Source organism: Embiotoca jacksoni, unplaced genomic scaffold, assembly GCF_022577435.1.
Source record: "Embiotoca jacksoni isolate LCO1_2020_lvr unplaced genomic scaffold, fEmbJac1.0.p SCAF_3, whole genome shotgun sequence".
Lineage (NCBI taxonomy): Eukaryota > Metazoa > Chordata > Actinopteri > Embiotocidae > Embiotoca > Embiotoca jacksoni.
In genome coordinates this window covers 22,612,855-22,757,033 of record NW_027185381.1, presented here as the reverse complement: position 1 = coordinate 22,757,033, position 144,179 = coordinate 22,612,855, and the positions used below count along the sequence as shown (strand labels likewise).

General features: G+C 40.1%; 4 protein-coding genes across 4 annotated transcripts; 2 read left to right on the top strand and 2 right to left on the bottom strand.

The window, feature by feature from the left end:
- Positions 1–32,674: 32,674 nt before the first annotated feature.
- mlycd (malonyl-CoA decarboxylase) lies at positions 32,675–44,602 on the bottom strand. The gene is made up of 5 exons (XM_069163047.1): positions 43,975–44,602; positions 39,340–39,452; positions 38,731–38,887; positions 38,223–38,375; positions 32,675–33,841 (listed from the first exon to the last, which is right to left on the bottom strand). Exons 1-5 carry the CDS (start codon positions 44,518–44,520, stop codon positions 33,296–33,298), a joined length of 1,515 nt encoding a protein of 504 aa, XP_069019148.1. The 5' UTR covers positions 44,521–44,602; the 3' UTR covers positions 32,675–33,295.
- An 8,208-nt stretch (positions 44,603–52,810) lies between these two features.
- On the top strand, positions 52,811–69,330 carry LOC138206058 (DNA topoisomerase 1). The gene is made up of 14 exons (XM_069162515.1): positions 52,811–52,905; positions 53,091–53,206; positions 55,389–55,510; positions 58,027–58,149; positions 58,290–58,477; positions 58,787–58,931; positions 59,715–59,858; positions 60,403–60,588; positions 63,073–63,141; positions 66,446–66,560; positions 67,249–67,376; positions 67,578–67,678; positions 68,394–68,543; positions 69,228–69,330. Exons 1-14 carry the CDS (start codon positions 52,871–52,873, stop codon positions 69,328–69,330), a joined length of 1,725 nt encoding a protein of 574 aa, XP_069018616.1. The 5' UTR covers positions 52,811–52,870.
- hsbp1b (heat shock factor binding protein 1b) lies at positions 68,884–72,370 on the bottom strand. The gene is made up of 4 exons (XM_069162516.1): positions 72,182–72,370; positions 70,952–71,018; positions 70,614–70,740; positions 68,884–70,483 (listed from the first exon to the last, which is right to left on the bottom strand). Exons 1-3 carry the CDS (start codon positions 72,224–72,226, stop codon positions 70,619–70,621), a joined length of 234 nt encoding a protein of 77 aa, XP_069018617.1. The 5' UTR covers positions 72,227–72,370; the 3' UTR covers positions 68,884–70,483; positions 70,614–70,618.
- A 275-nt stretch (positions 72,371–72,645) lies between these two features.
- On the top strand, positions 72,646–118,660 carry LOC138206514 (solute carrier family 66 member 2). Its single transcript, XM_069163277.1, has 5 exons — positions 72,646–72,771; positions 75,309–75,572; positions 76,124–76,257; positions 99,999–100,215; positions 114,857–118,660. The coding sequence occupies exons 2-5, from the start codon at positions 75,364–75,366 to the stop codon at positions 115,029–115,031; spliced, it is 735 nt and encodes a 244-aa protein (XP_069019378.1). The 5' UTR covers positions 72,646–72,771; positions 75,309–75,363; the 3' UTR covers positions 115,032–118,660.
- Positions 118,661–144,179: the final 25,519 nt, after the last annotated feature.

Sequence of the window (144,179 nt, the reverse complement as noted above, 5' to 3'; positions counted from 1 at the left end):
CAACAAGGGCTAACAACCCAATTACTGATCTCACCATTGTAGTTTTGGACATTGCTGTCATTAAAATGCTGGCATCAATCTGTATGTATGCTACGTCATATGTCCTTCAAAATAAAAGCGCAGCAGTAAAAGTTATGTGGGTTTCAACGTAAATGTTTGACTTTTTCACATTCACATTTGCGAACCACACAAGATGGCCCCATGACACTCATTTAGGTTGCAAGCCAACAGTTGAGAACTACTGATTTAGATTGAGCAGCTGACAATGTGACATCTAACAATTACTGAAAACAATTGTGTTGTTGTACTGAAAGACAGCGGTGCAACATCAACGCCAAAGAGATTTAAGGTCAATACAAATACGTGCAGGCACAATTTCCTGGTAACATGAGCGTCATCTTAATATTGTCGAAATGTCAGAAATTGCTGCTGTGAAAACTGCTTTTTTTCAATCCGATAATCCTCCCGACTCATTGATCCGTTTCATTAACTGGACCACTCAGATTGTTTGCCGTTGCTGTGAAAATTGTGTGTAGAAAAGAGCTGTTGGCAGATAAATGTTGTATGACGATATGACAGCATAGGACATTTAAAACAATATAAACACTGTGTAAAAGATTGGCTAATTTAGTGCGCAAAGTTGTTGTTTCTAATGAGATGAGCCCAGATTAACCAATTTGCTGCTATTTATTTAACAGGACTAAATAAAAAGCATAACATTTCAAAGAAAAGTGTGCATTCTGGCAAGAAAGCAGGAGACAAGTCTAACTATTTATGCTTTTATTTTGCTCTCAATAGCCTTCCTATACGCGTGATGCACAAGCCGATAGATAAATTGAAAACTTCATCATTGCACGTGCAAAGTTGCCTGGTCTCTGCCTGATTTTGTAACAGTTACATACATAGTGTGAACAACAGTGCTGTTTGTGTGAATGTGTAAGACACAAAAAAAAAAAAAAAAAAAAAAAAAATCAAAATTAAATTAAATGAATAAAGCATGAAATAATGGCTAAATGTTGGATTACGATACTGCACTCGTAAATATAATTTTTTCACAAAATTGTCGGTAATTTTTTCCTCTCAATCTTAGTTGTTTGGGGCATTTTGAGATTTGTGGGGACATTTTTTTTACCTTTGACCCCCTTGATTTCTTACACTGCAATGTGAGATAATTGGTATGTGTAAAAGTGTAAATAATCAGAAGTGTCTGGGACCAGTTGTGGGAACAACACTTCATTGTCGCCATTTTCTTTCCAGGTGTGTTATGTCCACCTTTCTGTGTCTGTGCTTTTGACCACACTTCTCTTTAGTGCAGTGAGTATACACTGTTCAATGTCCCTTAAAATCAAACACTACATTGAATGAAACAACCATTTTTTTCCCCAAATAAACAGCTCTCTGACTGCTCCTGTGATTCCCTCTCTCTGCTGTCAGGTCGCACTAACGTGGATCCCCTGTGCTCTCAATTACAGAGCAGCCTCAATGCTGCCATGTTCAGCCTGCCTTGATGAATATTTCATACAGGCTTTAGCGCATCCACAGAGCAGAGAGTGCAGTTACAAACGAACAGCTTGCTCATGACAGGTGATTGATCTGTACAGTTTCTCCATAACATCTGTTGAAGTGTTTACATAGAATATCCAAAAAGTAATCTGAAATTAGTAACACTGTTATTGTTATTAGTAGTAGTTGCAGTATTTGAGATATTCTGCATTTTTCCTGAATAAAACGGCATTAATCTTATTAACATCTGCCAATTTTAACACTTCCATCCCTTTTCCTCTGATAAGCAAGAGCAAACAAATTACAACTGTGCACATAGTCCCAACAAAGCTGTGAGCGAGGCAGAGGTTGAGGAAAAAAGAGGAGGAAAATCCATTTGTAGGAGAGTTGGTATTGAGCAAACAGCTGTGCTTGGTCGTGCTGAACACAAAAGAAAAGAATGGCCTCGTTTTTAACAAAATGAAAGCAATTCCCTGCACATTTCCCCTGGGTTTTCATCAAGAGACACCGCTGTTCTGAACAACTTGACTTTGCGTGTGTACTTTGCCTAAGAGAGAAAGATAGAGAAAGAGACAGAGAAAAAATGAGAGTGAGTAGGAGTAGGAGGAGGAGGAGGAGGAGGAGGAGGAGGAGGACGAGGACGAGGACGAGGACAAGGAGGAGGGATGGAAGGGCTAAAAAAGTCAGCTCGCTAAAACAAAGATAGGAAAACTAAATGAGCACCACAGGGGGTGGCAGAACTGTCTTTTTTTTTCCCCATGCAGGTTACATTAAGGAATTTCCTAAATTGTCCCTGGTTAACATGACTGCAATGTTGTTCGCCCCAGTGCCTCTTCAACAAGTACATTATGATACATGTTAATCTGCTCGCCACAATTTACCAGAATGTCCATGTATGATGTACCCGGACGAGGGGCGACATCATTGCATGTGTTTAAGTGCGTCTAACGAAGCAGCAAAACAGGAAATGCCCAGTTGGCACTGGACCCCTCTCCAGCAAACAACAGCCTGATGTCCTACCAGCTGGCTCCATCAGCACATACACAAACACATACACACATTCAGGTTATATGCCCTGCGAGTGTATGAACACCCTATCCACCTGTGCTTTTTTGCAATCTCTCGAGTTGGACTGAAAGCGCAGACTGTTCCTTTATGAAGGAGCATGCAGGGAGATGGATTGCTGATCACAGTGACCACTCCGCTGAGGCTATTACACTCCTGCAGGCTCGTTGTCGCCGCATGACTTCACGGGGAAAATTGTCACGCCGCAACACACTTTTCATTTGTTTCATTTTGATGGCCGATGAGACATCCAGTTGAAAATGATGGAAACAGTGTGAAATAGCAGATTAAGTGCAAGTCAAAACACCATTGGATGAAAAAAAGATAGAAATCCCCGCTGCCAATAGGAATGAAGGCACAGAGAAGATGACAACAGCTATTTTATGAAGCGTACTAGCAGCCAGGGGATTATAAGATTGGTACAACATTTTCCTGCGCTGTGGGCTATTAATAATAATAATTAATGATGAGGAAATTAGTTTTTTGTGATGTATTGGTTTTTTTCTGGGCTGTTTTGTGTGTAAAACAGCATGTACGTACACAGAAAATACAAATAACTAGTGAGGTAAAAAGTTGCCTTTGTTTGTTCCAACAAAAAAGAATGAAACAAATGATATCAGTCCAAAGTTTCTGGTTAAGTTATGTTGCCATGCTGTGGCTGTGACTGTGAAGACCACAGCATATAACTGACATCATTTTCATGTTTCTCATGTCATGGTTTGTCTGTCTGCCTTCTTATTAATTTTATTCCTTGTGTTACTCTTCCCACCCACCAGAGGTTGTCACTTCCTGCCTCTCTCTCTCGCTCTCTCTCCATGCTCAGCCTCCTTCATGCCACGCCCACCTCACCTGTTCCCACCTTCCCAATCAGCCTCACCTGCAGCGAGTCACTAATCAGTCAGTCAGCGTTTATACTCCTAGTCTCAAAACCAAATTTCTGGGTTGTAAAGTCAAGTCCTTCCTGGTCTAGCCTTATTCCCCCCACTCCCCCTCTTTGTGTTGGATGAACTTGCTTGGACTTTAATTTATTCAGGTCTTGGTAAGTAAAGTACCTTCTGATTGTTGAAACCCACCTGTTATGCTTTGGGATCGTCACCCCTTTTGAACTGGGACACATGTGACAGAGGATTTCAAAGGATTTCAATTCCCAGGTATCGCCCTCTGAATGTAATAAGAATATGAAGTTTTGCGAATTAACCTTAAATGAACCTGCATTTTGAGGACGGCAAAGATTAGAGTGGCTGATGCACTTCAGTGGCAGGTGTCAATGCAGGGCTCGATTTATAGATACAAAACAAATTGATTAAATATAGGCTCAGGAACTTTTGTGGGCGGGACTTGCTAAACTGAATGTTACTAATGTTTTCCCCAGCATTTTACAGCTGACGTTTTAAACTTTCACTTGGGTTCATTACATTTTAGTTTATTGTGCTTGAAAAACAACATGAAGCCACAGAAACCTTAAGATGGATGGACCAACAGTGAAGTCGGTTTGAGATGAGATGTTCCTTTTTAAAAAAAAGTGTCAGGTTGTCATCGTTTTGTATTGCAGCACACAAATAATGATTTAACAACTGTCCCTCTTTGAAATGTCAGCTGATTAACTTTCCTAATCTTACTTCAAGCAGCAGTGGAACCTAGAGTTTCTTGGAATGTTTTATGGATTTTATTCCCTGGAGACATACAGTAGAAACATGGCTTTAGCTGATATGGCACAGGGAGGCAGAATTATTATTATTATTGTTTTATTTATTTGTGACTGATGCAAAATGAACTGTGAATGCCAAGAGGCACTCTGATCCTGCTCAGTAGCCCATGCTGGTCTCCTTTTTATTTGCTGCGTCTTTGGCAGCTAAACCCGTGTATGTCTGTACTAGATCCAAAAGAAAAAGTCTGTCTGTGTTCAGCTCTCACTACTTTTGTATTTTGGAGATTAGTTCCACTACTCGGCTTCTTTCTACTGTGTACAGATCACTTTCGGGCATTTTAGAGCTGACTTGAAATTTTGCAAACAGGGAACCAGTCCAACTGTTGCTGCTTCACATTGAAAGATTCTCCCTGGTAAACAAGCAGGATGCTGCAACTGTGAAGAAGGTAAAGGAAATGTAAAAAGCATAACTTCAATATTGCTATAATTAATTAAGACGGGTCTAATCAACCTGAAGGTATGGGCATATTCTGCTGTATTTGCAACTATACAGTTGTTGGTAGGATTTGCAAATTAAGCTGGATTTACATTAGACTTAATGGAAAAGTTTAATGACAGAGTGTCACTTGCTGATGGCACATGGCAACAATTAACACTTGACACAGGCTGTATCGTGCTTTAATTTTTAGCAGTAATTTGATTATATTCTTACACTTTGACACCTGGAAGATTTGCCCTGAAAAGGAGACTATTATGCAATCACACACAAAAAAATTAGGAACTTGGTTTATGTCGTTTTGGTCATCAGCCATCTCCACCACAGCGCTGCAATCAGGAGAAAACACAAGCAACCATAATTGGCAGTAACAGTTCTTGAGGATTCCAGGTGGTATGTCCGTAGCTACCTTAGTGGGTGTACTCGGATAAGTCTATATCATTTGGGTTGTATCGTCACATATCAAATAACAACAAAAAAAAACTTGCCAAAATAATCTTGGATGGCAGGATGGTGCTCTCCTCGGACTCTGAATTTGGTGCAACTTTTCTTTTTTCTTAGCGGGATGTCTTCCCCTACCAGAAAACGAACATTTAAAGTGCATTTTAGAACTGGTCCAGGACAGTGTTGGCAGCAGTGGTTGTTTGTCTCGATGGACCTGCTACTTGTTTGAATAGAGTGATTATCTTTTCATACTCATCCAAGCATTATAGAGATCTTACTCGGTGACAGATGGCAGTATCATGCTCTTCTCAGAGCATGCAATTAGCAGCAACTGGCTATGCCTGACATAATCTAACACCAGATGATAACAGAAGCTGGCGATTTATTTGATGATAGGCATCAGCTATTTCAGGATTTTCATGGTTGCACTTATTCCGATAACAGATATAATACATGTCCTGTTAATGCTTCCAAGTAGGAGGAGCACATGTCCATGTTTGCTTCTCGTTGACAAGTTCTCCAATGTTTAAAGTTGGCAGCCCTACTTCTCACAGTCCAATATCTGAGTAGCTGCCAGTGGTTTTTGCATTTATGATGGTATTTACATTTACTGTATTTCTGACAGGACTTGCACAATCAAAATGGTTTAATTTTATTGAGATATACAATATATTTAGAAGCAGATGAGACTGTATGATGTTTATAATTTTGAACATTTCAATTGTTTTTTAATTCTTTATGGCAAAATGAGTACAGTACTTGACTACATATTAATTGAAGTCTCGCTGATAGCCGAATAGTTCTAAGGTGATAGTCCTATGATAATTGACTGTGGGTTTGTTGCTATTGTTAAGAACCCCACAACAATACAGAAAGGGAGCAAGACTCACGGCATGAACAAATGCCATTAAACTTGAGAAACTGTTGTCTTTGACAAAGCCTATCCGAAGCATATCATCAGCTATCATCTTTGAGATGAGGGCCGTTGTTCGCTCTGAATGTGGAACATCAAACTTGCATCCTGTGCTGAAAAAGATAGCCATGACTGGATCATCTGCTCTGTGCTTCTTTCTCGGATGACTGTGCATAGCTGTCAGAGACTTGTGATATGGTAGCTTTACCCATTGCTGTACATCCTTCTTGTTTAATAAATTTTTTTGTTCCACACAGAACTATTTGACACTTGTAATCGTCTTTACATGTTTCCTGTTTGTACCGTCGCATCTTATCTCACGTGCCGCAATTATTTTACGAGAGTCTGGTAGCAACATGTCTTCCCATTCATACAGACTCTAAGTGAATTACTGCCACCTCCTGGTGGAACTAAGCCGTTATTATCAGGTGCCAGACAAGATGAGGTTTATTCTTTTATGTCTATCTGAAAATGACACATCCCTACTATATAGTTAGTCTACTACATATCCGGTAGCCTTGACACATTAACATTTTGCATACAAGAGTAATGAAGCTCTGTATTGAATATTATGAATTGTGTTCTGTATGCTTTGAGTACATTGAAGATCATATAGTCAAGATGATTGACTGTCTGACATGGGTTGGAAGAAAATATGCTGGTGTACATGAAGTGCTTTAAGTATTTTGTGGGTCAGGTCTCATTCACAAGTTTAAGGTTGTGTTAGAGGGCAACAGGAGGCTATGTACAGTAAGAAGGAAGCTGAGCCTACAGCAGATGGAAACGTCTCAACTTGCTAGTCCATCGATGTTCCAGTTGTCACTTGGTCGTAAGTTTTGGAAAGAAACCAACTGAATAGGATTGCAGATTTAAGCAGCCAAAATGAGTTCCTCACAATCTGGATACAGTGTTTGGCACAGATTGAGGAGCGTTGCTACATGGAAGGAACTCAAAATAGAAGTGCAGTTGAGTTGGTTCAGTCATCTGATTAGGATGCCTCCTGGTCCCTCTCCCTCTGGATTTAGTCTGGGCATGTCCAGCGACGAGAAGACCCCAAGGCAGACTCGGAGCATGCTGCAGGGATTATATGTCCCATCTGGCCTGGGAACGCCTTGGGCTTCCCCCCCCCCCCCCCCCCCCCCCGACGAACTGGACGACGTGACGGGAGAGATGGATTTTTTTGGTTTCAATAACCTACTGCCACGGAAAGAATATTTCCTGTTCATAAAAAGGAGAGTCATGGTCATGCATTCATATGTTTGTTTAGATGTGTGCAGATAGGAAATGGATGAAACAAGAAAAATTGCTAAAGAGGAAGAAATGCTAATGTCTGACAACAGGCATTTAATTTTAGATGAGTGCGCATGGATGTGCATACCGAGGGAATACCTATTTAATCATGTTGCAGTGAAAAGGTGATTATTTGCAATAGTTTCCTGGGGAATTTTTAACTTTCATGTTTGTGAAAGTGAATTTTTTTTCTTTCAATTATAGCAGTCATTTGTTGCTTTTGTCCTTTAACATAATTGTTTTTATTATTTGTGATATATCTTTCAAATGGATGTGGAAATGGACAACTATTTCAGAAATGTCTGAATTTGAGTGGATTATAAAAGTGGCAATAAAATAAATTTGAAAATCCCAGCATTCCTCCTCGTGTGAGAATTCACAAGTCTTGATGAAATAGTTGTCCACATTGCTTTTTGTTTTGTGCATAGCAGGTCATAGTTTTTCTGGTGTCCCCACTCAACAGTCCCTTGTCCAGAGCAATTATAAAGTATACTCACTGCCATCCTTTATCCAAACCTGCTGTTTTCTTTTTGCACAGCTGCACAGCCACTACTGCTGCTGTGCCCACTATTCTGTGCATTTCAAGGAAACTGCTCCTTCTCACATTGACAAATAAGACAAATGACTGTCTGTGCAACACAGGATTTTCTCAGGAAAGACTGACCTGACACAGCTGTTTACAACAGCAGAGTCCCCACATTAAAATTTCATAAAGCACTATCTTTAATTACAGCAAAATGGATATTTGGTTATGTAAAAATATTGCACATTATGATTTTATTCAGAGATGGGTACACAGGGGGAGATCGCAGCGCTCTCCGGAGACAGAGGCGCCTGCTTTGGACCCCACAGCCAAACGGGGCTCAAACGAGCAAATGCAGATTTTAATTTTGCCAAAATGTGGCTAAACACACTGCTTATGTTGCATTATTGTCCCCCTTGAAGCTCCAGAGCTGAGCCAGAAGTAGTGTTGCCATATGCTTAGTGGAACTTGTGAAACAGAACGAGTTTATGGGTGAGCAGCAAAGGAGTTGATTATGCTGTACAAGTCATTGAGGAAGATTTACTTGGTCTTCGATATTTTGTAAAGTAAATTGTAGCATGAGTGACTTCACAAGTAGAGATCTAGTATTTCTTATTTTGAAACTCTTTTTCTTTTAATCAACATCTCCTAAAAATAAAGCTTTTGAGTTCAATATAATTTAAAACATAATGAATGTATTACTACAATATACCTACTAGAAATCTGTATAACAGTTATAAGAACTATTTGTACGGCATTGGATGACGACGTGAAGGGAGAAGAAATTCTTAGTGTTTAAACTTGATTTGACAGCAATTATTGGTTTGAAGTTGCATTGATATTTTTAAAGCAACTTTTCTAAGTATTATTTTGTCAAAAAGCCTCCACTTGATAAGTACAAGTTATTAACATATTACACAATTTAAGAGGCGTTGTACCAGTTTTAGCCATCAGGTTCAGTATTTTCATTCGTAGGCTACTCTGTGGGGAGTCAGTAAATTCTTGAGAAAGCATGGTTGGGAGATAAATGGGAAAATTTTGTTGCATGATGGGAATTGTAGGATCCAGTATATTTAATGCTTGTTACACCACCTTTTGTAGTGGAAGCCTAATCATAGTTTAATAACGTATCTCCTTATGAGGAAGAACCATCCTTCATTGTCTTCGGTGTTTGACTTTGCAGATAAATCCACGATGTGAATACATTGAAATGCAGTCCATCGAATATTAGAAGGAATGCAATCCATTGAAATGCATGAAGCAAACTATTTTTCCACGTTTAGTTATTTACTATATACGCAGCGCAAATCAACGAGGTGATTGTCTTTTACGATGTCACCAAAGGAACTTGAAACAATTTCCCTCTCTAGAAATACTCGGTGTGTTCCAAGTGCCAGAGCAAAAAATGTTTTCAGGTGATGATATGGATCTATACAATTTGTGCAGAATTCTGCAAAGCTTTGTCCGCTTACTAATACACTAAATCCTGAAAGAGAAGGGTGAGTGAAGATTAAATACAAATAACAGGGGACTTAAAGCTTGATTTGTGTGGGTAGCTGCTTTCAGATGCTTAATGCTCTTTTCGACAGAGGCGCTTGCTTTCTTCCTTGCAGATTAATGGCACAGTGAACTCTGCGCTGTCACATTTGATTAGCATAATTGTGCAAATCTGTCATTCTGCTTTGCGGCACTCTGCAATCAATATTTTCCGTCTGATTTACCAAACTGAGACCAGATTTCCTGACCATGCAGGCCTGAGTTCCTGCTTCAGTTTTGTTATGAGTGTAGTTTATGTCCATCGTTCTGAAGTGGATTTAGAGTTCTAAAGACTTGAATCAGCTTTTGAGCTTCAGCACAATCTGTCAAGTATTTTGAAGATATTTCATGGGAGATATAAAAAGGTAATTTGGTGATGAATAAGTATCTGTTTAACTGATTACCAACCCATAAATTAATTCAACATATCAGCTAAGAACCAATTATAAGAAAAATGTATCAACTGTCCTCCTCTTTTGAAGAGTGTTATTCATTTTTAGTATCATGCACCGTGAAACGATAGACATTATGGGAGTCCCACGAGACTGCTCACTTAATGGATTCATTGATTAATCGTGTTGTTTATTTATTTGCTAATTAGTGTGTAATTGTTTAATGACCAGCTCTTGTTGTGAGATGTTTTTTTTTTTTTTTTTTTTTTTAATCGCATGACCGCAGTGATTTCCAGAGACAGACCATAAAATTAAACCATTTAGTTTCCATAATTTGTCATGACCTATCGTAGTCTTTTTAGAGGAACCTCAGACTGACTTTGAATGCAAAGTTGAATACATAAGACGATTTAAAAAGCGGAGGAAAAACAGTTATATGCTTGTGGAAAAGAATGTTGTCAGGGTGAGGGGAAGTATGCAAATAACAAAACGGTGAAACCAGGGTTTTTTTACGTACGCAAGTAATTTGAATAAGAAAAACAAAGAACAGTGTTAATACCCTCTGGTACCGCTGTTAAGCAGTGTCAGTGCAAAGCAAGTGTTAAAGTGTGAATTTGTAGTGCCATTAAAGGTGGCAATATGCCATGAAGTAACTTCTGTGCCTGCGAATACGGTTTAACGTGGTGGTGGTGTAGTTGACATGTCATGTTGCAGACTGGTGGGATTTGGTAGTGTAGCTCTATTAATATTGTGCATTTTATCCTTAGCCTTAAAATCATTATTGATATCAGCTGCTTAGTAAGCACCTACAGATGAAAACACAGTGTTCCGATATCTGCTGCACATATTTCAACAGCATCACTTTCCATCTGTTATAGGAAAAACAGACGCAACAGACTGTAACAACAAATAAATGCTTCCTTCTTAAGACATGGTCGTTCTTCAGCTTGTAACATTTAGTTTCCTTTTGTTAACTGCCACCCTGAGTTAACGCATTTTCCAATTGTTTTGCTTTTTCCTCTTTTTAATCAAACTGAATAAAATAAACAAGTTGTAGGGTTGTTCTTTTTCTAGACATGTACTGAAAATCACTGTGGTCTCTTGTTTGTAGTTTCTTCATTACTGATTTAAAGCATATCGACTTTGCTTTAAACCTGCATTAATTCATTATTATTTTTACCACTCCAAGCTGCAAAAACGATAATGATCTGTTGTAGACCTCTTTAAATTGGCCAACTTGCTAACAAGCAGTTTCATATACAGAAGAACATCCCAGAGCAATGTGAACATTCATTTAGATCTGAGGAAAGTTGGGTAATATTCTCATCTTTGACTCATATCACATTCATGTGAATTGCAAGAAATATTGATTATCGCATCTTTAATGAAAATGTGTTTATTTTCCTACTTTGTTAGTCTGTGCTGGGGACTTTAGCTAATGACACCATAATGAAAAAAAAATACTGACTTGGTTTTTCATGAGAAACTGATACTTTTTGAATACGAGTCTGTTGGAGCCTGAGGTTTTTTGGAGCTAGCCCCCAGTGGCCCTGAGTGGTAATTGCACCGTAAGGCACTTCCACATTGGCGTCATTGCATACAGGGAACAGCAAACGGGCTTATCACAATTTTCCAGTCTAAAATGAAGCAGAACACTTTGAAAACTAAATATATTCCATTTACAATGATGTTTGGTATTTTTGGTTTGGATGATATTTGAAGTCAATACTGTTGCTTAATTTCCTAACAATTAATTAACTATTAGCATGTCTACTTTTACCCATCAGATCTTTTACAAATGTTCTGCTTATAGAAACACTATATCAACAGTCTGATAGTTTTGGCTGTCACTGCTTGCCCAGCCAGTCTGCACTGAAACTAATACCTGTAAACTCCAACTATTTTCAGGACCACCCTCTGATTTTACCCTGGAACCAAGCTTGCTTTGATAATTCTATCAACTTTTTTGTTGTTGTTGTTATAGGCATGTAACACAACCCTATTCTCTGATGTTATACAATATTTGCAATATTTCAGTGTAAATGTGAGTGAATCCACAGTCTGACCATGAAGAAAATGAGCAAATCCCTCCAGAAAAATTCTTGATCAAACAGAAAGTCAGTATCTGATGTCAGTTAGCGAACTCACAGCCACTCAAATACTTCCTTTGACTGTGCATGCAGTCACACCGCCTTTTAGAATTTGCTTTGTGTTCAGTCTGAACACGCCTTAAGGCACATCCAAGCGTATCTTTGGTTTGAATAACTGGGCAAAAGTCCTTTCCCGCCTCCAAGTTTTTCCTTTCACTTCCGAGTCTGCACAAACTAATGAGGAAAAAAATATATACAATTCACAAAACAAACATTTTGAAGTAGCACTTGGGTGTGCTTTGAATCATGTCTGTCTAATGGTCCATTTAAGTGGGAGCTTTAAGTATTTCTACTAACATAATCAAAGATGATATTAAAGATGTATGTGTGTAACATTGTGGAAGGAGACACAGAATGTTTCTTTGCATAATGCATGGTGGATGTGTTGAGAGAGCAGGACCGTTCTTTTGCTCGTATGATTGTATCTGCGATTAGATCAGATGGACTACATGAAGCCCGCTGCTTCAGACTTCATGCAGATGGGCGCTATACGCCACATCATATAATTGAGTCAGTTTACCTGTGAACGTAGCACACTTATCACAGCTAGCAGAAATGGCCTGTAGGCAGACGGAAATGGAATCGCATCTCCTCCGCGTTCCTGCGTAATGTACATGCATTACGTCCTTCCTGTCTCATTCTCCAACGCACACACGTACACTCCCACATACAAACCCAGGAAGATAAAAGTAATCGTAAAGTTTTTTTTAAATGATTGTTATTGTGGGCAAAACTGAGGGCATATGAAAACACTTGAATGCAATGTTGTTCTGCAGTCTAGGCACATTATAAGGTGGACTTCTTTGATAAGATACATTTGTAGTTTAAAAGAAAAATAAAGTTCGTTGATTATTGTGGCTGCAAACTCTACATTGGACCGGAGGAACTTTTTCGTTGGTACCTTCTCGGCACAACAGGAACAATAGTGACGTACGTTTATGGTGATTGGTTTACCGTCCTCTCAGAAAGTTCTTTCCCACAGGGGAACAGAATCTGTTCTGTCGCTCTCTTCAAAGCCACCAGACTCCCTCGATATAGATGGTCATTTTGCCTCCCAGAACACAGGATTTTCTGGTCTACCGCGCCCTCGATCGGTTAGCTGGTTTGTATTATTGGGTGACTCTGGTGTTGTTCTTAGTATGTGAGTCGGGATCCAAGAACTTAATAACAACCCAACTTGAAAGAAATAAAACTATTCCTTCATTGGTAGCAGTGTTATTATTGTTAGAAGTGAACTGCTGGCTGGCTTGCATTATTTCTGTATTGTTGGTGCAAACAGGAAGAAAAAAAAAAAGCCCTTAAGAAATATAATTATCGAGGGAGCTTCCCTTCTTCGAGGGAGCTAGATCTTCTTCGGGAGTCCATAGATCTGTTTGGTCCGGTGTTGCCTACGCAGGTTTTCCAGGATGTGTTTTTATCAGCACTTTGCACCAGGCCTCCAGCTAGATGACTGGAGCTGATATCCAACTCTGCACTCTGAGCTGGCCTGGAGGATTCCTCTTTTAAATCAATTTTCTATCCATTAACTTTTATTTTTTTTTTTGCTTTTATTGATGATCTCAAGTTCTTGGGCATTATTGTTTTGATGAAAATAAGTGAAAGTCGAACATGGATAGTTTCACATTCTGTATCTCCACAGCACTGTACAGATATATGGATGTTAAGATGAAGACTTTTCTTTCCCTCTCCACACACAGGAACAAGGAGCACTTGCATCACACCCTCATATTTCCCACGTCACATCTTACCCAGTTATACATTGCTGGATTGCACAGTGATATATTTTAAGTTGACTTGCTGCAATAAGAATTTCCTTTTGCATGACAACAAAAACATTGAATGAGCTAATATAAAAGAAAGATCTATAAAAAAATACTGCTAATAATCTTTCTTTGGAAATGTATAATTATTATGGCTACTATCAGGGAATCAGTAACATACATCGTTACGCACATTTTAAATTGTCATACTTTGCTTTCCACTCATACAGTTTTATTTATTATGGCTGTTGATGATGATAAACATGATGATAATAAACATGATGTTGCTAATTGTCGTGTTTAATAGTAATGATGCAACATTCAGAACCCAAAGCTGCATTAGGGATGTGTAGAAAAGAGTTGTAAGAAACAGTTAAGATGTAGGTCTGCTCCTGAATAACAATCTTCACAATTCTTGTATTATTTAATTTGTATTAATGTAAAACAAATGATTACCTGCTCTCAGTTTGGTGGCGCAAAACTGAGACACGCCCTTTATTCAGCTGAGAACTTGCATAAAACAAAACCCTGAGGGAGGAAAGTTGTAACTTGACTATAAAGCATCTCATCTGCGAGGATATAAGAATAAAACTGGTGAATGCAAATAAGACTATAGAAATCAATGGGGAGAAAATTCTGCATACCCAAAATGAATGCCAAAATCATGGTGAACAAAGCACACAAATAAGAACAATTTCACATCAAACATGGGTGGTAGGAAAAAGAGACGGACGAAGGAAAACATCTTATCCCTTTGGGGAACTATCATCACTCAGCAGGAGATAAACGACAGGCTCAGCTGCCTGGGAAGAGGACTACAACCAGATCGGAACCGTTTCCGACAGTTGATCCGGCAGAGTGGAAAAATGGAGTTCATGAGAGGAGGCCGGGCAGCTAGCTCAGTGGAGGACAACTGGAGCAAGAATTGTGGGCAATCTGGAAAAGGTGAGGCAAACCTCTGCTGCAGGGTCACACAAGAAGGGCAATTCACAAAAAGCATTATCTTCCTGCAATGAGCAGCGAATGCATTATACAGTTTAAAAAAAAGAAAAGAAAAAAGAGAAAACAAAGGTGCGAAACTTAAAGGGACCTGACAAGATTCACTGTGCGTTCCAATACCCATACTACCATATTATTTATGTCACAATACACCAGTATGTGAAATGTAAGCCAAAAATACCAGGATGTCCTACAGCATCCAGTCATATTTTCATGTCTGCAGAACGAAAAGGCATCAAAATGATGTGACGTTTCATCCTTTTTCCTTTTACTTAAAAAGGGGCACGACAGATTGTGACGGAAATGACCGAGGGTCAAAGTTGAAGGCTCATTTTAATGACAAAGTGGTGTGTCCCAATTGGATGCATACTGCATGCAACAGTACATTATATACAAGGGTAGCTGCAATATGTACTGAAAGTAAAAAGAAAAACTATTCAGAATGGAGCTTCAGTAAGACCTCCAAGATTTAGTTACACTGCCTCAGCTTATCATTTTGCTGGCTTTGCATAATGTCTCATTCTTGAACAATGAAGTATTTAATTAGCTATTATGTAGAATTTTTAGATGAGTTAAATAAAGACCTATTCTGGAATAACGTGTTTTTTCTAAAATTAAGAGGTCAGATTTTCAGTCATTTGAAAAGTGGAGCTAATGTGGAAATGTCTTAAAGTGCAATACTACTGATGGCCACTAGGGGCAAGTTCAAACAGACTCTAATTCAAAAAGCTACAAAAACCAAGATTGAGCCAGTCTACATGCCAGATTTATAGCCTCAAAACAGCAGTTCACAAACCAATGGGGGACATCACAGTGGGTTGACACTGCCACATGAACACATTGTTTAATCTGGCCTTTACACTTTTAGTCTAGTATTTTGTGTTTTAAAAGACATCGTGTTGAGAAATACAAAGTTGCCTGCCCTTCTTATGATGACCCTTTCTTATGATCTTAGGATAATCGCTTTTCAAGGCAAGGGTTTAGTAAACTATCACTCGACGAAGTGGCTGAAAGGTCACTGTTCACTATTCAGCCAATATAAAAATAATTTGGTGGACAGTGATAAAATTAACTAAGACGAATTTTGAATTTATTTTGCATGACTAGACAGCTGGCTGTGCAGCTAATGATTTTGCCAAATTTGTAACTAGGGGGATTTGAATTCAAAGCTGTTTGGTTTTTTGGTTTTTTTTGTTTATTGTTTGATTTAAAAACAATATATTCTCATTGTATTGACAGGATGTGAATGCAAAGCCAAAGAGGCGAGTTACACATTCAGCAGAGTATATGGCAGCCACAGCTCCTTCTTACAGCATCCTTCTTAATGCCACAAACCTTTTGAAATTCTAATCCAATCCTCATCAGAAATGTCATGACCTCAGCCATGGTTCATTTGTTGAAGCACACACTGTACATACTAGTTGCACAGTCATTTGAATGGATATTGGATAGTGAATGTATTCACGGTCGTTGTTCCCTGGATACACGCATATCACTTTGACAGAAAGATGGATGGACTGTCTCATTTTCATTTTAATGAAAACAGATGGAAAGAATCAGTAGCAGCACAAACATTATTTCCAGAGCTTGAGTTGATACCATTTTCTTTGTGATTTTGCCATTTTGAAACCACTCCACAGTTAGCTAATGGCTTTGCTTGTGTTAGAAAGGACAGAGAGAATTATTGAGGCACGTGCATGTGTATTTTCTGACATGCAAACATAAACATACACATGCTCCCACCTGCTTTCAACTCGAGGGCAGCGCAGCATGATTTGATATGCTAATGCAGGATGTCATGCATGGACATTATAATGAGTCACTTAGCGCCTGACTTCTTCCATTTCTATTGACACCACTGGTACATCCAGAGGACATGGATTTTTCCTGTCTCCCTTAACTCATCATATATGGATTTATTATTGTTCAACTTAATTTGTCTCACACTTTAAGGGAGAAGACTGCAGAATTTTTGTCATTTGATATGTTCCCTTTTGAAGCTAGATAAATGTCAGCAGGAGGAATATTGATGAAGTCATGCAGGATATTTGACCAAATTTACTAGCTGAATTGCATACACCATTTACTTTCCATCACGTTTCCTTTGAACTGTACCTTAAGGACTGGATTTTGCAATCATCAAATTTTGCAGAAACATCGCTTGAAGAAGCTGTGCCCTGATTAGTTAATATAATCCTCCATGTGGATAGACTTTTTTTCCTTTTTTTCTTTTTTTATCCATTGGTAGACAATGGTTGTCAATGAAAGCAGGATTTCTGATTTATCTTGCTTAAATGGGACACTTTCATATGATACAGAAAGTACCATGTGAGTAGTAGTACAAATAGGCAGACTCATTTGGGAATTATCAAGCAACCATGTAGATGGAAACTGAGATAAAACGTTACTAAATTATAGAAGACCAAGTCGAGTTATATTTCATTCAGTTGCATCTAGATGAATAAAGCCTGTTATGAGTTAGGAGAGTAGGGAAAATGGGAAAAAAGCATTTTAAGGCAGCCCTTCTAACTTTAAGAAATGAAAGTGAATGCAGAAACAAGAGGCAACCTACCGTGACGTTTGTGAACTGTCATATTAAAACCTCAATTTTGGCATTTTGGTCATCGCCATCTTGGATTTTTTTATTTTTTTTTAGCCAAACGTGACCCCGTTTTGATGAGCTAGGGAGGAGTGAGCGGTGGATCTGACTGGGAACCCAAAGACACTACGCCCACCCACCTATAGTGGAAACCTGACTGATGCCCAGGAATGCCAATCAGACCAGACACCGTACTGTGTTTTGTGGCCTAATATCTGATTAATTATGAAAATATTTCCAAATGAACCGCAAGAAAAACTATCAGAATGAGTGAATTTAGAGTGTGACACCGTAACTTGTGTAAAACATTTTTATTGACTTTGCATTTCATGAGGGAAGTTGACAGTTTTTCAATTGGAGTTAGTTGGAGGTTTTTTGAAGCCAGCCCTCAGCGGTTTTGCATTCAAAGGCACTTCCCCATCGGCTTCACTTGTCAATGGACATAGCTTCGTGGCATTTTTATATACACTCTGGTGCGTCTGTGTGTGCGTCTGTGTGTGTGTGTGTGTGTGTGTGTGTGTGTGTGTGTGTGTGTGTGTGTGTGTGTGTGTGTGTGTGTGTGCAAAATAATTTAACCAAATTTAAGAAAATCATTATAAGTGACAGCACCTACAAAAGCCTTAGCTTTGAAATGATTGCTCTTTAGTTTATGTCTTTAAATGGACAATTTTGTAGAACCTGGCAATTTCATCTCCTGTCATTTTGCCCATCTGTTTGTTTTGTCCAAGTGTGATAATTTCACAGCAAACTGGAAGCCCAAGCAGTGAAATGCAAAACATTGTCATTGGAAACCCAATAATGGCACAGTGCATCTCTAGATACAGGGCCTAACACAATGCCATTATGTTGTCATAATTAGCCTTAAAAAGGCCATCAAATTACAACATGACTATTGGGAATGACAGGGAGCATAATGGCACTTCACAAGAGGACAATAGTGAACAGTACTCGCCAATATCATGCACCTGTGGTTCCCTTAACATGTAAACATAATTTCATGATATAATATAGTTTATGTTTTCAGTGCTGTCACCAACACACCAAGAGCTCCAGATACCCAGAGATTAGCATTAAAAGAAAGACTTTTCCCACAGGGTTTTGTAAGTAATATTTATCTAATGCCAATGTAATCTACATCTGACAGAAGCGGAATTTCAATCAGATGTAAAGCCGTCGAGGCACACTGGGCATGAGGAGAGGAGATAAAGACAGAAGAAGAAAGCTGTGTTATGTAAAGCGGGTGAAACTATTTTATAAATTTAAATCTCCATTTCTTTTTTGGATTACAAAGCAGGTCTAAGTGCTTTAAAAATACTTTTGATGTGTCAACGCTCATCATTCTTAAAAGAGACACCCACATTTAATTTTGCAATGTCAAAATATAAGTTCTAGAGTTCCATAATAATCTAATGTATAAATTGGTATGCATTATAATTTTTTGTTTCTTCCTTTACTTTTATTTTGAACACTCTTCTTTGAATCTCCTGCACCAGTGCAAGATTGGACTAAAGCAATGAGTGTCAGTTACTTTCACCTGGAACTTGAACTGCACCAAGGGTCTGCAGGGGGCATGGTAGAAGTGACCAGTTTGTTTCTAATTAACTTTTATAGTAATTAACTTTGGAAATGTATTTACTGTTGTTTTGTTCCTCGTCAGGATTGTTTCCTTTTGTATAAAGTTAATATTGAGTTGTTGGCAAACTGCCTCAGTTTTATTCGTAGTTAATCAAGTTCTGGCATTTTGCACACCTGTTGCGTGGGTTGCTAGTGAGTACATGTTGTTCCCCCTCAGGGTCATTCACTTACTGTAGGTTCGTTTTGTGTTTTGTTAAGGTTGCATTAAGTTTGGAATAACCTACAACCCCCACAAACTAATCCAAGCACTGTTTTGTTCCCTGGCCTTGGAGCTAACACCTGGTTACATCTATAGATAGATGGAGCCAGTTTGCTGTGCATGCCGATGATTTCAGCTCATTTTAAGACAAACACACTCTCCAAACTCTTGACTATAGACTAATCTGTACTTATTTGGCATGGACACTCCCAACCTTTGTGTGGCTAGTCATGCTTTCCAAAGAAAACATTGACGAGGACAATTTACCATCGTGTTTTGGTCAACCTGAGTTGCTGGACAGTCATGTGACAGAACAGCAAAGCTGAGAACAAGCCTTCTGAGTCTTGTGGGTTTGAATAGAAAAACTAGTATAATATTGCATCTGTGCTGCAAAGCTGCCTAAAACCCTTAACATCTTCTCTAGTTATGTGTCTCATTTCTTTCATGTTCTTCACCGCATCCTCTTTTGCTTCCCCAATTGCTCTCATCTCGTCTCCTCTCCTCTCCTCAGCCAACTTGTTTATTCCTCTGCTTTGCCTCAGATTGGTTAAGCTGTCCGTGGCAAAGTAGCAACCAGGTTGTTTGTGATGTCTGTACGGTTGCAAGGAGGACAGCGAGAGGCTTGATATTTCCATTAATGTTCCTTTGGTCTTCCATTTCAAGGCTGCACAAGCACTCTAATGTGTCCGTGTCTGTGTGTGTGTGTTTTTTCTTTCTAGAAAATTGAGAGAGGGCTAAAAAGCTGTTGTGACAGTGTGTGTGTGTGTGTGTGTGTGTGTGTGTGTGTGTGTGTGTGTGTGTGTGTGTGTGTGTGTGTGTGTGTGTGTGTGTGTGTGTGTGTGTGTGTTTAGTTACCCATGTTGTGAGGACATAATCTTTTTATTGTCACATTGAGGGGATTCTCCTCCCTTTTGTACAACAGAGTATTAGGGCCACATGAAGGGATGAAAAAAAAAAGAGGAGGGAGAATTTTTTAATTTTCTTTATTTCGAGAATAAAGTAGAAATGTTGAGAATAAAGTTGACATACCATTTCAATAATAAAGTCAACATTTAAAGATTTAAGTTTAACTTTTTAAGAATGAATCAAACTACTAGCTTTAGCGCATTTACTTCTTCAAAATGCCTTGTGTAGATTAACTGGTGAAATAACAAGGACATTATTTCTCGTTTAGCACATAAACATAGAGTGGCAATAAGCAGCAGGACTAAGAGATTGTGTTGACTCTGTTCAAAGGATGAACCACTCAAACTTGGAGGACAGGGGTGCATTTATGCAAACTGAAATAGTCGGTAAAGGACAGATGCAAGTTTATCGTTTTGGTTATACTTGCGTGACAAAGATAAGATATGTTGTATTACGAGATACAATAAGGCAATTGATCAAGTTGTTTAATCCTAAATATCTATATATATTTCAGTTTACACAAATGTGGCCACCTCTTTCAAGTTTGAGTAGTTACTCCTTCTGAACAGACACAATTTTCAGCACAATCTCTTCAAAATTCTAGTATTCATTACTACACTTGAAATGATGTCCTCCTAAAACTGATTGTCGTTTGAGAATGAGGACTTAGTTTAAGGTTAGGTTTGGGTAACATTAGACAAAAAGTTACTTTTAGTTGTAATCATGGTTAGGTTTAACCATGGTAAGTTTTCAGGTATTTAATATTGGCCAATATAAATAGAAATAACACTGTGTGCACGTGTGTGTGTGTGTGTGTGTGTGTGTGTGTGTGTGTGTGTGTGTGTGTGTGTGCACGTGTTAGATGATGCGATGAAGTATTATTTATTCAAACTTTCATGGAAAAGCTCCCAAGATGTTCAACACTTTTTAACCTATTTCAAACCTCCTATGGAAGTGGTCACGGATGTTTTCTGCCACATCAAAGTGAAAATGCATGTAATTTTCAAACCACATGTATCATAAATTTAAAAAAAAATATTCAGTACCTGACGGTATTCTGAGGAACAAGAACTCACTTAGAAACCCACAGGATTAACATGTTCGTCTAATGAAAGCTTAAGTGTTGTTGATGGTTATGGTAGAAATGTCTCCTGTCTTTTTTTCTAAGGAAAGTGAAGTGCTGTGATTTCTGTGTGGCAGCAGAATCATGAATAATTTGACACTTCCGTGACAGCAGTCGACTATCAGGTTCTGTTTCTTCAAGATAAGGTCAGAGAGAAATATGTGGCAGACTGCCGGGCTGGAGAGCTGAAGGTCAGAGCCACTGACCGCTGTGGTTGTCAACACCAAACCAAACAGACTCTTTTTCAGCTCTATTAGGTCTTCCAAACCTCCCCACCAAAGCTGCTGAAGCTACTGCCAACACTACCCATACTGAGATGTTTTCAGCAGTTTTAACTTGTCTCTGAGGTAAAACAATACCAACAAAATGATTCAGATTGATTCATTTGTAAAGCTGGAAAGATGGACCGATATTCTTATTTTCATAATTTAAATTTTTTTTAAGGTGAAATGTTTTAATAAAATACCATATTAAATATATGGTATTTTATTTAAAAATTAAACAAATTTTAGTGCTTATCCAAACATGCTGAACACCAAATATGTTGTATGAACTCAAAGGGGACATGAGCACACAGCATAAAGGACTTCTGTTGTTGAAAGGGTTGGCAGCTTCACTGACGTATGCATGGGAAGTTATACCTTTATACATCTCTAATGCATGAGAGGCCAGTTTCTTATCTGACTGAACTGCATGTAAGAGGCCAAAATAAATCAAAATCCCTCTATGTTCTGCACAAGATGACAAAAATGTTTCTAAAAAGATTTATTTTGTGTGAAACGTCTGGGAACTACTTTAATTCGCTTTTTGATGGACTGCACTGACATGAAAACAGATTTGAAACATTCAGCTGCTGTAAGGTCACTGCTATTGATGCTCTGTTGTTGCATCCAAAAAAATCAAATTGCAAACAAGGCTGTGTTTAGTCACTATTTAGCATTGGTGCTACATTGCAATTCCACTCTCACCCTCTGTTCCAATCTACCCATCTGTGTAAACATTAATCACTAATCTAGAATAATAAAAAGCACTAATGCCTCACCTCTGCATCTGCCACAGTGAATGATATGTCCCCGTCTCGAACAAAGGGTCACAGTCACAAGCTACATCCACATCTGAAGTGGAAACTATGGCTCTCCCCATATACATCTCCCCTTTCTGCTTTTAAATGTTTTTCCATTGCTGTTTAACCCGTTTCCATAGAGATGTGGGCGTAAAGAAGTAAAAGAAATGAATAACTAAAATTACTTTCTGCAGTTTATTGAAGGTCAGCAGTGAGTTTGAACCATAAATACATCCATTCCAACTTCTTCTGCTCCTAATTCACAATAAAACTCTTCCCATTCATACATTAGCCTTGCTCCTTATCCTCTGTTTTACACGCACCCACCACCATCCACCGCCACCTGCCACAAGATGAGTCAGGTCTCCCCACTGGAGCGGGCTCAGACAGCCTCCTGCAGAGCACTCTGTTAGGAGCTGCTCCAATCTCGGCTGGGTTAATGATTGGCCAAGTATTTGCCAGTTGTGCCTTCCTAATAGAGCAGTGAAGGCATAACGTAATCAAATTGGGATTTTAGCAATCCTAGGTTCAAGTTTTTGCTCACAGCTGAAAGATGGACCTTATGTGTTAGTTTTCACCTTTGTGTAGTCAAGAAATCATGTTTACTTATTATGTACTGATGCAGTAAATGTTTTGGGATATTTCATTTGAGAATATCCATTTTATATTTCTTAATGCTAATACTTTCCTTCGATAAAGTTTGAAATAACATACTTTTACTCTACTTCATTCCAGTTACTTTACAGATTAAGATATGAAATTAGGAAACGAATGATAAGCTTATAAACTATGACACTTAGTTTAATGCACACTTTCCGCTCAAGATTCAGGTCCATGGGGAAATTTGCACATACTAGTGGTCACAAAAATGCATGTAACTCAGGTGATGATGTTGATCAAGAGAAGGTACTTGAAGTTGTTAAAGTTATTGCTTTAATCTGTTCCATGCAAGTCAGTGTCCTGCGTTCTTTTAATGTGAAAGAGAACTAGTTTCAAATCTTTTTAATACTATTTAGTATACAAAGTACAAAAAAGTAGTTTCACCTGAACCAACCTTCAAAATTTGCAGTACACATGCAATGTAATAAACAATATCGGTCATAGAGAACGTTCTCCTACCGAATGAGCGCATTTTGCTGCTAATACTTTTGTAGTTGGTAAAAATGTTAACGTACAACATATAGCTTTATGAAGGACTTGATTTTCTGCTTTTGCCCAAACAAATCTGGAGAAGCATAAATGTGATGAAGCTCTTCTCAATCAGAGTTGCATATTATCACTCAACAGTGGACATCTGCTGGATAGAAACTAAAACCTTCTGCTCTTGCCTCTAAAATCCTCCACTAGCACCGACTTGATGTCCACATAATGAGTGCCTTAAATTTGAAATTTAAATGCTCACGTAGCCAATTAACGTGTGTGGAAGGATGGTAGCTACAGGTGGAGTGGTCATGGAAGAAGATGAGCTCTTCAGCAGATTGATCTTGAGCAGGAGTGGTCTCAGAGAAGAATTCTAAACATGCATTAAAGTCTTTTTCAATTTATTTTTTTCTTCCACGGTAAAAGAAAAGTTGTGGTTGAGATTGGATCAACACATGGTCCATGCAAATAGTTGACAAAGCACACATGATGATAAGTGAGGCGAGGGCATCCATTTCCAGACAAAAAAAAAGAAAATCAGTTTGTCACCATTCAGTAAAAATGAAAATGTGCCAATAAGTGCAGAGACTTTGGTTGTTGTTGTGGTTGTTTTGTGCTTCAATACTAAGGCATCTCTACAGCACTTTTACTGTAACACGGTTTCTCGCATTAATCAAATCAAATTGTAGAACTGATCTGTTTTGGTGTGTAGAATTCTTGTAAGATATTCCAAGCTCATATAAAACTTTAAATCAGTGCTAAATAGTAGGACCCCTGCAGCTAAGCAACAGTTTGCTCTGACCTCCAGTGACGCAAATTATATTTTCAAAGTGGAGAGCTTGTTGTCCTTGTTTGAGCGTGAATCACTCTGAGGCATACGTATCATCACTTTGCATAAATGAATCTTGATATTGTGCCAGTCATTCAAGACGCACCTGAACATCCTATTACCAATCAAAGGCTTCTTTAAATCGTTCACAAACCGCACGAAGAAAAACACGCAAGGGCAGGGTGACACAGGTGCAAAATGTCTAGAAGACCAATTGACAGATGCTTCAGGATGAATGAGCAGCAGTCTTGAGTACAACACATGAATATGCTGTGCTGGATCAATCCATCTGCCTGCCTTTCCTCTCTCCTCTTGCATTAATTTAATATAGTTCCCACCAACACTCATGCGGGTGCACGCGCGAGCAAACACCAGTTTTCATTAAGTGTAAAAGTCAGACTTTACAGTGATCAATGGCTCAGCTCATCGGTCACCTGGAGTGGCCCGAGTGACCACAGCTTCGAGTCGGATGAAGGCAATAGAATAGACAACGAAGGGAGTTGCTGAGATGGAGTGGAAATAGAAAGGGAGGAGGTGTTTGTGCTGATGAAAGTGAGGGGAAGTGGAGAAAAAGAGAGGAGAAGAGACAGACGAGGAATAATGGATCACATTGACCTCCCAACCTCTTTCTGAGGTACTGTGGTCATTTCACCTTTTGTGGAGTTAATATTATCCACAAAACGCAAAACTACAAAGTAAATACAATGACCGTATACATGGACAGTTAACAAGTCATGTACTTTTCAAAGACAGACATCGCAGGTTAATGCTATGCTGTATATTGAAACGGTATACTTGCAGCTACTTACTGAATATAATGTTTTTAACTTTGTGCCATTTAAAGCACCCGTTTTTACTCATATCTGTCTTTCATTTCTTAAACAACCATATGTGACACTTTTAATGGGACCACCATGAATGCCTCCCTTGAGAGACTGTCTGAAAACAGTACCTCTGTTATGATTCCCTTTTTGGGGTGTCGTAGTTATGTGCTGCTGTTTCAAAAATCTGGATAAGAACTTACTCTAGTTTGGTGAAATCTGAATCTCCTAATGTTAGTGGCGTACTCCAAACGAGACCAGGAATGCCAGTCCAGCAAAGTAGATGAATGAGACAGAGTCTAAGTGGAAACCAAACTGAGATAATCCACCACTGCTGAGGCAGCATAGCTGGTAGAAATAACAGTGGCTTGATATAAAGAAGTTGGACCAAACTGTTCTCATCGCAGAGCATTAAGTACTGCTGTTTTGTCACAGCCTGCAGGACGTATGCACAAGGTGGCACAAAAATAACACATAGGTTCAGGTAAAGAACATGGACTGGGTGTTTAAATGTGACTCGGTCACTCTTGGTTCCCGGTCAGGCACTAAAACTACTTGGTTAGGATTAGGAAAAGATCATGGTTTGGGTAAAAAATAAGTAATTTGACGTAAGTTACTTTATGTCCATTTAGTTATAAACGTTATGTTATGTTTGGAGTTTACATTAATTTCTCACGGACACAAACATCAGTTCTGTTTGTGAAAGTCCTGCGTTTGTTCCAGCCAACCACCCATGACGTCCTATCTATGTAGACTTCATGTACACTCCATCGTATTACCTCCATCTTCGACCTGGATGGCTAAAAGGCACCTTGTACTTTTCTTACTGACATCTACGTCTTTGACAGAACGTCAATCTGACACCCTGGGAGTGTCTGAACTGACAGAGATCAGTAGCATGTGACCGTATGAAACCAAATAAACAGCTACCAGGCTTCTTATGCTCCATGTACACTGTAATATGATCTCAAAGTAGAAGATGAGTGTTCGTGTAGTCTTTCACTCATTTGAACATCAACTTGCAGAGATTTTAAAATGTCTTGAGACAGGCAACAATCACAGTGAACATTTCAACTTGTGTTGACGCAGCAAGGCTAATTAACCTCCCTTATTAACACTGCTATAGGCCTTCTGCTCCAAAGGAAAGAAAGAGGAAAGAGCGAGATGGGAAACCGGATGGAGGAGTGGTGGAGGTGTGGGTGGAGGCGAGGAGGTGTTGATGGGTGGCAATGCAGTGGAGGGAAGGAATAAATCGAGGGAATGAAAAATAAGAAAATGCAATTTGTTACACCATTGTCGGCTTCCCCTCTCTCGCCTCTCCATTGCAAGAGTAGCATGGATTCGGGAGGCAAGGCTTGCGTGTCAGCCCAGCTGCTGCGTCTATTTAAATGAGACTCACAGCTTCATGAAGTGAGACCGCGCATCCTTTCAATATGCAGCTCTGCAACCGCTGTGCATGTCTGGATGAAGGGAGGTATAGATGCAGAGTCGAGACAGAGAGAGTGCAGTGTGAGCTGATCTGAGGAGGAAGAAACAGAATAAACCAATTTTTGAACGTAACTGTGCAGATGCATAAGTGAGATTGAAAGTGTGGCGGAGGTCTATAGCCTTAATGGGTCGCCGGAATGCACGCAGCAACTATAAAAGACAAACCGACCGTGTTGACGGGAAAAGCAAGACTTGTTATTCAGTTTTGTCTGTGAGAAAAAAGTAAGAAGAGAAGTCTCAGTCACTGCATATGTTATCTGTTGCATCAGATAAAGAAATCTTTTGAAGATACAAGAAGCAACTCATTAAGAATGCTAGTCTCTTATTCTCTACTTCAAATGGAGTGTGAATGACACACCTGTGAGCTTTTAATGCAATATTAATTAGTAACATAATTTCATAAATGATCCCTAAACCTTCGATTATGAATGTGAGAGAAAAATATACAGAGGATTCCTTTTATTTAAATGGACTTCCAGTGATTTTACATAAAGGTCTTTGGAAGTAGTCATTTGGAAACAGTTATATAACGTCTTCTGAAGCAGAACTTTGTGGAGTCTGAAAAAATGGTTGATGATATCATCTGGGTTATCTGAGTGTATGGGTTGGAGACTGTTATAGAAAGCTTACTTTAAAAACTGGGGCATATAGTTTAAAAAATGCAGTTATCAATAACCCTGCAATGTCTGTTGGTTTTACTAGTTGAGGTGTAGGATTGATTGTTTTTGGGGTTAAAAGTCAGGATAACTCTGCCCCTGCTGCAGTGTCTGTTGGTTGTTTGGTCCACCACTTTTTTCCACAATACCTTAACAATTCCTGCATGGATTGCTGTGAAGTTTTGTACAGATGTTTATGGCTCCCAGATGAGTAATCCAGTTGGCTTCGGTGATTCCCTGACTTTTCCTCTTGGGCCACCATGAAGTTAATATTTGTGGTTTGTGTCACATGCTACGAAAAATATTAGACGGATTGCTGCTCAATTTGATGAAAACATTTACGTCTCAATCAGAGTGAACTTTGGTAACCCTTTGACTTTTTTATCGATTGCATAGCTTCCCAAACTTTTCAGACCGAATCTCCCAATACAGATACCAACAACTTTCAAATAAAATTCACTCATTTAATGATGCAATAGCCTCAGAAACTTTGGCCCTCATTTAGCAAGCTCTTTCATACCACCAGGTGGAGCCATGCAAGCCTTCAGTGGTACATGTGTGGTACATGTACCACTGGAGGTTTGGAAATCACTGTTTTAGTGCATCAGCAGGTCCAAATTAAAAAAAAAATTCTAATAGCCTACTTTATACTTGATCAACATGTCATTGCACTCTGCACAATGTGGTTATTGCTAATTAGCAAATGCTAACACACTAAATCTGAGAACATAGAATATGCTAGCCATGTCACTGAGAGCACGCTGACATTTAAATTCAACTCAAAGTGCCATTGTACCCAAGTATAACCCTGCGAGCTGCTAACATGGCTGCACAGTTTTAATCTTGTTTAATCTGACTCTTATTAGCTACTCTCCTGTATGGCAGTGTGATACGACATCTTTGGGGTAGCCCTTTAATCTGATTCAGGTACTGTTTTGCATCTACATTAGGTAACCATGCCAGTAACCTGCTAAAGGTTGCAGATATTTTCTGGTTCATGTGTGCCTTCCTAGGACATTTTACTTCTCAGAAGTTAAAAAATTTGCTTTGTCAGTGCTTAAACATTGCTGAAAGCAGAGAGAGCAGATAGGACAGAACATCTGCTCTGATAAATTTTTCATCATTTGGTTTGCTTTCCAACGGTCAAAAGTTTGGTGGTTTTCACTCCTGCACAGTAGGAGGTAATTTAAATTAGCAGAAAGTGTGACAGAGAGGTGTTTTCCAGGTGGCTGAGAAAAGATGGAAAGAGGACGACTGAAGAGCTGAAGTGGGATTAGCATTTGAAGACTTCAGTCGGTGAGTGATCATCACCTCTGAGCCTCAGACTGTTTACCCAATCAATGATTTCACTAACAGAACCTACTGTTTGTGTGTGTGTGTGTGTGTGTGTGTGTGTGTGTGTGTGTGTGTGTACTGGACGCATATGTGCATACATACATGCTCTTTATGGAATGTGTTTCTGTGATCCGAGGAAGCAGCTGGGGGAATCGATGGACAAAAGTCTTTGTGTGTGTGTGTTTGTGCATGAAAGACAGACAGGAAGCAAAGGTTTTCACACACTCATTTCAATCTGTCTGGCAGCTGCGTCAGGCCTAAAAGTGTCTGTCACCCCTGGTTGATGCCACCACGGCTTCTGCCTGTGTACCTCTTTTGCATTCAATAACCCAATCTGATACAAGACGTCAGGTCAACTAATACTGACTAATTGCTACGAATGAATGTGGGCGGAAAATGCCATCAGCAAGCCAAATGAGTTTTAATTACAGCCTATAACCAGATATAGAAGATCTGTCAATCTCCAACTGACTCCACAACTGGGACAGAGGTGGTGGTGGTGGTGGTGGGGGAGGGGGGGTAGAAGGATTAACAGCATACGTCCAAGGGGGAGAAGAGGGAGAGCAAGGAAGGTATGCAAGAGGAAGGTATAGAAGAAGAAAGAGAGAGGATGTGGTGAATTAGAAAAGCAAGGGAACGAAGGTGTTTGGCCAACCTGCACGTCAGAGAAGCATTGTTCAAGTATAAGCACAATTCACTCTGAGTGAAGCTCTGCTGCCCTCTAAAGGTTACATCTGGCGAAATATGGGCAGATTCAAAAGGTGGTGCGTAGCACCGTGTGTGTGTGTGTGTGTGTGTGTGTGTGTGTGTGTGTGTGTGTGTGTGGTGACACACACGTGGACAGCGAGTGTACGTGTGTCCTGATTGCTCGTAAAACCGTGAAGCCCTTTGAAGACGGACCAAGGGATTGGATGGGCTGTGGGTGCAGGAAGGGGAGGAGAAGGAAGAGAATGGCGATGATGTGAAGTGAGAAGCATGAAGGAGGGCCAGGGACAGCAACCAGGAAGAATGGATTAACACACTCGGATGAACCCTCCCCCTCACACGCGCTCGCACACACACACACACACACTTGAAAGTCAGTGGCCTGCAGGTAAAGCCGGCCCAGTATCAAGTGAAAATCCCACTCTCCTCACATCATCACTTACCTGCAAACGCTGCAGTGAATAGACCGCACAATGACATTTAGAGCATGCGGGCAAAAGCCCTCATCACAGAAAGCGACTCGGGCCCAAAAAGCGGGATCCATTGATTTCCTCAAATGTCAGGAGTGAGTGTTACAATAACATGGCACACCCTATAAAATCCTAGACGACACTTCTTTCAAACTGAGCCGATTGCCTGCAAAAACAAAACACATTTCAAAACTCATTGGCAATTTTTTTTTTTTTAGGGTTAATGAATAACTTTCAACACCAACACTTTTTAATGGGGTTATATGGATAATGAAGCACTGCATGAGAACAAAGATGTTTGTCTGTGCTGTTTTATCTTTGCTCTTTTTACTGAATTGAAGTGGCTCTGTAGGAAAAAAAGAGGCATCAGAGTTTCGTGAAATCTGATAGCTTTTGGCAGGTTGTTTGGCCACTGTCAATCAAAGCTGGTCAAAATGCACCAGCACAGTCAGAGGAAGCACATAAGGTGAGCTTTTGAGTCTTCCTTGCGCAAGAAATTAGACCTATGATATGTTACAGCAAAAGTAATAATATCTAAACCTACATTTTCCAGTTCTTGAAGCTGGAGGTTTAATAGATCTTGGTTTAAAAAAAAAAAAAAAAAAAAAAAAAAAAATGCAAATTAAACTGTTTGTCAGTACAAGGTCAGAGTTTACAGTATGGGGCAACAATTTGCTGGTTGCCGGAAGATGCAGCTAATGAGGAAGATTCAGTTAGCGTTCTTCCATCATGTTTGTATCTGAAAAAAGTAATTACATTTCAACATTTTGTTCCCTTTTTATGGCTTCCTCTCTGCTGTAATTGCCTTTGAGGATGTCACTGGTGGACAGATTCTGACTTGGCACTTTTGCACATGTTTTCCACGGTGGCACGGTGATCACAAGAAACATGGGACTCCACTGAGCTGGAATGGGTTTGTCCGTGTTCTGTGCCAGTGTTTACACTCAGTAACATTTAATGTCATCATGGACTTCAGTGAAATGAAATGAAGGCATTTTGTCTCGGAGAGATGCTTCTCGTGTTTTGATGAAGTTTTGGAGATGCTGATGAATAGCAAAGCGTACGATTGTGGATCTATTGAAACCCTTTAAAAATCAAAACTCAAGCCAATATACAATATTTTTATTAATTTGTGGTTAGGGTTCTTTTTTTTCTTCTTTTTTTTAAGACTCAAACTTATCCTAGAATACAACATGTCAGAGGTTATCAGTGATACAGTCCAGCACTTGCTTCCATTGATGTCCCTTTAAACCCACTGTGCAGATGAGGAAAAAAAAGGCTTTTAAATGTCAGACCTTATCAGAATGAATTAATATGTGACAATGCCACAGCCACCACTATCTGACTTCTCTGGCCACTGTGATCTGTAAAAAATGGATTAGCTTCATTTGTAAGGCAATTTCCTCCGAACCAAGAAATGAAATGCAGCACTGCCACGCACACATGCACTTAACATCTTGGAAGAAAAAATAAAAGGATTGTCTGAATGGCTGAATTATTTTTAGATGAGGCATGAATTTCCGCAGCAGACAGTTTGTAATCAATTGTAATTAGGTCTTCCGCTGCTTTTTGGGAAGTATTGGCTCGAAGACGTGTCACACAACGGAGCAGTACAATATTGAACTTGGCTTGGAATCCATTATCAACATGTGCAGGGCTGGAAATGTGACAAAACTGAAATCTGATTAGATAAAAATGAAGACTTGTCAAAGCACACGCTGCGCCAAAGTAAAAATCGGCAGTGATCAGAATACTTGCTGCTACATTTGTCTACAAAAAGCTCAGACATAGAGATCCAATTTTACTGCCTTTTGATCACGGATCAACCGCTGTCTTTCTTATAATGATATTTTAAGTAATTACGTGTTCAGATTAGATTAATTTCCACAGCCATGTTCAAATCAACCCCATTTAACACCCAAAAAGTAGACTTGTATAGCATTTTACAGTTTATTTATATTTAAAACCTTTAAAAGCTTTATCATCCGGTAGGTGTGCAGAATGGACTGACTCGTCCTCTAAATGTCCTCCACTGAGGAGGTTTGTATCATTTAATTTAGAGGGGCCCAATGTGTCCGTAAATCAGATTTCAGTGCCGTAGCTGCTCACCATGTGAGCAATTTGTCTTCTCAGTCCAAGGGGAAATAACTGACTGACTACTTTTAAAAAGTCATTACATTCACTATGGGACATCATTTATAAAAACAAGAGTTTATAATTAAAAGCTGGCAGACTTTTAACCCCATCCCGCTCCATGGTCACTATTGGTCAATCCTGGGCAAAGGTGACACAAAAACAAGCCCCAGCTGGCAACAGCAGGTGTGGAACATGTCGCTGTTGTTTCCATGGCAACCCATACCACGGTGTCCATCCGGGATCTATATTGTGAGACGGCGCGATGGTGCCGTTTGGTCCCCACGCGCATCTCTGCACAGAGACGTACGGGGGTCTGTTATTGTCACCGATATCTCCAGAGAATCTCACACCATCTCTCAAGGGCATCCTTTAAACTGTCCCTTTTATGCTTCTTTATTCTCCCCTCCCCCTTCTTCCTCACAGCCGACCATTAATCTAGCCATTTACTTTAACTTTATTTCTCACTCCATTAGTTTCTAGGACACAGAGCGCCACAAAGAAAGAAAAGGGGAGAGAGAGAGAGATAGGGGGTGTGAAAAAATGAAAAGAAAGTTTGGCTCCTTGGAGAGATAAAATGTAATTTCACAGTCAACTTGCTGTGATATATTATTTCACAACAATGGGGTGTAGGCTGATATGAGCCCTGCTTGGCACCTGTACGGAGCAGTTACAACATCAGCGATGGCTCTCAGGAGAGGTTTTGTGCGTGTGAAATTATCCCCCCCCCCAAAAAAAAATCACCTGAATGGAGGTGCCAGGAGGGTGCAGCCCCCTGGGTTACAGTACAGTCAATTGTAAAATACGAGCAGTCACGATACACGCGGGAGGCGGGGGGGGAAAAAAAATCCCATTTTGTTTAGAGTTATTTAATATGAAATAATATTTCCACTCTGTGATTTCATGCCGCTGTGTATAACGTGTAGTGGGAATAAGTAGTGTAACAGCAGGTGTAGATAAACCCAACCAATGGAAAAGAAAAAAAAAAAAAAAAAAAAGACAAAGATCCAATTCCCTCCCATTCTTCACAGCAAGACAGTTCAGTCAAACGAAAGAATCTAAACATCATTTATTCTTGTAGCTTCACTCCCTCATCACTCCCGCGTCACCATTGCACACACTGTTATCCAAGAACATGCTATGGCACTGATAGACGTTTTGTGCTTCATTAGCTCCAGCCCGTCCGAGGAATCACTAACACGACATCAAACAGCTGCGGCCAGAAAATCTAATGAGGCTGATAGCGGACGGGATGAGTTACGTCATCGGAGAAATGGTCTAATTTCAATAAAAAAATAATAATATCAACTGACCTCCATTCAGTGGTGCTTTTTAAGCTTTTTTTAATTTTTTTTTTTTTTAGATATTTGGTCTATCATGCCAAATATCAAGAGCAAATTTAACAAAATTATATTTGTCATTCAATATATTATCGACGGCAAGTGTCTAAGCTGAGTGTAGCCTCATCTCTTCCTCACAGTTTGCTGTTCTTCTGAAATTGGGACACGAGCCCCAGCACCTGCTCCGACGCAGTGATGACCTTATTCTGCAGGTACAGAGCGCCGTTTTTAGATGTCTCGTTCAGGAAGTAACGATAGTTCACCATGATGCCACAAGAGTTCGCCACACCCCTGGGACTGGTGTCGGCGTGCCAGTTGAGCCGCCACATGGTGGCACCATTTTGCAGGTGAAAATTAGCCACGGGGTTGAGGGCATAGCCTCGCCGCTTCTCCCCGTAGAGGTACCAAGCGCAGAGACGCATCAGGACGGGCTCCAGGACGCTGGACAGCCTCTCCGAGCGCATCCACTCGCTGGTGCCGATGAGCTTACGGAGGGAGTCGACAGCCGGAGTCCCTGAGGTTGAGTCGGTGGCTTCTTCCACCTCCTTCCACTCGTGCTCAGAGAGGAGGTCAGAGCCCCGGCCCTCCTTCCTGTACTGGCTGAGCAGGCCTTGGAGCCAGGAAGAGAAGCCAGGGATGGGTGACAGGCTGGAGAACTGGGCCATGTGAGGGTACTCACTCTGGAAGACATGAAGAGAGAAGGACACCGGTAAGTTAAGCCTTAAACACTTTTTGCACCATGTCTAATTCATTCATTATGGTCCCACCTCCCATATATTACACATTACCATCTGCTGGTGTCAGAATGTCAAACTCTTTTTTAAAAAAAAAAAAAATTTTATTCACCAGGGTGCAGGTATTTAATAGCGGGTACAGAGACATGAGGATTCATATTCTGGTGAGGCCTCAATCTTTCTCCAGCTACTAAAAATTACATCGATTGTCACATTGATGGTGTGTCAGGTAGACGGCAGAACAGTGCTTTCTTTAATAACGTGGGGAGTTATGACAGCAAATCTGAAGATAAAAACATGTTTGAAGCAACTGATGATAAGGATTTTATCTTAATGCCAAGTGATGGGTCAGATATTTCCAAAGCAGAACTGACGCATGATGGCAGATCAGTAATCAATACTATGACAGGAAGACTGCAGTCCGGTGAGTATAGTGCACAAAACAACGGTTTCCAAAGACCCAAGTTACATAGGAATGTAAAGAAAACATGCAAAAAAGTGTAAAAAAGTATATATTTTTTTTTAAATGTCCTATTTTGATACAGACTGCAGGATCATTTGCATTCAGGCAGAGACTTGTCTCAACCTGCCTTAAACAGTTGGCAGATAAGAAAACCTTTACCACAAAAAACTGGGAAAGGGATGGGGATGAGAAAACAAGGTAAAGGCATAAAGAAAATCCAAGAAATTTAATCTCCACTAGAATGTAAAGGACACCAGTTTTGCAACACTGGGAATAAGCGAGACGAACGCTCAACCTCGGCATCAAAACCGCAAACAAAATGTTCTCGTTTGGGCTCAGGCCTGCCGCTCGGGCCTTTCGTTCCTCAGACAGGGAGGGCATTACAAATCAACTCCCATTGCTTTGCGATCCTGCCTCGCTGATGGAGATGGATGATCCTCCCTTTCTCCTTCCCTCCCTATTATTCTATCCTCCTCCTCCGTCCCATGCACCCTCACCTGTAATAACCGTCCTGTTCCCTCAACTGCCTCCACCCTGTGTCTCCGTCTCGTCTCGACCGCCCACACACAAAACCAGTCACCCGCCCACCAACCTCACGAGTTCTCTTCCTTTTGGCCTCCTCTTCCCGGCCCGTTTTCGCGGTTCGACATCTAGGTTGATAAGTGATGGAGCAATGTGGCAGGCAGAGAAGTGAGAGGCTGCCGATGAAAGTAGAAGTGTCAGACGACCCCCGGAGGGACACGCTGCTGTCTGTCTGCCGCGCCCTGCAACATTGTTTTCCTTTCTTCCTCCTTGATTTCACCGTCCCTTCACTTCCAAATCCAGCCTTCTCACTTTCCATGTCCTGCTGGCTCTTCCCTTTGCGTCTCCTCCTTCGACTATATCGTGATCTTGCGCGCTTCACTCTAACCTCTGCTTATACCTGGCTGTTCCCATGTCGAGAGTGGGAAGGGTTGACCGAAAAGACAGCGGTGGAAATGAAGTTAGCGAAAATGGTAGAAAAAAAGGAACAGGGAGGAAGAATACAGGGAAAAAGAAGAAACACTGCCAGAGCTGTGCTCCAGGGTCCAATCAACAAAGACAAGCAAGACGTCCTCTTTTCACCTTGACTCTCTAGTGTGACCTTTTCTTTTCTAATCTATCATCTTTCCATCATCATAGTGGGTTCCTCTGTGGCTGCACTGTCCCTCTCTTCACCTTTACTAAGGTAAAGCTCTGTCAGAAGAAACCGGAGTACAAGTCATGTTTTGTGTAGCCTCACAGGTAGAGCGTTGCACTTAAACTGACAGGGTCAGGACTACGATTCGCACTAGGGTCATAAAAAATGTATGCATTTATGGGGTGCTTTGGATACAAAAAAAAGTGTCCAGAAAAAGATTCAAAAGTAACAGAGGAGTTCAATCTCAAAACTTTATACTCTCCTAAAATGCCACACATTCAGGAAGTAAAGTTTTCATCAAAATTGAATGATGACTGCAAAATGTTTTTTTTCTTAGCCTATATTTTGACGAGTGTCAACATTCGTGAGCTTCAGTAACAGAGCTTCTGAACAGCAAATTAAACATAACTGTTGCGACTACCTTTGCTAAAACTATGTTTACTTACAGATTTATTATTTTTTTTGTTTTTTCCTTTCTGTAAACTATACTTCGAAAATATAAATTCTACGAAGCAACACATCAGTAATTCATCCATTCAACATATGAAGCAGAAGACAAACTCTTATCGCGATGGTGAATACAACTCCGGCAAAAATCCTGCTGAAGGTAAAACCTAAAACTAGCTTAGCAGTAAAGTAGTAACTACCATCTCAGCCTTTTGCTGCCTTCAGGATGACGTCGTTAACTGTCTTCACGAAAAGAGTCCGTTTGAACGCCCCCATTTTGTGGTATTTATGGTTTTCCATAGGCTTGTTGTGATGTGCTTGTTACCATTTCCACAACTGGCGGAGGCCGCTGAAGTCCATTTTTTGTTAGATAGAAAGTTACATTATTGTACATTTTGTTATCGAGAGTTTTTCTTTGTAATTTATGAATAGGTCTGAGGAAAATGTTGACGTTGTTTCATGTTTTTTTGTCTGTCATAATGCCTTTGCATTTCCTGCATTATGTTACCCACCTGCTAGCTTTCTAAAATGGTAGCTTTTATGGCTTCTAGATGCCGTCCCTCAAATCATATATTAACAGTGAATAAAAGGACAAATAGCTGCATCCCCAAAGATGAATCCAGCGCCTAATTTATTTGTTGAATTCGTGGCAGTGCATCTACTGGTCGGGGTCACTGGGGATGCCACTGCATTAACGGAGGCTATGCTTACTTACGTCTATAACCTGGACTATAATAATCAAACATTATTTTCATTTTGAAATATTGGTTGAGCTTGATACTGTCTTTTTATCTTACTCAAAGGCTGAGTGCAATATCTGCTTTTTTTTTTTTAGGTGTATGGCAGTGATGCATTTGGGTAAAATGTCTCATTAAATGCATTACATCTTTTCCATTGGTTATGCATTTGGCTCACTTTAAAACTTTCAGTCCTTCTTTCTCAACATCACTGATTTGTAGTTCCTACTCTGTACTTTTCTGGAGGCTAAAAAAGTAGCACACCTCTTTTTCAGTTATTCGTCTTGCATTACAAAGATGACAGGTGAAGATGTTGACATGCAAAGCTCTTAGACCTCTTGGTGAAGACAGCATCCCCATCTTTGAGGGTTTCACAGCATACAACCTACTTTCCAACCTCAGACACAAACACTTGAAATGCCAAAGCAGGAAACACAAAATCATATCTGCAGAGCTCACAACTGTGTCCCCGTTATTAAAAATGCCAATAAGTAAACCCCTTGCAGCAATCAAAACAGTCCTGTGACATGAATAAATGAAGTGGAAGCAGCTTAAAGTTGATTTTTTTTTTTTTTTATGAGGATACACTATACAGAGCTATTTCCCATCTGTTGGGTAGAGAGGCTTTTGATGTTCCATTCAGCGTTCCAATCATTGAACAAGTGCAAGCTGGAGTGGCCTGACATGAAGGGCTCTTCTGTGCTTATCGAGAAGGATGGATGAGATTTCATTACTGCCCGTCTCTGTTTATGTGTATATGCATTCATGTGTGTATGAGAAAGTACTGAAACAAGTGGGAGATTTATGATTCTGCAAGGACACTAAAATAAGAATGAAAACTTTTGAGAGGGAAAACTAAAATCTTTCCAGTCACAGCTATATTTCTCACTGGAATAACACTTTACCCACCGTGCAACACCTGAAGACAAAAATGCCTTTTTGAGACTTCATCACGGGAGGAAGCGAAGGAGCTCTGTAGGAGGTAACAGCTGCATCTGTGCACGTGTCATGTGCACTGTCATGATAAGATGTTATTATCTAGCTGTAATGGGATGGGATGGTTTAAAAGCTTCACTGATAAGACTGGGTTCTTTATGGTTATTGTATTTAGATAATGGATGTTTACAAAGCCTTGCCTCTTCTCTCTAATTAAGCCTTATCTTGAGATGTACCCAAACCAAGTTTTTACAGGACACAGGAATCAGTGTTTAACAAAATTGGTCACCAAACATTCTATGCTACAATCCAATTAGTTAGTCAGTGGTGCGTTTTAATATAAAATGGTCTTATCCTCAGATATTATATACTTTTATTCTGCATCTTCTTCAAAAACATTTTGTGTGACTTTTGAAAACAATCTGTTTACCAATAGTGGCACTTCTGTAACTACAGATAAACAACAGTAAATACTACATTGATTCAAGGAAAAATCATTGTAGTTGCACTGCATCTTGCTTATTTGTTCAGTTTTTTTGCTGACAGGGTTTGTGCGCTATTACCCGCCTCCCCTCCTTCACCCACCTGCAGTTCTCGCACCACCCTCTTGATGAGGTAGTTGCCCAGCTCCACCCCTTGAAGGCCAGCCTGGGTTGAGGAGATGGAGTAGAAGATGGCTGAATTGATTTTATTCACGTCCTCTTCTGATTCAAGGGTGGCGAACTCCCGGACAATGCTCTGAAACACAAAGACAAATTCAGCATTACTCTACATATAAATCCATTCTCAGTGTTCTCGGCTGCAGAGATGGAATCTAGGCAGGGTTCTTGTTCAACTACTTGAGGGGCTGCTGGAAATTGTTGCACCTTTCCCTCACTGGGAACAGCAAAAAAAGAAAAAAAAAAAAGAACTGTAAAGGTTGCATCCACAGGGATGTGCAGTTTAAAGGTCTTAGTGTGTTTTCCTAACAGAAATAATCAATTTGTCAACTATTAGGAGGAACAAAATAGTAAATCTCAGATGTATAACTAACCTCTAGGGTGTGGTAAAGTGCAACGAGCCATTACAACAGCCTGCAGCTAATGCTTCTGACCTGAATGTTATCAGAGATGTCCTCAGTGAGGGCCACGTGCAGCACAACCAGGGGCTCCCCCGGCATGGCGGCGTGGGTGAAGGCATAACAGCGTCGGTACGGTCCCACTCTGCGCTTCAGGTCAGTCCAGTTCCTCACAGGGTGCACTGCCTCATACCTGGTAGAGGGTTCATAGTTTTCAATCGGCCATTTCCAATCCCCACGCTCCGCAGTTACTGATGTTATTATCTCCAAACCTTTTATTTTATAATGATAACAATGGCAGATTGGCCATCAGATTTGATTTAAATTACTTTTTAATTAGTTCTTTAAACTTATCTTGTTTTTTTTTTGTCTTGGAAAGACAAAAACTATTTAGTTCTCTCTGCTCTTATGGCCCCATGAACTGCACTTCACCATGTGCAGAAATCTAAAGCTTAACAGATCTGCCGTGCCTACTTATAGCTACTAAGCTGTGACTGGACAATCACTGTTCACAGGAGGGGTTTAGCAAACAATTATTTTTCCTGCTGTGCTATATAATGTACTTGTAGGAAAAATACATTACAATAAAATGAAATGGGTATGGAAAGACAGTAACAAGGTGTATGGTGCGTGACTGAGCCTTACTGGCTAATCTTTTGCAGGATCTGGCAGGGCGACTGCCAGGTTATTCTCTCAAGTCGGAGCAGACCTACAGAGAACCACTCAGACAGCAAGCTCTTCAGCGTACCATTCAGGTCCTGCAAGAGAAAAAGGTAAGAACTGAGAATTATCATCCACATCCAACCGATAATTGAAAATTCACTACATTCTTTCCTTTTTTGAGAGCAGTTCAGCAGCCGCTCTGTCTATGCTAGTAAATCTTATCAGAAGGTTACAGAATCCACAATATTCAGGTATGTAGGCGCTGTGAGGAATGACATTTTACTGTAGCAACAGAAAAGTTTATTTTATGCCTTTTTAAGAAAAACAAAAAATATTATAAAATATAAAATATTCTCTAGGAATTGCAGCTTTTGTTTGACTATTAAGAATTGGATAAGACTTTTTTATTATTATTGAGAAAACTCACAAGCGCCCTCATATTGATTGACTGTAAAGTTGCTTGAGTTTGTTTGTAGACAGAGAACAATTTTGTTCCCAAATCTTTTTCACTGTGCCAGCTGTATGGTCCCCTAAGTGCCTATATGCTGTATGAATGCTTTCCCATTATGAATAGTGATTTGTTGGAGCTTGCAATGGGCGTAGAAGGGGCACTTCAATAAACAACTTGCCATTTCAAAGCAGTCCTGTCCTCCAGCAAAGGTCAGACTTCATTTAGAGCAAATCTCTTGCAAACACACAAATAAGCGCACACGCTGCACACCCTCAAGCACATAAATAGAGCTTATATTGGCTGTTCCATAGGATGACTTCTCTTTGGGCTTGCTTTTAGGCCGGCTTGTCAATCATAATAATACCTAATACAAACAAGCACAACTACAGTCATGGTACAAAAGCCACTGGCTGAAATTCTCTGCGAGCAACCATTGAATCCAAAACTAACAAAATTTCAAATTCTCCCCCACATACTGTATATGCATCAGGCCCTGCATTATTCAGATCAATGGCTGAGCGGTTTCACACTGGAAAATTCTCTTGAGTGAAGAGCAAATCAAAAGTAACCCCTAGAAGAAAAATAAAGTTCAGCAAAACTTCCCTCACTGCTTCCAGTATGTGATGGTGATTATTTGTTTGTTGAACTTCAAAAGGTTCTCGAGGTGAAATAATCTGAGATGGCCGATAATCCCAGCCCTCCATTTCTGTGGAGAACACGGCACATCAACACCACGGTGAGAAAAGAGTAGCCGCTGCCTTTGGTAGCCAATTCTCACCCACGCAAAAGTGAGGTCAAACTGAGATGTGTATTCCTTTGACCTCGCAGAGGATGGAGTCTTTAGAAATGAAAGGGTTTAGCATTTGTAGCCTCAGGTTGGAAGGAAGACGGAGGAAAGGAGGGAAGGGGGCAAAGAAGAAAATCCTGCACTCCATTAGAAAGAAAATGAAGCAACACTTTTTGACACAGGAGGTGTATCAAAGCAGTGAGGCGCTGATGGTGTGAGCTGATATAGCCTCTGCTACAAGGACCCTCTCTACCTTGAGCTGGAGTTATTTGGTGATTAAACAGAGTGATTGAGACCGCAGTGCCTGGAAGAAACAGTCTGTCTACAACAAGGCCAAATGACCACTGACTGCCTGAGTGTTTATGGTTCAGACTCAGAGTCTGCCAGTACCTCTACTCCAGTGGGATGCAAGCCACTTGTCAGCCTGGCTGAGTGTCTGTGGAGAAAAAATAGTAACACTGATACTCTGTGTATTCCCAAGGAGCTGACTAAAATGACATCTCTGACTAGTTTTAACATCTTTCATCCACTCAATTTGTGGACAGGTGAGCAAGAGTAAAAGGCCTGGAGGTAGCATGAGAGAGACGGAACGTCAAAAATCTATTACCCAACCGAGAGAGACTAATCTACGACGAATTTAAAGTGACATAGCTCTTGGAAGAACCACAGCAACTGCAGCCTTGTGAATTTAAACTTTAGCACAAACAGAAATTGCTGAATTTTTCTTCTCTTTGTCGATGTTTTAGTTCTGCTTTGATTATCATCATGTTTTGATTGGCAGGCTTTTCCCTCCCCTGTTATGCACATGCCATCAATACATGTACAGGTACATGACCTTTCCTTATTTTTAGCTCAATCAATTCTGGCAATAACAACAAGCAAAGACTGCTGGACACCCTCAAGACCAAGGTGGTCAGCACTGAATACAAGTCAGTACTCTGTAGGTAGCTCAGACCTTTTTAAAGCCACAAAGGCTCTCAGTGGGCCTCGCTTATTGAGATAAAATGCATCCGAACCACCTCACAGCATGTAGAAAAAAAAAATAGATATTTAGCAGAACGGGAAATGAGAAGTCCTCCGGCGATAGTGCAGTCAGGGTCTTTGGAAATTATATTAGGCAGTAGCATAAATGATTGCAAGGTCAAAGGCACACATGCTTTTAGCTCTTTTCCACAGCAAAACAAAACATAAAAACTGAAGACGGCAAAGGGGAATAAGCAAGCCTGCATTAAATAGCCCCTTATGATCGCAGGCATGGAAATTTTCCTTTTAACATCACAGCTTGTGATTACAGTGATATCAGTTTTATAACCTAAATTAAAGCCTCTCAGCTTAAGAAATTTACAAATGAGCAGTTTAAATTTTTTTCTGGTGTGTTTGAGAAAAGTGGACAAAAAAAATAAAACTCTTTGCTTTGGATTACCCCACCGTATCTCTAATATTGTGTTTTTGAACTACAAAACTAAAGCATTCTTCTTAATGGCCAGTTTTTGTATTTTGTATTATGTCTACATCGTTACACTGAAGGTGCTTTCAGCTTTTGGTTTCAACAAAAGAGCTGCTGGTGGCCTGTCACACTCAAACAGCAATTCCCCAGAACAAGAAGCCAATGGTCAATTTATAAATCCGGTTTCACAACAAATCAGTGTGACTCCAACTTTGAGACGCAGCAAACATTAAAGAATGTAAGTCAGACTAACAGCAGGCATGAAACCCAAAGGAAAAAAACAACCTGAAAGTATATCTTAGCTGAAGGAACTGCCGCATACACATTGTGATTGCTTACTCGCACATGTAAATAAGGAAATTATCATTTTGATATTGCAATGGACAAGTGCCTAATACTGAGAATTTAGTTTTTTTTCCATTTCTCTGTACTGGAGGCAAGATTTTATTTCATGTCTAAAACTAGAGCAAAAGCACTAATTGATTGATCCACAGAAAAACAATCCTAACTATTTTTATTCATTTAGTTCATTGTTGGAACTATTTTTTGAGCAAAATTGCTAAACACTTCCTGGTTCCAGGGTCTTAGTAGTTAGGATGTGTTGCTGATCTTTTTCCAGTTTGACAGTAACCTGAATATCTTATAAGGTTATCAGAAAATAAAAGCAAACTAATGTTCAAACATAAGTCTTTAGAAAATTGTGATGAGCATTTTAAACACTCCTATAGATATGATTAAAAAAGGATCAATTTGGATGCTACTTTGCAGGTGATGCACCTGCCAGAAAAGCAGTCACATGGCCAATTTTGGTAGCTGGCACGCTCTTGTAAGAGTTATCCCTTCAAACATTACATCTTTTCATTAAATTAGTGTGCAGCTATCAAAACCAAAACAGCTAACGTACTTTACTTTTATATAAATGTGTGCTTTGGGACACTCAAAACAATACTTTTTTTAAGCTAAATTTGTCGAAAGAGCAGTTCGGCTCTTAAATGGAAAATACCCCATTGCGCTCATTTGTTTTTTCAAACACACTAAGTGCTTGAACTAAATGCCACTGAGCCTGCTACCTGGAAACATATTCCAGTCTTACTACAAGGTCTCCATTTAAATGATGCTCCATGCCAATGCTGAACCGAATTGAAAGCTGCAATTGTATTTGACTGAACAACGAGGTACATGAGAATGGCTTTTTTGAAAAATAAGTTGCCAAAAAAATATGCTATTAAGGGGGCAAAGAGCATGGGAGCCATTTCTGTGATGGAAATGTTAAAGTTGTTTTTCTTCTCTCTTTCTGGTACCTTTTCTAACAATTTTATTTCTGCTTTGTCATGAAAAGATTCATTCAAAATAGCCATTACATGCCTGATTAATATTCAACTCTTTAACCTTGTAGCAGCTGCACAGTAACTCTTGCCTCTTCAAAATTAGACTTTGTTAAAAGGTCTGGGTTTTTTTTGTTTATTTTTTTAACACAAGAGCTTTCCAGCAACAGAGAAAGGCAACTCTGATCTGCACTGTAAATTGATCTGTCCAGCCAAGATACACAGAAAATATGAAGTAAGAACTGAAACAGAGCTTGAATGTGTTGTGCAAAACAAGCTCCACCTGCCAAGCCACTCTAAAGTAAGAGAAAATCAAAGAATCTAGTTAAGTACATCCAATCTGGCAGTGGAGGTAACTGGGGCAAAGGTCGGTGGCATTCAAACTATGATGCAATGTGAGCCATGTGATATGGGGCAAAGCACGGGGTGCAGTTTATGTCTTTGTGCTTTGGTTTTTAGTTTGCAGGTGGCAAATTTTCAACCAACTGTTAATTTAAATCGCATGCAATGTCGCCACGACTCAAGTAATCGTGTCAAATCCCATAAACGCGAACGCCTCTTTTAGAGTCATGCGACTACCCGTAGAAAATGTAAACAAATGTATTACCCTGACTGGCGGGCTCTCGCTAGCTTTGGATGAGATTATTTCAAGCACATCAGCTCGGAGATCCACCAGAAACTTCACACCCCCTTCGACTCTGCTTATGTGGCTGAGCAGCTGTTTATAACGGGGGGTCAAACAGTACCGAAGCCTGTCTTCAACTTGCAAAATGGTCGCCAATTCCCGTAGCTGAGTGTCCAACAGCTTGACAGCGAGCTCCGAAACGCTTTTGTGGTCCACCCCGAAGTCCTGCGACAGCTTCGTCAGGAAATCGAGTTTGTCTTCCTTGTCGAGACTCCCGTAGAAGTGCATGAACTCCAGGCTGTTTGATTCGGGAGGAGGCGGGGATTTGTCTCTCGTTTCGTACGAGGGTAACGGCGCGACGACCCTCGCCAGTATCTCCTCCATGCCGGAGACACCGCGACGAACCGGGGTAGAGTACCAGCGCCAACCGCCGACGTCCGAGGCCTCCAGAGCTACTTTGAGGACAGCCCGGTGTCGCCAGCACCTCACACTGCTGCGGAAAGCCCAGATAACAGGGTGGGATATCATCGCCGGGAGGGAGCTCAGCTTTCTGTTTGGAACCCGCGACCAGTGGACACACGGGAAGGAATCGTTTCCGGGTCTCTTAAAGAGACAGTACGGTTGTCATAGCAACGAGTTAAAAAGGTTACGTTGGAGGTCTCCTCTTTAGTCTTAAAAAAAAAAAAACAGGATTTGAAAAGCAGTGAAATGTTCTTCTGTCAAATATGTTACGCAGTTTAATTTATTGTTAGTTTGATAAATGTATTTATATCAAGGGACCATGTACAAAATATATTAATCTAAAAAAAAAAAAAAGGAAAGCTGCTTTGAACCGGATTTAGCGACTTGTTGTTTCCAGCAGCTGTCCCAGGGCAGGTATGAGGAAACAATAAAACACAAAACAGCATAGCCTATATTTATAGCAAAGGGACCAACAGCATATTGATATTCACACACCAAAGACACACTCTATAAATAAACACAAAACAACATAAATATATCAAAATATTCCATAGTTATGTTACAACATATATAATTATGCTGTCAGGTTATTTTAACTCTGGCTAGTTATTCAAAATACTTTTTTTTTTTTTTTTTTTTTTTTTAACTTTGCAGGAGAAGGTGGAGTGTATGTGCAGGTTCTCTACATCTATAATTTAGTGGTTTTTTTTTTTAATGGAGTATGTTCTTAAGAGTGCCAAATAACTACTATCAACATAAAATAACTTAATAGGATGTTTCAGGACAAACTCCACTGCAATCTTTTTTATGTTTACAGTTGGATGTATTTGATCTCTAAGCTGAAGGAAAAAAAATAAAATAATTAGTGATCATGAATATCAGTACTGTTAACACATTGTATAAAATGTTTTCAAAGTTTCCAAACCAATAAACGTGCAATGATTTATATTTCCTACAAGTGAATCCAGATTTTATTTTTTATTTTTTTTATATAATCTACTCACAATTTCACAGAAGGCTGATATTGGTGCATTTTGTGAGCCCATCATGTATTATCAGGTCAAATCATCATCCTATATGGAAAAACATCATGGCAAACATTATGGTAAAAGGCAAAATGGCACTGCAAGTGTTGTTTTTTTAAGTATCAGAGACATCTTGCAGCACATTTACATTGCTTTTGCCTTTCATTGCCTCAGCAATGTGCAAATCATTACATCTTTAACACGTTTTCGGACTGCTTATTCTTCATCCCTGAAAGAACCGGATGGTGTTATGAAGGATTGTTCTTCCTCTCTGTATTTTAACTACCATATTTAATAATTTGCAATTTGATTTAAAGCTCGTCATGAATATTGCCTTTTGAGTTCACATTGAAGCAGCATGTTGCCATTAACAACCAAGGCCCCAGATTGATCAATTTGTTCGGTTGCTAATAGAGTGTATGTAAATGACAGTATGCTTCTATGAATGGTATTAACAGACACAAGTGATAGAGAAAAGGACTTGCAGGAAATAGTGTGCACTTTCTTCTTGGACAGATATGAAATACATTAATATGAAAAGACGCTGAATCCTATTGTACATACTCATACATCTGGTGCACCAGCATTTGATGGGATTCATTAATATGCATGCTAAATATCAATTAGATGATAAATGAATAAAGGGGAAATGAGAGGACTGATAATGATGCATGTCCATTTGTTTCACCATCTGATTGAGAAGCTTCAGGGGGACAGATTTACGGGTTGTACATGCATCACTGAGCATCACATTAAAGTCATAATCTGTTGGCGACAGAGTCTTACTTACAGTAAAAACTTTTTCATATCACAAAGGTTTTTGAACCGGCAGTAGGCAATTATTGATTACATTGTATAACCTCCAGCTGCTACTATCCTAACGCTGTACAACTTTAGATTGAAACCCAGCCTTGACATGGATACTATTCAAAGTTTCAGTCTCATCATAGTCCGTCAAAGACACATTAGTTTCTACTTTGATACGACATTTTCAGGTATTTTGAGCAGTATACTGTACTATTTCTCCTGTGCTGGAATAAAGTGGTCTGACTGAGATCAATTATTGCATCAAAGATTAGAATAGTGATTTGGTTGTAAAATGCAATCCCCTGTACAAATGGCAGAGGAAGTGAAAATAAATACTATGGACCTGAAGAGGGGACAAGATGACACTACCACATGGCAAACCAAATAACTGGAGTGAAATAAACTTGTGTCAAGAGTTTAATCAGCAGCCAGGCAATTACGAAAGTCAAGTGTTTCTTGACCCTTGCTCGCTTAAAGCCTCTAAGGTGCAACTATTTCGGAATCCGTTATTCTGACACAGAATTTAGCAGAGTAATGTAGCCTACATCATTATCATTTTATTTATGAGATAATAATACTGCTCAGTCAAAAACAAAATAAGTTTGCCAATCAGCAAATTTTGTCTAAAACCCCTTGTAGCTTTTTAAATTTTGACTTATAATCTTTACCCTACCACAACATTGCCATGTCAATAGGCTTCATGGACTAATTTATAACGATGCCCAAAACACAGTATATTGCTCTTATTTCATCCTTTCACGTTTTCTGAGTTCAAATCTCGAATCTCTCATCTCTAATCCTCTTAAAGTCGAGGTTTTAACTCCAAGAGGAAATGCATTTTTGCCTCCCCGCCCGGACAGGTACCGAATTAAACCGAATCATTTGGCCGTAACGCCACCCAACCTACCAAAGAGGAACCTCTTCGCCCAATCAGCATTCAGCTGGAACTGACGTCAGCGTTGCGCAATGCCAGCAGGGACCAGCCGACATTATGGTCTGTCCGTCACCGGGCGCCTGAAAAGTTTGTATTTGTTGTTTTTTTTTTTTCTCTCATTTACGGATATTACAAGTGGTGAGTTACCGGTCGATTTATAATGTCTACCCGCGTAATGTACATTTTTTTTTAAAATTTACTTTGACATATTTACCATAAACTAGCTAAACTGTAAGTTGTTGTTTTTTTGTTTTGTTTGTTTGTTGTTGTTGTTGTTGTTGTTTTTAAATGCGCCTGCGTTAGCTTCCGTTTGCTAGCTAATTGGCTAACGACTTCAAAGGCCGAGGTTGTTGTTTTTTTTTCAGGCGCAGATACAATCAAATGTGAACTTTTTTGTTGTTGTTGTTGTTGTTGTTGTTTTGCCCCACTGTAAACGTGTTTGTTCACCTTTGTTCTGCCGAGGGTACCTGTGAGAGATGAGGAGACAGAAGGACGCCAAACGCGACGAGAAAGCGAAGCGCAAATCGACCAAAGTGAAAAGGCGGAGCAGCGACAGTGAAGGCGCAGATGCCGGGGACTGCACCGCCAGGTCAATGCTGTGGGACCGATGGGAAGAAAGATGGGTTTAGAAAAACAACAAACAAAACAAAACAAAAACAAAACAGATTCGCTGCCAGGCACAGTTTAGCCAGAGCTTCATCATTACTCCATCGTAAGACATTAGGTGGGTGTGGGTGGGGGTACTATTATCAAGTCAGTTACCTCATGGATCGTTGCCTTTCATGGATCAAATGCGGAGACACATTTATTTGAATAAACCCAATTTACAATATAACACACTTGCAGTGTTATTAGTCAACGATGTGACAGCAGGAGAGCGTCCACTGACTGTCAAGACTCAAGCGTGTGTTGAGCTGGTGGCATTGAGTGCGTTCATTTCACCGAGTGCCGCCGGTACTCCCGTTTTCGTATGAATAAATTAATTTACTTTGATATCTGATGCGTTTATTACCGTGCATATGTGAGCAGACAAATGAATGCGGAGTGATCTGTCATTGGCTTGTGTAATTGATGAGAGCCATGAGATGAATAGACACCTGTAAGCGCCGCTGGCAGCAGAGCAGGCAGCTTTCTGTGACACAGCCTCGTGTTATTTCATGGCACACCGACTGAATTACTGATTGAAGATAAACTTATTCTCCTCCTCAGCTACAACACTCGTGAAACTAATTTCCCCCCGAGTAAGTGCATCCCACTTTAACTATCGTATTGCCTAAGTCAAGATTGGGATTTCAAAATTTAAAAAGAAAAATGATGTAGCTGGGGAGTAATTGCTGCTCAGTTTCATTTCACATCCAGCCCTGAAGGTTGGAAAGGTCAAACTGAAAAGAAACATGTGCAGAGCTCTCCTGAGACACTGGTCGTCTGATCGGTGACATTTTTTCGCTTTGTCTGATTAGAAAGATCCTAACCAGACAGAGACACGAGTCTTAACGTCAGCCTAATGTGCCTTTAAGCCTTCACTTGCTAAGAGTGCAGCTCAAACTGTCTGTTAGCGGCCCGTTTAAAAAGCAGAAGGGAAAGTGGATTTCTTCTTACATTATTTCTCTAAGTGCTTGTATGTTACTGATGCTTTATCACTAACGAGCCTTTTCTCCTCTTCTCACGGTCGTGCCGGTCCTATCTTGACATCGTGATGAACAGCGCGAAGCCAACTAAATCTCGAGAGAAAACCAGCAAAAGAAAGTCTCATAAGAAGGTACATTACTCCTTTTCCTCTGTTCTATCTTGCACGGGGTTAGCAGTGGCTCAAATTTAACCGGCTGTCCTCTATTTAGTCTGACCCTAATTTATCTCTCTGACTCAATGGAAATTCTGTGTCATCTCGACCAGGGAAGGGATTGTGATGATCATGTGGGTCCATGTGAAACTCTCACCCCGTCTTGAATTAGCATGCCAAATACCAGGCTGAATATTCCAGTTGCTGTTACCCAGTGACCCGAGCTCAGGCTGTCATTGATACAGTCTGTGCAGCAGCTTTTCCTCGTGGGTAACCTCCGTGCTATTTGAATCCCACAACATTGTTCAAGTTTGTTCTCATGCATACAAATACCTCTCCCGCTGGAAGTAATTATATTAGAGCAGTGTTTTGATTACATTGTTTTAAATCTTACGCATTAGGCTACGCTTGGAGCTGTACATAGTGTTTTTTGTTGTTTTAATAGGTACATCTGTTGATTATTAAAACAATCATTATTTTGGCATCTTCAATTTTTTTTGTCTTACCGGCACTCCAATTTACAGTGATATCATACTGTAAAAAGCAACAAATCATCAAATAGCGTTTTTGCCTGATAGATTTTTTTTTATTTTTTTTTTTTTATCAAAATTTTAACTTGTTTTGTCTCTGTTGATTTCTGAATACAATGACCACTTTTTTTTCCCTTTCCTTAATAAATTACATTTCTGTGCAGAAGTTTAGATTTGCTCACTGGATGCTTATTTAGAGTACAATCTAACAGTTGCATTTGTATGGATTTTTCTGTTCGTGTGTTGCTGTCATTGGCCAGCTGTGTTGCTGTCTTTGCACTGCAAGTATGCTGGGCGGCGCTTTAATACATGTGCTCCTCTTAGGTCAAGACACCCAAGACAGAAAATCTTGAGTCTGCCGGCAGTGCCAGGTAGGGATGAAGCCCTAATGCCATGAGCTGGTATACTATTAAAGCTAAGATGATAAGCTGACAAGCTACGAGGGTGCAACTGTGCCAGAAATCTTATTCCCCCCCCCCCCTTCTTTCTTTCTTCCTCCTGAGGTGGTGGAAATTAATCTTTGTGTTTTGATGTTCAAGGGGTCTGGACAGAAGCCTTCCCATTTTATACAATGTCTCATAGAAAATTAATTTCACTCTGCACAGAAGAGACATATTTGTGGCTTGTCAGGACAGTAATAAATGAGAATGCATGTTTTGAGTAGTTGGTTGCGCTGCAGGGTGTTGCCAGGATGGCAGACTGTGGCCGAAGACCTGCTGTGTCAAATCTGTCTCGCAGCAGTGTTTCTATAGAGTTGTTAATGGCTTATTTCCCAGAAGTGGATTTAGCCCAACCCGATGTTATGATTGACATTTCAAAGGAGATGTCAGTTGGAAAAATTATTTGGCAGAATTTTGGCCTTTAATGTTTCCCTTAAGGGTTTTTTTTTTTTCCCTCCAGAAAGACTCAGGTCGTAACTGTGCTAGTTGAGTGGGTTTCATGCAGGAAGGAAAGTTTTAGGCCTCGCAGTAGAGTTAGTGAGGAAACATAAGGCTATTAGAACCACAGACCGTAAATGTCAATGGACGCAGTGACCCACCCTCCTTCGTAAAACTCGTTATGGATTTTTCTCAGTGGTGCAGTATAGCAAAAAAAAAAATCTGACCATTTCCACCAGCGCTCATTTTTTTTCTCTTCACAGTGAGCAGTTGAACAGAACAGCTTGGCATCAGTACACACTTACATTGGCAAAGTTTCTTACAAAGACTACAAAGAGAGAGTTGGAGAAAGGCCTTTCCTACGAATGATATTTTCAGCGAAATTAAAAGGAGCCTCGACTCACAAGACATTTGCCTCCCGCAAAGATTAGGAACATTGATGTGTCAGTAATTTCCGTTGGAATGGACGTGATTGTGACACTGCGACACCTGCAGGCTGGCATCGAGGTCTCTGCATTTACTTGTCAAATTAAAAATCCCTCCAAGTCGTATGCAAAGCCTTCTACCTGTTGTCACTAATTAAGCAAATGCGGCTGTGTTTGGCCCATATTCTCTTGTACATACTGTCAAATAAAAGTACAACAGTAGTTTTGTGAGAAAGTAAAAACAGGATTTGTACTTTTGTTAGCATGTCACAATGAAGACGGTTGTTTTCCTGTGAGCAGTTGATAGAAAAAAAGTGTAAGGTTTAGGTACTTGTATACAACTTTCTAGATGAATGGAAAGAGTCAAAAACAAGCTTTACTGTGAAACCATATTCGATTCCTCTTTTTTCATATTTGAAGATGTAAAATAGGATGGTTTCAGTAAGTTTGTGTCTTGTTTTAATCCATCGGAGTCTAAACATTTTTTTTTTTCTTCAGCCGTAAAACAAAGGTCTCATCATCTTTGTTTTATGCCTGAGCTCATACGACATGTGCAGGAAAGACCAGATGGAGTCCTACACCGGAGAACCGGTGTGGAGGCTCATTACCCTCAATCTGAAGCCATCAGGGGTCGTTGTGTAGAAGTGCAGAGACAGTGCATTAGCCTCTTAAATGTGTACCGGGTAGTTGCTATCATAGTGGCTTGTAATTTGGATTCAGTAAGCCCATTTGACAATTATGTGCTACAGTGCTTTACATTTTCCCCATTTACGCCCTTAATAAAGATTATGTGAAGGAAAGGAGAACACTGTTATTTATGAGCAGCGGTGACTCTAATTTGTTGATTTCTTAATTTCGGCCATTTCCCCACCTATCAATTCTTCACTTTGTAGGGAAAACCAAGCTTGCAGTAATTATTATTTTTTTCCCCATTTCTAACTGCCGTAATTATATGATTATCATTACTGTTTTGATAATGTTACTTAATTACCACAATCATGTGTGATTTCTTGTGGTCAGTGAGTCATTATGGTCTGCTTGAGGTTTCTTTTTTTGTCTATTCCACATGGAAGGGTAATTTTACCCTGACTCTGTGGCCAGCAGAACAGCAGGTGGCAATGAAAAAAGCCATTAAGCTGGTATTCTGCCTTTTTATTATCTTTTTAAGTACGGGCTAATTCAAAATCACCAGCTCAAGTCACATTAGAAATTAAGAAAATACACAACCCTTAATAAGAGTTTAGAAATGTGTTTGTCCAAGTGCTACAATATTGAAATAATGTCCCAGTGGGGTCAAACAAATTGAAACTGAAATTATAACTTATAAAATTTGATTTTTTTTTTTTTTTTTGATTTTTTTTTAAGTTGCCTGTTAGTTTTTACTACAAGCTTTAGAGTGGAGTTTTGCAAGTAAATTTGAATAACTGAGCTCATGTTTTAGCTGAAATGCATATTTCAGTGAGACTACAAAGAGCATAGACCTGCAATTTGGGGGGAAATAACCCCCCCTCCCCTCTCTTTTTTTTTTTTTGTGGTTAAGTGAGTCTGTGAAGCAAGACCCACAGGATGACGACTTCACTACAAAGATAAAGACGCAAGGGATGAAAAGGAAAAGAATTACAGATGAGTCCATTGAAAGCCCTTCACATGCCACTACTTCACCTACGTAAGTCTGACAAGGTGTCTCAGGTAGTCAATGAACTTCCAACCTTAATTCTCTCCATATTTTGTAAGCTATTACCATTCTGTCCGCCTCTGTATACCTGCAGCTTCAAGAAAAATGATGAGAAACATGCTCACAAAGAAGAAAGTGACAGAAAGCCTCAGAAAAAACGGTCAAAGAAGACAACAAAAGAGGTAAACGTCTGTCTCCATCAATAATTGTAAGGTTGATTCTTAGAAATGCAGTTCACAATGGAAATGTTTGAGTTTTTCTTTACACAGACAGTAATAAAAGAGGAAGAAGAGCATCCGGTCACAAAAAAGCCGAAAAAGACAAAGGAGGAGATTGAGGAAGCAAAGCAGTTAAAGACCAAAATGAAGGAAGAGGAGGAGAGGAATCGCTGGAGATGGTTTGGAAATGCTGCTTTTATTCATCCTGTGATGACCTGGACACACACACACACACACACACACACACACACACACACACACACACACACACACACAGACAGAGTCAAAGACAAATTACCGCGTGTGTAAACAGCAGAGCTGACATTTTCACTTTCCTGAAATCATCTCGCTTTGTTTTTGTCAGGTGGGAGGAAGAGAAGTATGAAAAAGGGGTGAAATGGAAGTTTTTACAACACAATGGACCGTACTTCCCGCCTGAATACCAGCCTTTACCAGACAATGTCAACTTCTACTATAATGGTCAGTTGTGCATGGAGGTAGAGTATGTTAGAAAGGGTGATTGAAGCAGGATTGAAAGGGTTTTACACACTTTTTGATACAATTTGTTTTATACAATTGTTGGTACCTCTCAGGTACTGTTGAGAGCAGTTTACTTTTGGACACGAGTTCTTGGGATTATTACTGAGCATAAAAATAGTCCAGTCATCAGCCATACATGTCCAAGCCATCACAGCCTCTTTAGTATCGTTTTTGCTTGCATGGTCACCTCTTTACCTCTCATACTGACAGATAACTTCGCCTTAATCTAAACGGTATCGGCCGTCAGAGAAACATTTAATAGCCAAGTGTCAAATAACCTTTGAACCTTTCCAATGATGCAAATGTAGTCAAATTAAAGCTGATGCTTTATTTAGTATCCATTATTTTATTTTAAATTGAATAGCTGACTCACAGTCTAAGTGTATATCAAAATGTCACACTTGACTGTAAATTATTATGTTTAAAGTTGTTAAAAAAATGTGTTTTGCTGTTTAAAATTGTTATGTTTAAAGTATTATGTTCTGACCTTTAACCTTTTTCAGTTCAACTTTCATCCATACAATCAAAAACTCTGCCAGACTAACGCTCACAGCTTGTTTACTGCTGTAATATAAATTTGGGTATGCCAGGCTAAGATAGTACCACCTTAAAGTACTTTTAATGCTGACTTAGAATTTTTCTGGCAGGCAAGGTTTTGAATGCCAGAGTGTATATTACCTAAAGATAAGGCTGTGGTTGGACTTACAATATGTACAAACTCACTGCTAAAATATCCGAGTGTATGACTTTTGCCCATATTTGCACTTTTCTTGATACAGCCTTTCCATGTTCATGTGTGTTGACTGTAACAAAAAGAAAACACTGACTGACAAATTAATTCTAAAAAATGTAGTTGGATTCAGCGTACAAGAATACACAAACAAATATATTTTTGCATGGGACAAAATCTTTGTTAATCAGTCTAATTTGAATTTGTCAACTTTATAGTTTTAAATGAAGTGTTTGGATGAAGTAGCTTGTGAAAAATAAGTTGGACCAAATTTAGACGGCCCTGCCCGTTTCTTCAGCGTGTCCAATAAAATAATGTAGCTGAAGTATTTCATAGTAAATAATGTTAAATTTTGAGAAAGCCTGTCAAAAAGAAGACATTTCTTCCGAAGCCTTTTTAAAAGACAATATTGACTTTTCAAGTCTGAGCTCTTCATGCTGGTCGTTCCCAGTGAGCAATAAAATCAACAGATCCATCCCATTTAATCCCAGAACATGAAGCGCCACTCTGTTCTGCAGAGGCATCAAGTCCCTTCTGGCCTAGTTTTGTAGAAGAGGAGGCATTTTTAGTAGGACAGTTGACCCTAAAAATAGAATGAAGCGTCCTCAGGTCAGTTTGACGTTCAAGGAGAAATTGGTAGTTATCATTTTCATGGCTTTTTTTTTTCTTTCACTGACATCATTTCGATCCGTCTTAACTTCTTCAACAACACTCGGCTGTTACAGGCTAGGTCACAAGACACTTTTAGAGATGCTTTAAATTTGTTCTGATATACTGTAATGTAGATTCACAATCTTTCCTAATCGTTGAAATTAAAACTAGACAGGGTGGGGACTCTAAGGAGGACAAACAGTGGACGAAGTTGTATCTATAATAAGAACTCTTTGAAGTGAATGTAAGAACGCTTGTGTGCATGCCTTAAACTCACTTGCTAAAACACAAAAGACTTACCCACACAAAGTTGGATCTTTAGGATGCCAGACGTGTATCGGGACAAACGCTGATTGATGACTGTAATTGTTTTTGCTTCGTTTAGCAGTCTACCCACAATGGTGTCCTATGGGGAGTTGGTTTGATCTGTTAATTCCTGTACGTGCATGTTCTTGTTTTTGTAGCTCACTCCTAGTAGTGGGCTTGAATGTAGATCTCTGCCCTTGTCTGTGCACCTACCTCCATAAATTCATGGATTAGCCTGACAGCCCTCTAGAGGAGCGGTGGTGGGTGGTAAAGCATGTTGGATTTTGATTGAACTCTGAGCTTCTAAACAATTGTGTGTGTTAGTGAACAGCAGAGCTTGTTCAGCAAGAAAGTATGACGGTAATAAAATAAAGCATTCTCTAACTCAGTTGATTGAACGTCACACAGAAGTGACCCGTTTCTGTTTGTGTGCAGGTAAGAAGGTGAAGCTGAGCCTGGCAGCAGAGGAAGTGGCGCTGTTCTTTGCCCAGATGTTGGCCCATGAGTACACAACCAAGAAGGTGTTCCGCCAAAACTTCATGAAGGATTGGAGGAAGGTAAAGCCAAAAAGCGTCACGCAAGTTATTTGGCCTCCCGGTGTGATTGCGAGTATGATTGGTTGTTGTGTTGGTCACGTGTAGCACACGACAAAAGATCACCGGCCAGAAAATACTCCTGTCTGTGTGGGTGAATGGTGTCACCTGGGTAGAACGAGCGGACAGAAACGTTGTCAACATGCTCCCTTGCATGTTGTGAACTCTCCGGACAGTGACCTGCTCATTGGCTATTACACAGACGTTGTACGAGGGACCCTGCAGCGTAAAGTCCGTCTAATGTCTCGTCCAACAGATTCAGACATTTGCATTCTAACATACAGCTCTTCCTGGTAGTGTCCAGAAAGGTTCATGGTCGCGGCACATTTTGTGAAAGCAGTTTATATGTCGGCCTTGTAACTGCCTCAGATTTATCCCCCCTTTCACCCAAAAGCCAGCGACCGCAACCCTCAGAACAAGAAGCAGTGGATTCATGTTCTTCTTTAATTTTAGCTGCAGAAACTTTGTCTCAACAACACAACCAAGGATAGTATTAGTTTTCTGTATTCCGGCTGTGTGTGTGTGTGTGTGTGTGTGTGTGTGTGTGTGTGTGTGGTGTGTGTGGTGCGTGTTGTAGTAGTAAATAGTAGAATTTGTGTGTGTAAATACAGGCTTGAGTGTGACTGGTACATGCTCGCTGGTGTCTGTCAGGGTGTCCTCTGTGGAGAAAACACCGTGCCAAGCCCCAAGGCATATCATGCAGAATTAATTTTGCGCTGCTTAGTGCTCAATGCACTTGAAAATACGATTTATGTGAAGGCATTGATATGCTAATCCAGACAACTAGCTCTCCTGCATACGAACAAATCCAATTAAACTGTTTTATTATAGCCGGAAAAAACTCGTCCTCGCTCCACTGCCCTCAGTGCCCGCCCACTGTCGGTTGTCACTCATGCTTAGACGCGCCGGCTGACTTCGTGTCCACACTGTCAGTGTGTGTGTTTGTGTGTTTATCATCTACTATGACCATCGATAACAAAACTACAACAATCGTGCTCTGAAAAGCCTGATGGATGAGCGTCATTTTCTTTATTCTTAATGCTTGTCTTCAGGATGGATGCTTTTGTATTTCTTTTTAAATACTTATCCATTTACAATGTTTATTATATTATGATCTAAGCTTTTATATGTCTATTACTTTTACTGTTGTTTTTATTTAACAGTGTCGTAGCAATGGGTAATAATGTCATGATCAAGATACTGAACACATTAAAAAAAAAAAAAAACCTGTTCATTATTTACGGTTACGTTCGGCTGGTCAAGACCAATATGACCTAAAAAATAAGAAATTGCTGCTCGACACGGGCAGATAGTCTCGGAAATGTTGGCCTCGACTTCGTGCAGTGTTATATTTTCTTCCAGGCAGCAAAAGGCTCATCATAATATTTTAGCACCAGAAACGTTTGAGAGCCGCTACTGAGTCGCTCACTTTTTGAGTCGGTGACGATAACTTTAGAAGGTTGAAGTTGAAGCTGCGTTGTGGCTGTTTTCCGTCTGTTTGTTTAGCTCACGTGGTAGAGGCCTTCTTCACACATCCAGATACAAAGCAGTTTGCAGCAGCTCTTCTGAGAGTGTTGTGTCGTTGAACATGTGCATATAGTGTGCTCCAGCTAAGTAGTTGCTTTGTGACGCATCTGCTGTGCTTTTCTGACCTCGCAGTACTTGACAAGTTGTAGAGAATTGGGAAACGGGAGACGGCGACGATCGGCTTTTTCTCCATCCTGTTTCAAACTCTGTTTGTGTTGTGGAGTGGTGTCGTAACAACTCTGCTCTCGTATCTGCTGGAATCAGGATAATTGCGATCGGTTCGCACCTGGTTGTCCCTCACACCTGGTGTTGAATCTGTATGTGTGAACAGGTCTTTAGGAGGAAGCGGTCTGTACTTTGGCCTTTCATAACAACGCCTCTTTGTTTTTGGATGGACTGACGGGGCCAGCCCTACACACTTCAATGTCTGTCATATGTTATTACTTGAATTTGATTTTTGAACAAACAAAGATTCTTTACTCTATTTTCATAGCTCCCAGTAAATGTAATAATGCAGTATTGTGCAGATAGCGCAGACAAAGGTCTGTTTCTTCCTTCACTTCAAGTTATTTACTCGGGTCGAAAGAAGTGTTGTCCATACGTTTGTCATCAGTATTGTAAATTTAAGTTTAAATTACTCCTCTCGAACTGGAAGCCTTTAAGGACTGTTGCTACTTAACTCTGGATATAAATATGTATATTATTGCCATTGTCATTGATGCATTTATTCAAAGACGAAAATACTGTCCTTTCACAATAGTTCGGTAGCAGTGAACACCTATTTTCATTACAGTAAATATATTGTATGTTATTTTGCTACTGATTCTTTTTCTGGTTAGCTAATTGTTTTATCACTAGAGGATATCCCATTTTTTATGCTTATTTTAATTTAAAAAAGATGGAAAAACTCTGAATGAGACCTCACTTGAGTGTAACACATTGTTCCTGTTTAGGAAATGACGGCCGAGGAGAGGTCACTGATTAAAGATCTTAACAAGTGTGACTTTGGAGAAATTCATGCCATGCATAACGACAAGGTGGAGGCCAGGAAACAAATGAGCAAGGAGGACAAACAGGTGAAGCTCAGACTCCTCTCTTCAGTGCTTTTGAATGATGATGTTTTCAGTATGTACAAGTATTATTTTTTTTCTGTTACTGTCTGAAGGAGGTCCGAGGTTCTGCACAACTGAATTTTTGAAATGAATTCCTGTCGTAGGTTTTGAAAGATGCCAACGAGAAGCTAGTCACTGAATTTGGCTACTGTCTGCTGGACCACCACAAAGAACGCATTGGCAACTTTAAGATTGAGCCTCCAGGGCTGTTCCGAGGTCGAGGTGAGCATCCCAAACAAGGGATGCTGAAAAAGAGGATCCAGCCAGAGGATGTCACCATCAACTGCAGCGCGTAAGAGAGGATTGTGACACATAGTCAAGTAGGATTCACGAAAACTCGGATCACTGTAGCTGCTAAGAGCAAATCTCTTGGGTTTACAGAGATGAGATTTGTCAGTTACTGAAATATGGTATATTAAAGCAGTACGCTTGTTTAGTCTTACAGTCTAGTTTTATATTTCTGCACTAGAAGTTTACATGCGTTCGCTTGGAATGTAGGGCTAAAACATTTTGAACTTATGACAGATGCTCCAGCATATATATGACCTGTACTGTGACTGCTTTTATACATACCTTCTTGACTTGTCTTTTCCTCTGGTAGAGACTCCCGTGTCCCTGTGCCGCCTGCTGGTCACCACTGGAAAGAAGTTCGCCATGACAACGCTGTGACATGGCTGGCCAGCTGGATTGAAAACATCCAGGGCCTCACTAAATACATCATGCTCAATGCCAACTCAAAACTCAAGGTAATCAATCTGCTGCAAATGGTAAAAAAAAAAAAAAAAAAAAAAAAAAAAAAAATGCACATGCAGGCTGCAACTGATTAAAGTTTGACCGTTTTGTTTCTATTTAATCAGTTGTCCCTAGAAAAAAAAGTTTAAGATTCTGGCATAAACAAACTATCTGTGTTTGACAAGAGATGTAAACCCCTTCACAGAAGATGCTGATTTTAAGTGTAATTCTTCTGTAAATGTATTTTTTTAAACAAAATTGGGAGACAAATCTTTGTAACTGCGAATAAACTTGAGCGACGTCTCGTTCTCTTCCTTTCTCTCCTTCACTTGCTCACTCCTCCTCTCCTTTCTTTTCATCTTTCATGTGGAAAAGGTTAAGTTATTCCACTTAGTCTCCACGATAATGTGCGTGTGTGTTGACTGATAGTGGTTTTAATTGTATCTTGGTCACAATATACTTTGGAGCCAGCAGCAGACGGAGAGAATTTTATCGTTAATGTCGTGCGTCTTTGTTATACTGTAGCACCCTGCATTTATGTCATGATTACCATATTGAATGTTTTGCTTCAAAGCTTTTTCAAGAAAATTACTTTATGTTATCATGTTGTCACTTCAGTTCTTTGTTTTATGTTTACATTGCTCCTTCCCCTCGCCCTCCCCTGTCTTTATGCTTCCTCCTCACTGTCTCTTTTTCTTCATTTGTTTTCCCTTCTCGCTAATCTTGCGCTCCCTTTTTTTTTTTTGTCTACATCCCTCTTCCTCCTCCTCCTTCTTCCTGTCATCTGATGAATGCAGGGAGAGAAAGATTGGGAGAAGTATGAGGTTGCTCGGAAACTGAAGTCCCATGTAGATGACATCAGAAACGGCTACCTACGGGATCTGAAGTCTAAACAGATGGGCTCACGCCAGAGAGCTGTGGCACTGTACTTCATAGACAAGGTCTGATATTACGATATTGCAAAAGAAAAAACTCTAAAGTAAACATGTAGCAATTCAGTTTTACATCCTTACACATCAGCGCTTGAAAGAAACTGCTGTCGGTTTCGAGACTCTCCTTTGTACGCTGCTCGGATAACGAGCGCCATATGAACATATTGGAAATCAATGCAATGTGTTATTATAGTTTCTTTCTTTTTTCTCATACAGCTGGGTAAAAGATTATTTTTTTTTTTGCAAAGAGAAAAATGGATTATATGTAGCCAATTTCTTCCAGTGACCCCAAGCTAATTATCTTGGTCTGCAAGGAATGGAAGGATAGATGGAGTATGTGATTGCTTTTGTCTTGTGCCAAAGACTGTTTCTATTGTGATTTTGCTTTATTGTGGTTACTATGCAGTTCTTTATGGTGTATTTGTCTATATTTAATGATCATTTGATTGGTGCATGTTTTCCCTGTGATTTTGGAGTGATGGTGATAAAAGTACTGGGTGTATATTTGTGGATTTGGTGCTGTATTAATCTCTGTTTTCTCACCCAAAAAAAGCTGGCCCTGAGAGCTGGTAATGAGAAAGAGGAGGGAGAGACGGCGGACACAGTCGGTTGCTGCTCGCTCCGTGTTGAGCACATCACCCTACATGAGCAACTGGATGGCAACGAGTGTGTGGTGGAATTTGATTTCCTGGGTAAAGACTCAATTCGCTACTACAACAAGGTCCCTGTCATCAAGAAGGTAAATAAAGAAACGACGATTGGCTCACATATTCATACTTTCTCCCTAAATCATTTTTTTTTAGTTGTTTGGAAATACAATTATTTTGAGCTAATTTCATAATGTATGCAAGGCAAATCTGTCCAGTCTCAGTAGGAGGAGACATTCGTACAAGACACCCGTGTAAGTGTCGTTTATTGTGCTACAAACCCAATATTTTTCATTTTAATAAACTAGGTTTTGCCCTTTGGGTTTTGGCAAACGTCCCAGCAGAGAAGGTCACTTGTTTGCATATCGACAGTCGCAGAGCCTGAAGCACAGAGGGAACTGAGAATTGTCCTCAGGACACCGTAGTAGATTGGATTCCTGTGGCTGTGGTGGTTTAATTTGTCTGTCTGTCAGAATAGTTGAACTGTCACTCTGCTCCTGTCTGCCATTCTTGTATTCTATCTTAATGGGGGGGGGGGAATTCTACCATACCACAAACACCATAATGCACCTTTAAGTAAACTCCACCCTGTTCTCTAAATGTCACATCACAGGAAGTCAGGATATTTTTCTTCTAACATTGTACCGCACTTTAGAGCCACATGCTCCTTTTCAAAGCCATTAAAGGTTACTTTCACAGTGTACACTAATGACAGGGAGCCTGTTGATGCCTTCAATGTTCCCAGTACTTCCGACGTTTTTACAGTTCACGCTGTAACTTAATGACTTGTGGATCAGGTTCACTGCTTCTTTCTATGTTTAGCCTTTTTTAAGCTACTCTGCCTCTTTGCTTTCTCCTTAGGAAAGATAGAATAGTTGCATGTGAAAGTTTCATTGCAGCAAAATGACCAAAAAAAAAATCACTGAATTGAAAGTGGGAATATAAGTGATGTGGACTAATTGTTATAATTTGTCTCTGCCCCACTAAACATGCAGACATTTGCCGCAAATCAGTTCAAAGTTATTCACTGATCAAGTCTCTGTCATTTTAAATAGAAAACCAAATTGGTTTTATTTTCCTGCATTGTAATATTATTTTGTATAAAACCTTCTTAGTGTCCCAGCTATGACCAGGCTATACTAATATTTAACTAAACAAACTGCCTATATCAGAACTCAGCAACTCTTCTCACCTTTTATTAACCATCTCGTAAATAATAATACAGACTGTGATGAGCTGGTCAGCCAATCCCACAATAGATGAAAAATTGTGTCTGGAGACTTTGAAAAAGGAGAAAAAAAAAAATCGTGTTTAATTGTCTGCAGTCTGTCAAACAGCTGTCATATTAATGTGTCTGTGCAAGTGTGCATATGTAAATGTCCAAACCGTCCTCTGGTGTCAGTCCATGAAATCTTTTATTCCAGAGATGGGAAAAGAAATGTTTGCACCTGACAGCCAAAGTGTTTTGTTTCTTGGCAGAACATATAATTATTCAAATGAGTGCATTCAAAAGCATCCCATTAGCTAGAATTAATTAGTCCCTGCATATTTTAGCATCATCTATTCCCCAGCAAATCAGTAAGATTGCTGCTAAATGTCACTTGGAATAAAATGGAACAATAATTTATATTTCTAACCTCTGGAGACGTTTGGAATCCTTGAATCCGATACTTGAAGACTATTTTATACAGCGTGTACTGCGTATGCAATTTCTGCACAATATCTGCATTCAGAGAGCATTGAGCACTACTGGGAATGAATAGAAAAAGATTCAATTATAAGGTGGAAGCATGCAGCGCATGCTATGGACTGCCAATATTGTATGTCCCATATGTAATTTACAGTAAAGGGGAAAAAAAATCCTGTTGGTGATTCTTGGCAGAATAGAGGAAGTCGTGAAGACGGCTCAATCTATTTGTTCGTTTAAAAACAAGTACCTACAGCATTCACTACTTAATTTAAACAGACTTAAAGATGGAATAATTTCATCAAAATAACCCCCCAGTGTGAGTGCACATGCAGATAAATAGACATATTGTGTTGGGTACATGGGAGCATGCATTTCTAAATGATTACTTTTTAATTTTCAACACATCATAAATACCAATTAGGTGAGCTCTTTTTCTCTGAGACTTTTCAACAGATACCAATATTACATTTTTATCCCAAAAGCACTGGCTCTTTACTTTTTACATTTACAGTTTATTTTCCAAGGGAAACTAAATTGACACAATCCAGCCAGTGAAAATGTCCAGTGCGTTTTAGCAACACATCTGTGGCTATTAATTGGTATCTTGCATATCTTACTGGTTTATTTGGGGAGCGGATGCTTCAGTAGAACCCACAGAGTCATTGGAAATGTCAGATGTAATTGTGCCAGTTTCACTTCTCTGGTACTGCTCTGAGATGGACAAATGAGGTCAGGCTCCTAACACCCACATTGTTATGTCTATGATGCACTAAGTTGTGTAATTTTACAATTTATTTCAGATCTCAGTTGCAAACTAGCCTGCGTAATAAATATGATGCATTCCTGTAAAAGTACCTTGATCTAATTTGTTTGTATATCTTTTCAGGTTTTTAAGAATCTTAAAATTTTCCTGGAGAACAAGCAACCTGGAGATGAGCTTTTTGATCGCCTTAGTGTGAGTATCTCACCAACTGTCTCTGCTTATATTTCCCTCAGTATTTTCTACACTTTGTGATTCTAAACAACCTAGATGTGAACTTTTAAAACTTTTGTCAAATATTCCCGGCTTGTGCACTACAGTTTGTTGTCAAATTCAAATAATTAGTTATGAAATTTCTCAGTTTAGGTGAAAATTTATCAAGTGTTTTGAAAAAAACTAACTTTCTGTAAAAGAGCTCCTGAATTTGGGTTCTGGGTTGTGTATAAAGTGAGAAACTCCCAGAGGTATGTAATATGTGAGGAAAAGGTTGAAAAAGTTGGTGAAAAATGGAATTAAAAATTGTTTTAAATGTTTTGTGGCGACGGAAAGCTGCAGTAAAGGAAAAGCGGGGACTATATTTGAAGGTGTAAAAGATGAGATTGAATGAGGGTGAGCCGTTGGTGTGGAGAGATGAAAGCGGTAAAGTGAGAAAACAGGAGTGGAAGAATATTGCATGCTGGGGGACTGAAAGTGGAATAAGAGTTTCAAAAGAGAAAGGGGACGGACTCTGGCAGATAAAAATGAAACTGTGTGAGGGAAAATTGAGAGTGAACATGCTGGGCAGATGAATTTCCACACATAAAAATCTGGCATGCTTTCAACCTCTTTCTCTAGCTGCAGGCAGGGAGGCCACACAGACTGCAGCAGTTGTACACGTGGTTTGCCAACCATTGGGGAATTTGGGGCTTTTAAAGCTGCTCTTAGTCTTTATAAAACCACATTATTTGTCTCTGAGACAACAACCCAGGCTAACAGGTCGTCCTTGTTGAGGAATCTCACTATGCAGTTCCTTTTAGTGGAAACCATTGGACTTCTGCAGCAGCTCACAGTCTATTGACTTTGGATTAAGAGCTCTGATTGTAGATAAATATCTTCCTTCGTGGTACATTGAAGAAACACATGCTTGTATGTGGGAACGTATGCAGCAGATGAGTGACTACCTTGGAGGAATGCGTGTAATGAAATGGAGGGAGTGAAAAATTAGAGAGACCGTCTCATGTTGGTACATTAAGACTGACAAGTAGGTAAAGAAAGATAACACACAGAACTAGGATGTGAGGGGGGAGATGAAAAGACAGCAATTGAAGGAAGATGGTCTGTGCCTCTGCTCTCTGCCCTCCGGTGTGTCAGGAAATGTCAGAGTGTGTTGGAGGTGGAATGGTAATGGCTGCTGAAGCCGGGCCTGATTGACACATGGAAAGGCCAGGACACTGAGAGGGTGGAGGGAATAGCGGTGTGGAGAAGTAGATGGAGCGGTGGGAAAGTGACAATTGGTCCACGTGAAGGGTGTTTAAGAGGAAGAAGGTGGACAAGGGCTAGAAAAAGGTAGGAGGTGTAATAGAGGGAGGAGAGATGGAAGTGGGGAAAGGGCAAAGAGGGGAGAAGTGACAGTAAGGCCGAGTTGAGGCGGAAGATGTGGAAATGTAGCGTGAGCTGCACTCAGCTGGCTTTATGGAGAGAGATGGTGGAAGATGCAGGGAAAACATGGAAACATCTGACGTGTGTATAAATTTTGCATTCTTACTTCCCCGTACTTATTCTTATAAACCTGTGATTAAAAGCTACGATGAATTAGTAAGAGAAAATAAGATGGTGTTCGGGCTAAGGAAAGTAGAATGGTGGAGAATTTAAGTAATTGAATAGATTATAAAATTGTTATTTAGGGAGTTGGAGAGAAAAAGAGGAAAGCACATAAATATAATTAAACAAATGAAAAAAAAATTTGAAAAGAAAAAAATAACGCAATAAAATAATGAATGAAAAGTTTAAAAGAAGGTTAAGTGTCTCATTGTGCTGAATAACATTTCCCAGAAAAGAGAGAAACATGGTGCTCATCAATATAACCAGGCTGAGTGTCTAACCTGGGCTGAAAATGCAGGTGTTTGTCAAGCTTGTCTAGAAGCCTCCTCTCTTTAGTCCACATCATTAGAGCTACAGTACACACATCATATTCAGTTTCAGGTTAACTGTAACCTCAGTACATTCACTTCAATTACATCTTTGTCAAATTATTTGAATTACTCCCTGCAGTACAGTAGAGTCCCCATGAGCTGCCGATTTAGCGTATTTCATGATTTTCCTCTCCACTCTATTGTGTCCCTTCCGCCATCTACCAGATGCAAGAGAAGACACAAATTGAACAGCAGATCATCACAGCTCGTTTAGAGTAGCTACAGTCAATATTTCTCCCTCGTATTAATTGCCATCGCCACAAATTGGCTTGCAGTATGTTAATAAGAAAGTCCAGCCTGTTAGCATCCTGTAATAGAGATAGGAAATTAGAACCGCAGTAATGCCACGCTATAGTAATGTCTTAGGAGATGACACGGATGACACACACACACACACACACACACACACACACACACACACACACACACACACACACACACACACACACACACACACACACACACTTGTGCACACACAACACACCATACCAGGGTAGTTGCAGATGTGAGAGCTATCATATTTGCCCCTCAGACTCGCAGACTCCTTCATTAGAATTGCTGGGGCAGAGGTAGGTTGCTCATTAGCAAGGCAGTCACAGCAGCAAATGTGTGTTCCAGCACATACAGCACACATTAAAACACTCCCTCATTGTGTTTATAATAAGCTCTTGCAGTTGGACACAGACACACACACACACACACACACACACGTATTGATAGAAGTCTGTGGCTCGAACAGCCAGGGTATGACCCCGCTCTGATTAAACCAGCCACATCAATATTGTAGTCTTCATCAGAATTATTTCTCTTCTTGTCAGTGATGAGCTCTTCAGCTGGCTTGTCAGTGTTTTTTTTCTTTTGCAACTGTATGCTTTCATTTATATTTAAAATGCATGTGTTTCCTGCCTCTCCAAGTCCTCATGTTTACACCATTTGTGCATGCGTTTGTTTAGTTTTCCCACCAGTGTGTGTGTGCGCCCCCTTATACTCTTACCTCTGTTTCATTTCTGTGCTCTGTTGAAACTGCTGTCATTTGACAGGAGCTAATTGCTATCTAACTACAGTCTGGGACAAGTCTAACTTGTTATAATACCTACAGAAATGTCACAGGGGAAATAGTACTGTGATCTTTTTTAATCTCCCTGCACTAATGGATGGCGATTATAATGAAGGCAGAGATGGTATTTTATGTTTTATTTGTTATATTATATTCCAGACACTGCTATTGTACATTTCCACAGTGCCACCTAGTGGTAGAGAACAAGGATTGACTTGGACTGAAGCTCATGCGATGGCAGCGTCCCTCTCCGTTTCCTTTCTAATTGCAGACCACAGTTTTGAACAAACATCTGAGTTCTCTGATGCCAGGTCTGACTGCGAAGGTCTTCAGGACATACAATGCCTCCATCACCCTGCAGCAGCAGCTGAAAGAGCTCACAAACAGTAAGTCACACGTACTCACTGCACTATTAAACCGTCCGACCTTACATAAAATGCACAGGCAGTTTAAAGCACTGGCTCATATTCCTCAGCCGCTGGACATGGACCAGCAGCTTCAATACTGAAGCTTATTATCAATCCAGCTCTTGTCAGTGTCTCATTAGCCGACTTTCTCATGTCACGGAGTCCCATGATAAAACAGTCACACTTGAGACATTTTAAGCTTCCTTGATTCAAGACACCCTGATGTCAGTTAGCTTTTTGAGCCAGGGCAGGGAGTACATTATCACAGCGCCCAGTGCTGTGCGTCTCTGCCTCCCTCTTATCAGGGTCCCATTGGCTGCCTCTGCCACCGTTTTTCATTCAGAGATAAAAGTGTCACACTTTCTCATTTCTGGATTGCCGCTGAGAGACAATATGCCGGCTGACATGTGTCAGCTGTGTTTATTTTGTGAACCCCAGGAGGAACAGAGGAAGCTAATAGGGATCTGAATGAATGAAACTGAAAAAAATGTGTAGTGTGTGTTGGAAGTTTGAGATTTGATGGTGCAGATTGAGAGTTCATAGTATTAACTTGATGGATGCCAGCTTGATTTGATCTTTTAAAGTTTTGTGCATAGTTCTGGTTTGATACATGTTCTCACTTGGATTTTCTTCTTTCAACACAAATTACTATTGTCACCCTCCAAAGTGTCTGACAATATGTCAGAGAAACTGCTGTCCTACAACAGAGCGAACAGAGCAGTTGCTATTCTCTGTAACCACCAGCGGTCGCCGCCAAAGACCTTTGAACAATCTATGGCGAACCTTCAGGTCAAGGTAAGGGCTACTGGACTTGGTTTACTGGACACTGTACATAGTCACATTGCATGAGAAAGGATAGTGTCATATTTGTTTTTATGTTTATTGGCAAAGTCCATTTCAGAATTCCAGGAACAATAAAGTTTTGTCATCTACAGCACACCCAGTGATATTTTGACTTAAACAGTGATCCAAATGCAACTGATGTGCTCTACCCAGATTGATGCTAGAAAGGAACAGCTGGCCCTGGCCAAGACAGAGCTGACACAGGCCAAGAAAGAAGCCAAGGCCAAAGGCAACTCGGACTCCAAACTGCAGACGTAAGTGTCATAGTAATACAAAAGAAGAAGGAGGGGGAAAAAAAACAAAAACAACAACACAACAACAGCAAGCTGTGGATATTAAAACAATTAGACATTTTTGTTTACAAATGTGAAACACAAGCACCTATTTGTTGATTGAATCGCAAGCAACGCACTTCCCAAGAGGACGACACCCTGCAGGTTTAAGTGCTTCTGAATGACTGCTAAAACTGCTTCAGTGTGAATAATGAGCTGTGGGTATATTTATGAAATGTAAGATCTTGAAGTTGAAATCATGTTAGTTGTGGCAAGGCGTTGCTGCAAACACATTGTCCGTCTTTTTTTGTCTAGAACAGTCAGTCGTACAGTTGGTCCCGCTGGATGTCAGATGAGATTTTTTTTTTTTAACCAAATATTGAATCCATTTGTGGCAAAAAAAATACTTACATTGGACTCCGTACAAAGTCATATGATGTTATATGTCACAATGTACCTCTCTCACCTTTAGCACCTTGATGAAATCTTTTACATTGAATGTTTTATATACTGTAGGAGTGTTTTTCCCTACTCCTTTTTAGATATTTACCCAAACATCTTCCACACGCTCATGTTTTGTTTGCCCAGAATGGGGGAAGAATTGACATTGTCCTCCGAGTCACAAGTCGTGTCTCCGATGTAACTCCCAGAGTTGACTGTTTGGCCCTGCCGTGCCTGCCTTTGTATTTCCTGTCAGAGTGGTGGAGCGGAAGAAGGCAGCAGTGAAGCGCTGTGAAGAGCAGCTGCTGAACCTGGAGGTCCAGGCAACTGACCGAGAAGAGAACAAACAGATTGCTCTGGGTACATCAAAGCTCAACTACCTGGACCCGCGCATTACTGTGGCTTGGTGAGTGAATATTAACACAACTACTCCAAACTCTCTGGATATCTTGTTGAAAATACGCACACAGGTACATGCATACTTTGTGCCGAACTTTCACCTCCTCCTGGGGCATGTACCACAAAGTGAAGCCCATCAGGCCATCTAGCTCCGCTAGGGTTAAAGTTGGGCGTTCCAGTGTTGTGAAGGTGATTCACGTTTAATGAGATCACCTTGGTAACCTGCTCAGTCGAGTTCACCTCTGTGAATGAATAAATGTGAAGTGGAAACAACCAAACTACTGAAAGACTTTGCTTAAAAAAATAGTTTGACAAAGAACTCAAACTGGACTGCAGTTCTGCATTCATAGAATTATAACCATGTTTATTCAATGAGAATTTTATCAGAGATAAAAGTTAGTTATGTGTATCTAACTCTTATATTTGCTCATAATTGTGTTTTTAAACATAATTATACACAAATTGCTAGAAGCTAACTGACAATAGCTGTCAACAATGCAGGACATGAAGGTGTCTTGTTAATAGACTTTTTTCGGTCGACTCAAAGATGATGGTTTATTTCTACGGTGTTTAATGTGTACGTATTCTCCGTAAACCTCCGTGATGGTTTTGTTAAATGTGAAAACATTTTACATTTTTATTTGTAGATTAACTGGAGGGTTAAAATTTAATATCACCTCTATTTGTTTAGGTGTAAGACCATGGGTGTACCAATAGAAAAAATCTTCAATAAAAGCCAACGGGATAAGTTCGCATGGGCCATCGACATGACGGAGGGAGACTTTGTGTTCTAACTTTCAAACTTCTAAAACCGCAGTCTCACGAGCTCCGATACCAAAATGTAATAAGGAATCATTCACTTTATATTACATACAGTACTTGATATTGCAATAAAAATGACTGATGACTGATGTTGTACTGAGATTTTGTGACAACATCAAGCTACCCCCAAATGTGGTTTTGTTTAATACTGTTCATTTTATGTTTGATGCTTTTGGCACTTTAAAAGTCTGTTGTTACTTTAATTGTTTGTGCACTTTGTTTGCATTAATTTCAATAAAGGTTTCTACTATGCAGCGAAGTGACGAAGATGTGGTTAGTTTGTAACCGCTTTAGTTTTTAGTAGACATTGTTGCAAATGCCTAATTCCACTTTCATTAGATGTGACTTTAAAATTGACATTTACAGTTACAGAATGGCATGCCCAATTTCTCTCTAAGTGTAATACTAAAATATAATTTCAATACATTATAAACAATATAGAACAAAAACCATGCATCACGGAGACGTTGCAGACAATCTGCATCATAAAATACAATTGCGGTTTAAAAAAATAAATTGAGTAATACACAGAGCACCTTAAGAGTTGGTTGTATTTTTAAAAATTCACTCAGCACCTGGCCAAATATGTATCATGTCATACATGACAAACAGCAGTGTATTAAATAACTTTAATAGAAGAATATCAGAATTGGAATGCATCCCAAACCTTGGTAGTAACAGCGCTGTTTGTCAAACACTGCAAGCTTAAGATCTTTACTGTGCCCGTGTTGGTGGGGATGGAGGTTCTACTGGCCTGGTAGCCTGCGAGTTGTTCTTCTCAGCACAGACTCGGGCAAAACTGTCCCCATCAGCCATCACCTCAAGGGATTTAATTAGGTGATACATGTATACGATGGCAGCGAGATAATCTCCAGCTTCGCGCACCAAATCCACAAGCGGCATTCCTGCATATCAGCACTGTAAATTCAGAAGGGCATATCACACTAGTCTAGCTTACAAATAACGTTCAACTTTTCAAGTCATTATATAACTGTAACCGTTTCACAATATTCAATATATAAAAAAGCATTTCACACGACGACACACCAAATCAATAGAAATCATTCTCAAAATGGAAAAGTCTGCTGCTCCTGAATAAAGGACCGACTTCACACCTTCTGGGACCTGTGGGACAGACAAAAAAAAAAAAAAAAAAATATCCACATTTTTATGCAGATGAATCAGCCCGAGGCTAAATTGATTAACATTCACCATGCATTTCTAGCTATTCTAGATCGATCAATTTCCTTCTAACCTTCATTATGATCCTTGACCCTCTTTAGCCTTCTCCGGTGTTCCCTCGATCTCTTCAACACCAGCCTGGGTCATCAGGTCAGCAATGTTTTTCTCCAAGTCATCAATACGTGTGCTCATTTCATCAAGTGGAGAATCGGTTAAAGAACATAAAAATGTAAATCGGAGAGCTTACAAAGTCGGATATCTGAAGAGAAACTGGAGGATGTGAGAGAAATCAGGATAGCACCATCAATCTATTTACTCATTCAATTACAACGAGGCCAAACTTTAATAACGTGCATGCATTCAATCAATGAACAACTGATGGCTTGCATTTTTAAACGATTGTTAGGATATTCCTCCCGATGATCTGGTCTGACATGGTCTGGAACTTGTCCTGCATCTGTTGCAGCAGAGTCTGGACCTGTGAAAAAAAACATCGAATTAGTTTAGGTGACACGGTGAGGCAGAAGAATAATAAAGCCACTGAGGAAAGTTTGTTTACTGAAGACGGCAGCCCTACATCAAATTTGCCAGTTTCATTTCTGGAGTTTTAGTCTTAATGTGGTTGCAACACCGACAGTAGACTAATCAGCATTAAAAAAAAAAAAAAAAACTGCCTGTGGTACTAAAATACAGCATTACTCCAGCTCTTAACTCTGCTTTCAATTATTGATTTTTAAACCAGCAGAAGAAGGACCAACAGCTTGTTTCCTTGCCAACAATGGAAAAGCTTGGTAACTATGGGAGATGACTCAACTACCTGCAACAAGCATATCTGCACAACAATAAAAGCACTCGTAAATTCTGACTAATCTGCATCTGAGCATCTCCAGCTCCGACAGTGGATCCCAAAGTATTGCCTATAACCCCCAAACACGAGGTAAATGGCTTAATTTCACCAAATGTATTAGTCAGATGCTAACAACTGGCATGAAAGGCTACAGTGGAGTCTTTATCAATAGACTTTGGACAAAACGTTACCCTAATCTCAAGAGGCAGCATTATAAATAAGGGGTAAAATATAAATTAAAAACACTTTCATAACACTGGGCTTCCCTGACAGGAAATGGTTTGAAGTGTTTTTTCTACAATTTCTGACTATTCAAAAATAAATATATAGAAAACTATGAATACTATGTGACAAAAGTAAATAAATAAAACTACTAGTGTGTTGTTAAGAGGTTGTTTTTTTTTGTTGTTTTTTTTTGGGGGGGGGGGGGGGGGGGTGCTACTGGCGTGAATCTCCATGACAACACAAACATTAATGTGTAAGTAAATGCCGCGTGACCTGCTCGGTTCAGATTTGGTGATGTCATTCACACGACCCACTGACCCATTACGTAATGAAGCGAAATGGCATTTAGGACAGCCTGGTTCGATTGAAACGGTTTTTAAAAAAAAAAAAAAAAAAAAAAAACACGTGGCCGGTACGTTGTTTTATATTCTACATCTACAGATTCGCTGTTCACCGGACTCAACTGAGCAGGCTAACTGTTAGCGTCCTTATTGCCGTAGACAATAATGCCCGGCGCTGAAGCTAAGCTACCGCGGCTAGCGTTAGCTGACGCGACGATCACGACTCACCACGTTGGTAAGGTCCTGCACCGACTTGGGATCCGTCTCAGACATGTTGTAACGTAAATGATTATCAGCGCCCAAACGGTAATTAAAAAAAAAAAAAAAACAAACAGCTGCACAACGATTGTTTTTGGCTGTCGGGTCTGTGACTCCTCGAAAATAAGCAAGCAGTCCCTCGCACCACCCACCGCACTGTCAGCTGTTCCACAACAGACAGAATCTCGCGAGATCTGCGTCCCCGGTGCTCAAAAATGATTTTTTTTTTTTTTTGAATGGGGAGCTTTTCAGTAGTTTTTGTTTTTGTTTACCCCTTCAGAAGGAACCCTGGTATTCAAAGCGTTTGCTCGTCCCATTACACCCTTAGCGATATGCACGTTTAATGCTGCAATTTGAATACGTTTGTAATAATAACATTGTTTATGAATGCACGCGCGCGCGCGCACGTGGATATATGACTGTCTGCGCGCGCACGTCTCTTCTCCTGTTGGTGTTCAAAACTTGGAGCTGCCGGGGAACCCAGTGTGTCCTGAGTCTGCAACCTGAGTGTGCGGGTTGTGTTTTAATAAACTGAAGGAAACCGAATGAAGGACAGACTGGTGAGTGAAGCTGTACATGTTACACAGATGTTAAAATGCAAAATGTGAAATTCTGTCACTGAGGCGTGAAATCCTTACGCGGAGTAAATACCCAGTCAGATCTGTTGATATCGTGCGTGTTGTCAGGCGTGCTTTTAAAAAACTTAAATGACTCTTTTTAGAAAAATTTAGACTGTCTGAGGTTTTTTGTTTTTAGAAAACTGTTCATCTCTGGGCGGTGAATTTCACATTACATACCTGAAAGGTACTCCGTGTGCTTAACCAGACGGTGTAATATGTGTTTCTTTGTGTGCTGTTACTGTACTTGTTGTTGCCCAGTAGCCCAAAATTGACATCTGGAAGTTCAGGCATGTTGGCCCAACCCCAGGAAGCTATGCTTTGCTTAGATAACAGCTTGTTCTGTTACCAAAAGTGGCCCTAAATATTTAGGGTACTGTATGGTGTGATGGTTTACTCTGACCACCAGGCAGAAAGAAATAGGTTGCCTTGGATTCTTACGTTTCCTGGATAATATTTAACTTTAGGAAACTTGTAAAAACATTTTTATAGAGTTTGTTAAAGAGCTGCAATTTTGCATTCACTTTGCATGGTTAACGATCTGTTCAAATTCTGTATGAGACGTAGATAACTTGAGATTCGGTTGCTCTATGAGATCCATCTGCCAGGTATTGGCTTTTAAGCGGTGGTCTCGCCTTGATATTGATATCCTCATGTCTATACCTACTGAGTTTAAATAATAGCTGTCTAATGAGAAATCAGACTTCATTCATCTTCTGGTTAATTTGTTGTTAATTTGTTGGAAAAAAACAACTAACAGCAATCATATTCTGGGTGGGATGATAAGTTACCATCAGAGAACCTGTTGGTGAGGTTTTTATTATGTGCTTAGGGTGTTGTTGACTCAGTATTCACTGGCTCTCTAAGCTACAGAGTGATTTGTCAGCTGACCCCCTCTGCCAGTAAGTAAGGGAACAGGGGAGTGCATATTTCTGTTGGACCTGTGTTTCTCAACTTTGCTGAAGAAAAACACACCTAAGTTGCACAATGACTACTAAGCAGCAACAAGAAGAATCATGCCTCACTAACTTCCTGTTCAGAGTAAAGAACCTCTTGCGTGGTTGCATTATGACAGAAGTCAGTTAGTAGGAGGACAGGCAGACTTGCATTTACACTTGTTATCTGTGGCAGCTAATGTTGGCACCTCCGACCCGGGTCACCTTAGCAATGGCCCAAATACCCCCCTTCCATGTCTGCCCTCACTGGCCATTGACTCTTTGACCTTTCCCATGTCCTCTCTCGCCGTGGTACATTTACAGATCTTTGAATTAAAATCCCCAATTGCCATCTCTGTCCTGCTGCAGTAAGTAAGTGGCAGCTGATTCACAAAACACTGTGACTTGCTTCCAATTTCTGAGCCTGCATTTACTGCTAATGTGAGCCGGCAGTGCAATATGACTGACTAAAATAAAAAGTCAAAATGAGGTTTTCGGGAAGAGCTTTGCAGTATGTGTAAAAATGATATCAATACACAAGTTGGTCATTATTTCTGTTCACGATCAACTGTTTTGAACCCTGGTTCAGTGTTTGACCATCTTCGTTTACCTCAGGCAACAGTTTTCAAGAAGGATCATCTTCTGACATTGAATGTGACATTGAAGCCTGTCTGAGAGAGCACACAAGCTACAACTTGGAATTGCTTTCAGTTTTTATTTGAATCTATTGTTATTCATTAATGTGAAATTGTAGAAGTTGTGAAGCTGTAACTGGAGAATGTTTGGCATTTTACCAGATTAATAAAATAACCAGTAAAAAGTGCAATGAATAAAATCTCTTTTGACAAACAAGTCCGTCAGTATTTCCTGACACACTGAAATGTGTATAATGTATTATTGTTGCAGTAGTTACTTTAAAAAAAAAAAAAAAAAAGGTTACAAATGTGTAAATTTCATATTGTGGACTCTATAACCCCAACAATGAATCAAAAAGTAATTTTGACCACATAAAGTAATTGTCCCTTTTCACATGACTTATAATAAAAAAAAAAGCTCAGGCGTTGCTATAACATCAACAATGGCTGTGCTCTGTTTAAGAGTCCAAGGAAGCTGCGACAGAAAGTGAACGTGCACAACACCAGCACCCTGAAGCAAAATCAACTTAAATGGATTTTGGACATCATTATTTTAATACAGCTGTACTTTCCCTGCTTTGTGATTTCAAAGGACCATATTGGTCCAATGTTACATTTTTTTATGTTCCCTGAAACTATGTGTGTTCGACATTGTCGCCATTGTGCCTGAGCCGAATGCCTGCTATAATTCGATTTTTTTTTTTTTTTTTTCTCCTGAAAAGAGAGACTATTGTGAAGAGGCAGTAATTCAAACCAGGCACAAGTTAGCCATTGAATGTAATTGTCTTATTATGTCTCATTCATAATGTGTCTGATTGACACTTGGCTAATATACATTTCAGAGCCAAGTTTGTGAAGTGTGTTTGCATTGGGACAATAACTATTAGTGAAAACACTGCTGAACTGTCAGCTTCCCAGGTGCTGCCACTAGACCGCCTGGACACCCCTGAGATTGTCTCAGTGCGATGGATGCAGACGGGGTTCTGCAGGGGGAGGATATGGAGGGCTCGTGGATGCTGCTGTCCTGGTTTGCGTCCTTCATCATGGTGTTTGGTGGAACCCTGCCCTATGTGCCGCAGTTCCAGGACATCCAGAAGACCAGCAACACCGAGGGCTTCTCCACCAGAGTCTGCCTGGTGCTGCTCGTTGCCAACATCCTGCGTATATTCTTTTGGTGAGGATCAGAGAATCTTTGGTCTGTCTTACAAATTTATTTATTTTTTAAATTGCCTTCTTTTTTTTCTCCCTCTAGAAGCCAAAGGCAGTTTCAGGTCATTTCAGAGGTCAATCTTGGTATCTGATGAAATTAATGCAATAGAGACAAAAATCGCAGAATAATATCAAAGTGATTAGATAATCAGAAGTATATGCTGATAATAAATCATTTTTGTTGATTGCAGGAACAGGATAAGACATTTTCTAGATTTTTTTTTTATGAACATTGAATTTCTATCAAATCTGTGTAACGGCTTGCTTTTAATTGCCTATATGACATGTCCTGTTGGAAAGTCCATATAATCGAAGAGAACGATTACGTGCGTTAGCAGTGATGTTTATACGTCTTGGGTATTTGTTACTGTTGTTTATTTGGCATTTCTATTATTTCTAATGCACAAGATGGAATAATTGTTTGTGTAATCTGTATTTTCAGACTTTTTCTCTCCCGTATTAACTCTGCGTCTAAACTCTGGCACGTCATGGGTTGTTTTGGTCTCTGCTCGGCAGGATAGGGAAGCAGTTTGAGCTGACGCTGCTGCTTCAGAGTGTGGTGATGATCCTCACCATGTTTGCCATGCTCCACCTCTGCTGCACCGTCCAAAACACCAACCGAGTGAGCACCAAGCAGCATCGACTCTCAGGTAACCAACCTTGTGCCAAAGTCACCTCAATTTTCAACAGTCTTAAATATTCCCACGCTCAACAACTCAACATGGATGTCCGTTACAAATCATTTCAGGGCAGCAAATGACATATCCAGCATACAACTTCTCTGTGTCAGCATTTTGGAAGTGCCTCCACTCTTACTTCTTGCCAAGAGAGGGAGCCATTGTTAAAGCTTAGACTGCAAAGATGCTGCTGTCAAAATACCTCACCTCTGATGGCCACTTATTTTCTTCTTCCAAATTTGCATGTCTCATATTTTTCTTTGCTTCCTGTGTCTAGACATTTAATTACATTTTACTTTGCACTGGTAAGATGTAGCCCGATGCATAATGAAAACATCATCCAATATATACTGGGGTATTTATGAAAAGTGCAAGGCAAAGCAGAACTGTCCAATGGATGTATTAGTTGCTGCACTGTCACACATGAGATTAGTCTATTCTGAGCTCGACTATATATGTTTGTTTGCACTTGGATTACTCATGCTGAGGGGGGGGGACACACACACCCCCGTTTACATTGCAGAGACCTGCCTCCCCTTTGGTGACACAAACTTAGTCCCCGTACTGTAGATTATTGAAAATGTATGTAAAACACTTTGTTTAAGGTTCAGATAAGTATTAAGGGAATTAACAGTTTTGGTTATCGTTACGGGAAAATTAATGTAAGTCGAAAATTAACGTAAGTCGATATAATACCCTGGTGATGGAACCACGGCTCTGTGCGTATGTGTGTAGAAGGAGGAAATGGATGAGGCATTAGTGCAGGGTGAGAGGGGATAAAGCAAGCTACGATTAAGCAGACCAATATCCACTTCTTCTGTGTATTCTCTGTGTGTGTGTGTGTGTGTGTGTGTGTGCGCGCCCCTTATGCCTGCAAGACGGGGAACCCATCCAAGATTATTTTCAGGGTCACTCTTTTGAGGCTTTTATGGGTAATTGTGTTTTTTACAGGTGCTCGACTTGATTGCCTTTGCAAATGCGCTGACAGACATTCAATCTAAGTGTTTTTTTGTGTTTTTTTTAAGTTATTATTAGATTTCAGAGCCACAGAGTCCGAAAATGAATGATGGAGTCTTGTAATACTCTGATCATGCAGAATACAATGCGTTATTAAAGACATAAATTACATGTTGATGGATATGTAAAAAGGAGAAACAGAACGTGTCGATTTGTTTCGCTGTCAGTGACAAATCTTTTGAAATTAGTTTTGATTGAGAGGAGTGCTTGTGTGTTTGGAGGTGAGAGTAATGATCATCTTAGACATCTGCGCTTCACTTGTCTCTGCAAAGAGCAGATGTATTACTCATCATCGGCCCTTTTCTTTATATCAGCCCACGCGAAAACAATTTCTGACAAGTGGTGGTGGATTGTCTGTTTTGTCTGACGGTGGAATCCATTGGCTTTACATCTTTAAGCCACTCCAGTGGATGCTCGATGTTACTCAAAGAAAACAGTGAAAGTGATCAAATCTTCGTACGCAACTTTGTTTTTTATGACGTGAGTTTGTAAAACATGGCACGGCCTCCCTCTCACAGTAAGCCCCCCCTTCTTTTAAGGGCAGGCTTGAGGTCTGGTTTCGCAGCAAGCGGGTACGAAGGGGGGATGGTGGGATCAGGACCAGAATAGATCGGAGCAGCCCTCCGTCCCAACAGTCAGCTCCTCCCTCTGTCCCCCCACTGCTAAGTCTTTCCAGCAGAACAGGGTCATCTCCATGTTAAGTAATTGCTTCTTCCCAAGATTCATGTTGGCATGATTTTCCAAACATGTAGCTATTTTTGTGAATCTTTAATTTCCTGTCATTTCTCAACTAACCGCCCAGAACTCCTCTCTTCTTTTTATTTTGTATTTTCTTTCATCTCACTTCTTATTTCCCACCTTCCTCCACTGTTCTCCTTCTGTCCTCTCTCTTCCCTCTGTCGATCCTTCTGTTGCTGTTTCATTTCTCCTCCTCTTCCTCCCCATAACTTCCACTAACAGACCTCTGAGATTACCAAAATCCATAATGGGTCATCTCTGATCCAGTGTCTTGTATGCCAGCACCTGTCCTCTTCCAGCTGACCTCATTTTCTAGGTCTGAAAGCCTCGCACAACCCAACCACAAATTTACACATAACATAAAACAGAGAATCACTTGTGACTTGCAACCTCCTCCACCTGTTGCTGCCGATTCATACCTGTTATATGCCGCTGGTCCTGATTGTGCTCAATTTTCTCCTCCACCTGTTCTGATTTTATTTTTCCATTCTTCAAAAGGTATAGTCATCTTCGTGCACGTGTTCCTGCCATGTGCATTTTCTGTGGTCCAAATTACAGTGATGTTTGTCTGCTGAATTGGGTTCCTTAAATAGCCTGAGGCGGGTGTTCAGTGTGGTACTGATGAAGTCTGGCATGCTGCTCTGAATCATGTGCAGTCCAACTATGCACACAAAGCTTCTTTTTTTTTTTTTTTTTTTTCAAAATGCAGCTGGCTATTCAGTGTTCCTAAATGCTTTGGTACGAATTGAAAATGCATATGAGAATCCCATTTAAGCCTGTTGGATTGTTTGATTGCCAACCTGAGTTTAATTGTCCCCTTTCTCACAAACCCGCTGGTCTACTTTCATGCTGGTTTACCATTGTCTCTATCCACGGTGCGTTAGTGTAATGTTTCCAAACAAAGTGTAGGCGGTAATTATTGTTGCCAGGAAATAATGTGGGTTCCTTTTTTGATGTACCCTTCAAAAACGTGGCGCGTGGTAACATAGTAAGGGTGTCGCTATGCCGACAACACTGAAACGAGAGTGACAGTCAAAGAAATAAACGATGAACTGCCCTCTTTCACTGTCCTCTAAGGAAAGAGATGTTGCACAGCTTCAAGTTTGGATTGCTGTGCTATTTAATGCTCAGACTTCAGTGTAACATTTCCTCTGTTTTCATGGAAACAAGGATAGAATACCAGTAATTATTGAATTCGATGTGAACAAGTAAAGTATTGTGCTTCTGATTACACACAAACTGCCTCACAGTCCACCTGGACCTGATCTTAGTTTCCATCATCTGTGCCATTCATTTTTATTGATATTCAGAGGACGTCAGCCGAGTAGGCGGTCTTACAATACGTCCTCAGGACGCTTTGCGTTCCCACTGCTAAACAAATGTGGCCACAAGTGGTCCAGGCCACCTCCGAAGGCGTCCTGAACAGATCGGATCTTAACCCTAAACCATTATAATATTCTCTTCACATAATCACCTGTACAGGTGAAACTACAGAAATGTCTAGATATTTTCTGGTCAAAGTATGTTGAGCGGTATTTGCTAGTTAGAAAATTTGTTATGATCTCTAAATGTAACTTTTGGATCACGAGCAAAAATAAAGTAAGGCTAAAATTGAAGCCTGTGTGCCACAGCCGAGTCATTGCAATGGTCTCTACAGTGAGCTGACTCAGAGTTCTGACTTTGCAGTGACTTCCAGTGGTCGCCTCAGGGTGCCACATTAACAGTCCTGGCCTTATGATACAGGGAATGGGAGCCTGATGGGGGGTAAGGGGAGAAAATATGTTCAAAGGCAAACATGACCCGAGGCTAAGTGGCAAGCTCGGTCCAATGAATGTTGGGAGTAACTTTGCAGTGTACATAATTTAAGTGCTGGGGGAACACAGTAAAAGCCAGTCAAGGAATTGTTATTGATTAAATCTACGTTGTCAATATGAAGTACTAAACACTTAGTAGAAATTAAGTTAGAGTTGATTTGAGGGACCATGACTTCATTTAAAGATGGAACAACGTCCTCCTCTACTGGTTGAAGTGAGTAAAGCACACCTGACTCCTTTAACACATTTGATATCACTTCTTATGATTTTTTTTTTTTTTTTTTTTTTTTTTTTAATGTGTGTAGCCCTTGCATGCAGTTAATATTCTTTTTTTTTTTTTACTTTTCTATTTAACCAGCCCACACTTACACCTACAACCCCACTTTATGAGTCACAAAGAAAAGAGCCACAATTTAACATCCTATCTGTGGAAGCCAGTGAGAGCTTACCAGACCATGAATAGAACAGGAGATGGGACTCTTGATGGCTGGTTTTGACCCTGTGGTCATCCTTAAAACCATTCACTCTCAAGCGGTGAGCGGCGACTCCAATTTGTTCTCGATAACCTCTTCGGGAGAGGTGAGACAGCGCAGACACTGCGAGCGTGAAGGGAATTGTTTAAAGCAGGTGTGCTCAATCGGTGACTAATTCATTGTCTTTATGAGACAAAATGAACTTTCACTCTTCTTTTATTTGCCCAGGCAAGAATAAGTAAGCACACGCACTGTTTTCTAGAAACGTATTACCTCATAAATTCACAGCATTGCTATCACATACAGCTTCAGTTCTTCCGCCTGTCTTAAAGACTGAAATATCATTGAAGAGCAACTTAAATGAATTTAAATGAATTACTAGAGTAATCAAAAGACACATTACTACTATTTTGGGCTGAAGGACAGCTTGACTGGGAGGGAAAGGTAGATTCTCTTTTACTTCCACAATCACGTAGTTAACCGTGCTGTGAATATGTACGAACCTTTAGCTATTTACTTGAGGCTGCTTCGTGGCCTAAGTGCGTTATTTTCTTGGACACTGATAAAGAGCTGTGACCCTGAGTTGGTGTAGTGCCTTGAGGGTAAAGCTGCCTGCATTCCCTTTAATAATGTGACTTCAGCCAGCATTTGTAGATACAGATTTTTGGCTAGATTGGTAAGAGTATCATCTCTGTGCTTGAGTTTTATCTCATGCTGTGATAGTGAGTCTTAAACACTTCCATTTCAAGCTTGACTGTTTAATTGATCTCTTTCAGGTAGCACCGGTACCAGATTTAGTGACACCGCTTCTGTTTTTGTGGGTGTAGCCTAATAAGAAAGAATGTGTATAATCCTAGAAATATTTTCATATTCTTTACCATCAGACGCTGCATCCACAAACTCTGGTTAAAACTTGACCATGCGAAGAAGAAACCATTTATAAATATGATCCAGAAACACCGCCGCCTTATCTGGGCCCGAGCTCATTTCAGATGGACTGAGGCAAATTGTAAAACTGACAAATCCAAATTTGAGATTGTTTTTCGATATCACGCATTAATCTGGGCTAAAGACGAGAGGGACCATCCAGCTTGTTATCAGCACACAGTTGATTACAGTGCATTCGTGCACATGGCGTGGGTAGCTTGCACATCTGGGAAGGCACCATTAATACAGGTTTTGGAGCAACATATGCTTCCACCCAGACAACGTTTTTTTTTTTCAGGGAAGGCCTTACTTATTTCAGCAAAACAATGCCAAACTAGATCCTGCATGTATTATAACGGCTTAGTTCTCCAGTAGAAGAGTCTGGGTGCTAAACTTGCCTGCCTGCCCGCCGTCCAGACCTGTCACCCATTTGCAAAATTTGGCACATCGTGACATGAAAAACACCACAAAGGGAGACCCTGAACTGTTGAGCAGCTGAAAGTCTACATATACATTTAACTTAAAAACTCCAGCAACTGGTCTCAGTTCCCAAACCTCCACAGATCTTTGGAAACAGAAGAGGTGATGTAAAACAGAGTCAAACATGCTCCGGTTCCAACTTTTTTATAACATGTTGTTGGCATCAAATTTAAAATAAGCATATCTTTTTAATAAAACAATAACATTTCTCCGTTTCAACATTTGATATGTTGTCTTTGGTATATTTGTAATTAAATAAGGTTTTACGTGATCTTCAAATTATTGCATTCGGTTTTTATTTACATTTCACACAACCTTTTTGGAAACGGGGTTGTAATTACAAAGTCGGTGAGCACACACAAAACGTGCTTCTAATTATTGTCTAAAGGTAAAGAATAGATTTTAAAGTCTAAGTCGGTGCTCGCTGTACTTTGTTCATTTTTGCGGCTGACTGTCAGGACACGATAGCTGGACTTCAGAAAGTCTAGTGTGGAGAAGGAGACACGGGAAAGGGAGGGGTTCTGTCTCTTATTCTGTTAGTGGTCCACTCCAACCATTCAACCTGAAACACATTAGGAATGATACGCAGGTATGACTGGGTTTTAGTATGAAGTATTTACAGAGCTCTGCTCAATATACCATCACAGTAACGTAATGACTGTGTGGTGCAGTGTATGACGACTCTGCCACTCATGCTTATCTGCAACACTCAGACAGCACTGCAGCGGGACGAATCAGGTGTGACAAACACACACACACACACACACACACACACACACACACACACATTTACCCAAATTTAATTTGCATATCCTACAACACACAAAAAATGTTCTGCTTACTTTCAACATGGAGTGTTTTTAATTAAACCCCTGATAACAGCAAAGTTTAATTAGCAAGTAAAATGAAGTTAGGCAGGTGAGGGGTGCTTTATTAACAGGCGAGCATATTGGATTACTTCAGCAGGATATTTGAAAAATGGAAATAAAATGACATGCCTCAGAGGGAGTATTTGGGGAGATCATGTTTTTGCTCCTAAGTTTTTACGGAGGCTCACGGGAAGCTTTGTGAAAACATTTTTCTCAAACAAAGATAATATTTGTAATTCCATTTTTGGATTGAGGAAGCTGTTTTTCCTAGTCAGAGTTGTACCTGCTGTGTGTTCTGCATATGATACATTTGCAATAGGAGTGGTGGCCTTTTGAAAGGTAGTAAAACAGGAAGCTATTTTCTTCTGATGGCAAAGGACCATTCAGTCCTCAGGGGCTGTTCATTGTTCTAATGAATTATTCGACTGCTGGTATTCTCCAGACAACGTGTGCTTATGTGTGTGCCAGTTGTACAACATATAATACATACAGTTTTATCAGAGTAAGTACACCCAATGGAAATAGTTTGCTTTTTATGACATATTTGGCAAACATTGGATTCTTTTTTGTTGTTGTTTAAATGACACAAAATAGACACTTTGTTGTCATTTTCATGATCTAGATGAAGAAGAAAAAAACAGATCAGTCACATGAAAAGAGTAAGTACACTCTTACATTTATTATTAAATGTATCACATCTTTAAAACCATGCGATCAGGGATTTCAGTTTAGGTACCAGTGATAAAACATCAGGTGAACCCTGTCTGATTTTACTTTTAACATCCGGGTTCTTTTGTCCTCTTCGCTATTGAAGTGTGTTGCCATCATCCCAAAATCGAAAGTGCTCGTAAGGCCTTCAGAAAAAAAGGGGTTGTGGATGTCTGTTAGTCTCACAAGGGATTTAAAAAATGTTTTTATTTGAAATAAATCTCCATTACAAAAAATAATTTACAAAAAAAAAATATATATATATATTTTTTTTTTATTGTGGTTGCAGAGATATACTCTTTTTGCAATTTTTGAGCAGAAGCCTAAGAAATAGGTGTGTTTTTAAAGGTTTAATGAAACATTTCATGGCTAATGTGAATCTGATTGTGGTCTTAATTGACTCACCTGGTCCAAAAAAAAGGTCACATCAAGAAGGAATTGAAACTCACGCTAAGCTCTCTAATAGAAAATTTGATACTGAGCACATTTTCTCAGCCCCTCTCTGGGGGTCTGCCCTGATACCTAGCAGTTATTCATGGATGTAGGTTAGTAATTCATGAACTTGTCTTTGACCCTGTCGAACCGGTTGTGTCAGTCAGGACAGTGTGTCACCTCGTTACACCGGCACTAGAGAGACGACCTGACAAACAGACACCGTTTATCACCATCCATCTCCACCACGTAACCTGACAGGTGTGTGTGCGTAAAGAGAGGGTGTTCGGGTACCCATCTGTTATGTTACGTGTACTGTATTTAAGTGTGTGTGAGAGAGAGAATCTCAGGGCATGTTGCACATCTGTTTTTGTGTTTGGGTACCAGAGTGTGTGTGTGTGTGTGTGTGTGTGTGCCCCTTATGCCTGCAAGACGGGGAACCCATCCAAGATTATTTTCAGGGTCACTCTTTCGAGGGTGCCGTCTTTTATTGGGAATTGTGTTTTTTGCAGATGCTCCAGTTGATTGCCTTGGCAAATTGGCTGACAGAAATTCAATCCAAGTACTTTATTATTATTATTATTATTATTATTATTATTATTATTATTATTATTAGATTTCAGAGCTACAGAGTCAGAAAATGAATATGTATCAGGCCAGCTAAGTAAACATGAAGTCAATACCATACAATTTCCAAGCAGTATATCGATAAGTATCCTCACAAGGACCAAAGATTTAACAAAGAAGGTTTTTTTTTTCTTTTTTGAATCTAATAATTTAACATAGTAAAGTTAATAATATTTAACTATTCAACCAACATATTTAAAAGCATTAATTCTCAATTAATAAAGTGAATACATCAGAACTGTCACTGATTCATTTTCAGTTGATTGACTTCCTGCAAATCCTGCAAAGTTTCAGCACCACACTGCAGACTTCAAATGACAAATGAAATTAATTCTTCTCTCAATAGGACAAACTGAAAATGTCTCTTTCATTAACTCATGGCCACTTCCAGAAATGAACCAAACATTTGCTAGCTGGATAGCTTTGTATGCTTTTCTGTCACGCCAGCTGTCCGAGGAGACAGTCCAAGACAAGTGATGACTAAGACTTAAATACATGAAGTACTTTGTAGAAAAACTGCTGATTATGGACAGCTTGTTACCACAAGCAGAATTACTATGTAATTCTTTTGCAACGCTACAGTGATGTGCATATGATGAGCGAGCGACTCATGCAATTCTTGGAGGGTTAATGCACATTAATCCTTGACTTCACAATATCAAGGAGGTGGCATGATAAACACTGATTGCTGTGAGGTTTAAGCTCATTATTCCCTCATTGAATTGAACTGAAATGAGTTTGGCCTCAACCGATCCTCCCTCACCCTCGCACGGCTCCGCTGCTCGATGTGCTGCGCTCTGATCGGACCGGATCAGAGGGAATATGATAGAGCCAAATTTTAAAAACCCTTTAGGCTCGCTCATTAAGAGAAACCTTTGCCTCATATATTTTATCTCTCACACACAGACCTGCAATCACATACATCTGCCCTGTAGGAAATATGCAAACTAAAAGAATTTACCATTCAAAACTTTATTCTTAATTGGTGTATTTTCATCATTTCAGTGGCCAAATATTCAATGTCGAGGCTGTTCGTCACCAAGTTCACGACTCACTGAACAGTTTGAGATAATCTGGGTTACACCTCAAGTTACAACTCAAACTTGCCGTGAAGTAAAAACTCTCCGAACTTTCTCAGTCTCCAAACTTTACAACAATTCAGGGATGATCCATTTTGTAGAATAACTTACAGCAGTGTTTTAGAGCACATGATGGAGCAGAAATCTGTCTTTCCTGCTGTCCTAATTGGAGAGGTGAAGCTGTGCCCTGGGCGCTCTGCCATCCATGAGACTCCAGACTTGGGCAGACTTCTCTGACTCGTCCTCCAACATGTCACGCTGTGCTTCCTGAGAACATCAGTACCTGCAAGACTGCCCTCAAACCCAAACACACTCACCTCTACGGAGTCAGACCTAGACAACACCAGCCAGACAAATTGCAATGTCACTATCAAGCTGGCATAACAGAAAAAAAACTGCTAAGCGGGTGATTTGGTTTGTTGTTTGTTGACAGTATATTTTGTCAAATGTTTTGGTTGGTTTGGGTTTGAGGGATTTTGTAACAACAGGTGGTACTTCCACCATGTCACAAAGATCAGATCTTTATCCAAAAAACAGTCAGAGCCAGAAATGGGGACGGCAGCTGTTGTTAACACAAAGTTGATACGGCGAAGTTGCAGCCTCTAAAATAAAGTTTGCAACAACTAGAAGTGTCATCTGTGACCAATATGTTCGAGCATAAATGCAAAATCATTATTTTGAATCAATTTAGATTTATATTACGAGTCATTTAACACAGGGCACTTAAATGCCTTCCATTTTGTTTTAAACATCGAGTTTATGTTGGAAGTAAAATAAATGAGTTTGCGGAGATCTTTTATGACCTTAAATCTGTTACTTTCAGATAATCATTTCTCTCTTGATAGGTTGAAGATTTACCTTTGAGGTAGTAGTAATATATTAAACCTTTGAATAAACTGCAAACCAATTTGCCTTTCTGAATTTATTTTGGCTCCACAGATGACTTTAGTACTGCAGGTAAACATGTCTCATTGTAATAGGCACTGTGACGCTAAAACACTAGACTAATTGTGTCATAAACCTAACCAGAGATTCCTCAGACATGCAGTTATCTCCATAGTAGGATGTCTACTATCTGTCCTCTCCATCCACCCCTTTGTCTGTTGTACTTTTACTTCATTGTTTTTCTCATGCTACAGCTTCTCAATGTAATTTCCCTCTTTCTGCCCGACCCAGTAAATCTCTCTTTATTTCTGTTCTCTCTAAACTGTTGAAGGAAGTGGACGATGGTGCAACTTAATGTCAACAGCTCTATTGCTGATTCGCGTGATGATTTGCAAATAATGTAAACATATTTTTAATTACAAATAGACCAAAGACAAAATGAAATGCTGAAGCGGAAAAATTGTGTCGTTGAAAAATACATGCTCATTTTGAATTTGACGCTCGCAACACGTTTCAGAAAAAGTTGGGAAAGCAGTGAAGATGGGAACGGGTTCATCACTGTGAAAGACTGTGTGGGAAAACAATTTAAGAATACTGTTCTTTAATGTAAAATTGCAAAGAATTTGGGGATTTCATAATTTACGGTGCATAATATAAAACGTTTTAGAGAATTTGGAGATATCTCTGTACGGTGTCTGTGCACACAGTTCATCTCTGCTGGTTAAAACTCCACCATGCAAAGAAGAAAAACGTTTTTGTTTGAAAATGCATTTCTAGTTTTCTCTTGATTTTTTTTCCATGTGTTACCTATATTTCCCCAGATAGCGCAGAGCATGGAGACTCTGGTTCTGTGCTGAATATTGCCCGTTCTGCCTGGCTCGTGGCCGGTAACTAGCCTCACACATCCAAACTTATTTTCCGCCGTGGAGAGGCCTATTAGAGAGAGACAGTTGCATTTGCAGGAACCGGACCTTTACTAATTTATGGCGACCGCAGAAGGACGTTGACAACACACTCCTTCACTCGCATGAAAACTTCACTTCCCCGCACAATCTGACGTCAGATGCACAGCCAGCTCCTTTAAAGGGACGGGCTCTGCCTGTAAACACGGTGTATCATTGCATACAGAAGTCATTTCATCATTTTATTACTGATATGATAACTATTTACAGCAAGCCGTCTTTTCAGTGAAAGATGGCAAAAAGAAACGCTGTGGGAAACACAGGGAAATGAATTAAACCTCCTCAAATTCACAAACCCTTACTGTAAACACTTAACTTGCTGCCCAGAGACCTTTACTTTTAAAATAAGTTTACATAAAGAAATTTAAATCAACACATCTTGTAGATGATCCTGACCAGGTTTGGTGACAAATCCGACGAACACGTTTTTGAGTAAATTGTTTAAATGTCGCTTAAAGTTGAAATTTTTAGAGCAGAGAACCATTGGAACAAAGACAAATAAATAACAAGCCACAGGTATAAACACTCCCATTAAAGTTCAATGGACATTTTCTTTGGTGGGTAACTACACAGACGCGGGAAGAAAGGAACAAAGGAATGTAGCCAGTCGCATAGGGAGGAAGTTCAATGGACATTCTATCTAAATAATGAGTTTTAATGAGTCGCCGCTTTGCTAATTACTGTGGACTCAGACTGGGTGATGTGGTAATTGTACCCTGAGGAAGATGAAGTGTTTGTGGCTGTGTAGTGTAGTGTAGTGTGTGTGCGTGTGTTCGTGTGTGTGTGTGTGTGTGTGTGTGTGTGTGCGTGTGTGTGTGCGTGCGCATGTCCACAGTCCTCTGTATCTTGCAGAAAAAAATAAATTATCACGAATCCCCTGGATCACTTCAGTGATGCCATCACATATTCGTATTTTCTATGCACTGCTCAAGCAGAAAATTAAGCGAATGAAGAATGATGCGTCGTTACTGTGTGCATGTCAAGCCAGAGGCAATCATGTGTGAGACAAAGAAAAATCATTTCGTTTGTGCAGTTTATTCAAATTGCTTTGCTTTTAACATTAACAGATGAATATCTGGCAGAAGATCACAGCTGCTAATTCGAGTTATTTCCTCACATTTCTGAGCATGCTGTGAGACAAATAATAGTTTTTTTTTCATGGAAGTGTAAGTATCATGATTCATATATAGGGTAAACAGTTTATTGTTTACACTGTTAACATGCTTTTGTTAAGTTGTTCTTCTCATATATTATAGTTATTATAGCTATTATAGTAAAGCCAGCAGTCTAGACAGTCACGCTATACACCTATAAATGTGACCCACGGCACATGCTGCTGCTGCTGCTGCTGCTGCTGCTGCTGCTGCTGCTGCTGCTGCTGCTGCTGCTGCTGCTGCTCTCGCTCTCCAAACATGCGGCTCACACTAAATGCAGACATGGTGGAAGAACTCATTTGTACCAGTGTGAGTAAAGGTGCAGCACTCTCTTTCAATATTCATGACATTAACCACACTGTATCAGCTTTCCAGGTTTGCAAGTATGTGAGCCGTCACATGTTTATTCATGCGAGAGTCATACTAATTTAAATTTGATCTGCCCTTACTGCCTTTCATGTTTTCGTGCTATGTATCTTCGGAAGCTGTTCAGTCTCACGTTGCCTCAGATATTTCACTCTCTTTCAATGACTGTTCGTGAGCCCTCATGATGCATGTTATGCTGTTGGAAGGTTCAGCAACCTGCCAGATGTGATTGAAGAATATGATTAATGAACCCCAAAGGTGGGCTGAACGGCCCTGAAATAATGTTACTAAAAGAATGTCTGCAAATAACGTTAATCTTAAAGATATGACAAAATACTGAAAACTAATTGAGTATTAATTCCAAGAACATACAAATGCAATAAAATACAAAGTGTTATAGTTTTATATGTAAGCATAAAGTTAAAATATTGCCATAATCAAATTGTCAAACCAATATTATCATGAACGATACATTGACTTACGCCAAATTCCCACTACTAAATAAAAACGCAAGAGTGCTTCTTGATATCAATTAACATTCACGTTAATAATGTTAAAACTGATGTTAATAATGGATATAATCACACCATTAGAAACCCACATAGATAACAAAGCCTTGCCCTTGTACACAGACGGGCCGCATCGCGCACTGCCAGCTCTGAAATGAAGGTCATGTTGTTTGATCGGGAGAGCTTTTGACATACACAATGTAATTCTGTAGCTAATAATAGTACCGGTGCTCCCCCTGATTTTATTTCTCAGTCACATTATCTTTGAGTTACACCTGCTTATCTCCAAAGGAAGAAAGCGCCCCATTGATAATGGGTCTGTCCTGGTAAACCCCAACAAATAGTCTCGACCCCTTTTGGTCCCGTGTGTTGCTTTGTCCTTATCTGGACCTACTGACGCCTCCATCTGGTCAACAGCTGATTATTATCAGGCCAGATCACCTTCACACACAGGGAAGCTTAACTTTGACTCTGTGTGTGTGTGTGTGTGTGTGTGTGTGTGTGTGTGTGTGTGTGTGTGTGTGTGTGTGTGTGTGTGTGTGTGTGTGTGTGTGTGTGTGTGTCAAACAAAAAGGAAACAAAGAGGCAAATAGAACAGAGAATATCTAAGTTTTTAAGTAATGTGCAATAGATGAAATACACTGGATATATTGCGGCTTGTCACGTAATTTTTTTTTTTTAAACTGCTGGAATAAGACCTACTTTGGCTGGGGCTCAAGGTTAACAATTACCAAAGGAATTAGCTAATGATTAATTAAAACATTATGTAAATTCATTTTGGGACAGTTTGGTTGAAAAAAAAATACCCTGCTAATATGATAATGAACTGCAATGAAAACAAACGTACACGCTTTGTGTAGCACACACAGTTCCTTTTGAGTATCCTGGGCAACATACACAACACATAGTTGAACCTGTGAAACCCTATCAGAAGTCTGTCACTGTTCGTCACACAATGACCTCCTATCTGTTGCTCTCGGATACTGAACTTGTTTTAATGTCACATCAAGAAACACATCAGAAAAACTGAACCGCCAGCCTTGAATTAACCTGGTGACAGCTGCATCAATCCAAAATCAGCCCAAGTTGATGTAAAACTGCTTGTTATTCATGTTACGCCATCAGCTACTGTTAGACTGTTTGCGAACGAGTCAGCAGCATTTTCAGTGAGCTGAGGTTCATGTTGGGTAACGTCAAATATGAGTAGACGCTGATGAGACACGCGTCTGAGTGTGGCTGCTCTGATCCGTTGATATGAAATGAGGCCACACAGCAACAGGTAAAGCAGGCAGTGTATTCCAGGCTTTAGGCAGCACGTTGCTCCTCTCCACATGATGGGTTCAGTATGCCCAGCTCCTCCAATTTACGTACCGTACATACCAGCTATCAGGGTCACACGTTGGTTTTGATAAATACTGTTTTGTTAAATTTAACATGGTTGTGTTTCCCCCCTTTAGTTGCGTGCAAGTTTAAAATGGTTCCAATGGAAACCACTGATGACTATGAACAACAATGTTTTCATGCAAACATGTATTGCATCCACCAGTGTCATCTCACTGGTGGGATTGACTGCGTCAAAAGGTTAAATCGAATATTCAATGAAGTGCTTTCGAGGAGATTTCAAAATATCAAGATATATATATATTGCGTATCACAATATATCGCAATGTTATCTGTAGGTCATTTTACCCGCTCAGCTCTATATCATAAAGGGCAGCAACGAGTACAGTATGCACACCCACACCAGCGCTGTGTGTCTGTGAGAGAGTGTTGAGGGAGGCAGAATGAGTCAAGAACGGACAAAAGAACAAGAACCAAAGTATAGTTAATTTGATCTCCGACTCCTCGGCCTCTCTGTCACGCTCTCCCAGCATGTGTTAGGAAGGGTAGAGCGCTCCAGCGATGTTTCACCTCCTCAGTTGCTTCCACTCCACTCTGTCATCCTCAGCGCCAAGGTCAGTGCAGCTCAGCTCTGGGGCTTCACCACTCAGCGCCATGGTCCACTACTCCAACACTTTTCCACAGTTCAGTCTTTAAAATGCCGTTGTATATCAGCTGTAATCAGCATAGCCACAAAATGTACTCCAGATAAAGGGCTGTTAGTTTTTTTTTTGTTTTTTTTGGAAACGGGGTTGTTATTGAATGTACAACCCCGTTTCCAAAAAAAAAGTAACAAGTAACAGCCCTTTTGCCAGAGTACATTTTGTGGCTATGCTGATTACAGGACCTGGAAATTCTCCTTGACACACGGTAAATAATCTTATTATCCTGATGCATTGTGTTAAAATTGGAAGATTGTGAAATAATTTTAAAAAGAAAAACAAAATTAGTCCTGCATTTTGAACTTAGCAAAAGCCATCGCTGTTGTCTCACAGCTGTTGTTTTTATTTCGACTCCAACATGTAGAGCTATAACAATAAAAAAACATGTAATTGTTCATATAATCAGGTAAGCAGTTACATTTATGGGCATTAGCACAGTCGACTTTCCAGGACTTTCTTGCTTGCTGTCAGCTCAGTGTCAGCTCAGTACTCTGATGTTCTGCTATCAAACAAGCATTCACCACCCGAGCTCATTGTAGTCTGACAGCATGAGCTGCCAACACCGGCTGAAAGCGCAAGAAGACATTTTTTTTTAAAGAAGGCCAGGGATGTTTTGCCTCATCTGAATCTCCTGATGTTTTTTCAGCCAGTGTTCTACTCCTGCTGAAAATAAAGAATCAGATCAGAGTTTTGTTGCCTTTAAAGTTTCTGGGAACAAAATTATTAATTACAAAAAATGGTGAAAATGAAAGATTTGGAGAAACCGAGTCATCTAGTTTGATTGATGTCAGAAATGAAAGTCGCTAGTGTTTGGGATTAGACGATGACAGCTCATCAACCAACGGCATCCATAACAAAACATATCTTCTTGCTCATAATGACCTTTGAAAAAGAAAACGACAGGAAACAGAGCAACGTTTTCTTTGAAACAATGTCAAACTTTCACTTTGCTGCAGACAGCAAATCCCAAACAAGTAAAGGACTTCAAAGAGAGCAAGCTGAAGTTCCTTAGGGCCAAACCACCTGCAGATACACCCAAACCCGTGTGATCTTCACAAGATTTGAGAAGTTTACGGATTTAGCTGGTGTGCGAGGAGAAATGCAGAATCTTATGCAGTTACTATCAGGACAAGTGAAGCATGAGCCAATGAAGAGCTTTTTATATCTGATTTTCTCTGCTTAATGGAACTTACAGTATAGGAAACCTACAGAGAATGCCGGAGGTGCTGTGAGCCACAGAGTAAGAGGGCATAAAAAAGAAAGAAACGCTAGAGAGAACCCAAAATCTAAACTGAGTCTGTTCCCACATTGCCTTCAGTGTAGCTGGGTTAGATAGAGTCCAATTTCTTTGTCACATCTCAGGTCTTGTTAATACATCTAATATATGAGTTGATCCAGGCAGACTTTATATTAGCTCATGTGGTAGTAGTCACAGGAGGATTTTTGAGGGGAGATTAAAGTGTGTATTATGAAGTGCAGGGGAAAAACATCAGTTGGTGAAGCAACATGCACCTGTCTGTGTTTCTATCTATCGTCTATTTGGGTTTGAATTTCTAGTCAAGTCTAATTATCCTCTGGTCTATTTCTGATTGGTTCTCGGGTCACTTTCAGATCTAATCAAAAAAAAATTTATTGTTATGCATTGCGCTCAACAAAACAAATGGCTGTAATTATAGTGAATCACAATGATACTCATTTTGAATTATGATCAAGTCAGTTTATGTATATGTATATAACACACAATTTTAGTGCTGCACAACATCAAACAGAATTAAAGCAAACCAGATAGACTTGAAATAATTAATACAACAAAAGTAAAATAAATTAAATACAATATTAACCCAAAACAACTCGGGAGGATGTACACAAGCAGCAATCGGCAATACTGAAAAACATTCAATTTAAATTGGGCCTAATCTGGAAGTGCCAGTGATAATACATAATACTGATCTTGAAGTTGACGACCTGATCTGGAGGAGAGGGCTTTTTCAAAGTGTCCGAGCTTCAACTGAGAAAGCTCATTCGGTGTCAAGTGCCAAAATGGATCTCGGACTCTAGTTTCGCATGAGCCCATGAAACTTAAATTCTAACAAAGAAGTAAACACATATAGATACAGTACATGCAGGAACCTTGGCCAGCGCTGGAAGCAGGCCTGTGTATCTTTTTTTGTTGCTGTAGCACAGCACAGCCGACTGACTCACTCTCATTTATCTCAGAGCTGCAGGCGTCAGTCACTGACTTTTTGGGCCGAAAGTGGACGGAGCCAGTAGAGCCAGAATGAATGTTAAAAGGTAGATTGAATTGGGGGTGGAGGATGTGGGAGGGTGACGATATACCAGAATTGTCAATGGACCTGAAGCTGAAACAAATGTTTTCAATCGTGGAGATGTCATACCGACTGTACTGACTGATATACATATAGTATTCTGTCAACAGGCATTCAGACAGGCTCATGAGTCTTCCTATTGTAAAGCTGAATATCTTTACCAGTACATGTCTATAAAAACAAATTTAAATAGACCTTTTCTGCATGCCTCTATCTGTCCATTACCAGGAGTTTCACACTGAGGTGGCTCTATTCACATGTATAATGTGAAAGTTGCTCAGTCCTTGTCAGAGAAGGAGTGCGTGCTCTGACATTGAAATGGAGCTCTTAAGTATCCCATAATTATTCTTTTATGAAATGGGAATAAATGTGGAAACCATTAGCATGTAGAAGAGGTCAAGGGGTCGCAGAATTGTTGTTGTGCGTTGTTGATGCCAATATAGCTCATTAGTTGAGCCTCGTCTCGGTCAAGAGGCGAGAAAGAACACATTCGGTGTGGAAATAATCGTTGGTGGAAAAACACAGTCATTGTTCATTAGCAAGGTCAAAGCTGCCCACTTTCAGAAGTGCTACTACAGGAGAAGCGGAGGACAGGAAATAGTGCTCTTGACAAAAGATGATTTGCTGCGGAGCATGAATAAAATACATTTAACTCCTCTTTACGCTCCTCCCAAATTTGAATTATATTTAATTTTATGGCTTTTTTTTTTTCCTTTTTTTTTGTAAGAGTCAAAATGCTGCAAATAAGATGTAATAGTATGATAATAATAATAATATTAATAATAATAGCACTAGTAAAATATAATGTTTAAACAGTATAGCTAAAACGATCATCAGAAAATGTTTCGTGAACTGATAATCGATCCATAATCAGCTGGGATCGTCCCTTCCCACTCCCCCATGGCCCTACACAGGAAAAAGCAGGCATCGATAATGGACATAGATTCCACTATACAGTAATTACCTGCAGCAGCATTGACTGATTCACTTTCACTTCTTTCTTTTCATTTTTTTCTGTTCTCTCTAAAAATGTCGCAGCAGTTGTAGAGCCCAAAAAAAATGATGATATGAAAACACTTTTGAAAGGGGGATTTTGTAATAGAAATGCATTTATTTCTATGGTTGAGTGTGGATTTGTGTTTTGTGAAGCTTTGCAGCTTATAGCACATGCTTTGTAGGAAACCTTCTTTTAAACAGCTCCCCAGGGCCTCACCATTAGGCTTTCAAGAAAGACCCTGTAAACTATTGATTTCTGCATTACTTGGATTTTACTGCATGAATGACTTCTAATACACATAATGTTATGCAAATGTTTCCCATTTGTACCTGTGAACAGATATGCATAGAAGAATGCAAAGGAACAAATGTGGCCATCTGTCAAAACTTAATTTATTTTGTTAATGTACTGCACACAAAGGATTAAAGCACTGGTTGTACTTGGAACTAATAGGGCACTGAAGCAACAAATCCAAAACTGATTTAGACACGTAAGCTGAAAAGATAATGCAACAGAAAACAAATTAATCTCAGATACACTATCCAGTGTATTGCAATGCTGTGTAACCCCATTCTGCTGGAAAAACCACACACAGATGCAAGCATGCAAGAAATTATAGTCAGAAATGTGTGTCAGTCGAAACTGAATTTGAATCATATACATTTGAGTTTGAATTGCTCAACTTGAATAATTGAACTTAATTGAACATAAACTGGTTCAAAACATACATCAAAGGGAGGAAATTTTATGTCAGCATTGGACATCGTGTGCCCAAGAAACATGACAGCTGCTGTGGGGTTCCACAGGGCAGCTGCCTCGGTCCTTTACTATTCTCACTTTACATGCTGCCTCTGGGGAACATCATTATAGAGCACAATGTTTGTTTTCATAGTTATGGATTCAGCTTTTGTCAACTACGCTCCAAAGCTGGGGAACAAACTACCTGCAGATATCAGGGAAGCTATCAGTTAATACTTTTTTTTCTAACCACACATTAGGCCAGCGAGCCGAGCACCAAACAAACAGCCTACAAGAGATGTCAAACAGCAACTTTCACACATCTTAAACAACGCAGAGCAGACTCCATAGAGCCAAGTTGTTCTCGCAGACTTGCAGTGCTGAGTCAGCCTATCTCAAAGCTCTCCCCCTGTCAGTGTCAATCCTTTTCTCTGTCTCAGAGTTGCTACTCTCGGGTCCATACTGCACTCCCTCCCTCTCTCTCTCTCTCTCTCTCTCTCTCTCTCTCTCTCTCTCTCTCTCTCTCTATCTCTGCTCAGCCTGATGGGAAATACCTTGACTTCAGCCTCTGTACTGTACATCTTCTTGACTGACTCACTCAACCTCTGCCTTTCTCCATCCCTCCTTCCATCTCTAATCAACTTCCCCTGCCTCTTTGCAGCTTGCATGACACTGCTGTTAAGCTCTACCAGCGCTGAAACAAAAGTCTAGAGGATGCTACACCATAGCTACACCTGTTGAGGCTGGCAATGCTCCAGACTTTCACCTCAACAGACACACACAAACACAAATTGATTGACTTATCCTGCCTGAGCAACTTCACATCTTCCCAGAGTAACTTCATACACAGGTATTGGCATCCTCGGGACCGCTTCCTCTGCCGTTTTTTAGTAATTGAATTGTTTGATCTTGAATGGGCTTTGTGTAAACAAAGAGTCTGTGTGAAGAAAAGAGCCTCATCTTCTCCTGGCACTCAGGAGTCTCTGGGGTCTTTGAAGTGGGGCCCTGGCCTTGACACACACCAGACAGGAGATCCTGTTTGGAAAAGGCCAAGCCACCTGTACCATCCAGGGGGGACAGGACAGCCGCCATGAAAGCATGGGTGAAGGGAAGACTTCGAGGTGTGTGAAAAAGGGACTGAAATACTGAGAGGAAAGAAGTGTCAGGGAAAGGAAGCTGGGGATGATTCACGGTATGAGAGGAGAACAAATAAAAGGGATGAGTCCATGAATGATGCATAGCTTTCTCTCTTCATTATACTCTTCCGGGCAATTTGATTATGCAGGTAAACATGCAGGGCTGTATAGTGATGAAATGGGGTGGAGAGAGAAAGAGGGAGCCGGGGTAAGTTGGTGCGTTGCTTTATGTATGAAATAGATTGGATTGCTTGGTAAGGGTACAAGACAAGAGTGTATTTCGGTGTCTGTGCGTCTGTGTGCTGCCGTTAAGCAGGAGAGATGAAGGGGAGGGTGAGATGAGCTAAAAAAAATAAAAAAAAAAAATGCGAGAGTTGAAATGTGAGTGCCTCGGCTGGAGGTTTTATGCTCTGAATAGTTGACGGTAGTTTTGAAATAACGCTACTCTCATTGTTGCTGCTGTCAGCATGTTTATATTTTACCACCTTGCGAAAGGAAACGAAAAGGCTTTTATGTTCCTGATAAAGGGCAGCCTCTCCTGGCTCTCCAGTCTCCATCTGGCAGCCCCCGGTGGCTGCAATGACTTTGCAATGGCATGATGTCCTTTTGAAGTAAAGGGGCATCAGGATCGAGGAGGGATTTGGGAATACCTTGTCGAGAACTGAAGTGTGGCAGGCTATCTGCGGTCTCCAGCACTTCTGTCCACATCATAGTTTTTCTGATAACAGACACAAGTCTGCCCAGAGAGAATATATTTGTCATGTCGTGTGTGTGTGTGTGTGTGTGTGTGTGTGTGTGTGTGTGTGTGTGTGTGTGTGTGTGTGTGTGTGTGCATTGCGTTGCGTTGCGTTGTGCTGTGCTGTGTTAGGCCTCTCCTCTCTCACCTCACTCGCCTGTTGTCAGCTGTGGGCGATGTGTCTTTTGTGGCTACCGGTAATAAAGTCATTAATCACGTTCCCTATTTGCCACAAACATGCCACTCTGCACTCGCCGCGTGATGTCTCACTCTGTCTGTCCCGAGATGCGACGGCAGATGCAGCTCACTGGAGTAGAATGGAAAACAGTCCCAGCCTGGTGTCCGGGCGTAGTCATGCATATTTTGTGTGACCACATACATACATCATGTGAGATTATATACTGTAAATGCGCAAGTCCCTGTTCAGACAGAGACGCACTTAAAGCTGCTTCTCTTTCAGTGAGACGGAGGAATTGTGACTGCTGGTTTCCTCTTTGCATCAACAGGGAAATCATTGCAGTTTCCTCACATACCTCTACCTACCAGGCAACAGAGGAACAACACTGCCTGTCCCTTTATAATGTGTTACCAGTACGGCATGCAGCCAAAAAGCCAAATGTATTACTGTGACAACTATGAAACATTTATCAATATTTTGACTGTAAAAGCTGTCCTCTTCATATATGTTAAAAATCTGTTTCAAAATGTTTCATACTGATTGTACTTACTGTAAATCTGTGGTTTTCTGTCCTGCACACATAACATATTTTGCATGTGCGTTCATTCTGGAGGAGTGAGACCTCCTCTGTTTTTAAAGTCCCACATTTTCAGGACTAAGGACAGAGGATGTATGATGAGATGTAGGGCTAAATAAATGAAGTTTATTTGACTTGATTCATTTTCAGTTCACTAATCTATTTCTGAATTAAATGTTATAGCAGAGCACAGCACACAAACTAATCCAGTCCTGACCTTAAACTGATTGGTGTTGACAATGTTAGTTGATTAATGAAAAAGTCGATACACAAAAAGAGTAATTGACAATTTTGCTGCTGCTTTTCTCTCTTCTGTGTCAATTTAACCCTTCCGTTGTCCTCGGGTCAAAATGACCTGCAGCTGTGTTCAACCAAGTTCTATTTTATTTTTATATTTTCTGGGATCATTGGTATATAAAAATAAAAATAAAAAATATAAAATAAAATAGAACTTGGTTGAACACAGCTGCGGGTCATTTTCACCCTCGGACAACGGGAGCATTAAATAGAGTACCTGAGAACTGAGAACTCAGTTTTTAGTTGACCGAAAATGCAATCACCTTGTGAGAATTATTTATAAACTATTTTCTGACATTTTTTGCTCAGTATTTCCACATTAGAGACAAGGACAGGATACATGAGAAAAAAAGAGGCACGAAATGTGGAATAAAACTTGCTATCACATGGTATTCACTGAAAACACAATTTTGTGTTATATTAAATTGTCAATCCGACAAAATAGGTGATAAATAAATGAAAAATAACAACAAAAAAAAGTTTCAGCCCAAAACGGCCTGCATGTCACCTGTCCGTGCTGCTGACATTTGACCTCCCTTAACAGTGAAATTCAAGCACAGGCACACACATGCGAAATGTTCACACACACTCCAACTAATTATAAAGGTGCAACTCAAGTAGCATTAAGTGTGAAATCAGGTGGTTCGCAGCATGCCAAGTCATGCTTGAGTCACCACGGTAACAAATGTGTTCTTATTTATCAATCCCCCTAAGCTGATGTCAGCTGGTTTTCCACCGCTCAATGGTCATACATAAGCAATGAGAGATTGTCGATCATTCTCACATTATGGTCCATTGAAGAGATGGCTGATGGTGATGGGAATCTAGAGCGCTAATGTTTTCCGCTCACAAGCCTTCCTCGACTGCTCCTGAAACGTCCCCCAAGCATCGAGCTAACCGTCCCCGAAGCTTGCAGGACAGAAAAGGGCACCAGGACCACTGTGACTGTCCACATTAGTTACATTCTATCACACAATCGCACCTTTTTAGTCTGATGTTTTAAAGAACGAACAAAAGCTTTGGTCTTCGTGCTACTGAATTGTGAAGGCACTCATGATAAATAGGGTTGTGTCAGTGAAAAGGTAGCTTTAAACCAAAGTTGATAAACTTAAATGTGTAGGCTGGCCTCGCTGAAGGCCACGTTATTCCAAAATAGAAATGTAAAAGCTTTTGAGTATCTAATTTATCTTTGTTCCTTTCAATTGTGCATGTGCAGAGTATTGATTTAAGAGTGCTGTCTTTGCAGAATTTCTATGCATACTTTAATGAAACACTCTCACTCCTGCACTTTCCTCCTGCCTTCCTTATTCCCGCTATATCCCACTGACTGCTTTCAATTCTCTGCCTGTCACTTTTGCTCTTCCGTTTCCAACTGCACGTATTGTAAGCATATTCTCAACTTCAGCGCGGCACACGCACTTCCTCACTCTCACTTTGCATCTTTGTTTTGATCATCTCGCCGGGCTTTCTGTCATTTTAAAATTCTCTCAGTCACTTACTCCCAATCTTTGCTTTCCTTTCCATTTCCTCTCTCCTCCACCTGCCACCTGTTCACTTCATTCTTGCCCGTAAATAATACGAACAACAAACATCGACTACAAGTTAAATATTTTGTCTGAATTTGCTTTACTCTCCTCTCTCTCCAGACTTGAACCTTCACTACTTCTGGCAGTGGAGCGCCTTCGAGGACTACCTCCTCTTCTGCTTCGGCTTCACCGTGCTGTGTGCGGTCGTCACCTTGCTGCTGCTGGACTCCGCTGTGTTCGTGGAGACGCTGGGCTCCCTGGCTGTGGTGTTTGAGGCCATGCTGGGCCTCCCGCAGCTACTGCAAAACCTCCACAACCGCTCCACCAAAGGCATGAGGTACAGCACACTCCCAAGGTCAAACAAGAGCTCTGCCCAACCTCACCACTCACTGTACTCCCACTGGCATACAGAGGCACGCTCCCATATGGCTTGAAAGGTTCTCAGGGCTCACAAGAGCTCACTAACGCCACATGAGTGGTACTCTCATTATCTCTATTGCCCAAGGAGCCCGAGTACTTTCTATCCTCATAAACAAAACACGCTAACAAGGTCATTATAGTCATCGGAGCGCACATGAAAAAGAAAAAAGTGAGTAAAAGATTGGATAAACCCAAAGGATGAGCTTTGAACGGTTACATAAGCTCAGTCTGTTTCACTGACACATGGATTTAAATTTTACACAAAAAGGATTAACGTTACATGAAGTCCTTCTTTACATACACTATGTTTTAACTGCACTATTAGCAGAAAATGTATTCCCTGTAAAATCAATGAAAACACTTGGTCGCTTTCAAGAAATGTTATTGATAGATTTAATAAATGCTACATTTGAAGGTTTATATTCCCACTTTAAATTCAAGGTCACCTTGAATGAAGAGATAGACCGCAGGCAAACAAAAGCCTTAGTTTGCATTTTGAGACAATTATGCCCCTAATGGCACAAAACCTTCTTGCCAATTATGATCATTATTTCCACATTATACTGTGTGTGTGTGTGTGTGTGTGTGTGGGTGCATGCGTGTGTGTGTGTGTGTGTGTGTGTGTGAATTCGTCCTCACATCCTCTGATGGTCACTGATCGCTGATTAAAAGCCTGCAGAGATACAACAAATATTTAACTTTTCTTCTGTAGGAAACAATCTTTTTTTTTTTTTTTTTTTTTTTTTTTTCAGCAGGTGTTCAGGAAGTCAGGCTTAAGTTAACATGCGTACCAGGGGAGTGTGATGAGGAGAGGGAGGGCTAATATTAGGAACTCTCCCTGGGTTTGTTTTGGTTTTCCATATGTTGAATCAAATCTTCTTGTTACATACAAGACACAATGGCTATATATATATATATATATATTTTCACAGTCTCGTGAAGCTCAAGCTCATCAAATTGCAAGTTAGATTTTTTTTTGTGTGTTTACAATCACAAAAGAATGTGTAGTGGTGTTTGACATTGCTTGAACCAGATTAATAGTGCACAGCCACACTAGCGGCTCACTGAGGCTGCACCTCAGCACAGCGGTGCTTTCAACTAAACGCTGACACGCTCACAATGACAACGCTAACATGCTCATGTTCAGCTTGTTTAATATTTACCATGCTAATCGTGGCTAGCAGGTCACCAGGCTGACATTTTCTACTTACTGTTGGTATAAATTCCTCATTAATACAAGTGTTGGACGAATTAACATTTTACCTATGATGGCACTAAATGAAAAGTTAAGAGATCACCAAGATGATCATACTTATTTCTGAGCTTGTTGTCGATGTCTGTGTGTATTTTCCATTGATCCATTCAATAGTTGTTGAGAGAAATCCACCAGTTGTTTCAACTTGAATGTGTTCAGTTATAAAATGAAAAGTCACCCGTATGCGCTGGGTTTCAAGAAACACCTGAAATATCTACAGTTTTCAGTTTGCCTTTTGCAGCTGCATGTTGTTCCGTCTCAGCGTGCTCTTCTATATTTGTTTTTTGTTGATTTCTCAAAACATAGAAATCACGTGCACTTGGGAATAAAACGAGGAGGTGAGAGCGGCCTTGTTTCATGATGCACGCTTTGCTGTGAGAGGCGCTTCTTTTCACTGTGTGACAAGAGTGACAAGTGACAGACGTGACACGTGCTGTGTTTGTGTTCTCCACGTCTCTCTGAATGAACTGCCTGCACATATTTTGCTTAATACCACTCCATAAATACATGAAATAAGCTTTGGACCGTTTGTCTTCAAGTGAAGCGGCGGTGTTCTTAGGATTTACTGTTCTCTCTCAGTAATGTCCCACACTCAGCATGTCCTCAGGGTGTACATCTGGGCTTGCACTGCGTGTGATTGAGTTCAGAGTGAATGTCACGCCAGAGATTTCGTACGCAGTAACTCTACATTGGGTCTCTGAGGTGGCCGATGAGTATGTTTTGAACTTCAATTCCCTGAATTTAGATATTCAGCAGCCGCCAAAAAACAAAGCAGCCACAAACGTTTTTTTTCTTGTCCAACCGGATGTATATATTTATTTTAAAATACATTTTGCACTGTATTAGCAGACTACTTTCAGAAAATAATGAATATTTATCAACCTCCCTGTCGATCTAAGTGGCCTAATGACCATGCTGCCTGGAAACTGCCCAGTCACCACTTCTTAGATGGTTTGACCCTCGTCAGGTATACTTAAGGACTCTCCAATATGTCCAGCTAAGCTTGAACAAGATATTTCTAGATATGACGACGTGACAGATAGTCAGCACTTCCCTTCATGTTATCCCATGTGAAACCGTTACTTGTTGTTGTACAGCCGGATTCCCCCCGAGCCCCAATTACTGAAGTGTGATGCTGAGGGTATGTATCTGTTTCATCAAGGACTACACCCCCCCCCCCCCCCCCTTGCTTTTTCCAGGTCATCCAAACGATCGCCTTCAAACAGTCACATGTAGTGGAAAAGCAGAGTCGAGAGAAAGCAAGACTTTCAGTTACAGTCGTGTGTAATTACGCTGCCTGGCCACGGTTGACATTTTTCCATGTGTGCGTGTGCGTACGCACACTCGCACTCGTAGCACTCCTCCAGGGAAATCGAGGCAGGGGCAGAGTGTTGATGGAAAGATACGCTGAAAGAGAGGACGACCGGATGACGTTTACAGACTAGATAAGGAAAGTGCACTGGCGAGAAAAAGTAAGTGAACCCGCTGGAATTTTCCGCATTTATGTACACATTCATTTAAAAAATAATGTTCAGACATTCTTTCAAGTTACAATTATTCACAAGCACAATATATTTTAACTAAGAACACAGATAATTCTATTGTGCTCATATTTAATACATGATTAAAACATTTACAGTGCAGGTTCCCGCAGGGCTAACGACATCAGATGAAGCTAATTAGAGTCAGGAGTTAGAAAACCTTGAGTCCAATCAGTCCCACAAGATTGAAGGGTTAGAGCTACGCTGACTTACACGTGATACGATCACAAAGCCCAGAGACTGTCGCTTTGCACACGAACAGAGTGCATCGCAGTAATGTGATGTCAGCGGGAAGCAGTAACTTCAGCGAGTCGGTATTTGAAGTTACGTCACTTGAACAGCTACCGCACTTGTGTTACGTCTCAACATCCGCTGTTATATTCACTGTTACACCAGTATATAGTGAGAGTGTAACATGCTGTTGCAGTTTAAGAGGAGAGTTGTTTCTCAATATTCACTAAGCACAGCCTTAATGGAAATGCCAGGTTCACGTCTGACGGCGTTCGGTCGTTGAGTGAAGCTGTCATCGCATTAGAAAGCTCTCATTACTCAGATGGATGCTACAGTTGACTGTTAAAGTTGCGATTTGTTTATACAAACAATGTGTTTGTGTGTGCGAGGGATTGCTCAGCGCTGTGCGCTCGGCTGCCTGGGGAACCTGCCTGTTTTTCCTCTTCCTTCTCATTAAACTTTATCTATTCTGCTTCCCGGCCCATTCTCCTCTCCCTGCTCTGCACCAAAGCTGCCAACCTTCACTCAGTGACAGCGGAGGGCACGATGAAGGCGGCGGCGTGTCTGAGCATCAACATTATGCAGGCAAATACACTACTTTTTCCTTTCCCGGGACCATTTTCTCCGTCTCTCTTAATTCAATTGTTTATTGTCATGATTGTGACAACAGCAGTCAGGCTGCCTACACATACTCAGAAATCAGAAAAACTTGATTGATCCACGAAGGAAAATTGCCTTGTTGCAGCATAAATACCTCTCCGCTTTGTGCTGCATATTCAGCTCTTATTCCCCCTTTCTTTGTCCCTCTCTCTCCTACACCATCACGCCCAGTGGCTTTTTCCCCTGCTTTCAGTTCAGGGTAGCACCCTTCAAGCGTTAATGGCGTTCCTATTACCATGTCCCTTTGATAGCAGCATAATGGTAGTTTTTAAGGTTTCTCTTGAGGCAACCATTACTTCCAGGCCATAACGGCCTGTACTTTTACCTTTACAGTCTCATCCTGAGGGATGTGATGCGGACACTGTGATGGCCTCTAAGCAATTTGCGACCTGTGTGCCAGAGCTGTATCCCAGAGGAGCCCACAAGTATATGGTTGGCTACATATGCTGCTGCCACCCAGCAATAGAAAAAATCTGGAAAAAAAAAAAAAAAAAGAGAAACAAATTTACACATTGTCACTAGAGTAGCCCTCAATTCAATTTTCTGAAATATCTGAGTAGTTCTGACATTTGACTGTGCATATAAATGAAGTAAGTACAACGGATATACAGCAGAAATGTTTAATAATTGAAATACAATATGAATAGCTCACGAGATTTTCTCTATGCACACGTCCTCTTCCAACAGTGTCCTTAAGAGCATGTTTTCTTCTCAGAGTCAGAAGCCATCAGTATACACATACAGGGATCAGCCCTTAAATTGTAATTGTGTCTCTCTATGTGTCTATGTGCATATGGACATGCATTTAAGCGTGCTTATATTTAATGCATGGTAGAGTGTAAAGCACATACTGTATAATAGTATTTGCAAGAGTCTAGTTAACATCTTTAAAACAAATTCTAAAAGTCAGAACAGCACTTCTGTACCTGGGGCAACACAGCATAGGAGACCTCACATTTTCTTTAGTTATGCTGTGTAGGCATGTGGAGTACAGCAATTTTGGGTCTTTTGGCTGTGTCTATTTGTGTGAATACATTGATGAATTTACAATTACTATGAATATGTAAAGCACATACCAGAAATCTCTCCAGTACAAGATATATTCTTTTATATAACTGAAGCAGCGGTAACACTGGCTACAGCCATTCCTATTGGTTTCTATGTAAAACCACTAATGCACACAGTGATGCAACAGTGAAAAAGCAGGATTTTTTTTTGTTTGTTTGTTTGCAGCCTCTTAAGGAAAGAAATAAGCTGAAGTAATATACAAAAACTGCTAAACTCAGGGCACAGCAGATTCATTTGATGCACCATATTATTCTTGCAGGGTTCGTTTTGGAGTTACAAGCTGAAGGATCCCTTGTGTTGTCTTCACGTATGACAGTTTTAGACACTAAAAGTAAAGCGAGGGTGCTTTAAAATCCGGTAATAGTTCTTATTCATCTATTGACGTCATACAAAGTAAACAAAGCAAACAAATGGAATCAAATTGAGTGTTTTTGGTTTATTTGGTGTGACCATCACTTAGCCTTCAAAATAGCACCTCTCCTTGTTACGCTTATGCACAGGTTTTCAAGGTACCTGGCTGTTAAGGCTTTTGTAAGAATCTTGGACAACTTCCAGCTCTTCTGTGGATTGTCTGCCGTTTCTTTGTGTGATTATATGCCGACATGATGATCTTGGCTTTGTGGAGGTCATACCATCTGTTGTAAGACTTCTTGTTCCTCTTGTTGAAAATCATTTTTTATGACTGTGGCTGTATGTTTGGGGATGTTGTCTCATGCTCGAGAATAAATCTGAAACCGACCAGATACCTCCTTCCTTGTCGTTGTGTTGTGGATAAGAATCTAAAGTGACAAAAACCTTTGCACAGGGTTATAGGTTTTCAAGTGTTTAATTCCTCTTGTTGACTGTTTATGAAAAGTATATTTAATAGGACGAGAAGTTTCTTGTCTAGACCTATTTCCTACCAAGGCTATGTTTGTCATTGTGTTGATCCGAGTCAGCACAAGATGATCTCTACTAACTTTAAATTTTAGATTATAGATGTAATAAATATATATCCATATACTGTATATCCATTACCAACAGGCCATCTCATCTTGTATACATTCTCCAAAAAAAGTACCTAAATACCCTTAAGGAAACTCTGTGTAATACTCCTTCTCCTTGCCTCCCCTCCACTTCATTTTGTGAAGAAGAATTCATCTTTTTCTGGCAGGTTGGGAACTTTTCAGTGTTTGCCTGTGTGCGATCGATCAACATGCATAATTCATAGTTGGTGGGTTAAGAGCAGCTCGGCTTCTCTCTCGCCGGGCCCTTTGATTTCCGTCTCTCTATCTGCTCCCCTCGGGGAGAGCTGCAGCCCTGCTGCTCAATCACCTCACGCGCACCCTAGTGTGCGGGCGCACATATGTGTATCCACACATATAAACCACCATGCGTGGACACACGCATCACCCCAATGCACACATGCATAGCTGCGCTGAAAAGTATATGGAATCGGTTCCAGGAGCCTTTCGAAGCTTTAAACATCAGCCCCTGCTGCTTAGTGTGTCTCTGTGAATAGAGCTTTGTATCAGTATGATCAAATGATTACAGGGACTGTTTCACCCACCCACCCCCCCACTTCCCAACCCCACCCCACCCCACTCCACTCCATCCTCCCGGAAGGCTCTTTAAGTCTCACATCCAAAGTGTGATTCCCCACTCAAAGCTTTAAGCCTGCAGGGGGTTTTATTTGTGATCATCTGCCTGTTTACCTCCACAGCGTTGGTGTAAAATGTGCTGTATTTCCATCGAGATACTGCGGTCAACATTTTGCGTATTTGGTCATGGGAAATTCACCAAAAAAAAAAAAAAAGGCTGACAACTTTACCACAAGCCGATTTATTTGAAAATCAAGTTTTCAGGCAACAAACCTGTGCAGTCAGTGTGCCTCAGCCATAAATGGGAAAAGGGCTCATTCCAGTAATTTCATTATCATTGAATTCATTCCACAATGTTTCTGTTAAAGCTGCATGAAGCTGCGTTCTCTATCGTCTCAAGACTGCCTCTCCACTCGGTTACATGTGAAATTGTAACCGAGTGGAGAGGCAGTCTCTTTACTCAGAGAACCAAGGTTACACTGTAACCACACCTTACCTTCACATTTCTACTCTGGACTGCAGTCACAAATAGCTGTTTGTGTTGTGGCTGCAAATAACTTCCAGCATCCATCCATCCATCCATCCATCCATCCATCCATCCATTCATCCATCCATCCAGTGGTCTCTTGGGGAATGGACAAGGTGGCAGCAGAGGCTGCTGGGACAAGAAGATAACAAGACAACAGTTTACAGGAGTAGAGGAAAGAATGAGGGCTGAGGATGAAGTTTTAGAAGCAGGTTGATGGATGCTGAGAGGTGATCGTGAAAGAGGGAGACGGGGGATGTGATGAACGACCATAGAAGGAGACAGATTTGTATACAGATAAAGCAGCTGAGCGATGGGTTTAGAAAGGTGAGGGCGACGGGTAATTTGCAGGGATGTCAAAAGACATGAAACGGTCATACATTAGAGGAAGTCGAATAAAATACTTTGTAATGAAGTATACCTGCTGCAATAATTTAGCTGACGGCTGAGATCCTGTTAGCCTTCTGATCCTTGCCGTTAGAAGTGTTATATGGCTACACCAGTGCATGGAAACTGTTTGGTGTCTTGAAGGATTCCTCCGATCCAGACTTTGGTTACTTTAGAAACCCCGGGTCCCACTAACACGTAAAGATTAGGATCTATGGTTGTAACCACTGCTTGGCTTCAAACTGGTATTACGTATTAATGTAGTTATTGATTACAGCAGCTGTAGACAAGTTGATCAAACACGTTCCACAATCTTCCACCTCTCGCGTTGCAGCCTCGAATCACGAAGCCGAGCCCCTCCCACCAAATGAAGCACCAAACATCCTCGTGCATTTTGAAGAGCTTATCGCGGAACGTCAAGGTTGTCAAATGTTGTAACTAACTTCCGAGCCAACGTCTATTCTACTCGGCTAGTTATGTCTGAATGACAACTTCTGTGCGTACGTTGCCAAGCGAGTACGGAAGCAAGACATGTTGAGAGCGGATGATCGTAGAGTCACTCTGATTGGCTAGTTACGTACTAGCTAACCCTGATTGGTTGTTTGATTCAGGCTCGGTCTGGTTTTTAAAACATTAAATACAAAGAAACAGCTTCTCAGAGACACACATTTTTAAAGGGGCACTTTAGTTAAATATTGTTTGTTACATGTAATGGTCAATTTGTTATTTCAAACTAAATATCAAGGAAATAATATTTCATACTGCAGCTTTAATGTAGCATTTTGTAGGGGGATAATTGCCCCCTTTCTTTTCTTCTTTTTTTTTTTTTTACCTCAGTGTATCCAGTTGAAATGATGGTGTCGCATTTTTGCTTGACAAATGACTTCGCAGCTGTCATACATACATCTTTGCTGTCTGACTAATCAGCCAAGTGTTTCATCGCCATTAACGATCAGAAGTACTCATTTAATCCTCCATTAGGTTGAGGAAATTGCATGTTTAAATTGCATATTTTACCAAAAATAGTATTGGACATTTCTGCTGCATAAAATTGACCTTATATCCACCGACAATTCAGAGTTCAGTGGGTTTTATTCTGGTATCAAGGCGAAAAGGTCGGCGTAGAGGGTCGGCAGGTGGATCGCGGCGCAGCGTATCTGAATTTGACACCGGTAACTGTCTGCATCCTGCGTCACGCTGAAGTTTTATTATTACCCAGCTATTTGTTTTGTTACACCACCCAACACTTTTATCAGTTAAAATAATAAAGTAGTCACCCAAGAAATTATGGAGATTCTAAAACACACTGATATTGCCATTGGCATGAAAACAAAGGCACAAAGTTTGACCGGTTCTACTCACCATGGCGTAGACGTACAATTTTCTGTGGATTTGGGGATTATTAGTCACATAGCAATGGGTGTACTCCGACTTTGACCTCCAAATAAAGTGTGTCTGGTGGTGTTACGGTGACAGAGACTGAAAGTGCTCCCTTGATTAAAGGGGCAGAAAGAACTCAATGGACCCTCATTTTGTGGCGGTGGCAAATGTTTGGCAGCGTCCTCACCTTGAAATTCCCACTGCGGCTCATTTGCCCCAGGTATTTTACACCTGCATGAACCACAATAACACGTGCGCTTGGAGAGTCTCACACGGTCTGTGAGCTCTAGACTGTCTGCTATGTATTAGTCACGGTCATACGGCCCGGAGACTGCACCATGTTTTACAGTAATAGGTTTTTGGGGTTTCTTTTCCTGCAAGCAAACACGTGCTATCAGAGTACACTACGCTATCAGTGCTTTTTAAAACAATGCCCATCATCTTTTCCAGACGTGGCAGTTGTTTTAATCTGACCTTAATCACAGTGTCTTTGCTATACGCTCCGATATTGTGGGATATCTCCAAGTCTGCTTGAAACATTTAGAAACATTGCCGTCGCGGTTTAATGAATTCCTGTCTGGGAATAGCTTTGGGACTTTATGCTACAATATGCTGCACTGTAACACACAACTAATATAATTGATTTTACAAGTTGTAAAGAATGTCAGAAATGAACAAATACAAAATTCAGTGACATTTAAAGATGCTGCAGGCAACTTTTTGCAAGTATTTGGGACGTGAAACCAGTAAATTGCTCAAAAACACGCGCATGTGCTTTTCATTTCTTCTCTCTCTAGTTATCGCCCTCCGTCTCGGCCTCTGTCTCTGTTTCCCTTTCTGAGTGTCACTCAGCCCTGTTTCCTGTTGTAGTATTCCACTTATCCACTCCAGCTGCTTAGAAAGGTTAATAGCCAGCCTGACAACACTCGCTCAATACAAAGCACAATTACTGCCCGGCTCCCACACGGCTCAACCATCGCACAGTGCAATCAGACCACAGTTCACAGTTCCAGCCGTCCCTCTCTCATCTCGTGCCTCTTAGCTCAGGTGGAGGTGTCAGGACAGTAGTAATCAATGAGAGACTCGTCCAGGCTGAGCTGATTTGAACTGAGCGTGTGTGTGTGTGTGTGTGTGTGTGTGTGTGTGTGTGTGTGTGTGTGTGTGTGTGTGTGTGTGTGTGTGTGTGTGTGTGTGTGTGTTTGTGAGCCCGGCTGCCAGAGATGGACGACCTCAAACTGGTTGTTTTGTCTTTGTTCCTCTGCTCTGTAGTAAAGACTTCTTTTGTACAGATGACCCGCCCTCCTTAATTACATTGTTAATGACTCATCGTCGTTAATGATGTTTGCCGTCTCCTGAGCAAAGAAATTAGCCAAAAGGGGAGGTGGGGGGGGGGAGTAGAGAATTTGGCGGGGTGAGGTAGGGAAGGTTAGGCAGAGGGCGGGAGGGTAGCGGGAAAAACAGAGGCTGAAAGCAGGATAAACATAAACAAAGATTCATAGGAAACAGAGGACAAAAATGTTAACGGTGCAGCAAGTGAGATTTGTATGCAACATTTCCACCAGCAAGGTCTCTTATAGCTCTCTTCCTCATCTTCTATTTTATGATTCTCCATCCTCTTCACTATAGTTCGCTTAATTGTTCTTTGGGTGCACATATTACCACAAAGTGACGTCTTCCTTGTCAACGAAAAATCTGAATAAAACATTTAATACGGGGGCCACTTTATTCCAGTTCTTGCTGTAATTAATCATTTTTTTGCCACAGAAATATGGTTCACAGTGCTACAGGATATTCACTCAACCTGTCTCGCAAGATGTGTTTGTAAAGTCAAACACCAGAATCAGGGATGTAACTCGAATTAATTAGAAGTGACAGAAAAACTGTAAGTTTGGTATTACACAAAGAAAAACGTCTTATTTCCAGGGAGGAGAGTTTCTCTTCTCTCTTGTGCAGCTCATTGAACTTTGACCCCAAACCTGCAGACCTCCCCAATGCACAATCCTATTCTGGAGAGGAGGCGGGAAATATGACATTTTTTCTGTAATTTCACTTTCAAGAAGAAAAGCAGAAAAGTTGTATTTTGTGCGTCTATGAATGCCAGGCATGGCAGCACCTCCGGGAGCGAACAAGGAAATAAATACTGTCATTATTTACATTAAGATGTATTCCATAGCAACCTAGTTAGCCTCTTGCTGCTGCTCTTAATTAAGAATATGATGCAATAATGAAGACTAATGAGCATAAGGCCACCCACCCAGGTGTTTTATAAAATATATTTTGAGAGCTACATAACTTGAATAAAACACAGCTTTTTACTTTTCTCCATATTGGAGAAAACATAAATGAGCAGAAATTATTATTATTATTAATACTTTGTAATAGGTCAAATTAGGTAGTTTCTATCAGTTGACTTACTGTACTCTAAAGGACAACTTGATTATTTGGCTGCATTATGTTTCATAGTTGTGGCTGATAAAAGTCTTTATTAAATAATAATGATATAAAACTTGATTCCCTTTTAAAGGGAAGCAAGGAGCGGAGTAAAGGCAATGATAGAGGCAATTAAAGGAAAGATGACAGCTGAGTGGGACAACGCAGAGAAAAAAAAAACATGCCGCGGTGAAAGGAAAAGATGTGGAGAGAAATTAAACAAGAAATCTGAATCAACGAAGGGTATTTTATGAAGAAGAGGAACTTCAGTGGAACAAAAAGGAAGCTTTTTTTTTCCAGGGGAACACTTGCAGCTTAGAGAGAGAGAGAGAAGTCAAAGCATGACGATTTTAAATTCTTTAGCGCGCTTATTTTTGGAGCAGTTTAGTCAAACCCTAGAGTATCCCCCCCCCCCCCCCCCCCCCCCCCCCCCCCCCCGAAAGTTGAAATCGTTAGGGGAGCAGAACACATCAGTGAGACTCAGATGTCCTCCAAACAATCACTTCTCCATCAGCACTGAGGGTGGTGCAAATATCCCGATTTTTAATAGAGCCTGGGGTGGTTAAATTGTAGGTAGGAGGACTGGTTGGATTGTTTAGGGGAAGAAGCAGCGTGTGTTTTCTGCTTGGTCTCGGTGACTTTTTTTTCATCTCACATTTGGACCAGTTTTAGCTCTAGGTTGATATACTGCATCAGTCGAAGGCAAGACTGGGTAACCTTGGCTTAAAATTATTGGCAGTTTAAAAGTATGAAGAGCGTCAGAAAGAAAGAGGAAATATTGTTTCTACAGCAGGAACGGTAATGTTTATAACAGCAAAGTCACTAGAAACCGTCAAATCTAAAAATGTCAGTAAAATAAATAACATTCCTGACATCAAAGCACTGTGTCTTTGCTCCCGTCCTCCTCCTCCTCCTGCAGGTAGAAGGAGGCGGGGCTCGTTTAGGAGGAGAGCTGCAACCTCAGCCGGCAGCTACCTTTGCAAGAATTAGACTAGTTTTAATATTTGTTGCAAACGGAGCTTAACTGAGAAAGCGGACTCGGCTCTCTGTTTAGGAGAAATCGTCACTGAAACTGGAATAGCTGGTCCACCTCGAAGTCCAGTCCACCTCAAGGAAGCCTGAGATTTCAAGCAAAAATACCATTTTAAAAATCGTCCGTTCCGGAACCCGGTAGCAACGCGTTCCTCTTCTCCTTCATGTTGTTGAATGGCGGCTTTTAGGTGCATTACCGCCACCTTCTGACAGGAGTAACGCATTACAGCAAGGTGCCAGTAAATACAGGGGAAATCAGAAAGAATGACAGTTGCATATACTAATTGACTTTTTTTTTTATTCTTTAATGACTATTTGAAAATCATGACTCATCCGTGCTCAGATCCGGCTAACCTATTGTAACTTGCGAGCTAACCCTCTTCACTTTAACCAGCGGGCGGAAAACAAGACGCAGGAACTCGGTTTGGGTCTCGAGCTGTCGAAGCATTTGCTCACTGACAAACAGCCTAAACTGTTTACTCCAGTTTCCTCCGGTCTCTCCATCTCACACCTGCGCTCACTGCACACTCAGAATCTTTTCTTTTTTTGTTGTCGTTTGTTCGGCTTCGGTGCTGTGGAAAAAAAACAAAAACCACTTTGTCTCAGCGCCTCAGTGTTATAATAGTCTGGAAAACCCCGATTGTCCGTGATAGTGTCCAGATGTGCAGCGTGACCGTCCCATGCGTCCTAACGGCCGTGGGTTTAACTTTAATTCACCACACATCCTGTAGCTCTCCAGCACAGCCCGCATCGGTCCGGGTTGTTCAGCATACTCCCTGACACCGTGCGATATCTACATTTGGCCTCCGAGAGATTTTGAATATTTCTCTGCCATTTCCATGGTAGAGAAGGATTGTTTGCCAGTAGTGTTTCGGTACCTCATCCGGGCCTGAAGGGAGCACAGGGGAAAGTTGGATGTGACTCTGCAAGGGTAGCTGAAGGATAGCGCAGGACCGCTCTCCCCACAGTCATTAGGCCGCCTCTAACCCCACAAACACTCATCATCCTCCCCCATCTCACAGAGATCTCCTCCCCATCTCACAGAGGTCTCCTCCCCCATCTCAGAGGCCTCCTCCCCCATCTCACAGAGGTCTCCTCCCCATCTCAGAGGTCTCCTCCCCCATCTCACCGAGGCCTCCTCCCCCATCTCACAGAGGTCTCCTCCCCCATCTCACAGAGGTCTCCTCCCCATCTCACAGAGGTCTCCTCCCCCATCTCACAGAGATCTCCTCCCCCATCTCACAGAGGCCTCCTCCCCCATCTCACAGAGGTCTCCTCCCCCATCTCACAGAGGTCTCCTCCCCCATCTCAGAGGTCTCCTCCCCATCTCACAGAGGTCTCCTCCCCCATCTCACAGAGGTCCTTTTCTTCCTCTCTGACGGGCGTGTTGCCTTCACCCTGTCTCTCGATAACCCTGTCTCTCTGGATAAATGCTGTCCTCTGCAGGCTCTCCGTCTGTCTCTCTTCTCTTCCTTTTCCCCCCCCCCCCTCACCCCTTTCTGACCCTCATAGTATGTCTCGCCGATGACTGATGGTCCCGCTCCGTCCTCATTGCCCAGTCAGCGCTAATAAAAAGGACAAACTCACATTGCATTCATGCCCACGGGACCTCAACGTCCAGAGAGCAGGAATATAGAGCGGAGGAGGGAGCAGAGAGTGGGTGGAGTTGGTATGAACAAGAAGTGTGAAGGGTAAGAGGTAAAGGAATATGACGGTAATGAGACAGACAGCAGGAGAACAGAAGATGAGGGAATGAAGGAAGGAACGGCATGAGAGAGTATTACAGGACAAAAAAGTACGATGAAGGACGAAGACAAATGATATGTGGATGAATATAATAAGCAGACACGAGATGATTTGTTCTATAGTCTGCTTTCTGTAAGTTTCAGAGGAGTCCTACCAGGCACTGTGCTGGGATCAGGCTTCCCGCTGGGAGGATAACTAGCGTCTTCTATTAGGTTGGTTTTTTTTGTGGGTTTTTTTCTCAGCCCCAGACAGTCTTTTCTTGTGTCTGTCATTTTTCTTTGCTTCTTCTAACTTGGTCTGATCAATCAACAGTTTAGGCCAAACTCACAGGGAGAACTTAATCAAGTCCAAACCAGAAAATCTATGATAAGTTTTTTTTAAATAAATACAGAATGCAAAAACATGACTTTTTATTTTTTTTTTATTTTTTTTATTTTTACACTGTTTGTTTTTTTTTAGTACAAATGAAATATATACATACTAATTATTTAGATATAGAGGTGCTGGTGGGTGTGTCTGCTTTTAAACAGAGCTAGGCTCGCTGTTTCCCGTTGAGCTTTAGGCTAAGCTAAGCTACTCAGGTTTCCAGCTATATTGTGCTGACATTGCCAATCTTGTCATCCAACCCAGAGCAAAACAAAACACAACAACAACAACAACAAAAAGACAAGCCTATTTCCCAAAACTATTTCTCTCTTCTCTTTGTGTCTCCGTTCCTCCAGCGTGAAGATGGTGCTGCTGTGGACGGCCGGCGATGTCTTCAAGACCACCTACTTTGTGCTGAATGAAAGCCCAGCTCAGTTCTGGGTGTGCGGTTCAGTCCAGATCCTGATCGACGTGGCCATCTTACTCCAGGTTCTGGTTTACAATCAAGACACACGGGTTAAACTGGGCTGAGCGCAGCTGTTGTTACGAGCAGCTTGAACGCCAGCTAAAACGCTGCTCCGATGACTCGAGGCCTTTTAGTAAAATCCTTCCCAATGTTGATAGAATTGTCTGGAGAGATGTTTAGTGCCAGGATATGGAGAAAACCAAAGTAAAAATGGTCTTTTTTTTGTGTGTGTGTGTGTTCAGCCTTGACTTACAGTATTCTGTTAAAAGGGTATTATTTACAATTTACCTCCAAGTGCCAGTAAGCCAAAAAAAAAAAAAAAAAAAAAGATCCTTGAACAAACTCACCAGAATCTTAAATCAAGCCCTGAGAACAAAACGTGCTTGGCTTTATTATGATAAAGCAGCATTTTGGTGCATTTTTATCATGTGTGTTTTTTTTTTTTAACTATTTATTTTCTCTCTGTGGATCATGTTCTGGACTCCTGGAGTGTAGTGGACATGGGAAACTGAAAGAGGGAATCATTACTCACACTGGCAGCTCACTAACAGCAGATCTGTGCTGCTGTAACTGCAACTGTAACAACCAGGCCTGCACTGGAATCTACCGCCTGACTGATGAGTCTCCCACTTCACAGGACTGCTCTCTTGATGCGTGCTGTGTGTGTGTGTGTGTGTGTGTGTGTGTGTGTGTGTGTGTGTGTGTGCGTGTGCGTGTATGCACGTGTGTGTTGGCATTCTTGCGTATGTGTAGCTGAAATGGATTTTTGCCTTTGGCATCCAGCGCCAACAGAATGTATATCAAGTAACGGAGACGACACGAGCCGTCAGTCTTGCGTGTCGTGACTCTGCTTTGTGGTTTGATTGACAAGCGACGCTTTCTCCCTCAGAGTATACAAAGAACAGTGAAAAACTGCGGGCATGCCAAAAGGCTTTGCACTATACCAAAATCTTTTTGTAGAGTCCCCCCCCCCCTCCCCTCCCCCCCCCAAAAAAAAATCCCTTCAAACTTCAGCTCCACCTGACTCACTGTTAACATGACAGCGTTGCTGGATGTTTGTGGCATTGCCGTTTCTGTCATGCGTCACCCTCCGATGACGTGTTGTTTTTTTTTATTATCCTGCTACCTCGCCGGGAAGATTACAATATCTCGGCCGGAGAACTATCTATTGAAAAGTTTCTGTTTTAACACCCGTTGCCCACCGACATGTTTTACTCCCGAGTATCCTATTTGAAAATGAAGCAACACAACGGCCCATTTTCCCAAGTCCTAACCGAGGGAGATTTGTTTCAGTACGAACAGAAATGTCCTTTCGAGGACTGTATGGACATTTCCGGTTGGGGCCTTTTTTTCCCCCTTGTTTTTCTTTGGACCTTAACCTTCAGAAAAAAAACTAAAAAAAAAAAACTGATCACCCTCCCCGCAACATCTCGCAATACTGACTGAACCGACTTCTTAATTGCAATTGTGTCTTTTTGAAACGGGGGATGAAGAGTTGTGGCATTCGCACCCATTTCGGGTACCCCGGTACTTTGTGAAACGCCTGCTGACCCCCCCGTCGCTCACCCGTACTGCCACTACACCGCCCCCTGCTGGTCATCTGCGTTCGGGACCTCACGGAAGCGTTGCGAAAAATATCTCGGTACGTACGCTCCGAACGGACGCAGGGTACGCGAGGCATCGTGCAAATGCGTTGTTCGAAGCAAGTGTATTTATGCAAAAACTTGTGGGAAAAAAAACAACAACCTGTATATCAGGATATGGTTGAATAAAAAAAAAAAAAAAAATTCAAAAAAAGAACAGCTTAAAAAAAAAAAAAACTCCGTTTCCTCCCAGAAAGTCAGACCATCTTTAGCGAAAAAAAAGACAAAAAAAACCGACAGTACCCGTCACCACTTTTTGAACCCCCGCCAACCAATTTCCGTACAGTCCTCGAGATGAGATTCAAAATGTAATTTTCTTTTTACGGCGTGTAATCAAACGTGAAAAGTGTCTTAATTCACCAAGAAACGCTCCATTAGATGGAGGACAGTTTATGTAACGCGTGGACAGCGCGCTAAGGTTTTATGATCAGTTCCGCCGTGCTGCTGCGTGCGGAAGCTCTGTGGAGCTGTCGTCTGGAGGCAGCGGCAGCTTGAGTTGTGGAGAAAAAACGAGGTTACAGGCTGCGACGATGAATCAAGCGGGGTCATTTGCTCAAATCATGTTGTTAGCCCTCCCCCCACCCCCTCCCCCCGCTTCATTTTTGTGACCTGCCATGTTTTCCACGTAGTTCGATTTTCCTCATCCGCAGTGCTGATGGACTCTTCGTCGAATAGGTTTGAGGGAAACATTAAAGCTGTTACAGAGATGGCGCAACTAAATTCATCCTTTCCGGGCATCCAAATGGCAAAAATGTTCACACGTATGTCAGTCGGAGGTTCTGTTTATATTAGAAGCACTAATTTAACTATATAACCTGAGGGTCATATAACCCGCTCAGGTTTTTTTTTTTTTTTTTATATTTTTCTCCTACAAAACCACTGCCGGGTAAAACAAATCAGCAGGTTTCTTTTTACTTTCCCCTGCACCGTTTAATTAAGTATTTCAGTTACATTTTTTTTTTTTTAACTCACCAGTTTGTGTCTATCTGTTAATCCATACCTGCCTGCTTCCCCTCAACGAACGTGGTATTTAAAATTACACACTGGCTTGCATACAGTATGTTAAGAAGGAGGCGTTTCAGGAATAATACGTGCCAGATATTTTTGGGATGTGTCAAAATGATAAGATGGCAAGATTTCTGATGCTTTCTCGTTCTGTGTCCTTCCATTCTGCACTTCACGTTGTATGTGAGTGTATGTACGTGTGCTAAGGCCTTGTGTATACGTGCTTTCTCACGTCCATATATCTTACAACTATTACTCATATTTGTGAGCTGCACGTGTCTTATCTCCTCTCTCCTGCGTACCGCAGTTGCATTGCAGTTGCATTCATTTCTGTATTCGGTATGCTCTTATCGCCAGATGTTTATCTATATATATTGCTTTCCCTCAGCAGAAGCTCGTAGCAGCACCTTCACTGGCTTTAGTTTAACATTTGGGCGCCCTGTAACCTTTTTCTTCTCAAGGGCGGAAGGACCGATCAACACACACCGTCGCACTGCTCGGTTGTCATAATCCCTCGAGTTCACACTATAGTTAATATACTTGTCTTACCGCTGCCACACTGGTGAGAAATAGCATGTTTGAACTGTTCTTTTCCTTCTGCCAGGTGCACAATATGCTGTATATTTTATTTATCTGTCGACAAAAAAAATTTGAATTAAGAGTTGCAGCAATAATAAACGCCAAAAATGTACTTGTGGGAAATCCACTTACTGTTTTAATGCTCCTTTTTTTTTATTTTTATTTTTTTCAGATAATGTGCTTATTTCAAAGAACGATCAAAAGGAAATTGTTGCCTTTAAAGTGTTTTGAACTGTAGCAAAACAGTGGTAAATTGATCAATGCAATATCATGCAACACAGTGATGGTTTTCATAAGATGTAAAAGTCTGTGATAATATCCACTCGTGACATCAGAGACGCAAAACTACTTCAAAACAAATGTTACTGCAAAAACGTTTTTTTTTGGCGTCTGATAGCAGCTGTATGTATGTGAAATATTTATCATTTTATTTTCTCAAAAATAAACTATTTATATTCCAAAATGTAGTACCGTGTTGTTACTGGCACTGTGGAATGAATGAACGTCTGGGAGCATGGTGAGAGGAAGAGGTTTGACCTTGACACTGAAAAAGAAGAAAAACAAAAGGCAGCCGACTGGTCTGAGCCCAGTAAAAACTGTCATTTGCAGCAGGATTCAATCATGATTTCTACCTGAAATCTGACCTGAAACCTCGTGCGAACCTTTCGCCTTTCAGCCGGCTGAACTTGGAACGCCAAGACCTGAATCACACGCGGAGAAAAAAAAAAAAATGCTTTTATATTCCTGTATATAAATCCTTTCTATTGAGCAATTCCCACCTGTGCTGACTGTGCGATATAAAGGGAAGTGTTGTGGGGAAAAACCTTGATTTCCTCTATTTGAAGGGATTGAGCACCAAATAAATCCTGAAACCCATTGCGGCGGAGTTGGGACTGTTCTGTACCCGGACACGTGAGGGGGAAGGTGATGAGTCGGGGTTAATTAAGACTTTTATGGCGCCGAGGCTTTAATGCCCTCTACCTAATGCAGCATCGCACACGCAGATGCGCACGGCTTTGCCAGGTGAAGACCACTGACAGTCAGCAAATCCAGAGGGGAACTGCAGTGTTGAAGGTCAAATAATTCAACTGGATTCAGTAGATAATGCGAGGCTCTCGATGGTTTATGGACGAGTTGGACAAGGACAGACTGTGCTGTGTCTTTACTGTACTCAACCCTGACCTGGCTGATAAATCTATTCATTCTAAATTGAGGCTGGAGTTTCTCTGTTTGTCTGATAGAGTAACACGCTGTTCCTGTTCTATGAAGCCTGTCTGATTGGTGCCACTTGTCTGCATTGACTTTGCCTGTGATGCATTTAAGACATTCCATTGTAAATCTTATTCATAATGGACGTGTCTGGCCGCCCGCCATCACCCACTGTACCCTCCCTGTCTCTCTGTCCACCCATCCATCAGCCGATCATCCAACATGTCTGTCTATACAGTGGCTGGTTTTAATGATAGATGAGATGAGCTAAAATAGTCCACCTAAGCACCACATCCGTGACGCGCTGCTCCACCCTGTCCTGCTTCATCTATTAATGAGAGTGTGTCGTCATGCTGTGGAAGACAGGAATGTGAACTTTTCATCCCAAAACTTCAATTCACAAGCACCGTCATTCTGGTTAATGCCAGTCTTAGAGCACCATTAATAAACACGTTTTATATGCTATAAACATGAAGAAAAAAAAAGTCATGCTACAGCATGTCGTCCAAAATAAGACAAAAAAGTCATAGAATAGCATGTAGTCCAAATTATGAATAAAAAAAGTCATACCTAAGTCATACCATATTATGCATGTTGTCCGAAATACGGCCAAAAAGTCATACTATAGCATGTCAACCAAAATATGCAAAAAAGCCACAGAATAGCACGTCATCCAAATTATGAAAAATTCATACTAAGGCACGTCGTCCAAATTATGAAAAAAAGAAGTCATACTGTAGCACATGGTCCAAATTTTGAAAAAAAAAAAAGTCATGCTGTCATGTATGTCGTCCAGCATATGACAAAATAGTCATGTTATAATATGTCATCCAAATTATGAAAACAAAAATCATACTATAGCATGTCCAAATTATGAAAAAAAAGTCATGCTGTAGCATGTCTTCCAAATTCTGAAAAAAACATCAACATACAATAGTATGCCTTTTTATGAGCTGACATGCATGTTTCATACGGGACTCGAACCCAAGAACTTCTCACTGGGAGGTGACTGTTCTAACCACTGCACTGCTGGGACATTTGTCAAATCTGTGATGACATGCTATAAAAATGAAAAAAAAAATCATACTACAGCATGTCCTCCAAATAATGAAAAAAACCGTCGTACTATAGTGTCGTCCAAATTATAAAAAAAGTCATACTATAGCATGTCCTCCAAATTATGAAAAAAATTGTCGTACTATAGTGTCCAAATTATGAATAAAAAAAAGTCATACTATAGCATGTCCTCCAAATTATGAAAAAAATTGTCGTACTATAGTGTCCAAATTATGAAAAAAAAAAAGTCATACTATAGCATGTCCTCCAAATTATGAAAAAAAAAGTCATACCTAAGTCACACCATATTATGCATGTCGTCCGAAATACGGCCAAAAATTCATACTATAGCATGTCGTCCAAAATATGCAAAAAAAGCCACAGAATAGCACGTCATCCAAATTATGAAAAATTCATACTAAGGCACGTCGTCCAAATTATGGAAAAAAAAAAGAAGTCATACTGTAGCACATGGTCCAAATTTTGAAAAAAAAAAAAAAAAGTCATGCTGTCATGTATGTCGTCCAGCATATGACAAAATAGTCATATTATAATATGTCATCCAAATTATGAAAACAAAAATCATACTATAGCATGTCCAAATTATGAAAAAAAAGTCATACTGTAGCATGTCTTCCAAATTCTGAAAAAAACATCAACATACAATAGTATGCCTTTTTATGAGCTGACATGCATGTTTCATACGGGACTCGAACCCAAGAACTTCTCACTGGGAGGTGACCGTTCTAACCACTGCACTGCTGGGACATTTGTCAAATCTGTGATGACATGCTATAAAAATGAAAAAAAAAATCATACTACAGCATGTCCTCCAAATAATGAAAAAAACCGTCGTACTATAGTGTCGTCCAAATTATAAAAAAAAGTCATACTATAGCATGTCCTCCAAATTATGAAAAAAATTGTCGTACTATAGTGTCCAAATTATGAATAAAAAAAAGTCATACTATAGCATGTCCTCCAAATTATGAAAAAAATTGTCGTACTATAGTGTCCAAATTATGAAAAAAAAGTCATACTATAGCATGTCCTCCAAATTATGAAAAAAAACATCGTACTATAGTGTCGTCCAAATTATAAAAAAAAGTCATACTATAGCATGTCCTCCAAATTATGAAAAAAATTGTCGTACTATAGTGTCCAAATTATGAAAAAAAAAAAGTCATACTATAGCATGTCCTCCAAATTATGAAAAAAAAAGTCATACCTAAGTCACACCATATTATGCATGTCGTCCGAAATACGGCCAAAAATTCATACTATAGCATGTCCTCCAAAATATGCAAAAAAAGCCACAGAATAGCACGTCATCCAAATTATGAAAAATTCATACTAAGGCACGTCGTCCAAATTATGGAAAAAAAAAAGAAGTCATACTGTAGCACATGGTCCAAATTTTGAAAAAAAAAGTCATACTGTAGCATGTCTTCCAAATTCTGAAAAAAACATCAACATACAATAGTATGCCTTTTTATGAGCTGACATGCATGTTTCATACGGGACTCGAACCCAAGAACTTCTCACTGGGAGGTGACCGTTCTAACCACTGCACTGCTGGGACATTTGTCAAATCTGTGATGACATGCTATAAAAATGAAAAAAAAAAATCATACTACAGCATGTCCTCCAAATAATGAAAAAAACCGTCGTACTATAGTGTCGTCCAAATTATAAAAAAAGTCATACTATAGCATGTCCTCCAAATTATGAAAAAAATTGTCGTACTATAGTGTCCAAATTATGAATAAAAAAAAGTCATACTATAGCATGTCCTCCAAATTATGAAAAAAATTGTCGTACTATAGTGTCCAAATTATGAAAAAAAAGTCATACTATAGCATGTCCTCCAAATTATGAAAAAAAACATCGTACTATAGTGTCGTCCAAATTATAAAAAAAAGTCATACTATAGCATGTCCTCCAAATTATGAAAAAAATTGTCGTACTATAGTGTCCAAATTATGAAAAAAAAAAAGTCATACTATAGCATGTCCTCCAAATTATGAAAAAAAAAGTCATACCTAAGTCACACCATATTATGCATGTCGTCCGAAATACGGCCAAAAATTCATACTATAGCATGTCGTCCAAAATATGCAAAAAAAGCCACAGAATAGCACGTCATCCAAATTATGAAAAATTCATACTAAGGCACGTCGTCCAAATTATGGAAAAAAAAAAGAAGTCATACTGTAGCACATGGTCCAAATTTTGAAAAAAAAAGTCATGCTGTCATGTATGTCGTCCAGCATATGACAAAATAGTCATATTATAATATGTCATCCAAATTATGAAAACAAAAATCATACTATAGCATGTCCAAATTATGAAAAAAAAGTCATACTATAGCATGTCTTCCAAATTCTGAAAAAAACATCAACATACAATAGTATGCCTTTTTATGAGCTGACATGCATGTTCCATACGGGACTTGAACCCAAGAACTTCTCACTGGGAGGTGACTGTTCTAACCACTGCACTGCTGGGACATTTGTCAGATCTGTGATGACATGCTATAAAAATGAAAAAAAAATCATACTACAGCATGTCCTCCAAATAATGAAAAAAACCGTCGTACTATAGTGTCGTCCAAATTATAAAAAAAAGTCATACTATAGCATGTCCTCCAAATTATGAAAAAAATTGTCGTACTATAGTGTCCAAATTATGAAAAAAAAAGTCATACTATAGCATGTCCTCCAAATTGTGAAAAAAATTGTCGTACTATAGTGTCCAAATTATGAAAAAAAAGTCATACTATAGCATGTCCTCCAAATTATGAAATAAACGTCGTACTATAGTGTCGTCCAAATTATGAAAAAAGTCATACTATAGCATGTCCTCCAAATTATGAAAAAAATTGTCGTACTATAGTGTCCAAATTATGAAAAAAAAGTCATACTATAGCATGTCCTCCAAATTATGAAAAAAAAAGTCATACCTAAGTCACACCATATTATGCATGTCGTCTGAAATACGGCCAAAAATTCATACTATAGCATGTCGTCCAAAATATGCAAAAAAGCCACAGAATAGCACGTCGTCCAAATTATGAAAAAAAAAAAGAAGTCATACTGTAGCACATGGTCCAAATTTTGAAAAAAAAAGTCATGCTGTCATGTATGTCGTCCAGCATATGACAAAATAGTCATATTATAACATGTCATCCAAATTATGAAAACAAAAAGTCATACTATAGCATGTCCAAATTATGAAAAAAAAAAGAAGTCATACTGTAGCACATGGTCCAAATTTTGAAAAAAAAAAAAAAAAAAAGTCATGCTGTCATGTATGTCGTCCAGCATATGACAAAATAGTCATATTATAACATGTCATCCAAATTATGAAAACAAAAATCATACTATAGCATGTCCAAATTATGAAAAAAAAAAAGTCATACTGTAGCATGTCTTCCAAATTCTGAAAAAAACATCAACATACCTTTTTATGCCTTTTTATGAGCTGACATGCATGTTTCATACGGGACTCGAACCCAAGAACTTCTCACTGGGAGGTGACTGTTCTAACCACTGCACTGCTGGGACATTTGTCAAATCTGGGATGACATGCTATAAAAATGAAAAAAAAATCATACTACAGCATGTCCTCCAAATAATGAAAAAAAACCGTCGTACTATAGTGTCGTCCAAATTATAAAAAAAGTCATACTATAGCATGTCCTCCAAATTATGAAAAAAATTGTCGTACTATAGTGTCCAAATTATGAATGAAAAAAAAGTCATACTATAGCATGTCCTCCAAATTATGAAAAAAATTGTCGTACTATAGTGTCCAAATTATGAAAAAAAAGTCATACTATAGCATGTCCTCCAAATTATGAAAAAAAAACATCGTACTATAGTGTCGTCCAAATTATAAAAAAAGTCATACTATAGCATGTCCTCCAAATTATGAAAAAAATTGTCGTACTATAGTGTCGTCCAAATTATGAAAAAAAGTCATACTATAGCATGTCCTCCAAATTATGAAAAAAAACGTCGTACTATAGTGTCGTCCAAATTATAAAAAAAGTCATACTATAGCATGTCCTCCAAATTATGAAAAAAATTGTCGTACTATAGTGTCCAAATTATGAAAAAAAAAAAGTCATACTATAGCATGTTCTCCAAATTATGAAAAAAAAAGTCATACCTAAGTCACACCATATTATGCATGTCGTCCGAAATACGGCCAAAAAGTCATACTATAGCATGTCGTCCAAAATATGCAAAAAAGCCACAGAATAGCACGTCATCCAAATTATGAAAAATTCATACTAAGGCACGTCGTCCAAATTAAGAAAAAAAAAAGAAGTCATACTGTAGCACATGGTCCAAATTTTGAAAAAAAAAAAGTCATGCTGTCATGTATGTCGTCCAGCATATGACAAAATAGTCATATTATAATATGTCATCCAAATTATGAAAACAAAAATCATACTATAGCATGTCCAAATTATGAAAAAAAAAAGTCATACTGTAGCATGTCTTCCAAATTCTGAAAAAAACATCAACATACAATAGTATGCCTTTTTATGAGCTGACATGCATGTTTCATACGGGACTCGAACCCAAGAACTTCTCACTGGGAGGTGACTGTTCTAACCACTGCACTGCTGGGACATTTGTCAGATCTGGGATGACATGCTATAAAAATGAAAAAAAAATCATACTACAGCATGTCCTCCAAATAATGAAAAAAACCGTCGTACTATAGTGTCGTCCAAATTATTAAAAAAAGTCATACTATAGCATGTCCTCCAAATTATGAAAAAAATTGTCGTACTATAGTGTCCAAATTATGAAAAAAAGTCATACTATAGCATGTCCTCCAAATTATGAAAAAAAAGCGTCGTACTATAGTGTCGTCCAAATTATGAAAAAAATGTCATACTATAGCATGTCCTCCAAATTATGAAAAAAATTGTCGTACTATAGTGTCCAAATTATGAAAAAAAAGTCATACTATAGCATGTCCTCCAAATTATGAAAAAAAAACGTCGTACTATAGTGTCGTCCAAATTATGGAAAAAAAAAAGTCATACTATAGCATGTCCTCCAAATTATGAAAAAAATCGCCGTGCTATAGTGTCCAAATTATGAAAAAAAAAGTCATACTATAGCATGTCCTCCAAATTATGAAAAAAATTGTCGTACTATAGTGTCGTCCAAATTATGAAAAAAAAGTCATACTATAGCATGTCCTCCAAATTATGAAAAAAATTGTCGTACTATAGTGTCCAAATTATGAAAAAAAAAAGTCATACTATAGCATGTCCTCCAAATTATGAAAAAAATTGTCGTACTATAGTGTCCAAATTATGAAAAAAAAGTCATACTATAGCATGTCCTCCAAATTATGAAAAAAATTGTCGTACTATAGTGTCCAAATTATGAAAAAAAAAAGGCATACTATAGCATGTCCTCCAAATTATGAAAAAAAACGTCGTATTATAGTGTCGTCCAAATTATAAAAAAAGTCATACTATAGCATGTCCTCCAAATTATGAAAAAAATTGTCGTACTATAGTGTCCAAATTATGAAAAAAAAAGAGTCATACTATAGCATGTTCTCCAAATTATGAAAAAAAAAGTCATACCTAAGTCACACCACATTATGCATGTCGTCCGAAATACGGCCAAAAAGTCATACTATAGCATGTCGTCCAAAATATGCAAAAAAGCCACAGAATAGCACGTCATCCAAATTATGAAAAATTCATACTAAGGCACGTCGTCCAAATTAAGAAAAAAAAAAGAAGTCATACTGTAGCACATGGTCCAAATTTTGAAAAAAAAAAAGTCATGCTGTCATGTATGTCGTCCAGCATATGACAAAATAGTCATATTATAACATGTCATCCAAATTATGAAAACAAAAATCATACTATAGCATGTCCAAATTATGAAAACAAAAAGTCATACTGTAGCATGTCTTCCAAATTCTGAAAAAAACATCAACATACAATAGTATGCCTTTTTATGAGCTGACATGCATGTTTCATACGGGACTCGAACCCAAGAACTTCTCACTGGGAGGTGACTGTTCTAACCACTGCACTGCTGGGACATTTGTCAGATCTGTGATGACATGCTATAAAAATGAAAAAAAAATCATACTACAGCATGTCCTCCAAATAATGAAAAAAACCGTCGTACTATAGTGTCGTCCAAATTATAAAAAAAAGTCATACTATAGCATGTCCTCCAAATTATGAAAAAAATTGTCGTACTATAGTGTCGTCCAAATTATAAAAAAAAGTCATACTATAGCATGTACTCCAAATTATGAAAAAAATTGTTGTACTATAGTGTCCAAATTATGAAAAAAAAGTCATACTATAGCATGTCCTCCAAATTATGAAAAAAATTGTCGTACTATAGTGTCCAAATTATGAAAAAAAAAAGTCATACTATAGCATGTCCTCCAAATTATGAAAAAAAATTGTCGTACTATAGTGTCCAAATTATGAAAAAAAAAGTCATACTATAGCATGTCCTCCAAATTATGAAAAAAAACGTCGTACTATAGTGTCGTCCAAATTATAAAAAAAGTCATACTATAGCATGTCCTCCAAATTATGAAAAAAATTGTCGTACTATAGTGTCCAAATTATGAAAAAAAAAAGTCATACTATAGCATGTCCTCCAAATTATGAAAAAAATTGTCGTACTATAGTGTCCAAATTATGAAAAAAAAGTCATACTATAGCATGTCCTCCAAATTATGAAAAAAAACGTCGTACTATAGTGTCGTCCAAATTATAAAAAAAGTCATACTATAGCATGTCCTCCAAATTATGAAAAAAATTGTCGTACTATAGTGTCCAAATTATGAAAAAAAAGTCATACTATAGCATGTCCTCCAAATTATGAAAAAAAAAGTCATACCTAAGCCACACCATATTATGCATGTCGTCCGAAATACGGCCAAAAAGTCATACTATAGCATGTCCTCCAAATTATGAAAAAAAAAGTCATACCTAAGCCACACCATATTATGCATGTCGTCCGAAATACGGCCAAAAAGTCGTACTATAGCATGTCGTCCAAAATATGCAAAAAAGCCACAGAATAGCACGTCATCCAAATTATGAAAAATTCATACTAAGGCACGTCGTCCAAATTATGAAAAAAAAAAAGAAGTCATACTGTAGCATGTCTTCCAAATTCTGAAAAAAACATCAACATACAATAGTATGCCTTTTTATGAGCTGACATGCATGTTTCATACGGGACTCGAACCCAAGAACTTCTCACTGGGAGGTGACTGTTCTAACCACTGCACTGCTGGGACATTTGTCAGATCTGTGATGACATGCTATAAAAATGAAAAAAAAATCATACTACAGCATGTCCTCCAAATAATGAAAAAAACCGTCGTACTATAGTGTCGTCCAAATTATTAAAAAAAGTCATACTATAGCATGTCCTCCAAATTATGAAAAAAATTGTCGTACTATAGTGTCCAAATTATGAAAAAAAGTCATACTATAGCATGTCCTCCAAATTATGAAAAAAAAGCGTCGTACTATAGTGTCGTCCAAATTATGAAAAAAATGTCATACTATAGCATGTCCTCCAAATTATGAAAAAAATTGTCGTACTATAGTGTCCAAATTATGAAAAAAAAGTCATACTATAGCATGTCCTCCAAATTATGAAAAAAAACGTCGTACTATAGTGTCGTCCAAATTATGGAAAAAAAAAAGTCATACTATAGCATGTCCTCCAAATTATGAAAAAAATCGCCGTGCTATAGTGTCCAAATTATGAAAAAAAAAGTCATACTATAGCATGTCCTCCAAATTATGAAAAAAATTGTCGTACTATAGTGTCCAAATTATGAAAAAAAAAAAGTCATACTATAGCATGTCCTCCAAATTATGAAAAAAATTGTCGTACTATAGTGTCCAAATTATGAAAAAAAAAAAAAAAGAAGTCATACTGTAGCACATGGTCCAAATTTTGAAAAAAAAAAAAAGTCATGCTCTCATGTATGTCGTCCAGCATCTGGCAAAATAGTCATATTATAACATGTCATCCAAATTATGAAAACAAAAAGTCATACTATAGCATGTCCAAATTATGAAAAAAAAAAAAGTCATACTGTAGCATGTCTTCCAAATTCTGAAAAAAAACATCAACATACAATAGTATGCCTTTTTATGAGCTGACATGCATGTTTCATACGGGACTCGAACCCAAGAACTTCTCACTGGGAGGTGACTGTTCTAACCACTGCACTGCTGGGACATTTGTCAGATCTGGGATGACATGCTATAAAAATGAAAAAAAAATCATACTACAGCATGTCCTCCAAATTATGAAAAAAATTGTCGCACTATAGTGTCGTCCAAATTATTAAAAAAAAGTCATACTATAGCATGTCCTCCAAATTATGAAAAAAAAAGCATCATACTATAGTGTCGTCCAAATTATGAAAAAAATGTCATACTATAGCATGTACTCCAAATTATGAAAAAAAAAGTCATACCTAAGTCATACCATATTATGCATGTCGTCCAAAATACGGCCAAAAATTCATACTATAGCATGTCGTCCAAAATATGCAAAAAAAGCCGCAGAATAGCACGTCATCCAAATTATGAAAAATTCATACTAAGGCACGTCGTCCAAATTAAGAAAAAAAAAAAGAAGTCATACTGTAGCACATGGTCCAAATTTTGAAAAAAAAAAAGTCATGCTGTCATGTATGTCGTCCAGCATATGACAAAATAGTCATATTATAATATGTCATCCAAATTATGAAAACAAAAATCATACTATAGCATGTCCAAATTATGAAAAAAAAAAGTCATACTGTAGCATGTCTTCCAAATTCTGAAAAAAACATCAACATACAATAGTATGCCTTTTTATGAGCTGACATGCATGTTTCATACGGGACTCGAACCCAAGAACTTCTCACTGGGAGGTGACTGTTCTAACCACTGCACTGCTGGGACATTTGTCAGATCTGGGATGACATGCTATAAAAATGAAAAAAAAAATCATACTACAGCATGTCCTCCAAATAATGAAAAAAACCGTCGTACTATAGTGTCGTCCAAATTATAAAAAAAAAGTCATACTATAGCATGTCCTCCAAATTATGAAAAAAATCGCCGTGCTATAGTGTCCAAATTATGAAAAAAAAAGTCATACTATAGCATGTCCTCCAAATTATGAAAAAAATTGTCATACTATAGTGTCGTCCAAATTATGAAAAAAAAGTCATACTATAGCATGTCCTCCAAATTATGAAAAAAATTGTCGTACTATAGTGTCCAAATTATGAAAAAAAAAAAGTCATACTATAGCATGTCCTCCAAATTATGAAAAAAATTGTCGTACTATAGTGTCCAAATTATGAAAAAAAGTCATACTATAGCATGTCCTCCAAATTATGAAAAAAAAACGTCGTACTATAGTGTCGTCCAAATTATGAAAAAAAAAAAGTCATACTATAGCATGTCCTCCAAATTATGAAAAAAATTGTCGTACTATAGTGTCCAAATTATGAAAAAAAAAAGTCATACTATAGCATGTCCTCCAAATTATGAAAAAAAGTCATACTATAGCATGTCCTCCAAATTATGAAAAAAATTGTCGTACTATAGTGTCCAAATTATGAAAAAAAAAAAAAGTCATATTATAGCATGTCCTCCAAACTATGAAAAAAATTGTCGTACTATAGTGTCCAAATTATGAAAAAAAAAGTCATACTATAGCATGTCCTCCAAATTATGAAAAAAAATCGTCGTACTATAGTGTCCAAATTATGAAGAAAAAAAAAAGTCATACTATAGCATGTCCTCCAAATTATGAACAAAATTGTCGTCCAAAAAATGAAAAAACATTCATACTATAGTATGTCGTCCAGAAATGTCATTAAAAAGTAATGCTATAGTATGTTGTCCATAAAAAAGACTATGTCCGGCTTCCGTGCTGCTTTCTCTGCTCGTTGGGTGAAGTGACCTTCCTCCTGCTGTTCCACTCTGCTGACGGACCGACACCCCGATAGGTTTCCCTTAACAATGAGAAATATATTGAAAATAAACATCAAATAACAAGAGACTGAACTTTTGATGGTGTTCGTAAAAGCAGAATATATTTCACATATTTTCTACTCTATACTGGGGGCACAGATTGGTCGTTTTTCAGTATTGGGGGGACACGACCACTCTAAAAGGCTGTGGTTCCGCCGATGACAGATACAGTACAGTCTTTGGAACTGCTCTCCTCAGTTATCAAAGCAAACATATGGTTGTCCATTTTCCTCCTTTAATGTGGACAGAATATTCACTGATTGAAGAGAATGAAGAGAAGAGAGATAGAAAGAGATCAAACTCATTTTGTTTCCGAGAATTCAGGCCCAAAGCAGGCAGATGGGCTCATGTTGATGGACCCGGGTAAGCAGTATAGCAGCTCTAAGAGCTCTTCAGCAAGAGATTGTGAGAAAAATTGGCCTTTTAGACTGTCATCAAGACCAATAAAAGCATTTGTACTGCCCATTTCTAGTACAAACCACTTTTGGAACTGACCTTCTACACCTTTTCTGCTCAAAAAGTGGATGACAGAGCGCAGAGAGAGGAGGAGGAAAGACTCTTATAAGAGACGAGCGGACAAACAGTGGAAAAAAATATCTTAGTCTTTTAAGAATTTGACAACTTGATGGCGTTTCAACCCAGGTTGTTCAATAGCCTTGAGATGGAGCACTAAATGGAGGAAGGAGAAAGCAGGAGAGGAGACAGAGACATAGTGATAAAGTAGAAACAAGTTACAGAGTGATGCACTATACATTTTTACAGGAAATGTCAGCGTTGCAGAGCTGATGATTTGGTTCACACAAAAACCACAGGCGAAAAATACCGAGCGTAAAGTGTCAGAGGAAAAAGACAAAGTGCAAGTCAAACTGTGTGCTTTTGGGAAATGTAACGTAGCCAGATGGCTCTGGCTTCAGAGCAGTCTCGCGGTCCCTCGTTCCAGGACATTCAGCCCTCCTAAAGGCATGTGATGACAAGCCAGGCACAGAGGGACGCGATCAAACTCTCAAGATGGATGAGTTTTGTCCTAGGTCACAGACTGCAGAGAACAGAGGAGGGGCAACGAGGGAGAGCAAGGACAAAGTACCCACAGGGACAGAGTGTAAAGAACATTCAGGTGTCTTTAAAAATTCAGCTGTTTGGGAATTTAGGATGGAGATTAAGACTGTCCTCCATGCACTTTCAAATCGGCTCTTTTTGTGAGGATGTACAGAAGGTCTCATTTAAAGCCTTCACTTCAGATATTATGACCATATTCTGTAGCAAATGTGAAGGCACAGTGTTATATTCATGTTCTTTATGTTGCAGTCCTGGAGCTTCTCGATGGAGAGACCTTGAACCTCCATCACGCTTTGGGAAAAGGGAATACATTTCTCGCTAGATGGAATAACAACATCAGAGAAGAGAAAGCAGGGAATCGATCAAGGAGAGAATTATTCTACATGTCTCCGCAGGAGAAGTCTGCCTTCTGTGCATCTCATACATGAAGGCTTCATAACTTTTTTTTTCCCCACCTGAGAGCGATGAGGCAGAGATGCGACTCGATCAGCGTTTTGTTCCAGCACGCAATTCAGATTGGAAAATGTCTAAAGTTGCACTCATCAATATTTTGAGATTGAGAAGAGATCAAATGACCTTTTGTGATGTGCAAGGTGTCGCTTTACTGCTGTTTGCTCGGTATCACCGCTCACATCGATTTCGCTGCCACAAGAGGAAGGAAGCCGTGAGAAACCACGGACAGAAAGTTGAATCAAGCAAACAAATGTAACATTTACTGAAAATTATAATTGCAGTTATACTTATATTTTTTTTTACATCCTGCAACTCATATTAGTCAGTCTGTCAGTTAGTTTGTCAAACAGTTAAAACCCAAATTTTTTTCAACAATATTTCTGCCAGCCATGGCAGGAGAGCAGGAAAGTCTAAAGTGCCAAGCTGGTGGGTTGCTGCAAATTTTATTTTCACTGTTTTGAAATATATCATATGTTTTGGCTTATTTTTTTTATTTCAATTTATGAAAAGAAAATCAACTTTTCTTTTCACTTCATCCATTAATGTATTTTTACTAGCGGGGAAATGAATTCATATTGTCTCTTTAAGCGGTGCTTGGTCAGTGCATAAGGAGTACACTTCAGGCCTGAAGCAGGCAGATGGTGTTCAGCCCAACGCACCTTTACACAGCACGAAGAGGAGGGGCTGACCCGTCAGGATGAAGATCGATCAACGGACGGTCTCATCTGGAGTCCAGAACCACAACTGAGATCAAAGCAGCGCGCCACAGGTCGTAACCTACTGTACACTACTTTAAAACGCAACCACAACGTAAAGGACGCTATGTACACCGATCTCCGCATGAGATATTCTGCAGATGCGACACCGCTGCAGCACGTTTTATACCAGGAAGGGTCACATTTACCCTCTTGCCACTGTAACTTGAAGAGACAGGAACATTTTCTCAGTCTCCTTAAAAAGATAAACAAGCTTATAGTTGCCCTCACTTCACCGACCGCTCCCCTGTGGAGTGCACGTTTTCCTCTGCCTTCTCTGGCATCTCTCCATCTGAAGATCAAGTCCACAGATGGCCAGGAAGCTCTCTTTTTTTTTTTTTTTCTTTTTTTTTACATCGTCTCAGGGATCATTAGCCCGGCGAAGGGGACATCTTGCATGTGCGCACACGTGTGGGTGTGTGCATACTGTCCATCATGATGTCGCACGCAGTATAGCGAGCGTCGTGTCACGTGGAACGAGGACATCAGTTGCTGTTGTTACGGTGGAGCCAGACAACATACCGGGCGGCCAGTCAACAGGTAAGCAACGACGAGGTGACAGCTCCAGGAAGAGGAGGACGACAGAAGTCACAGCACTTAACTAACAAAAGGATTTCATCTCGGTAGCGTTTGCTGTACAGGAGCATGCAGAGAGCTCTCTTTTCACACTCCAAAAATGTACGACATTGACTTTAAAATGCTTTATTCAGAGTGTTTTGAAATTTCACACATCCCACAAGACTGATTCAGACACCTAAACAGAGCAGCAATGGCTAAAAAAAAAAAAATCCAACCTAAAACTCAGAGAGTCAAACAAAGACAAAGAACTAAATGTTCAAATGGGAGCACAGCAGTTGGAAAAGGAAAACAGCCAAAGTTCAGGGTAAGAGTTAAGACGGGGCGTAATATTTATTGATGGGAGGTTTCTTTGTGGGTCTCATTATATTCATTTAAATCCTCATTAGAGATGAATTCTTAACTATTTTGAATATCAGAACGATTTTTAGGCAAATTAAAATGTCCAAGATTAAAAACAACCCCAGTCACAACAATGGTTAGTCAGAGAAAGACTGCGGTGGTTGCACAAAAAAGCAAAATGTTAAAAATATTGGACGAACTTTGGCATTGGATATAACTGAACTGAACTCGAGGATGTTCCACTAATGATGTTCTCACCGGGTGACACAGTTAACTAGACAGACTATGTTTGAAATGGTGTCTGTTCTTTGTCACTATTAATTTTACACATCAAAGCGCGGTCTCGGTCTGGTCTTCACAGATCCTGAGCAGGACCGCTGTGCGAGGTACGACAAAGAAGAGACCGTCCCTGTTGTGCATGAATGGAGCGCAGCGCAGTGATGCGCAAGTTTTGCCGCTTGATCATTATCACCACCCGTTGCACACGTTTGTGACCGCTGGTACGTACACGTTTGCGATTTAACCACGGACCTGAAACTTGAGCAGAGAGCGCACGTTCAATTTGATGCCAAACTCGGCAAATCAGCGACAGGGGCCCTACAAAGGCTTCAGAGAACCTAAGGAAGCAAAGAGCCGGCTGAGGTGTGTTGAGCAGCATTTGCATCAGATCAGGAGCGCAACCATGTGGCTTTTTCTTTGACATTCACGTGCGCGTACACTGTGAATCGACCGCCCAAGGTCAAACCGACAACACAAGAGTTCTACCGTGACGTCCTGAGTGCCTCTGACTAGAAAACACTCGGTACAAACAACTCGAACTGTGATACGATGGTGTCGAAGGCGGCCGCTCAAATTCCTAAAACGAAGGTTAAGCTCTTTTTTTGCCCTTTTGGCACTATCGACGAGACCCGGAGCGAATCACAGATGGCGCTTGACACGCTCGCAGAACAGGACTTCCAGGGAGCATTCAAAGCGTGGCGAGGAGACCGCTTTGAAGGGGATGGCAGCCAGATTTAAATCAGGCATGGTTTTTTTTAGTTGTTATAGGCGCAGTCTCAGAAGTTTTTGATCGCACCTCATTTATGCAAAAAAAAAAATATATATATTTTTGTGGCTCGAGAAGGAGCAGCGGGAAGTCTAGATAAATTATGATGCCACTTGAGTCAGTCAATAAAAAAAGAAATACGGGGGTGTGAAGTTGAAAGAGAAGTGAGAATCAGAATCGGGTTTATTGCCAAGTAAGTTTTTCTCATTTGTCTGGACGTATCGGTGCATGACAAAGTAAAGTAACAGTTCAAGTGAGGAAAATAAAACTAAACAGTATAATGTAAATTCTTTCAATGATCAATGACACTCACCTTAACCAAAGACCAGTAGCCAGATATCCAAGAAAGTGTGACTTTTAACAACATTAACAACAGAATGACTCAAAACATTATCAATAAACTTAATTCACGTTTTGCCGAATCATCTATTCTCAACATTCTTCTCTCTGAAGCTAATTAATTGATCGGTTTATTAAGAGGGGGGAAAAAAAGTCACTTATAATTTTGATATTTATTAAAGTTATTCATCAGGCAAAAACACCAAACATTTGCTGTTTCTGTCTCTTCGCTTTCCTCTCTTTTACATCAGCGTAAGAAACATCATTTGCATTTTAGACCGTTTGTTGAACAGAACAATTCAACCGATCAGTCAATCAACAAATAATTCAAATAACTGTAAGCTGTAGTTATGAATGCACGTTATACAGGTTTACACACTCCATACAGCTGTCATTTCTGCATTTTCTTTTCACTTCTTTTCTCTTGACTTCTTTTCTACTGTCTCTCCCCTCCCCCCCCCCCCCCCCCCCCTTCCCCTCTTCCTCCCGAGTCACGTTAAATGACTCCATAAGTTAGTTTAATCGAGGAAAGGTGCAGGCCCGGATTGAAACATCCACCTAGTCACTGTGCCACAGCTGGCCCTTAATTTGAGACCCAATAGCCAGCGTAGTGTGTCGTTCGCCCCAAATGTTCCTCTGGCTCAGAAGTGTGCGTGCAGTCCACCAGCTCCGTCTGCTTCGTGATTGCTTCAGTAGCACTCTGCTGCTTTCCCTCTTCTATTCACTTGTTGGCATGTAAGGTCACGCATGCAGCACCCTCATATAAACACATCTCCTCATCCACCCACCCCCCCCCCCCCCACCCCCACCCCCCACACACACAGAAACGCCAGCTGTTTTCTCTTCACTAAGATAAACTGCTGCAGTGGGAGCATCAGACGGGGGACGCTCCCCTGAAAACTCCAGCTGCATATTTAGCATAGGTTCCTCTGCCCGTGCACACTCATTCACCGGTCAGGGTTACACGGAGACTACGGGGCTTTTGCAAAATCCTTTTCACATTCACACTCAATTCCTCAATTCCCCCAAGCAATTAGCTCAGGATTAGATTGAGGTCGACACCCTCACCTCCGTTGCATTCCCTTTTTGTGGAACATTTTAATCAATTCCCCCCCCCCCACAAAACAAGTTTCTTTTTCACCTTCCTCCCTCCGTTTTTTTTTTTTTTGTTTTTTTTTATGCCTCAATTTAGATTCAAATTAAACCTCATCTTATCTGGCAGTTAAACTGACTCCACTGTAGCTTTTCGGACTATTAATCTTTTCCGGTGGAGGCTATTTCCTGCTCTGAGGTGAGGTAATTATAATGTAGCATTTTAATATGGAAAGAAGTTTATGACACAAAAGGGGGCTGCATGGATGTACCATCATCACCAGCCCCCAGACTGCCTACTGGACAGATGATGTCAGCATGAGGGGCTAATATTGTACATAATAGTGGACATGACAATGAGGAAGATGATGATACAGGTCACAACCCTCATTGCCATCAGCACCAAGCTGATTTCCTCCCACCATTACTTGAGAGGAAGGCAGAGTGGCTGTCTGCAGTATTTCACAGTCCACAGGGTTTACGCTCCATTACTGATTATCACTGGCGGGTATTGAACCCAGAATCATTTGCATGTTATGGTACTGCATTAGCTTGATGATCTTTTGACTCTACAGCATATCATCAGCCGACAGGGATTTAACCAAAGGTCATCTGTGTCGTGTGCATGCCAGGATAACATCGACTTCTGCAGAGATTCTTGGCATTAAGTCCCATTAGTTGCATGCTGGAAGTCAAAACAGATGCATTCAAGCTCATTAAACTCATCTTGGAATAATAAGGTTCTCTCTGGATAATGAGGAGAGGCGCTGAACATCACAGCTGGAAAATGTTGCTGCAAAGCCCATAAAGGGCCGTATGCAAAATATCAACTCGTCGGACACGTGACAAAGCCTTTAATCCCATAACGTCAGTCTGCGTTGCTGTTAAGCGGATTGTAGCTGACAACTGTTGAAACTCCTTTGACGAAGGGAGACTAAATTAACAAAGATAAGCTGTGCATGTTGTTTGAACACCTTACTGGTGATATTGGAGATCTTTAAAAAAACAACAACAACCTCATAGGTCTTAAACGACCTCTAGTGGTGGTGTAAATAAGGACAATCTGGTGTCTCGGGTGAGTCGTCATCAAATGACATTTAACGTTACGTTAACACCACATTAGGTTGTGTTGAATTGACACGCCGGTACACATTTCGGGACAATTTGGTAATAGGACGTTTACTGTTGCCATGACGACAAACATTGACAGCACTGAGGAAGTAGTAACGTTAACGCACAACAGATTTCAAGAGATCGTTATAACCCAAAACCATTAACATGAACTGACAAAAGTGATTTTTGTGCCTACGAGAGCGGATTAGAAAGTTCAGGGACTGCTCCTGCGGTGCGCGAACAGTGCGCAGCACCGTGACGTGCACGGAGCACAGAGAAGCCGTAAACCTCGTGAGAAAGTGCTCCCACTTTTGTCGCTCGATCAAAATCATGTCCGCGATTTCTCCGTGGCCATGGCCAGAGGGCGCATTTTGTGTCGAACTTTGGAATAACACTTGGTTTCTCCAATATAATACAGCTCAGTGAAAGTGAAAGTTTCTCGCCCACAATAGCTCAATCATCGCTCACCCACCAGCCCTACCTACTGGATTTGGCTCCCTTCAATTACTTTCTGTTCCCCAAAAATGTGTCACTAACCGTGGTGTGCGAGTTCGGCTCAAATTTCAGGCGTATAAAACAAAACAAAAAAATCTATGTTTAACCCCAATTGATGTTTAACTGACTACTTGCATCACCAAGCAATCGTTACAGTAAGTCAGGTAACTACTGGTACCACTGAAAGCTATCCTGTCTACTAAGAAAAACAAGCAGCGAGATTTTAGCTGTCAAATTTGCCAAATGTAATATATCTTTGCAAAGACAAACGGGAAAACAATAGTTCATGACACAACAGAGCTTGAGAGCTGGTACTTCATTATTACTGAAACCTCTGGATTGGTGTTTCTTGAAGATTCCTTATTTCTGCGAGATACAAAAAAAAATATGTTGGCTGCCTTTATACCTCGTAGTGAGCCGAAGAGCTGCTTTACCTGCTGTGCAGTGCAGCGAGTTTACTGTGTGCTCCCTTCTTCAGTGGCAGTAACAATCTTGACACAGACGTTGACAGCACTCTTGAGATCCAAGGGCGAGGGTGTTCTCTCCCCTGCCTCACCCTGAAGAGGATAGCTGATGGCTGCACGGCGAGAGGACAGAGGAGGAAATGAGAGGCAGGAGGAAGAGGAGGAGGAGGAAGAGGAGGAGAGTCAAGAGGGCCGAGAGGAGATGAGAAGGAGAGGAGGGGTGAATCTGACAGAGAAGATAAAGACTCTGAAGGAGAGGCTACGTGATGGATGGAAGGATGAAAAGATGCCAAAAAAAGAAAAGGAGTTTAAAGGGAGGAACGGAAGTTACTATGTGTGCTTCAGTGAGCCAAGATGTAAAAGGAGATGACGAAAGTCTGTAGGCCTCTCCATCACACTGAATGTTTATTCTGGAAATATGAGGATAGAATAACAAATGCCATTTGTATGGCAGTTTCGTGCCTAATCTCACCTTTCTTTCAAACAATAGCTTCAACTGAATAATGTTTGGCTGTCGCATTTCCTGTTTACAGGCTCCTGCTGTCGGGAATTCACTTTAACAACAGCGTGTCACAGCCAGTAATGATTTACAGTGATGTAAATGTAATGTATATGTGTGTGTGTGTAAAATGACTTCTCATCGGTGCTACTCAAACATCTGTGTCTATATTTATGCTGCTGACTTATGGATGGCTCCCGCATTATTTCTGAGGAGTTCAGCTTGGGCTACCAGTGCTTTGTATTTGGAGCGCTCTGTATGTTGAAATGTGTTCATGGTCATCTACAGACAATCCAGAAGCTCACTCATTGACCTTGGGTGTGCTGCAGAGGAGCAAGATAGTCAAAAAGGACAGTGTGAGAAAGAGATAAAAAAAAAAAAGAGAGAGACGGTGAGGAAAGGATTAAAGGCACCAGAGTAGCAGTCCATTACTAACAGATCAAATCAAAATGTGAAATGTAAAAGATTTTGCACAAAAATCGATATCCTGACTGCAGTGCCTCTTAACTCTACACAGAATTGAGCAGTTTTTGGTTATTATGTTATGTTTAATGCATCACAGCTTTACAGTTTGGCTCCGTCTCATACGTAGTTCTCACTGCCCTCACAGCCTTCTTCCCAGTTCTAGCAGGCAGCTAATTTTTAAGCAGAAAGCTCTAAAAAAAAAAAAAAAAAATCACTACGTACAATCTGCTCAGCACCAAACGGCAGACCGCGTTAGCAATGAGCTAGTAGGAATGGTCATGATTTTCAACAAATCACAACTTAAATAGTCAATGCAACTATTGTCATCATTTCCCACCCCTCATTTTTTTTTTTTAATATATAAATTGGTGCTTGGTGTTAATGCAATTTTGTCGCCACAAGAGGGCAGTAATTCACCTATAAGCTGTTTGCCAGTTACCATCAAACAACAAATGGAGAAGAAGAAGGTTTTCCAGCAAGGTTCCGGTGAAACGTGCGGCACCGTGAGTTTAGATGATACCGCACAAACAGCAGAAACATGCTAAACGACTACAACCGTCAAAAAGCTCTTTGCTTTGTTACTAAACAAAGTTAGTTTGATGTTAGATGTGGAGAGTAAACAATGGCGCTGAACTCAAAGATGATAGCTAAAGACATGCTTCTCTTAAAAAGCGAGGTATTTCCCTCCGGAGTGGGTGGAGACCAAAAACCTGAGCTCAAACAGGGTCAATATTGGACAGAAACAAAACTCCAAATGAAGCTCTGATAATTGCCCACTGGATGTGTAAATAATCCACTGATTGAAGGGGATAAAAAATTTTAAAAAATAAAAAATAATGCAGGTTTATGATTGTAAATACATTTTTCAAGGGTCTTTCAACTTTACTCTTAGTTTCTAGAATTAGTTCTGCATCCAAAAAAAATGTGGCTAACACGGGCTCAGTAATGATCACATCTGATAAATGAGTATATCGGAACGAATAACAAAACATCTTGCCATTTTACATAAAGTTTTATTTGAGCTTTTAACTCCATAACCCCATAAATGAACTTCAATGTCAATTTGAATGGGGCTGCCTCAGTGGATCTAATCTTCACAAAATCCCATATTTTTCCAATCCATTAGATACCGTCCCTGACATATAAAATGAAGGTAAGCTGGTAATGCTAACGGCAACAACAGAGCTGAAGGATGAGGCTGGGAGAGAGGATGTCATGGTTGAAGGCGTACAAACAGGAGGGATAGAAAAGAACAATCGGGTCGATAAACATTGACAAAATGGAAAGCTAATTGGTGGATTTGTTTGGGGGGGGGGAAATACAGCACGCCATAAATAAAATATGAAACAAAACCAATATGGAAAGGTTATTTATCTATATTTAGAAATGATTTACAATATAGTACAGATTAAGGAACAGTGTACGGCACATGGTACTGTCAGGTCCATCGTTTCATGGCAGTTTCTCTCACTTGGATGTTCAGTCACGTATTGAGCAGCAGGAAGCAAAAATATGACGAAAGTGAAAAGCTATCAGCGAAGCCTTTTTCTCCCTTTCACAAAACCATTACGTTGATTTATGCAGTTTCTATCCAGGATGTTCTCAATGAGTTAGAACAGTATAAGAAAAAAAGTCTTCTCTGGGAGAGAGTATGTCCAGCTGTGCACGGGTTGGATTACAGTGTAGATTAACATCATAGACACAGCTGAGTAGCATCTGAATACACTGTGTTTGCACTTTTATACACTGTAAGATGATCATTTTTACTTTTTAACTAACTTTAACGGAAAAAAATACACCGATTTTCAACTCCGTGAAGCCAACAAAAACTATTTGTGTTTTCTGCTGTATGAGGGCACCGTAGTTTACCGTGAACAAAGAGTAAGTACAGTAACTAGTGTTTATATTTTACTTTATTTTTACCAGGTTATTTGTATCGTGTTTTAATGCCACATTTTTGTCTTTATTTAATATTCAGAATATGCAACACACAGACTAACAGAGATACATACGTACATACATGTACCTACACTCATACTACACGTGGAGGAGAGACGCACATAAAGGAGCACTCAGTCACAGAGTACAAAGCCTACACACACACACACACGCACACGCACACGCACACACACACACACACACACACACACACACACACACACACACACACACACACACACACACAGATCATCACACAGGGAATGCCCACTGCCTCTCCTCCCTGCTGGTAAACAACTCCTCGACCTTTTTCCAATCTCACATCCTCTGTGTCGTATGTGCCCACATGGACAGCTTGTAGGGCTGAATCATGTGTGCAGACACACACACACACACACACACACACACACACACACACACACACACACACACACACACACACACACACACACACACTGCCTGTCTTGGCACAGAGAGAGAGAGTTTTCTCCTCCCACACACCTAGCTTTCTATAACCGGCTCCTCTGCTCTCCTCTGGTGTATCATTGCAAGCCTTCATGGACCTCTTGTTCCCAGTGTGAATTATTAACTGTGGCTCTGCAGGCCCAGACATGCAGACAAGTTGAGGGGGAGAGCATTTCTCAAAACACTTGGCTTAAAAGAAGAGACATCACTTTTGTTTTTAGCAGCGTCGCCCCTTTCTCTCACTCCTCAACCAGCCGTGCAAACACTGGCGGAAAATCTGTGGGTTGTGTTGGTGAAGTGGGGCAGTCCTCCTGCTCCGTCACTGCCTGCTCATGAACTGCAGAATGTACATGTGCTTTTCTTTCCTTTTTCCTCTGCTTTTAAGGTCAATAATGAATGCTGTGCAAAAAAGAAACCAAATGCCGGGTGATAGAAGAGACGGAAATCAATAGGAGTTACGACGTTTGTGTGTCCGTGTGTGCGTGTGTCTGTGTGGAGTATTAGGGATTATCCTGTTACTGTTACACTGCTTTAAAGCATCAGGCTCTGATTTCATTAACCTTCTCCAGTCACACAGTCTGGGCATGCTGAGGAAAAAGCTGACTGGGTTTGTGATCTTCTTTCTGTTATGCTGTTTTGGCTCCGACTCCTCTGTGCTTGATGGCAGAAACGAGCTCATTGCTCATTGCTGGCCCAGTTTCAGGCAAAGGAATGATACCAAAGTCACCCAGAAGGTGATTAACAGACACACTGATGGGGTAAATATATTCAGCATTTACACCCATACCATAATATTACTTACAGTAGTTTTGACGATTCCTGAAAAGGATCACCAAATCTGTCAGACTCAGCAAAAAAAGTGATTATATTCAATTCAATTCAATTCAACTTTATTTATATAGTGCCAAATCACAACATAGGTTATTTCATGGCACTTAACACATTAAAGTCCCTACAGCAAGACTTTACAATATTATACAGAGAAACCCAACAATTCAACAATTCCCACATAAGCTAGGAGGGAAAAAAAACTCCTCTTTAAGGGAGAAAAACCTCCAACAGAGGGAAGGAAAAACTCCCTCTTAACAGGAAGAAACCTCCGACAGAACCAGGCTCAGGGGTGGGCGGCCATCTGCCTCGACCGGTTGGGGTGAGAGGAGAGCAGAGAGAGAAAAGGACAGCATAGAGATAGAAGAGAAGAACTGTTGGTGGAGACGACAAGCGCAGGGCCGAGACATGCAGCTCCATGACGGGACATCTGCAAAAGAAAGAAGAGAAACTACGCGAGCAAGGGAACTGAATGGAGACAACAGACAATAAGAAAAAGCTATGGGAGAGAAAAGGATGGTGAGGTATGAGTCAGTTAAAGAACAGGAGGAAAGAAAAGAAGCTCAGCATGTAGCAATATATATATATATGTATATGAAGAGATACATGGGTAATAGGAGACAACACATACAGTTCTATACGTGGTGAGCAACCATCAAGGTCACAAAGTGCAAACGCTGCATTTACTGTGTCATAGAGAGGCACTGCTTCAGAGAGCGGAAATCATTTGATCATCTGATTATTATGGATCTTCAGTTCCTTTCAACAGATCATTTCAAGCATGTGATATGTGACTCTTCGCCTGTTCACTGATATCCTCTAATAATCAAGGCGGGCTGGACGAGGACGGTTGAGTTGGCTGGTTGCGCTTTATGAATGGTCACTTCGGTTTTACTGCAGAGGTTTAGCGATTTTAGCATGTCTTTGTGCCTTATTTCTTTTATTGTTCCCACAGACACTCGTTACTTCCGCCGCAGGCTCGACGTTTATTCAAGGTAGACAGCTTATCATGATGAGTGACAAATACAGGGGCAGCAACCTGACCGTCTGAGGAGGAGGAGGAGGAGGAGGAGGAGGGCAGGACTATATTTATACTTCCCTCTTCAAAGTGAAAAGTTGCGAATCACACATCGAAAGGAACTCAAACGTGGCCCTCATCCAGCTTGTTTATCATTTGTATAATATCCACAAAAATAACAGCTGAGGGAAGATGAAAAGAGGAAGTCCGCTGATTAAACTGTGACAACAGTGCACGTTATTATTTTTTTTTGTGCATTTGCATGTTTTGATTGCCGTGACAGCCGCTTTTGTTTTCCTCAAAGTTGCAAATCACACAAACATAAAGCACGAGAATACAGATTTAAACCAGAAACTTACAAATGAGCAAATCAGTGTGGCGTACTGGTTTTACTCCCAAGATATTGTTTACTAATGTCTTCGCAAGCCGATGGAAGAAATAACAGGAAGCTGTGTAAAAGTCGATGACTCATTAAAACCTTCCTTCTTTTCCTTTCCACCGTTTCTCTCTAAACTCATTGTGTTAACAACGTGTCCTCTTCTTCCGACTCTCTTGCGAACCAGCTAGCTCGTCTGCAGCACTGCGTACCCTCGTTTGGAGTCTTGCGTGACAATTACTGTCGAACAGTTGGCCTTTTCAGCCTCCCGGAGCAGCTCTGCCCATCCATATGTTGACGCGCCGCTCAACATTTCTGCACCATTCAACG

What these genes read in the sequence shown, in the direction of transcription:
- mlycd (XM_069163047.1), bottom strand. Translation starts at nt 44,520, where the DNA reads ATGATATCCCACCCTGTTATCTGGGCTTTCCGCAGCAGTGTGAGGTGC. An exon ending in GCGAGAGCCCGCCAGTCAGG is followed by an intron (nt 39,453 to 43,974) that starts GTAATACATTTG and finishes TTTCTCTTGCAG; the next exon opens with GACCTGAATGGTACGCTGAA. An exon ending in ATCCTGCAAAAGATTAGCCA is followed by an intron (nt 38,888 to 39,339) that starts GTAAGGCTCAGT and finishes ACCCTCTACCAG; the next exon opens with GTATGAGGCAGTGCACCCTG.
- hsbp1b (XM_069162516.1), bottom strand. Translation starts at nt 72,226, where the DNA reads ATGTCTGAGACGGATCCCAAGTCGGTGCAGGACCTTACCAACGTG. An exon ending in TGCAGGACCTTACCAACGTG is followed by an intron (nt 71,019 to 72,181) that starts GTGAGTCGTGAT and finishes TTTTTTTCACAG; the next exon opens with GTCCAGACTCTGCTGCAACA. An exon ending in AGACCAGATCATCGGGAGGA is followed by an intron (nt 70,741 to 70,951) that starts ATATCCTAACAA and finishes CCGATTCTCCAC; the next exon opens with TTGATGAAATGAGCACACGT.
- LOC138206514 (XM_069163277.1), top strand. Translation starts at nt 75,364, where the DNA reads ATGGATGCAGACGGGGTTCTGCAGGGGGAGGATATGGAGGGCTCGTGG. An exon ending in ATCCTGCGTATATTCTTTTG is followed by an intron (nt 75,573 to 76,123) that starts GTGAGGATCAGA and finishes TCTGCTCGGCAG; the next exon opens with GATAGGGAAGCAGTTTGAGC. An exon ending in CAAGCAGCATCGACTCTCAG is followed by an intron (nt 76,258 to 99,998) that starts GTAACCAACCTT and finishes CTCTCTCTCCAG; the next exon opens with ACTTGAACCTTCACTACTTC.
- LOC138206058 (XM_069162515.1), top strand. Translation starts at nt 52,871, where the DNA reads ATGAAGGAAGAGGAGGAGAGGAATCGCTGGAGATG. An exon ending in TCATGAAGGATTGGAGGAAG is followed by an intron (nt 55,511 to 58,026) that starts GTAAAGCCAAAA and finishes GTTCCTGTTTAG; the next exon opens with GAAATGACGGCCGAGGAGAG. An exon ending in ATGCCAACTCAAAACTCAAG is followed by an intron (nt 58,932 to 59,714) that starts GTAATCAATCTG and finishes TGATGAATGCAG; the next exon opens with GGAGAGAAAGATTGGGAGAA.